The sequence below is a fragment of the Mugil cephalus genome, chromosome 19 (genome assembly GCF_022458985.1).
Source record: "Mugil cephalus isolate CIBA_MC_2020 chromosome 19, CIBA_Mcephalus_1.1, whole genome shotgun sequence".
Taxonomy (NCBI): domain Eukaryota; kingdom Metazoa; phylum Chordata; class Actinopteri; order Mugiliformes; family Mugilidae; genus Mugil; species Mugil cephalus.
The window spans coordinates 14,613,737-14,757,915 of NC_061788.1; the positions used below are offsets into that span (position 1 = coordinate 14,613,737).

The 144,179-nt window shown below is 41.9% G+C and overlaps 2 protein-coding genes across 3 annotated transcripts; both read right to left on the bottom strand.

The window, feature by feature from the left end:
* Nucleotides 1–772: 772 nt before the first annotated feature.
* Nucleotides 773–7,020, bottom strand: LOC124997003 (T-box-containing protein TBX6L-like). Its single transcript, XM_047570463.1, has 10 exons — nucleotides 6,877–7,020; nucleotides 6,394–6,488; nucleotides 4,911–5,078; nucleotides 4,711–4,813; nucleotides 4,097–4,261; nucleotides 3,177–3,317; nucleotides 2,999–3,075; nucleotides 2,493–2,566; nucleotides 2,100–2,313; nucleotides 773–1,997 (listed from the first exon to the last, which is right to left on the bottom strand). The coding sequence occupies exons 1-10, from the start codon at nucleotides 7,018–7,020 to the stop codon at nucleotides 1,796–1,798; spliced, it is 1,383 nt and encodes a 460-aa protein (XP_047426419.1). The 3' UTR covers nucleotides 773–1,795.
* An 8,026-nt stretch (nucleotides 7,021–15,046) lies between these two features.
* Nucleotides 15,047–87,296, bottom strand: LOC124996197 (matrix metalloproteinase-17-like). Of its 2 annotated transcripts, XM_047568986.1 has the most exons (11): nucleotides 87,114–87,296; nucleotides 86,755–86,981; nucleotides 59,226–59,358; nucleotides 58,960–59,095; nucleotides 44,661–44,947; nucleotides 31,054–31,230; nucleotides 29,655–29,757; nucleotides 27,638–27,720; nucleotides 26,846–26,998; nucleotides 25,802–26,059; nucleotides 15,047–16,521 (listed from the first exon to the last, which is right to left on the bottom strand). In XM_047568986.1, exons 2-11 carry the CDS (start codon nucleotides 86,890–86,892, stop codon nucleotides 16,196–16,198), a joined length of 1,794 nt encoding a protein of 597 aa, XP_047424942.1. In that variant the 5' UTR covers nucleotides 86,893–86,981; nucleotides 87,114–87,296; the 3' UTR covers nucleotides 15,047–16,195. The 2 variants fall into 2 exon arrangements, with proteins under 2 accessions (XP_047424942.1, XP_047424941.1); XM_047568985.1 differs by having other exon boundaries at nucleotides 86,755–87,296.
* Nucleotides 87,297–144,179: the final 56,883 nt, after the last annotated feature.

The window sequence follows — 144,179 nt, forward strand, 5'->3', positions numbered from 1 at the left end:
GAGAACATAAAGCTGATTGTTTAAACCGTGCTAGTAGGACTGCTCTATGGATGGCAGCGTTGGGTGTTTATTGGGTCCACTGCTTTTGTCGAAAAACTGAAATGCCTCGCCAACTGTGAAGTGGATGAGCTCGAAAGTTATGAGACATCAGTGCTCCCCAGAGAGTGAATCCTACTGTCTGTGGTGACTTCCTCACTTTTCATCTACTGAATGACGCGCTACAGTGTCAGCACCAAGAGAGCGACGAACATGGTTCAGATCCCAACAACTACTCAACAAGGAGAGATGGTTTGTTAGAAAAAAATCTAATATGCAGAAGTACAAGAATAGACATCATAGATTTCTAGCAAACCACATCCATGCAGTCAAAGATTAGATCACTCATATGTGTGATGTTCGACCCAAGATTTTGACCCAGGTCAAATGACCCTGCAATCCACCCAAGATTTTATTGGCTGACTTCAATGTGAACAGGAAGGCTGCGTCGACTCTCTAATTTTCATGACGTCATTTATGTACCTATCTGTGTGATTTTGTCTCTCTTTTTCACACCATTTTTCACACCATTCTCTGTAAACTCTAGAGATGGCTGTGTGTGAAAATCCCAGCAGATCAGCAGTTTCTGAAATACTCAGACCAGCCAGTCTGGCACCAACAACCGTACCACGTTCAAAGTCACTTAAATCCCCTTTTCTTCTCCATTCTGATGCTCGGTTGAACTTCAGCAAGTTGTCTTGATCACTCTACATGCCTAAATCCATTTAATTTGCGTTAAAAGCAATTGGACGGGTGTATGTATCTCTGTCGTCTTTTGATCACCAACCAGCACCGCACCTATACTTTAGGAACCAAATACTAATGCTACTAACACCAAACAAAACTACAATAATACATCCATGGCTGAAGTTCTAACCCCGAACTGCTCCTGGGCTGCTGCACTGGTGGCTGCCACTGCACTAAATGTACACACTGTTGTGTGAATGAATGGTGTGTAAGCATAAAAATGATTTGCCCATGACGTATCAATACATTAAAAAAAAAAAAAAAAAAAAAAAAAAAAAAAAAACTTGCAGAACTTGCTGCGACTTAATAAAGCCTTACAGAGGCGCTATCATGTCTGACAGCTTTTCGACTCATATTCTAAGTTATTCGATAACAAACCAACTCAGTATGAATCAGATTAGCTGCAACTCCAAGATACAATACCAAGAATAAACCTGAACTTCACACTGGTTTACTCATATGTATACACCTACTTGTACTGCAATCTTTATTTCCTCTTCAGACTCCTATGACACATATGATTAAATGCTCTGATTTGATTTAACACTCCGTCACCATAGCATTGTGTACTGCGTGTGCGTAAGCATTTCCCCACACATGAGCGACATATTAAATCTTTGATACCTTATGAAGGGTCTGTTACAGGATTTATTCTCACCACGCCGTCAGATTAAATTTCTCATTTATTTCCCAGCTGGCAGGCCACGGCACAATATAAAGTTCCCTCAAAACACATGCCGTGTCTAATTCAGTATAGACAATTGCAGACGCTCCAACCCGGGGCCGGCGCGTATTTTGCTGAGAGCGTGGTCTCCAGATAAACCAAACCGTTGTACAGTGAAATTGCCAAAACTTAAAAGTTACATATAAAACAAGCTCTAGAAAATACTTTTTACACTTTTAACACAAACTACTGGAACATCCATTGTTCGTCCATTTAGAAAAGTTTTCCTATATCCCGTCGTTCCTTTAGCGTTCCTGTCCCGCGTCGATGTCATCCATCGCGATCGTTTCACCAGCAGGAATAAGGGAAGAGCGGGAACTGGCTCCAGTCTGCTGTGTTGCTGTAGTGGGGGTGAGGGTGGGGGTGGTGGTGTTGCTGGGTGCCATGTTCAGTTGTGGAGAGCGGATGAGGTGCGGGGTGGAGGAGTGACTGTGACTGTGCTCCATCTGCATCACTGGGGGGGAATGGGAATCTGCCATACTCCACGCATCTGGAAGAGAGAAACACGGAGGATAAATAACGCGCAACACGAGTCAGTCTTTGAAATAACTTATTAATACAACTGCCTTGTAGTCAAACTCTGTTTTCAGACCTGTACGGTTGGTATGCCGTGGATGCAGGCACCATCTGTTCTTCACAGCCGTAGTCATACTCTTGCAGCTCCGGGGGCTCAGCGTGCAGGCTCTCAGATGAGTCCGGCTCCAGAGCCCAGGCGGAGAGGTGACGCTCCTTTGGTGACGGCTGCCTGGAGGCCTCGCTCTTGTCTGCCAACGCCGACTGAGAGGTGGAGGGCATCCTCTGCAGGCCTGAGGAGGAAATGCATTTTTAATGGGCTCTGGCGTGGACGTCACAGACGTTGGCACGCCGCTTCAGAGACGAACTCACTCGAGTTCGCACCTGTAACCGCACGAAAAACTGCATGAATAAAAAAATTTAAAAAAATGCCGAGCAAGTTAATCACTGCAGAAGTGCAGCAGAAGCTCACCTGGAGATCTGTCACACGTGTTCTTCCTGTCCAGTGCGGGTCTTTTTGCAGGAGGACTTTTATTTGAGCGACACCTAAAAAATATATTAAAAAAGTGTAAATGTTTTTTTTTTTTTTTTTTTTTTTTAAATGGATTAAAAAAAACATTTCACTGACTTTATGCTGTATTTATATTAACGTACAATGAGGGGAGAAAAAAACAGAATACAGGCAAAATAAAAAAAGAATCAGAATTACTTAATTAACCCCAAGGGGAAAGTACTTTTTGTTAAAGTATAAGTAAACACGTTGCTCTGTTGTATTGAATATGGAGTATTGCACAGCAGGAAATTATTGAACATGAAGAGTCGAGAGTCCAATAAGCATATAAAGAATTCTGTACAAGTATATGAAGTGAATATTAGCATAAATCTGAATTATTGCAAAGAATAAATTTATCCAACCAACTAACACAGAGTGAGGAGTTGCACGTCATGGAATATCTGTGCTTATAACTAGCTCCCTACCTTTTGCTGTGGGAATGGGTACCTCCTTCCCTGAATCCTTTAGCAAAAGGGTTGTGATCAATCTTCAGTTTGGTGATCTAAAAAAAATGTCAGGGAAAGAGAGCAGTGTTACCATCCAGGGGCATGTTTGATGTCTGAAATGTAAGATCAGCTATTGAGTGTGGAGTTGTGTTTTTACCATTGGATTCTGGTAAGCGGTAACTGCAGTGAAGACCGTCTCTGGGAATGAGAAGGTCTGTCCCCAGCGGACGGCGTACGGACTGTCCGCCTGGATCACGTGAAACCTTGGGTAGTAGCGATGCATGGAGTGCAGGATGATCTGATGACGGTAAAATAAATGAGGCCAGAATGAATGAAAAAAAAATGAGTAAAGTATGTGAACTGTAAATTCTAATGTGATATTTAATATAATGTTTTGTAAACTAGTTTCTTACACTTCTGTCTACACTCAAATTTGTGATAAAAAAAACGAAACAGAGTCGTTGTTTTTAAGTTCAGTCACTTTGGAAAAAGCATGATTTTGATTTACGAGCTTCTTTTTTCAACATCTTGATCAGTGGTCTTCTTCTATCCAGCTTTTTGCTTTGTTTCATTCATGGGAGGAAAAATTACAAGTTTAAGAGAGAGAGTTTCAATCAAACTGCTTCCTCTTTGGATGCCTAATGCAGCAATATCCTGAGAGAGATGATCCTCATCAGGGTCCAGAGTCACTGCATCTGCACTGCCATAATATTGGAATCATATAATTATTTCAGTATGGTTCGTTTTATTGTTTGGCTCTAATCTGTTAAATATTCAGTCCTGAAGAATATTTTAGAATAATATAAATCTAAAATGTATTTGATTTAATTAAGTGAACCTGAGTGAGTAGAACTAAATCTGACGTTGTGGTTGGTGGTCGATTTAAATAGGTTCAAGTGTCGGACACTAAATGTAATTAAGTAACAAACTTAATATGTTAATGTTAGTTATACTATACACTGGAGTAGTAGTAATTAAGTGTTAAACTACACAGCTGAGCTGTAATTAAACATGGTATGTTAACCTTTCTTAGATTTCACAGTGTAGCAGTGTAAATGGTGGCATGTGGTGCCTTACGTGTCCGTGCTGATCCAGCGTGTTGTTGGTGAGCTTCATCTTGAGGACGGACAGCGGATGCTTCATCCAGTGGCTTCCTGGGGCAGGGGAGTCTGGGTGCATGTAAGAGCGGCATGGGGGCTGGGGCTCTGCCTTCCCGGCCACCTCCCACTGCCCGTTTTTCCACTACAGAGAGAGACGGGGGAGGGACAGATGCGAGGTTAACGCGTGAGACCTGAAGATAGTGTGTGGTTAATCAGAACCATCAGATCCGGTGAAGGAACCGTCTTCGCGCTGAGTAACAGTATCATCTATTCACCACAATAAAAAAAAATCTCCTCCAGAACTTTCTTCTGCAGCATTTTACTATCTACTACATTGTTTGTGCCAAAAGTGATATCTGTGACCAAATGGGCCGTCGATTGTGAATGAGGAGGGATGCTAATTGATTGGGCCTCCAGCCGAGAGTGCACAAACAGGAAGCAGCGAAAGGCTTTGATATGCAGCAGTGAAGGCTCAGGGTGGGCAAACCGGCTGCTCTTCCACAGTGAATTCTGCTGGTTTTAATCCTCCTTTTTTTGCTAATGAAAAAGCTGCAAATGTCCAACAAGCTGCATCGCACCATATCAATGTACCTTGTATTTGAAGCTGTCTACAGGAACCATATCCATCATGACGACATAGTTGACAAAAGGTTGGAGGCCGGTTAAGCTGACGCTGCAGTGTGGGAACATCCTCCTGAAACGAGGCAGAAGTCGTGCAGTTGTTTAAATGTTTCTCTGAAACTGTAACCTTAGCCTGGACGTCTCCAATGCAGCAGCCTCAGACTTCTTACCTCCCGTGCTTTGTTATAATCATCTCCGTCCCGATGCTGTGAAAGGACTTCCAGAGCTCAGCGTTCTCCAGAGTCATCCTGCAGCAGCCCTGCTGGTACGAGGGAGCTGCCGAAGGGGACGACGACATGATTGAATCCAATTTTGGGTCTGTGGGGAGAACACCGATACTCACGTAAACAGGATTGCAGCCTTATTTATAGAACACACAACTCAATTATATAAATATATATATATATATATATAAAGCTGAAGCAAGGCCAACTGGGAGTTTCTTGAATATGTCTGACCACTCATCCAAGTAGCTACTTCACTTATTTCAGTGCAGAGTTGATAGAAGCAGGAAAAACTGGTAACCACCGTTTAAAAAAGTCAGCGATTAGAATAGAAAAAATGATACATTTCACAACTGAACTTCCAGGAGTGATTATTAACCTACAGCCTTAAATCATTGCAGCTCATTCTAGATTCAGATTTTATTGCACAGTATATTTCCCGGTACAATGTCTTTCTTTGCTGTCGTCCACACAAATGCCCAAAAAAACTCCTAAAAGTGTTCTCACATTGAATAGTCAGTGAACTCACCAGAGCTGTGCTGCACGCTGCCGTGTCCTCCTGTTGCACCTTTAAAGATCCTTTTCAAGACAAAGTGCTGAGGTGAAATACTTCAAGGGTTTCTTTCCTTGAGTGTCGTGGCCCTTGAACTTGATTGGCCGTCACAGAAAGGGTGTGGTCTAAAGAGACGAGGGGGTGTAGTCCGTGAATTATTCGGGGTACCTGAGGTTTTTTTTTTTCTTGTAAACTCACAAATTCAGTCAAATAATATGGCATTGTCTATGTAGGTGTCTTCGGGACTGGCGTCTTGTTATTAAAGTACCCCTTTAAATGTAGTTGAATATTTATTATGAGATTCTTGTTGCTGCTAAAGTCGCAGTGAAAATGCTGTTTCAAATTCAGATTCAGAAAACTCTATTTTTCCCAGGGGGCGGTTAAGAGCATTAACGTCATAAGAGTAGAAAAAGCTCAGTTAAAAAAAGCAACATAGAATAAACCATTTGGAATAAATATATACATAAAATAAAAAATACATACATGGTGATGAGTAGTGCAAAAACAGACTTAGACTTTCTAGGCTTTGAACATTGCTTCACTGTAGAGACTCAGAATGAATCAGAATAACAACTGCTGCTCAGTATCATCATTTATAAACCAGTCATACACTATGTATGTACCAGCCATGAAATACATCAAATATTCATTCCCCACTTTCCCCCTGCAGTCCAAGTAGATGGACAGTGATCAGAATTTCAAAGCGCCTGGCAGACAAACAGGCCCCTTCCCGGCAGCTTTGGATGCGTATTGAGAACAGAGAGATTGCAGAGGTGATTGCAGTTTAGGTCTGGCCTTGACAATGGCTGACAATGCCGCTAATCTGGCCAAATGGCCTCATCCCCCCTCCAACCCCCCACTCCCTAATCATGCTACCTTAAGTGTCCCGGGAGGAGAGTGGGCTCTCTGACGCAGCCAGCAGTTAGCGGGCCGTTCTCATGAAAGCCTGATGGGAGGAAGGGTGGGACCAGCTTTAGAGGACAATGTTCAAAGTTTACAACCCGCTGAATTTCGTTCCTTGTTCTTCCTCCACTGAATGAATTTCCGCCTTCCACAGACAAGGCATTGCTGTTTGTCCTGTGGGTTTGGAAACTGGCCAGCTGAGTCTCTTCCACCAATCATTTTAGATGTTAAAAGATGGACTGGAAAGAGAAAGAGAAACACAGCGGATCTGATGACTGCTTTAATACCTGCTGTCTCCCACCTCCGTGTTTGTTGTGTGAAAATACAACATGTTGTTTTCAGATCTCCACTCTGGTATTAAGTGACTGAATCCAGTGCCTGGGAAATCAGGGTTTGGAAAGTACGTGGTTAATGTTGGCATCCATCAGATGATCCGCATGTCAGATAATTCTTCACATTTTTCTTGCGCTGAGCTTCCAGCGCTTTCACGGGCCATGTGGCGGACATGCAGAGCTGGTTAAACCCGGTGAACGTGTCATCTGTTAAGGTTCTTGCTGCCGCCTTGTTGACTTTGAAAAATGGGAAATTGAGGGCCTGCATCGAGCTGCTCCAGGATGTATTTTGCAACGTGTTTGCGACGGAGAACGCGGTATGTGGGTTGAAGGAAATACAATTTCTCGCTAAATGGCTAAAGTGTAGCTGTTATTGAAAAACATTAAAGATTCTTTGGGGAAAACCTGAATGCTGTAGCGTTTACAAGGATAAATTAGTGCTTTAGCGGCAAACAGAATGACAAATAAAGGTGATTCCTCCAGCACATGAATGGAGGAGGCATATTTTGGTTTGGCCCTGATCCACTTCGCCAAGAACAGACTTGTCAACAGACCTGATCACAACACACCCAGATTCATTATTTTCTCTATATTAAATTTATCTATTAGCTTTCCATCTAAATAGCTTTATAACATGAAGAAACATGATCATTTTCTCTTCCTAAGCGACACTGCTAGAAGCCACAGATCATGAATTCCCTGTTAGATAATGAATCCTCACTATATCCCCATCTTTATCGTTATACTAAACGCGAGGAGTTTGGCAGAGCAAATGTCAAATATTTAGAGTAACTAAGAATCTAGATGTGTTCATGATCAACAAATAAAGACTTCCCAGAAACTAGTCGGACATTTCGAAGAGGTAATTTATCATTATGTTAAAAAGGAGTGGGCTAACGGCCGAGCCTTGAGGTGCACCATCGTCAGTGTCTGCAGTTTTATAGCTCAGTGAGGTCAGGATCTGACACTGACTGAGGAAGTGTCCAAGAAAATATTGCACTATTGTGTTTCTCAAAAGAAAAAAAAAAAAAAAAGTTACTGACATTGTTATTCGCTGGTGTTGTTGCCAAAGATCCATACAAAATGCAGTTAATGTTTTGTATGTAGTACTCACACTTTGCAAAGTCATCCTCCAGGCCAGATTGGACCCTCTGGCAGACCCACGGGCCTTATATTTGACACGTGTTCCCTACACACTACAGACCTTTAAACGTGCTGAAACACGGCCCCAGCACAGGACTACCGTGTAGCTGTGTCTGAAGTGGTCATATAATTTCCTTGAATAGAATGTTTCAATCAGGGGTCTGGTATCAGGATTTTTAAATTTACCACTGGCAATGATTTTTCATGAGGGTTTCAGTAATGAACGATACAGTTTCCGAGAATCACGTGTGAAACGCTGGTCGCTGGCAATAAAGCAAAAGTAACAACACACATCACGGCAGGCGCTATAAATAACATATCTACTGCACTGCATTTGTTTGTTGCTTTTTGTAATGCACAGTTTTGCTGCAATAATAATAAAAAAAAAAGCATGACACAGGAAACATTGTGGTTTCAGCAGTTTGTGCAAGTTGCAGCTGGAGCTTTGCAGTGCACGGTCCCGGCGGTGGGAGTTCACAGACGTGACTGCGTGTTCGGTTCACCGCTTGGATGCTGGGGGAATTATTAGTGGGTGGTGAGACTAATAGTCGCTCCTCCTTCTAAGTTTCGTTAATGCCGAATTTCTCCTGAAAAAAAAACATGTAATTTCCAAGCAATAAAAAAAACATGTTTGTGTGGGTATGACTTCACAACATTTGTTTTTTCTTTTTTCACCTCTGTCATATATAACCCACCCAGAACCACAGTGACCACAGATAAGTGGCCTAAACTCATAACACATCAGCACTGACAATTATTAAGTGTCTGATAAAGCTGTGCTGCAATGAAGATGTTCTAATTGTTGCAAAGAAATGCTGTCTACATCCTACAAGTAACCTGCTGATTACTGTATCACTGAAATAAATAAGAGACACACATAACACATTTTAATTCATTTAATTTTGCTACGGCCCTACAAGTTACTGGAGTGGATACATGCTTAAGAGAGGGTTTTACGAAAGCTTCTATGAGCCAATGTTGCCATCTACTGGACCTCTCAAATAGTGATATAGTTCTTCCAGTGGTTAGGCTTTGTTACTTTTAAATACTTTTAATGGAAATAGATTGACTTCACCTTTTCTGCTGTGACTCTGATGGATGTGTCCTCAATAATACCCAAAATGCCATTCGGCCTGCGCTTACGAATGCCCTGAGATTGATTAGATTAAGATAAAGGTGGGTGCTGCAGAAAGGACTGAAAAACTGAAACAGAAAATAATCTCCTGCCAGTGGTTTTAATGTTGTTGTTGGCATACAAGAAAACAGAACATGTAATGTAAGAGATGTGAGGGACGTCACGAGGAAAGGAGCTGCTCCTGTGTTTGTCTGGCTCTGTGAGGCCTGTGGGATGAGAGGAGTTGTCCCATAATGACGTCCCCTGCTACTTTAAGTGTACATTCTCGAGGGTGGGCAGGGTCGCTCCGGGGACCTGGATCTGCTCTTCTTACTTCTTACTGTCTGTTCCTATCCTAGTTTGCAGCTGCTCCAAATTAGACTCAGATGGACATGTAGTGTTGGGTGTTTTTTCTGAGTTTATATTGGAGATAGAAATCTGAAGGAGTGAAGGGATAATGAGGGGAAGCTGTGTCTTAAGGTTCACCGCCATCTTCAGCATCTACAGGTTTTCTACCAGTCATTGGATGTGGCCCTCTGAAGACCACGATCTTAGCATAACCGCTTATCAAGTGGTTTGTTAGAGGTCTGGCGTAGGAGGAGAAGAGTAGTAGGGGACATCCTTTAGTTTCATCTGCCTGTCAGGAAGCTGGTGGGTGGTGTCGAACGTTGTGTGACGGAGGGTTTCCGGGAAAAATGACGGTGCAGCGTTTGAAGCAGCATCTGAGATCTGAGTGAAACTTAAACCGGTTTGCAAAGGAGGGCTTTTAAGACCAGAGGGAGAGGCATCGAGAGCCAGCTCTGGAAGAGCCAACTCGTGGAGTCGATAATATATATATTAGATTAGAGGTGGGGTTTTTCGCCATCTAACCTGCAGCAGTAGAAGACACTCGGGTCATCAGCGGGGTCTTTATCTCAGCAGGGGTGGGGGTGGAGTGGAGGAATGGTCTCTCCGTACTGTGTGATGTCTTTCGAGTCTCTCCACAGGGTCATTGGCAGGAAACCAGCTTTTCAGTTTTTTGATGTAGCTTCTTTTAGCCGCTCTGATCTCCTCTGTGCGGGTACTTGACCTGCTTGTACAGGGCTCCCTCCCAGCTTCTCCTGCTTCCTCCTTGGCCCAACTAAAATTGAATCCAAGTGTGGAAGGTTAAGCCCCTCCAGGAATGAGCAGCAGTAGCAGTAATGGGAAGAGAGAATGAATGAACTCCCTGGTCTGTTGAGCACACTGGCACATACAGTCGGAAAAAAATTGTTTGTCTGCACCTGACAAAGCACAGAACTCTTTCTAATGGAGCTTTAAGGACTTTTGTAGTAGAGTTCGACAATAGTACGAGGACTGTAAGAAACACTCGAGGAGTACAGAGGTCAAAAGACGCACTTAAATGCAAATAAGTGTGCAGGTATAAATGAGCGACGTTCAGCAGCGCTCTATAAACCTGAGCAGCGTACGTGTGCACCTGTATCTCACGCTCCATCGATTGCGCTGCATTGTCAGAAACGTCTGGAAGCTTAAACTTCAAAGGGGGAGGGAAAGTGGAGAAGAAAAAAAAAAACAAGTCATCAACTTTTAGAGTGAAAAGCGTCACAAATTAAAAGAAATTGAAAGGGAATTGGTGGAAAGGCAGAAATTAATGAAACGATTAAAGTGAAAAATTAGAGGAGGGAGTGGAAGAAGTCACGCAAGACAGAGAGACGGGGGCGGGAGGATGCCTGGGCCGAGGAGGAGCGGAAAGAACGGCGAGGAAGAAGCCCCTGAGAGAGCGCGCACGAGAGACAGGGAGGAAAAGAAAACTCTCCAGGCTGGAGGGGAGCAGCTACAGATAAAAAGGTGGAGGAAAATTGAAAGGGCATTTTTTTTTTTCAAAGACAATAAAAGAAAGAAAGGGAGAGAGAAGGCCGTGAAATAAGAAGAGCACAGGCTCCAGAGCTGTAAATTAGTTGCTTTAAAAAGTTCTTTAAAAGAATTTATTGATTAACGGTGGAACTTTTTGACTGGCCACGAACCCGAACTCAGCCTATCCTCATCTTCCTCTGCTGAGGGAGAACTAGTTAAAGCGCCTGAGCACAGTCCCACAAAAATACATAACGAGGCGCCTGTGGAAATCAGAGGCCCCTACAGCTACAAACACTGCCTCTGTTGGCTCAGGAGGAATCTGGAGGAATGCGAACAGATGAAGGGCTCACACCCAGATGAACCCTAGTCTCAGGCCACGATGCGCTCATTACAAAAAAAGTACGACTTTGGAATTTCTTGTGACTGTTGTTCACAAGAACTCAAAGCAGAATAATGCATTGAATCTCTTACTGTGAGTGAATTAGTGAGTGAAATTACTGTGGGTGTTGAAGTTTATATTCGATCGCCAGCAGATGGCAGCACAGCACAAACCACAGCGGGAGAGACCGTTAAGTTCACCTTTCTGCATAATTAAAGCATTTGGACAGGTAAAAGTGAATCATCTAACCCGGTGTTAAATGTAAAACATTCAGAGATGCTTCTTTTAATGAGCTGTTTGCACGGCAAGCTCCATGGAAATAAGCGAAATGTCACCTGGAAGTTCTCAGTGGATTTCTGAATAATTTAAAATAATATAGTCCTCTATAAAGTCACTTTAAAAGCGCATATAAAAGTTTCCAGTATGACTTCAGCATTACAGCCAAGCTAAATCCGTCTTTCTTTGATCTGGGTTCTCACTGTGGTTGATTTATAGGCTGTAAAAATGTGACTTTAGAGGAAAAAAAAACAACAAAAAAAAAACAGCCGTTTTATATTTGCTTTGCATCTGAATTAGTCCTAAAACCACAGGGGAGTTTCGGGATGCTCATCAGTAAGCACTGATAGGTTTTTGGCTGGTTGTTGCACAGTTGAAGTCCTTCTCCATCTTCCTCATACCGTCACCCAGCACATTTTAGGTTCTTCTGGAAATTGCTCCAGCAGCGAATAGTTCAGGCCTGGTTTGGTTCACTTCTGACTGATTGATTGGCTCTGACCGGCCCACAGGAGCTATGCCAGCGGTAATAGGCGCAAAGGCCTTCAGGTGTCATTTCTGGTTAAAGCGAAGGCTCCGTGGCTGGCCAGCAGTATCTCACATATTTGAATACATTTACATATTTGTTGTGCATGTCATATTTCCATTTGAGAGAGATTTAGATATTAGGATTTATAACTGATACACTTTTCATTCTTGGATTGCACATGCTAAATCTTAATTTTTTTTTTTCTTACCTCTGCAAGTTTAGATAATTTTGCAGATTTTCACTGTGGTTCAAAAGCATCTAACTAACAGGCATCCCATTAGCCTGCGCCTCCAGCGGCTCAGTAGTCGTTCCCGGTCAGGTGTTTAGAGGTCCGCGTTGTGCATTCTGCAACTGCGCCAGCTTCAGGGGTCTCACTTTGAGCTCTTTGATGTGTGCTCGCAAGAACAGGCGAAATGCAAAGTGGACAGCTGCTCCTCTCCTCCAGGAACGCCACCAGTTGGCCTGAGGAGGGCTATCCTGAGAGCCACACACACACACACACAGTAATAATCATATGCGTGTTTGTGTGAGGGGTTAGCCAAGCTACCATTGATTCAAAGAGACTGTGTGATAGAGAGCTTGGTTCAGAAAATCTCTGCAGAGCAGTAAGCTCCCCCGTCTGAGGCGAGCTCGCTTTTCTCTTAACACACACAAACACTCAGAGGCGACTGATTACACGACGCCCCTTTCCGCCTGTAGCATGTTATCATATAGCTCAAACCGCTATCGCAAGTTTGTAATACAGACCTCTCTACCGGGCCTTTAATGAAAAACTGACATTTTTCTTTTCTTTTGTCAGCCTGGGCCTCATCCTCTAATAAATCCCACGAGTTATAATTACCTTTTGCTGAGACCTGGGAAGGCGGCAGCGTAACTAAAGGGGAGCGAGACAAGGCAAGAAACACGAGCAGTCAGGTGTTGAACTGTGAATTTGGATTAAAAAATGAATGAATAAATAAATAAACAAATAAGTAATCGGCAACATTCAGTTCCCGTGTCTGCAGGGGGATTATCACTAACAGTGTGATAATCGTTTCCGATTTCCCTCTCCAAATAAAACTGTTTCGATAAACTGGCTACGTGCCCTCGTTCGAGCCCGTGAGATGGTGAGATGTTGGCTCGAAATGAGGCCAAGTGCCGATAAACAGATTGTATGATCTGCTACTGTGTGGAGGCTGTTTGTGGATTATGCACTTAACGCTAAATTGCTTCCTTATCTTTGCCACCATCTCTCTTTGGGGATGACATTTCATTATTTATATATATATATATATGTTTATCTGTTTGTCTCTTTCTGTGTCTGCTAGTGGGTTTAATATACGGTGGACAGTTTTTCAGCCTCAACAGTGATGCAACCAGTGTTGTAAACCAGCGGTCTTCAATGTTTTTCAGGTCAAGGACCCCCAAACTGATGGACACATTAAGTAGGGGCCCCCTGCTAAGCTATTCAAACAATACACATTCAAATATTTATTTGTTAAATTTATTTTCTATTTATTTATTTTTTTGTTCGAGTGACAAAGCGATCCATCTTGGCCTCAGTGGATGGGAGCGAGCTGCGCTGTTAGCATCTCTTCTGCTAATGTTGCAGCGTGCCTCTGGGATTTTACCTGGGGACTCAATAGACTCTCGGAACCTTAATATAACCTTAATATATGGCCTTGTGATTGGCTGAGCAGTGATGGGGCGGGTCCTTCTGTCTATACGAGACTTGTTTGACAGGTCGAGTGTAGCTTTGCGCTGTTCAGTGAAGTGTTTACTGAAAAACATCTTATGCCTCCATGTATCTCTTTACTGAAATATGTTAATATTTTAATTGTAATATATTATAATATGACTCTTGTTAATGTGTATTTAAAAAAATTTGTGGTGGATAATTAAAGAAAAAAAAATATCTGATCAACCAAAGATTGTGCGACCCCCCCTGCAGTACCTTCGCGGACCCACTAGGGGTCCCGGACCCCCTGTTAAAGAGTTGAAGACTGCCCTTGTCTTTGTAGCCGGTTCTTCCCTTCTTGAATATTTGAGTTACGGTGTGATTGATTGGTTCTGCCTGGCCCATCTGGAGAGCGGAGCAGCATCGTTGCCACATGTCGACTACGAAGACACTCCGCAGATGATGTCTAATATCTGAAAATGGGAGGTTTTTGTATTCAATTACATCTCAATACAACTAAACCAGACACATCTAGCTGGTACTTGAACTATTATCTTGCCCAACAGGACACACACACACACACACACATACACATGGTCCAAGTGAGGATGCGGGAGCAGGTGCTGTGGAGGTGGCAACACCGGTTAATTAATGCCACTCGAGTGTGTCCAGAGAAGGGAGGAGGCAAAAAAATAAATAAATAAAAACAGCGACCGAGGGACTTTTTAAACTTTTAAACTTCATTTTACCTCAAATAGGATAAAGCTACGAGTCTGCATTCTTTAGGCGATGTTGAATCCGTAGCCTCGGGGTAGAATATACAAACAAACATTTAAACAAACACTAAGGTTTCCTTACAGGAGGGCACGTGTTTGTGCCGGTGCAGCATGACTGTGGAGTACACAGGTTCGGCTTCTGGTGCTCATTACATGTTTAACCGTGTGTGTGTACGTGTGTGTGTGTGTAGCAAGACGAGACAGGCCTGACATGCCGCTGACTTTGATCTCCGAGTTGGAAGGTATCTGAGCTGCTGAATATTTTTGGATTAGATGACACTTTATTTTTCTGATACTTTTTGCTCAAGAAACACGGGTACACGTCGCAGGCGCCTGCCAACACTCACAGCGACAGCGACCCGACATCACTCACCGTGGTTTGCATCCCCCGATGAACAGCACTGACCGTTGTAATTATAAAAACACGGTTGAAAAAAAAAAACATCGGCGAGAAGGTGAGCAGCTACCAGTTGGAGCCTCCGAGCTGTCACCTGCCTTCGAGCCTGGAATGTTTCTCGATGACACGCTCGGCCCACGCAGTCACACACACAAGACGGCAACTACAAAATCACACGACCATCATCACCCGGTAAAGTTATTCGTATTCTTTTTTTTTTAATTTTTCTACAAAAATATTTTACATTAAAAAAACACAGCTCAAAATATACAGTCCACTTGGTGATGCAATAAGTGCAGAACCTTTCCACTCAAATATATCAGTCTATAGGTAAATATATCTTTACAGCGAGAGGGAAAATCAAGGAGCATGATGGAGCCCGTACGTCGCGGAGAGGCTCGGCCAAAGCAAAAGCAACGTAAAATAAACGGGATAATGGACTTGGGTTTGGTACTAAATATACAACTAAAGGCATGTGCGAGGAATGCGGAGTGGAACGTGAGCAGCAGCCTCTCGCTTTGGACTTTCGGCAAAGGCAGCTGGCCCAACCCCTTACTCCTCTGTGCGTCTGTCAGCTCTCACAGAAAGAGTGAGAGCGTTCAAACATTCATCCCTTTACAGCCCGTGGGTGCACGAGTGTGTGTGTGTGTGTGTGTGTGTGGATGGTGGGGTTTATTAAAGAGCCAGTTTACCTCCGGTGCTATCCCGGCGCAGAGATATGCGTTGTTTCCCCCCCGACTCATCCACTACAACTGAGATGAAAGGTGTGAAGTGAAGTGGGTGTGTAATAATCACAATTATAAGATGACTATTTCCCTCGTAACTACTTTTCAAAGAAGAAATCCCCTTTTCAAATGGAATGAAACTCTTTTCATCTCCGACGCATCGGGCCGGTGAAAAGCAAACCGTCCGCCGACGCTGCGAGACAACACTTGAGGTAAATGCGAAAACTTTCAGAGCATTTCTGCAAAGCCGCCTTATAATAAAAGCGTCCGCTGTAGCTTAATAAAGTGTGAGTTGGCCTTTGCGCCCGCCTTGATTTCTGAATAGATGTAACTTTTGTTTATGCGGAGGCTCTGCTGCTGTAAACCTGCTGCACACAGAGACAAAGAAAACCCCGTCTGTTATCATTTCTGTTCAGTAAAGTCTTTCCTTGTAGAGATGTGGCAGTTTAATTATTCAATAAAAAACTCTGTAAAGCATTCTAAGTGGGTGGGCGCCGTTGCCCACAAAATGACATGTAAAATAAATAACGGCAAACTCTGAGATACAAAATAGTGTAATAAGAACAACATTTTCCCGGTTGTCCACTGGCCCTCTGGCTGTGTCCCGTGCTTTAGCATCATAGCAGTTCGGAGCGGAGGGTCAGCGTGAGCGTCCAGAGAGGAGGCAGCAGCCAAACGGGAGACGGAGAGAGGCGGGCCCCCAAGGGCGAGGCGGTGTCAGAGGTGCAGGAGCACACCTCGTACCCGTTCTCCGCGTGGTCCGGGCGGAGGCGCACGTTGACTCGCGTCTCCGTGTTTTTGGGCTCCGCGTCCGGAGAGTCCGACTGCATCTCGGTGCACAGCAGCCAGTCCTTGGCGACGAGGCGGGGGTATCCTGCCTCCGCCTCCATGTCGCTGCCCGGCACTCGCCAGTACTCCTTTCCCTTGAAGAAATAGGACGAGCCTTTGGAGACAGAGGGGGAGAGAATTAGCGGGTCTATGAGCGCACAACGCAGAACCAGAACGCCAGACCGATACGCTTTATAATTCATGGAAGGTACAGAACGGCTCTCGTCTGGGATAAACAACAGGCGCACAGCACATAAAACATCACCGGCCTTAATTTCATGAATCAGTGAACCAGGATGCAAAGTGTTTATGTTTAGTAGTTTACATAGTTATTACCTCCCTGCACAGTACACCTGGCTGAGACACAGTGGGGATAATTTGAGACAAGGTGGGATTACAAAAGAAGCACATCAGCTGCAGCTGCATTTCCCACCATCCCCACATCAATTCACATGCTAGCATCAAACCCCGTCTCCGAGAAAAAACACCAAGCTTTTTATTTTTTGGTTTGATTGTGCTCTGTTGATAAGCGGGCGGGCCTGAGCCCCCTGTCGTAGCATGCGCACACAATCCTTAAATTACTCTGCTCACTTAGACTGCGAGGCCTCATAAATACTGCAAGGCAGACACAGATGCATGGACGGCTCTGCTTTAGCGGGAGCATTGCTTTTATCGCAATAAGATGCCTGTTTAAGAGTCAAAATTGTATGTGAAACCGAGCTGAAATGCGTATATAGAGGGGATTTGGGCACTTTCATAACATCCCTTTGTGCGCACCGCCCAATTCGGAACAAAGCTACGTCTCCTGGGCTTTCCTGACACCATAATTGCACTGTGTCACCTGATCGTTACTGATAGACCCGCTTCTGTGCCTGTCCTTTCACTGCAGGGCACTTAAGTTAATTAGAGTCACAAAAATACCAAATGTGACCTGGTGCCGTGTGCTATCGATGAAAGTGCTACTTTGTTGTGTGCTGTTACGAGCATCAGATGTGATAACAGGGATGATAATGACGCAAAAAAGATTGAAGGCTTTCATAATCTACTACATGCGTTACCTGAGAAAAAATAAACTGAATAATAAATGTATGGATATTTGCTTCAAGTTCAGTTTCTTTGAAGAGGGATTCTGCAGTCAGTGCACACCGATCAGCCACAAGATTAAAATCACTGACAGGAGAACTGAATAACATTGATAATCTTGAGACAATACAATGTCCTCTTGCCGTCCCCAAAATGATGCAGCCAGACACATGGACAAAACGTGAAACCCTCAGAAGGCCACAGTCACAACCGTTTAGGACACACAGGGGGAGACCTACACAAAATTAAAAGCGATTGGTAATCCCCAGTTTAGGGAACCAGACATGTACTGGCCAGGCAATTACCTGCTATGAATAGGACCAGCAGAAAAACACAATTTAGTCACCTAAAACAAGACCAGCCTACAATAAAATCAATGTTTATTACGTTACCGCGCTGTCAGACAGCTTTTCCCTATGGAAACTGTTGCCTCCATCTCTTCAAAGCCTCCAGACACAGTCGATAAAAACTGTAATTTTACCACACGGTGGCTTTGGTGGTGTGACACATCAATTTAGATCGAGACAAACTTCTGACCACCCCAAAGTCACACAACAACACAAACAAACAAACAAACAAACAATCAAGCCAAATGAGGCAGGAACCCCTCTGGTGTGTTGTGTGAGGTAAAATCGTGTTTTTTGTCAATTGAGCCTGGTGCCTTTGAAGGCAGCTCGGAGCGTTATAACAGCCTCAGTTTCCGCTGTCTGACAGCAACTTAAAGTGGTGATATTATTCAATTTTAGGTATTCCTTGTTTTAGGTCGCTAAAGTAAGTTTTGCTGCTCGTCCACAGCCGGTCATGGCCTGGCATCCGTGCTGATACTCTTGTCTGTTTCTCCATACTGGAGGTGAGTTGGCCACCATGTAATGTGGGTAATACACTCTGTATGGATAAGTACTCCAACCATCCATCCATCCATCCATCCATCCATCCATGTCTGCCTATCCATGATTGGGTCATGGTGGCAACAGGCTAAGTAATGAATTCCAGATGTCCCTCTCCCTACCAAGACATTCCAGTTTTTCCCAGGGGAACCTTGTTACAGCTGCCTGTTACCGCAATGCAGTTCTGTCAATCACTTCCCAAAGTAGATGACCATAGGTGAGGACTGGAACGTAGATCAACTGGTAAATCCAAGGCTTTGCCCTACAGCTCAGCTCCCTCTTCACCACAATGGCCGATACACAAAACCGTCTGCCTGTCTCTTGCCCTGTTGTACCGCCACTTGCGAACGACACCACAAGATACTTTAACTACTTCGCTTGAGGCAGGAACTTTGCAGCCTAATGTGAAAGCACAATCCACTGCTTTCTGGTTCACCATGTCCTCCAACTAGGAAGCGCTGACCCACATCCTAATACATCTGCTGCATACCTTCGAGGCCCGATGAAGCCAACGGAGCCACATCAGGTTCCCAGTACCGGACACCCTCCTTAGCCTGGCAGGGCCAGGAGTTCCTGTCCACACGACCTCACTTCAAGAAGTGCAGTATTGCTTTTTTGTTTAGTTTTTTTCACTCATAAACAGATTTGAGAAACTCTAAGTCACTGAATTTGTCACCTACAAGACGACCACCTTTTCCAAGGCTACTCAATTAATTCTTCATTCAGTGGTGACTGAGACAAACAAGCAAGCGAACAACACTGCGGCTCATTAGAGTAAGAGTCGCGATATAAACAAGTGAAGAAGCTCGAGGAAAGTTCTCTTGTCGTTAAGTCACCAGAGGAGCTCCAAGGCCTGTAACTGTATAGCTCTAGAATGAATAGTCTTTGTGATCTCACAAAATATTTACAGTGAGTAAATCTTATTTCACCATATACTGAATACTGTGGGTCAGAGCCTCACATTCATCCAGATGTTAGAGGAGGCTGCAAAGTGAGATGAGAGAGTATAAAAATGAAAGATGCGGAGACACTAAAGCATTCAACTGCTTTTTGAATGCTTTTCCTACAATCAAGGATCAGTGCACAGAGTGGTGTACCAAAAGAAATGTTAGAAATATGTTTTACTATTCTCATTCTCATCTTCTATAACCACTTGTCCTCCAGAGGGTCGATGGGGATGGGGCTGGAGGCTATCCCAGCTGTCATATAAAATAAAAAGGCAATGAATTTGGAGTGGTGCACAAAGCACAGGTAGACAAACATGCTACACTGATGAGCCACAACATTAAAACCACAGACAGGAGAAGTAAATAGCACTGACCACTGACCAATGAAATGTTTTGCTGGGTTACTTGCACGTGTACCACCCACCTAGACCAAGACCAGGCATCCCCGCCCCATAGCAATGATACTCCTTGATGGCAGCAGCTATCCCCAGCACAGCAAAAGGTGTCGACCTGGCCTCCAAATTCCCTAGAGCCCGGACTGATCAAGTATTTGCAGGAGGCACTGGAGGAAGCCTGATCCACGGAGCGCCTTCCCCCTCAACCCAAAGGACCCACAGGCCCCCTACTAACAACATTCAGTTACCAGACACCACAGGGCACCCTCAGAAGACCCATATCCATTCTCTGATGAGTCACAACTATTTTGGGGGCACAAGAAGGTGGTCATAATGATATACATTATGCCTACTTATGCTACAAAGCACGTTATGCTACAAACATTTACATTGCTAGTAGGCATTTATAAATTCCTATTGAACCAATCAATCTGATTGAAAATTCCTTCAGACTGGGCCCAAATAGACTAATCTGTTCTGGTTGAGGTGGTTACATGGGGCATATTTTTCAGATTATTAACGTTACTCTGGAGTCCAAACTCCAGGCACTTAACCTTGGCGGCAGGTAAGGTTTAACAGGAAACAGCTGATTTCTAGAAATGAGTGTTGCTGTTAAAACAACTGCCCTTTGTGTTTATATTTGGTAATAAGCACAATAAAGATGTCTGAACTGTACCACTTACGGTCATATGGCAGCCGCCCAGATCTCTAGATCTGTACGCTATAGCATGTTGGAATAAAAAAGGAGGCTCTACAGTGCATTGACACACACACCAAACCTCTAAGTCCCATCGGCGAAGCTGCATTTCTCTCAGTCACCCTGCCTGTAAGGCCAAGTTCCAACCCTCAAGCAGCTCTCTGAAGTCGTGAGGATTGATCATAATATCTTCATGTCCTAACTCCCTACGTCTAAAAACTCCCTCTGATCATCACAAAGACACAAGAGGACACACGCTCGCAAAGTTGCTCTCCTTAGCCATCTGTCACTATTACTGGAAGACCAAGCTCGTAAGGCTGAATGCCACCGAATGTCTTCTTGAACTCATTCTTTCTTTTCCATAGAGAGCAAAAGTCCTCGAGCTGTCGAAAGTTGGCGAATAACTTTCAGATCACCCAGTTCTGCCTAATAACCCCAGTTTTTCTTCGGCTTATTCGCCTCAAAGTGAGTCACGGGCAACGCTGAGAGAAGCTCCTGAAGATCCTGAAGTGGGCCCTTCCTGTTTCACTCAGTATTATAAGTTACGTAAGCTTGTGACTTTTATCCACGTCTCACAGTCATTTTCATGTTGATTCCCTTCATGAAAGTAAATAATCTTTAAGAGCTTTTTCAATTAAGTTCTCATCCAATAGTCAAATGTGTGAATGAAAAGAAGAGGTGGTGACTATTTTTCTTGAATAGTACATAAAGACCAATGCCTTAGTATAGTTTCTCTGTGTTACTCTTAGTCGCAAGGCTATAAAATCCAGCTTAAGATGTTTAAATATTAAACAACACAGTTTCATTTCTACAGCTGGTTCAGTAATTTCCTAAAAGAAGTGGGCAGAAGAAGTAGTGTTCAGCAAACATTTCTCAAACAGGAGAAAATGGTGCATTTTTCTGGGACTACTTTTAGCTTAATACACCAGGGACTGTGTCGAAAGAAACTGTAGTGCCCAGGTTCACGGTATCACAGTTTAGCTTATTTATGTCTTTTAATAGCTTAAAACAATGGAGGTCTGTTTCCCAAAGAAAGAATGTATTACAGGCTTTGGTTACACAGACACAATATTCCTGACTTAATTGTTGATTTTGGGTTTTCCATTGGTCAAAACACCAATGCAGGTCACCAAGCTAATCTTTTAAGGCTAAGGCTGATGGCACGTAGCAACTAAACTATGGTGGTTTCTTGTGTTTGTTCCAGCTACTGTGGCAGAAAAATGCATTCAATTTAAATTCACTCTTGACGGATCTCACAAAGGCCATTCAGACAACTTAAACTTCTTTCTTTCAATAAAAAAAGAGTGGAATCCCTTGAACTTTTTAACAGAAGTTGTTGTTTTGTCTCTACTGACATACCAATTTACGAACTGGTTTCTGAAAAATTGTTGTGCGGGTTTAACGTAAAATTGGAGCCTGATAAATCAATTTCTTTTCACTTTTTTTGTAAATGTGATTAAAAGACTACGATGTTCCTTGGTATCACACATGATGTCAGCTGTTGCAATTATTAGCATCGTTGAAGCTGCATTAATGTCCCATTTTCCCCCTATAGCAACCATTTTAATGGCTTTACTGCCCTTTGCCTTTTTCTCTATGCCTTTTTCTATATGTGAGTGGAGTCATCTCTCTTTCTAACATCTCGCTCCTTTCTTCCATTGCTTTTAATATCTTTGTCCGCATGTGTCCCAGTACCTCATTTTTATGGATTCCTGTTCTCTTGTGCTTTTCACACATTCCTCCCTGTCTATTTTATTTTCATAACAAGGTGTCACCGTATCTGCTCTTTCCTTCTTGCAGGCACTCGTTTCCCCGCCCGTGTCTGTTTCAACCTCTATTCTCTCTCTATATCTATTCTGAGCTGCTGAAACACACAGGGAGAGGGCTTTGATGTGGCTCCAGTTCCCAGGCCCCATGGTCAGTCTGTGTGCACTTGTGCACATAGGTTTCCAAGTTTACCCTTCCACGCTCTGTGGTGATAACGACCAGGGGTGAAACTGAGTGAATACTGTCTGACCGGCCTCTTCTCACACGCACACCCACATGTGGGTGCTCTGATTCAAGAACGCGGGGAGGTCTGAGCCTACAAAACGCAACCCACTAAACACCTAACGGGGACTGAGCTTCCTCAGATTTCTAAACTAAGCAGCTGTTTTTTTTCCGAGGCATTTTTAAAATCTTGACCATCACCCCAATACATAGAAGTACACAACGAAAAGAAAATAACAGCTGCTGTTTCCCAAACAAATGGCGCTAAGCTATTTTACAACCCTCATTAACGTGCACGCGATCAGATGACTGTAGCTACGGTGCTTTGATGGAAGCAGGTGCTGTGACCTTGACGCTCAGCTGGTACAGTGTGATTACACTGGGCGAGCTCCAGCATTTGAATGTGTTTGACCCAGCGAATGCAAAGCAGAGCGTTGGCAGGAGGGTCCACAACAACTCACTATTGACTCATTAAAAACAAATGCAAAAGCACCTCTAATCTGAATAATGCAGCTATGCCAAAAAAAAAATCACAGATGCAACCAAGGACTGCAATAATTAAATAAACTGAAATGAAATGAAATAAAATGTACTGGAACAAAATGTCTCACATAAATGGCGTATAATCTTACATTTGAATATTCTCAGATGAAATGTCTTATCTAGGAAATACAGAAGTTGACTAAAACTAATTAATGAATTAAATCGAGTATTTTTTATTTCAAACCACTTTTGACACATAATCCGAATACACCAGAAAACCCCTGAACGTGTTTAAATTCTTTCAGATAAACTGGAGAAAGAGAGCTGGTGGAACTAGGTTGACGCAGGCTGTAATAAAGAACTGTGCCAAGTCCAAACGAGAGCACCACCTTATTTATGTGAGAACCAGATACAACCCTATATTTAAACTCACACCAATATAATTTAAATTATGAGATATAAGAAATCACAGTCACGGCAACAACTCACTCAGACCCTTCGAGCTCAGGTCGGCATGCTAAAAGTAATAAAGCTTGCGTGCTGATGTTTAGCGGATAAAACGTTTAGATTGATCACCGTCCATTAAAGTCATTAAAGAGGTACAGAAAGTGGAGGACTTTAAGTACATAGGGTCAACAGTCCAGAGCGAGACCTGAGGGTAGCAGAGCTGAAGATGTTGAGGCTTTCTGTGGGCGTGACCTGGATGGATAGGATTCAGGAATGGGTACATCAGAGGAACAACTCATGTGAGACGTTTGGGAGATAAAGTTAGAGGCTAGGCTCAGATGGTTCATGTACATGTTCAGAGGAGGAATGGTGAAAACATTGGTTGAAGGATGCTAGAACTAACAGGGAAGGAGGTCTAGAGAAAGACCAAAGAGGAGGTCTATGGATGTAGTGAAGCAGGGGATGAAGCTAGCTGGTGTGAGAGAAGAGGATACAGAGGATAGGACGAGAGAGAAGCAAGCGATTCACTAGGGCGAGCCCTGAAGGGAACAGCCGACAGGAAAAGAAGAAGAAGAATGAGCTAACTGCTAAGTGGCACTAAACTTTAAGGACAAATGAGGTGGATGGTAAATTAGCTGCACCAGATATTGGCATTCTATCCAGCAGCTGACCCTCAATATCAAAAACGTCAACATGATGGCGAAGCCACAGCAAAAGTCACAGGATCGATAAATCAGGGCAATACATCCAGTCTTCGTCTGGATATCTGTCTACAAGCTAAAAACATCAACCTCGTGGTGGCAGTAGAAGAAAAGTTGAGGCTTCGCCAAAGTTGTCTGGGAACCATGAATATGTATGCAGTACAAACTGTTACTGAAATGTATTCAGTGATTACTGCATTATTTAAATCTGGACCAAAATGGTGTACTGAACGACAGACATTGCCAAAGCGTGGCACAACCAGACTGCCAGATCTGCATATTTGCTAACTTTGCTAATTACTCCATTATTCTCTCATATTTCTCTCGTAGTTTAGCCCAATCTGAGGACCTCCCCTGAGCGGGATATTGCGTGGTCTTGCCTTAGGCATCAGAAATACAACAGTTACTAGCTCTGATACCCTGCTGGAGTGTTACAACTCTATTTTTCTCTAAAAAATATAATCTTTTTTCTCTGGATGGTACAGACCATGGTGATTCATCACTTATGCATTGAATGTTATCAATCAGTCCCTTTATAATCGATTTTTAATCAAAACATAAAAGGTCAGTGGCTTTTTTTTTTGTACATCTTTTTGCCCTGAATGATTTGGCTTTCATCGTTTATATTGTGGAATACTGAGAGAATAGGTATGAGGCTTTATTATCACAAATGGATTTACTTCCAAGAAAAGCCTTGGGGAAGTTCATTCAATAATCTAATCATTGAGTGTAAAGGTAAATTGTCATATTGGCACAAATGTAATCAATAATTCTTTAGTTTTATTTATTTGTTTTTGGTTTCTAGGCCATTACTTCTTCTTTCGCTTAGATGTAGGTCACAGAAACACTTGGGGCCTGATCCGCTAAGATCCCAAATAAGGAGCACTAAATTGTGTGCGCAAGCTTATAGATTGCGTGTGTTGTTATGTGTTGCAGGTAACCTACTAAGATTGCATGAAATAAGAAGCCTTGGAATTGGAACTGTTAGTGCAAGAAGCAAATAAACATATTTTGGACTTACAGCAGAGAATTATTAACATGCATTGCTGAATAGAAGATATGTCTTGATTGTCCTTCTGTCATTCCACAATGACGTGCACTATTTTGCTCGTATGACAGGCGCCCCCTTAGTAGATCAGCCTTGTCATCAGACTAATGACGTTTGCTTATGTTGTTGCATGCACAAACCTTTAGTAAATCAGGTCCTTGGTTAGGTAGGTGGAAGAAAATTCCTAGAGGTAAAAAAACATCCTTTCAAAGATGCCAGTTGAAATTAAGTTGGGTCCAAGGACAGACAATTTAATTGAAGTTTCTAACTATTTCTCATGGGGCTCAGCTGCACCTTCAATTTGCATGTCTTCATTGACTTCAGACTTTTGTAAAGTTCTGATTCAAAAGTAAAAAGTTGAGGTAAGGCTTTCATATGTGCCTCATGATGTGCTTTCTAACTATGCCGACATGCAAAAGTGCGCAATTATAAGATTGCGTCAAGTGGCCATGACTGTTGGGTTGATAAGCTGTTTATTTGAGACTTCTGACACTTCAACGACTTAAACAAAGATTTCCAATAATTACAAGCCAGAGCTTTACCGTCACACTTGAAAATAATTGCATGGATAAGGTGTCGGAATAACATGTCTCGGCAGAGTGAGTGTATTTTAAATAACCAAGAAGTTGACTTGGCCACTTTTGACTTCACAACCGGTGAAGAGCAGACAGACCTGGAGCACACTAGACATTTAGATTACATGTATAAGGTTACTCACCATCTGACCACCTCATGGCGTCATCCAGTTGTGATGGCAGCCCTTTCCAAAGCGTGCTGTCTTTCGGGTAGCCCAGGTCCATGCGTCTCATATGGTCATCGTAGCGCCAGTAGTGGTTGTCCTTGAAGAAGTAGGTTTTGTCGTTGTGGAGCCAAACGAAGGCTGCATCCACACCCTCCAAGGGGAGGCCAAAGTCGCTGATTGGACGGGGGTAACCCTCCTCCACAATATTGTCTTTAAACACCCAGTATTTAAGACCTAAAGAAGATGGACAGAGATAAATGCACGATATGATGTATTCCTTACAACGAAAGAAACCAGATAATTGAGATGTCTGCGGAAGGAGGAAACAGACAAGACTGACACAATTTATAAGAAACATCCCTCATAGATATCAAGATGAATTTTAAAGCTGACTCACATATTGGAAGTTTTGTTTTTTGTTTTTTGAAAAATGTGCCTGAAAGAGTGCCAGCATGTCGCCAGTAGCTCTGTGATTTTTATCTTTTTGGGTCACTCTTATTGTGTTATTGGGTGTTTCTTTGTCTGATTTGTTTTTCCTGTGCCTTGAACCAACTGACATGGTTGGCGATGTTTTTTCGGCTTTTATTTCATTTTTTCTGGACTTTTTGTGTTTGGCTGCGGCATTTCACGTGTTGTGTCTGTTGGTGTATTCAAGAGATCCGCTGCTAGCGCTGTTCCGTCTGAGCTTCCCGGAGTGAGAGCTGAGATTCCTGCTGAACTTCAGAAGAAGTGCTGGAGATGCCAGGCTGGAGTTGAAAGAGCTAACGGCCAACGTGAGGTCTTTGGCGGCAAAATGGACGGACTGTGTGCGCTTGCTGGACCGAGGAGGAGTGTGTTGTGAGAGGTGCTTCGTGTTTTATTTTACTAGATAATACTTATTTTTTATTTTATTTTTGCTTGTGGTTTTTAAGAGTGTTTCTTTTAGGTGCAACTAAGCTACCGTTACCAGTAATTTCCCCCGTAGATCATTAAAGTCTGTCTAAGTCTAAGTTTATGTCTAAACCGCTTTTGATATTGTACCTTTGAAGAATACTATTTTGTGGTCCCCGGGCCTCTCATACACTGCATCCACACTGTCCAGATTGGTTGGCAGGCCTCTCCAGAAACGATGGATTTGAGCAGGACGCAGAGACACTAGGTGCTTCTCTCTTGTTAGTCGCCAGAAGTACTTCCCTACGAGGAAGAAATAGTTTGGGATTAGAGGAAGCACTGTTCAGTATGTTGATATTCACCATAGTCTGGATGCAGTTAAGTAAATTGTACATAAATTAAAAGTTAGCATGTTTAGCATGAGAACAGTGTCATGGTTAGTTGGGTTATTTAAACTCTTTGACCAAAGAGGCTACGTTTGCTTGCAAATAACTACTACTAAAAACTAAATCTATCTAAAGGCTAATATTTAGTTAAAACTTGAAACAAAACCTGCACCTCGGTCAGTTGAAAACTACATTCAGCGCAAGCAAAAATGATTAAAAATGTCTTTAGGAGTTCACCACACTATACCAACACTTCTACAACTGAATGGTATGCGGGTCTGTTTCTTGTTTCCGTTGTCAGTGGGGGAGCAGAGGTCATTCTCCCAGAGGGCAAGCATGAAAGCCTGATGTAATTTTTGAACCGCAGTCTCTCAGCAGGTCCCAGTTGGAGCCCACAGCTACCTCCCTGTCTCTCATTCTCCCCTCCTTGCCTTCTTTAATTTAGCTCCTTCTCCGTGTCTGCTCATTGAGCACATTTGTTGCTATTCTTCCCACACAGCTCTGTGGCTTTGCATCTTTCTGTCTGTCTGTCTGTCTGTCCGTCTGCCTTTTGTACCTTTGAAAAAGAAGGCCTCCCCTCGTATCTGGGCCACGGCATCAAAGTGACTGGTGCATCTGTCTGGAGTGTCTCGTGCCAGCCTGAGAGGGATGTGGAGAGGGGGGGAAAAAAAGAAGCTATTATGTAAAACTGTACATTTATAACACTTTAAACGTTTAACAATTACAAATGATGTTGCTTCTGTGTTTCTAAGATTTCAACATTTATCTAAAAGGATCTGCGAGAGTGATGATAGCTTGTCCATTCATACAGTTTGGCTTTTGTTTACATACTTTCTGGCGCTTTTACACGTCTTTTTATACACCCAAAGGTTGTTTATGCTTCCGCTGCCTCTGAGGGCCTGTTCATTTATCAGGCCAGCCAGGCTAAACAACAGAGGCGCAGGCTGTGAGTCTGACATGTTCATATCCATGGGTGCATTTATCACAGAGGTTTTTAAGTGATTTAAGGCACTGACGTGGTCTGCCTGTCAATGATGAAGCCGTCAGCACCGCGGGTCTGAGTGCGCGAGCAAGCCAGGCCTTATATTACCAACAAAGGTCTCTATTCAGAGCCCTATTAACACCACACCACTGCGTAGTGGTCAGCATTGGAGCCCTTGTCAGGCTTAATCTAGCTTCTTCACGCATCATGACCTGATGAAGGCAGAGGGAAATGATTAATAAGGCCGGTGGAAGTCTAAAACGGAGGAGAAAAAGTGTTAAATATTCCACTGCTGTCTCTACGCTACCTTGCTGTTTATAGCTATGTGTGTGCAAAGAGACAATCCTAACGAAAACCCTTTGGTCATTTTTTTATTTGTGGGACCTCTTGAGGGCTAATTTAAGGTTACAGCTTGGTGGTTTGGGTGTGTGAGTGTGTGTATGTACATTCAAATGCATAAATGGACAAAAATTGGTCTAATTATCCTTGATAACCAGAAAAAAAACTACAGGCTGATAGCTGCCCAACTTTCTTTAGGGAATAACTTAATTAGACGGGCAGTCTCCCAAAATCCCTGCCCGACTCTCGGCTAATTTGCTTTATTGGGTTCTCACGGCTTCATATCGAGTTCCAAAAAACTCTTTTTATAATAAATGTTTAGTATTCCTGCATTGATTCGATGCAGTGTGTCTCAATGGATGCGAGAAGAAAAAAAAAAGTAATAACATTAAAAAACAATCAAAATATAATGATGCCATCGTATGAAGTGTCAGAAACGCCATCAGAAATCCACAAATTTTGCTATAATGGTCTGACGCGGTGCAATAAATGCAATAAACACAACAGTTTCGTTGTGGCCTGTTCACGTATGTAGCTTATTCTATTGTGCTCAATGTAATATACTCACAGTTTTATCACTATGTCAATGTACCCGAGGAATTAAGACTGAAAGTAGTAGATTGCACGGATTTGTACAGTGGTTGTCATTACTGCCTCACAGCAAGAAGGTTGTGGGCCATTTTCTGGCGTGTCTGCATGTCCTTTCTCTGCCTGCGTGGTCTTTCTTCAGGTCCTCTAAGTTCACCGTCGGCTCAAAACCGTAAAACGAATTAAAGAGCCGCACCAGTTCTAATAAATGTGTCCTGAGTTGAATGCATATTTCGGTACAAGGTTATACTGTCCCATCAGATTTTTATTGACAGTCCTCTCTGTTGTGTGCCACTCGGCCGGTCGTTTCTGCACGGGCAGTGATCATGTTTACACGGACAATATTTCTTCAACCCTTTGAAATAATACAGATTAGAGATTCCAACTGAACTGTTTAAAGTGTTTTCATGATTATCATGTTTTCCTATGGAAATAAATCCCTTCTGAACAGGCCGGACCAGCCTGTTGTTCCAACCGAGGCCGTTACATGAAGCATATTTATTCCTCTTTGGCCAGATTAGTCTGATGATTAGCGGTATATTGGTGTCTATGCAAGTGCAGACTGAACGAAAGATCCAAAACACGTTCTTGATCCTAAGAAATAGCGCATAAGCCATTTTCATGCATTTGAAAGATACAGGAAATATATCTGTCTTCTACTTACAGCACAGTGGATCTGTTTTCTGGAAGGTCCAGCAGGACAGGAGGCTCAGCTGTCTGAGAGGGGTTGCCTGGTTGATTTGTGTGGGACACAGAGTCTCTGACACCTGGAGTGAGATTTATTATATGGTTATTTATTTTTGATAATATCATACCTTTCCTCTGTTTTATTTCTTACATTTCATTCCACTTTAATTCAAATCACGCTTCTGTATCAGGGCAAGGTGCGATAATGTTACGAGACAGGGGCGGTTCTAAGGTCAGAGCTTCAGGGGGGCTGAGCACCCCCACCCCCACCAAACTTAAAGACTTAAAGATATGAATACCAATAAAGAAAGGCAACCCTGTCTAAAAGACAACATTATTCTATCTTTTGTCTCTCCCTTTGGACGGAACAGACGCTACAGGCTCAATCAATGCCGCCTCACCTTGACAGAGGCAAATCTGGCCCGTGGTCCTTCTCAGACAACTATGTTTAGCTTACAGGCAGCATCAACACATATGCCTACCAAAAGCTTAACAACAGCGCAACAGCTCCAATGTAAACTGTTGACAGTGGTTGACTGATAACCTGCACTATTAACTTGCGAGAGAGAGAGAGAGAGAGAGAAATGTCAGCTAGCGCCAACCGAACAATAACAACAGTAAAAGTTGCTATTGTTGTTGCTAATGACTGTAATGTGTTGGTGCTGAGTGATAAAGTAAATACATCTTTGTTTGGTAACTTACAGGAGATGATCAGCCAAACCTAATGTGGGATGAACGAGAGAGATGGATCATACCACTGCAATGCAAGAGGAAGGGTGGGGTGCTGTGTTTTTATTAAATTATTATTAAATGTTTAAACCACATACTTTTCTACTGTTATGCTGTTTTTTTTGTCATTTTATCACAGACAAGCATTTAGGACAAAGCTTAGGGGTGCCTGAGCATTACTAAAAATGGGCTAGACACGCCTATTTCACAGGATATGATGAGGCCCGATTATCTCCATCAAACTTTTTATGAAATCAATTGTTCAACAGAGTTCATCAACAGCTGCTTCCTGCTTGAGAATGCCCCTTTATCTCTATATATGGGGATCTCCACCACCACACTGAGACATACTGTACATTTATAATTACAGTAGAGGCTCATGAGTCATGACCAGTAGAGGATAATACTATGAATGCACATAGAGTATGGCCTTGTACTGCAGATTAGACAGAAAGAAGAAGGAGAAACATGGTTGAAACCAGATTTCTACAGCATCACAATGTATCTGGGGGTTAACTAGTTTAGCTTGTATGTACTTTAGAATAAACAGAATCATTTCTCCATTTATGAGTGTTTTTGTAACTGGGGTGAAAATGTAGAGTTTTCCCTCTTTCACACACAACAACACACATGTTATTATTCCATACCATAGAGCTGCCAGACACGGACTTTGTCCTCATAGGGCAGATCATATTTCAGAGGGTCTCCCACAGGACCCTGGTAGTACGGCCTCATGATGGACTCCATGGCTGACGTGTGGACCAGGCCGATGGCGTGACCGAACTCATGGACCGCAACTGCAAACAGATCCATCCCGTGGGAATCTGAAAGAGATGGGGAGAAAGATAATTAAACTACATAACAAAAGTCCACAGATGACATCACAACAGAAACAGAAGAACTTACATCGTCTTTTTCTGCTTGTATAAATCCCCGATACACCGGAACACAACACAGCAGAATGAGATGATTTTTAATGAAATTAGAAATACAGTGACATTACATTAGACACTATTGAGTTTGTCACAGTAAATCTGTGTAAAACAACACTGTGGAAACTTTTTTTTCTAATACGTGATGACAATCTTTCATTTCACTGTTTTATGTAATTCTAAATGGAATAAGTTTTCAATCGCTGGTTGAAAAAAGATGAAGAGGAAACTGTGATGGGCATTTTGTTAAAGAACCGATATATTGAGCAAAAAAAGATAATGAGCAGATTCAGTGATAATAAAAAAAAAATGCAGAATCATAGCAGCTCATGCACAACCTCACAGGTAAACATGTAGAGCCAGTTCTACGGCCGCAACTCCCGACCTGTGTCTGTTTTCGTGGTGTCTTTGACCACTTTGCTAGTTTGACTGGTCAAATGTGTTTAAATTCAGTTAAAGTTTAAGTATTTGGAACGGGCCACAGTCAGAGTTAAATTTATGACCTATCCGGTTTGAGTCGGTGTCTTACTTTGACCCTGTTTAGGTATTTCACACCTCATCTGCTTGTGGTGCAAATTAAGAGGCACAGACAGCTCAGGAGCCTTTGAGAGCTGTGAGGCGTGTGATGTTGTGAGATAACTGTGGAAATACTGTCTGAGTCCCTGAGCCGCCAATCAAAATCTGAGTGTGGAAAGACACCTAAAGAGGCTGTAGGCTATTGAAGCACGTCTCGGTCCGTGTTCGGCTAAAACATAAAAAGAAAAAGAGAACTCCCTGTCTGAGCCTCTGAAGCAAGACAAAACCTGGGACTTAGAGGTTTAGCTTTGCAAAAATATGGAGATCTAGCATGTCAGGCCAAGCTAGCTTAGAGCTCCTTGGTGACTGGGCTCGAGTTTTCATTCAGTCAACCGCAGGTCGGCCTCGGTTTGGGACATGCGCTCAAGCTTACAGTATTCACCTGGGATATTCAAGAGGCAAATGCCAACTCTAATCTACAGTAGCACACGGTGCAGGTTAACAAAAGAAAAAAAAAGAGAGAGTGAGAGAACAGGGGCTCACAGCAGTATGTACCATGTCATCATATTTAGGGTCCATAGGAAGCTGAGAGAAGTAACGCCTGCAGACAAAGTCGGAGCGGAGAGAATTGTGCGGATAAACCAGATTCATTTAGGAAGGCGGGGAGAGATAGAGAGACAGAGGAGACTCTGCAGACTGTGGAATTCTTAAGGGTTCAGTCTTTGTTCGTCCGGATTCATCAACGACCCATTAAGTAGCCTTTTATCAACTCAAAGGCTTTCACTGCATGGCGCTGAGAATAGAGCTTAAGAGCTTCATTCATTAGGCCTCTAAATCATTCCTGATGGCCGTTCCTCCGCTCCTTAAAAACTAGCATCGCAGTCGCTTTGATGGGTCAAGACGACACGCGAAAGACTTCTGGCTCAAATACTCAAACTCATGGATGCCCTGGAGTTGGCCTGAAGCTTGCTTCTGATCAATACAGTAAGCACGAGTAACGTTGATAGACACTGAAGACTTCATTCAAGGAGAAGTGTTTGTGAACGTAACATCCACGGTCAATAACTACACTAACTATTCACAAAATCCCTTCTCCCCTATCAAGTAAGCTAGCTGTAGCATGAAAATTAGTTAGTAAGGACTTAATTTAAGTAGTTTGTGATTGGTTCAATAAAAAGCAACTGGCTGTGAAAATGGGATGGAGATGTACCTTTGTTTAGTTTCATATGGGGGAAATATGTTAGACTAAATGTAGTTTTGTGTGAGAGTAGACAATCCTAAATGCTAACATAGCTGAATTTACACAGATCAGAAGTAAATAACATCAACCTTCTTGTAGCATTTTCCAGCCGGGAAACTTCGGGACCTGGCATTCATGTGGATGTTTTTTGTACCACCCACCAAGACCAGACCAGGCCCCCCGCGGTGAAAAATAAGTCTGCCCACATACAATCTTATTAAAACAGTATTTTACCAAGTGTCAGGTCAGTCTGTATGGGATCTATTCTGTTACATTGCTAGCTGACAGGTCTTTTTAATGACCACATGGACAGTTTATCTACATGCACCCAAAGCCAGCTCAATTATGATTGGTTCATACTACTCAGACTAAAAGACTTGTGGCAGCTTCTCCCTCGCCTAAAGATTCTGCAGAAACCTCTTAAAACAGATTAACTGGTGGCATTAATAGAATGTATAGTAACAACAGTGAAGTGTAACTTATTTAAACTGAGGGTATTATATAGCTCCCGTGAAAAAATGTACATTATTACTGGGCTAATATGAACCGCCAATAATGTGATTATTGAATTGGCATGACATGGAAAGGACTTGAAAGCCGTCAAACAAACTGAACCAATCCAAGAACGAAACCTGGTGACAAGACTCCCCTCAATCAGCAAAAAGGCTCAGCGGGGACAGCTGAGGACAGTCAGCGAGGGTGGGGGCTCAGAGCCAGCTCTCAAACATGAAACAACCCATTGCTCTCTGGTGTCCGCCACATGAAAGGACGAAAAAGAAAGGGGGGAGAAAAAAAGGCTCTTTTATTCATTAACCTCGTCCCCCACCGCTCCTACCCGTGTCACTGAAACCTCCACATCCGTGGAGTGACTCCCTTCTCGCCCAGTGTCCTTCATCAACACATGCTGTAGAAATCCTCCACAGCTAGGGATCTCCTTGTATCGAAAACAGCTCCATTTTCCTACGAGTAATCTTGCTTTTGAGTTTATGTGAATGCTTTGGGTTTTTATCACATGCAGTGGAGGTCAAACACTATATTCAGTTTTTTATATAGCTGAACATTTCTGTATTGCTTAACGGCATATTTTTCTTTTCAATGTGTCCGCGTTATATTTCCCCATCCACTGCTCATACCGTATACTTATGTCCACTATTTCTACTCTGGTATTGACCTGACTATTCACTACAGTTGTAGTGTATCGTTACAACTATAAAGCTGTAAACGTAGCAAGGCTTTCGGTGCCAGTGTCAGCTGTTGTAAAGCACATTGCCATTCATTTCTTCCTCCACTTCGACGCCGCTAAGTTTATTACAGATCTCACAAACTGGTTTTACTGGCTTTAAACATCTCTCTCCTGGGTTTACAAATAATAAACAAACTCAACGACAAGGTGCAAAGATGTCACAGTTTCCACGTAAGACGAGAGAACCTTTTAATTTATCCCACAGTGGGGAATTGTATTGTACTTAATTGGCAGTGTTTCTGAAGAGCTACCCTTGCTGTGGCCCTGCACCGTCAGGCCTTGTATAGCATGACTTTATTATATTGGTGACTCTCCAGTAGTCCAGGTAAGAACCATTGAGTGATGAATCAGTGGAGGGTGATAATAATTACTGTAATCTACGTATATAATAATAACTGCAGTAACCGGATCCTCTTGAGGACGTATTATTACGAAGAAAAGGTTAAAAATCAGTGGACGGGAAGGACGAGCAGGCAATAGCTTGATTAGTTGTTTTAAATTCCCAGTATGGCATTAAAATGACTCCTAAATTTCTTTGTCTCCCATGGCAACCGTGTGCAGAGGAAAACAGAGCTACGCCTTTCCCGACCTCATTCATGCTCAGTGAGCCCTAACAGAGCTGTCCACTGTTGCTGTTATTCAAATTTTGCGACCTCAAGCAACTCATTGTCGGTGGTAAGTCTCATATTTCACCCAAACTCAGACAAAGACACAAACACAAAATCAACAGGGAGAGACTCTCAAGACACGTCATGTGTGGTATGATGTTGATAATTAGCAAATTAGATACTTTTGGAAAAGAAATATATTGTTTCTTGATGCTTTTAGTTTCTGAGTAGGCTGTTCATTTCAGTTCCTGTCATGTTTAGGAGAACAGTGCATCAGTGGTTAAAGTTTATTGCTGCAGAACTCTCTCGATCTGCCCTTGTGTTAGCCTCATCTCTTACATCTTTGTGGTTTCTTTACGGATTCTGATCCTGACGCTGTTTTCTGCTGCTGAAGTGTTCTGCAGCATTGTTTGCAGTTTTCTTTTCAGTTTTCTACTTCAATAATTTGTCACCTACGGTGCAGGCGGCATCAGTCAGGAGATGTGGCGCGAAAACCGGGGCACAGACGAGACGCCGTGTAGCACAAAGAGCATGTTTATAACAGACAAATATCACAGACGTAACTTTAAACTGCACTTTCAATAACACTCTATAAAACAACCATACCGATAAGAACGACTAAAGTCTACCAGTCTCAGCGTATATCAACATATCAACAAGTCTGTCATGTTCTCAGCTCTTCAGACTGCACTTTCCTAAACAACTTCTCTCATCTAACAACTAAAAACAGAGGAGGAAAGACGAAGTTCAGCGAAAGGTTTTATGAAATATTTCATTTCCTGTCATATCTATGGTTCCCCCTTAATAGCGCTCTCTCTTCACTTTATTTATCTATTTATTTTTTACTTAGGTTTTGATTAGAAAAGTTGGATCACGTTGAGATTCTGTCTGTTTACCTGACTCTCTATCTGTGCAGCGTGGAACGGAGATGCGATCGCATGCTGTCATCCAACCAGCTGAACACACGCCATGATGACGTTATGCAAAGGTTGAATGCCGACTGATAGAAAGGTTGGCTTGAATGAAACGGAACAAGGTCATCAGAGATCACCGCCAAGACGAGGAAGAAGAGCAAAAGAACTACTAAGTCAGCAGCTACATGTTTGAACTACGAGAGAAGAACTGATTTGTAAAGCTGTTTCCACAACAGGGGGGTGAAGCTAAAGGACCAACAGCAGCACAGACACTTAGAAGAGTAGCCTATATTTACAGTTGTTCCAAATATTTTTCACACTGACATGAAATGCCCGCAGATTGTAAGAAGAAGAAGAAGAGGAAGAAGAAGAAGATGATACGGGTCTGCAGCACTCAGCACTCACACAGAACCAGGCTGAAGTCTGAGTGTTCACTTACAAGCAGGAGGTCAAAAAGACAAGACAGTGGACTCACTGACAACAGTTCAATCTATATTTCATTTTGGACTCATTTTCAGTTGGGCACCTTTGTTGTATCTCATACTGTCACTCTCTGCATGATTAATATTCACGGTTCGACTACAAACAAAACACCAAATAAAAACCCACTGTTGAAGACCTGATGTATAACACAGATGATATAAGACCAATAATTTGCCCAATATCCCTACCAGTGATGTTTGATTGATGATTGGTTTCTGTCTCCGCCTGAGGGATGGAGGCACACAAACACATAAACAGCACACACAACCACGTGTTCCAACACACACAGAAAACCTGAATGTCATGAAAAATTCACCTGCTTAATGACGCTTTTGTTTTAGTCGGAGTAATTAGTTTGCGAAAGCAGATTGCTGGCTGAGTGATAATTAATAGAAGCACTCTGCTGCCTGTCAAAGCATAAAAACACAGCACTTCCAGACCTCCACTTATTTGATCTCACTGAGATTCCACCTCTCACAGCTCCTAATGGATGCCAGAACCATCCATCTACGCGGCAGGGGTGAACCGGTCCTCGAAAATGCGGCGCTTAATTTCCACTATTCAGCATCATCGTACACATTAGGAGTCGACCTTAGGCAACCTGGATTCGGAGTCCCGCTGAGAACAATGCGCGGGGAGATGGGGGAAGGGAATTAGCGAAGGCAATTACTCAGCTATGGATTTGTCTGATAAGGCTCATTTTTCTAAAGACGAATACGTACTGTGGCTCTGCAATCTGCCGAAGCGCCGACGCTCACATTTTACATTGTGTGGCTGACCTGTGAAGTTTACATCATCCTGAGAGATTACGTGCCTCTGGAAAAAAAAAAAAAAAGTTGCCTGTTGTCTTACAAGCAGATAGACGTGTAGAAGCAGTGATACTGACATCGGCTGAACAACACCTCTGAGGCTGGCTGACGACGGCGGAGGAGGATGTGAGATAGCGGCACGGCGAGGCTGCCGGAGTGTGACGTGAAGAAATTAAGAGTTGTTTAATTAACTTTATTTTTTTTTTACCCCTGAGCCTCAAAGCTTCAGTCTGGCAGCCGTAGCGAAGGAAAGAACGTTCAGTGCTTCAGAAAGTAATAAATGTCGGAGGTGAGTTGAACTTCTCTCTGAACTGTACAGAAGGGGAGAGAATTCAAGTTTGGGCCTTTGTTTGGAGACGTTTTAGAGCATAGGTCTTCAACAGGGGGTTTGTGACCTCTAGGGGATCCATGGAGGTACTGCAGGAGGGGTCACAAAATCTTTGGTTGATTAGACATTTTTTATATATATATATATATACATTTTTTAAATTTTCTCCCACAAATTTAAAGAGATCCTATTCAGTTGCCAGGTAAAATCCCATGTATGTATGTATGTTTATGTCAGGTATGTTAACCACAGGTGCAACAACTTGCTGTTGCACATTATTGAAATTAAAAGAGTGAATATTTGAACCTGTGCACTATTGGTGTAGCTTAATATTGAATGCAAAATGATGATGATAATAATGTATATTTATGAATAGCATTAGGCAGAGAATAATATAGAACACATATAGTAGGCAGGGGGTCCCTACTTAATCTCTCCATCAGTTTGGGGGTCGGTGGCCTGTAAAACGTTGAAGACCCCTGCATTAGAGGCTTTAACAGTTGAAAGCAGCAGCCTGCTTCCTTCACAGACGGGAAAGTTTCCGGCACACAAGATGCGAATTTCACCCTTGAGGGGATTCATGGCAGTGGTAGAAAGCAGTATCCTTGAATATCTAACAAGTTAGGATGATTCACAGAATCCATCCATGTGTTTTTTTTTCTTTCCTCCACACTGAAGGCCACTTGAATGTGCGCACACATGACTACAATCATCCTTCAGTGCCCCTGAATTATTTATGGCTTCCAAAATTAGCACTTAAAAACACAGGGCAAAATTGTTGCTGTTGACAGAATTATTATTTTAACTTAGCGGTTCCTAGAACCTGAATAAATCCTCTGACCTCTCCCTCCTTCGCTGCCCTGCTCCCATTAACCGAGCCCACGTCTCCGCAGCTGTTGCTGGCCCCGCCGTCACTCATCAGGCACACACACACATTCAATCACACACACTGAGGCTACACCGTCGTGTCGTCTGCTTGTCCTGCCGCCGCTGCAGCCTGGTGGGAGGTCTAATTGGAGCAGATTGAGCTGCTGTCCTGCGGCATATGGTTCACAGCCCTGACAGCGCAAAACAAAGGACGGAGATCCACGCAGGTCCTGGCCCCATCAAAGATTCAGCAGATGGGATAGACAGCCGCACAATACAGGGCTGGGTGACGCGGACACAACAATCTAATCTCTATGGATCCTTTACCTTAATCATTTTTGTCTGTGTGCTTGAACTGAAGACGCAACATGATATTTCCATAATTGTCTATTCTATTTCTCATTTCTAATTCTTGTACATAGCTGATGGAAATATAATTTCCCGGGGGGAGTCATCCCAAAGGGATCAATAAAGTTGAGTGTAAGTCTGAAACTATATTCTGTATAGGTGCAGTATAAGAACAATAACAACAAAAGTCACACTAGCAACAGTGGTTCTGCTGGTCCATGTTGGTCCATGTTGGTCCATGTTGGTCCATGTTTTACTCAAAGACATGGCGGCCATTTACACAGCCAAATGGCCACCATGTCTTTCTCGATACTGGTCACTTACTATTGTCACTTCTTGTCTCTGGGGCCCTGTCCTCCCATACAGGATGACAAAGGAGCATTAAGTAGCTGCTGTTTAACTGTGGGGTTTCAAGCTCAGACGGGGGCCACCATCAGAATCTCCCTTTGTGACTTTTTACAAGAAACTGGTGACAGCCTAAGTTATTGTTGCATCTCCAAACACTGGTGGTGCTGCCATTCCATTTGAGTGACAGTGAATGAAGAGCTAATCTTGATTTTGGGATTTAGGCTTTTTTTTTTTTTTTTTTTCAATAACAAAACCCCCAATCAATCAAATTAATTTGATGTAACGCTCAGCCGGTGTTTTCATTTCCAGAGTGAATGAAGGGTCGAGGGGAGAGGAGATAGAAAAGATGAGGTGGAACAAAAAGAGAGAGTAAAGGAGCAGACGATTCTATATCCCTTTGTCGGACTGATGTGGCTCAGGTGGTAGAGTGGATTGTCTGCTGACCGCGGGGTTGAACGTCCAAGTGTCCTCGGGTCACACTCTAAAACACAAAAATGGTCCCAAAGGTGCTCCCAACCCAGCAGGCACACATCCTGCATGGCAGCTTCTGTCTTTGTGTATGAGTCTGTGTGCGACCGAGTGAATGAGGAACACCGAGAGGCGGTCTTTGTACCACTAAGGCAGAAAATCACCGTATGTGTTCAGACCAATCACGACTTATAAGTTAAACATTCCAACTTTTGGATTCGGTCCAAAACACTAACCTGAGAAGAATAGTTTGTGTTTGTTTCAGACATTTTTCAGTGCATATTTCTATACCAGTTGTGCTTGTGTGTGCTTCGTCTCACCACTTCCTTGCATTTGCAAAACTGACGGTATTTTCCTGGGGATACAGGCAGAGTCTGCACAGCACAGTCCGAGAGTGGAGCCACAATATCCATGGCCTGACCACACTACGGCCAGATTCACACATTTTTCGTTTAAATAATAGTACGCTCCCTTGACCAATTACAAGAAAAGGTTCAATTATACACTGGACTTATTTTTCTTCTTCTTCTTTTTTTTTTTTTTTACAACTCTCACAGTCAATGCCAAAGCTGTTGGCATGGTAGCTGGTAGTCGCCATCACGTCACAACCCTGTTTCTATTTATTTATTATTTACTGATGATCCTCATAAGCTGGTACCATAGTTACCAGAAACTTATCCAACACTTCAGCATACATCAGAATTATATTAACTACATAACTATATACTATACTATACTATACTATACTATACTATACTATATATAACTACATATAACACCACATGTGACGTGTATTTTAGTGTTTCATTTCGGAGGGGGTGGAGCTAATGACCTACACTGCAGCCAGTCACCAGGGGGACTACTTGCTTAAACTTCACTTTTGGGGCGCTGTTCCCTCCATCTTTATACTGTCTATGATGTGTACACAGTAGAGTAGCTCAGTCGGGAATAGTTTATCCACTCTCTATTACACCACTGCATCCCTAAATGTGTGTGGTATTAAAAATGATTTTTTAAAAAAATTTTAATGTATTTTGTGTTAATATCAGGGCATTTTGTGTTTAATCGTGTAAGGGGGAAGATAGAAACCCTAATCTGACCTTACATGCGGTAGCTAATTTCCCTGTCCAAATCCACAATGGCTTCCAGTTAACAGCTGGCTAATGGATTGCGGAGGTGGACATGCATTCATTTAATTTATTATTCAGTTTAGAAGGTCGCCCTTCACATCAATGATACCCATGGGCAAACAAACCTTTAAGACTCAAAACATATTTATTGTCTGGGAGAGAGTTGGGATTTCTGGACAGTTTATTGTCAGTGCGGCTGAATAAAATGCCAATGAAAGTAAGAATGCATTAAGACCCAGAGACGCCATTAATAACTGGTTCTTTCTGTGTGTAAAGGGAAAACAAGTGACCGAGAATAATGGGAGTAGCTTGTTCAGCAAACCAGAGATATGTTCCTACACATCTCATTCCAAACACTCCAAACTAAAGTTATAAAAGCTAATCATTTGCTTGGATAAGAGGCAAGTTCCTCACAATGAGGACACATAAAGCAGCGTACCAGAGCTGTTCTATATAGTGCACTGGACAACCCTGTATACACAGTGTATAGGGTTACTGTCATTATCTCTCTGTGGCAAAATCCCTCATACTGTGAGTGCAGCTGTTTCATGAACTACTTCTTGCTTATTTTCCTCTCTGTTTTGCCTCCAGCCTTGGAAGAGGTGTTCGTGTCAGACTTTGTCATGAATTCATCTTTTATCCAGAAAAATACCCCATTTGCGAAGGCTGAGGGTGAAGTGAGAATTAAGTAAAGACTGTCAAGCTGCGTAATTCTTTTTCTCATGGAAGGAAAAATGACTTCACTTAGAATTAGGAGGATTAATGGCATCCTCGCACATCGCAAACTTTTGGCACCAATCATCTGCTGGGTTCTGGGACTTTTTAGCAGATGGAGGTATACGCAGCGTGGCAGTAACAATAACTCTCGCTGTGCTCAGGTAGTGTTTTCAGTTGTGTAGAAACAAAGACGAAATACAGGCGTCCATCTCTTTATATTCAGACTAATGGAAGTTATGGCATCGCTTTAGTTTCCATTGTTTTGCTGGAGTGAAGATTGGAATACGCATACCTACAATATCACCATGGACTGATTCTTGACTGAGACTAAATCATTCTCACCTGAAAATTTCATTCAACTACCTTTCACACGACTAATGTGTGATATAACAATCTGGCATAACATTATGACCACTAATATTGTGTAGGTCTCCTCTGTGCCTCCAAACAGTTGTGATTCATCAGAGAATGGGTGTCCCCGCTATACATCCTGTTAGTGGGGGGCCTTTAGGTCCTATGGGTTGAGAGGAGGGGTCTCTGTGGATCATCCCACAGATAGTAGATCAGTTTGGGATCTAGTGAATTTGGAGGCCAGGTCAACACCTTGTGCTGTCCTTCATGTTCTTTTTTTTTTTTTTTTTTAATTATTCCTAAACCATTTTTGTCTGTGTGCCTGTGTCAGGCTGCATCCTGCTGGGGATGGCTGCTGCCATGAAGGAGAGTCATTGCTATGGGGTGGGGGTGTCTGGTCTGGTCTAGGTGGGTGGTACATGTCTAGTAACATCTGCACAAATGGCAGGTCCAAAAGTTTTCCAGCAGAACGCTGAATTAACACAACATGACCAGTGTTATTCACTTCTCCTGTCGGTGGTTTTATTGACTGATTGTGTATGTGTACGTTTTTTACTTCACCACAAACTTTGTGAGGAAAAATTACTAAAAAGGGGGTTCTCGACGCTTCTTTTGGAAGCCGCAATGTTCCAACACTGGAAATGAGGAGCCTGTGCTCAGCAGCAAACCTGGTAATTCAACAAGCACAAACACTTCACACCGCGATTAGCTACAAGTGCGCAGGTGTGAAATAAGATAGGAGACGATTTTCTCTTCCCTTTTCATCCCCTACAGAACTAGTCCTGTGCAACACTGTGTCCAAATATGCATGTTTGTATCATTTATCATAAACTTTAAACCAGCTTTACAACTGAAATAAATATATTTACAGTTTGGTGGAAAATATAGTTAAATTCTCCATTAGCGACATCTGTGCAAGGGCTGATTTCTGAACACATCTCTATTGTTTTATGTCTTGCAGTTGTGCATGATTTAGTCTGTGGCTACATCGCCCATCTACCTCAGCTCCAAGCCTTTGCCAATTTTTGAATTAGCTGGGGCTGAAGCTTGAGCTGGTGAACTGGCTGCACATGTGTTGTCTCTCACCACACTGCATGTGTTATAGTTACAATGTCAAACTGTTGCAGACGTCTTAATACTACACTGTCAATCAATCCTTAAATTGGGAATGTGGTTTCTTTTCTTCTTCTTTTTTTTTTTTTAACTTGTTTTGTTTTAGTCCAAAGGTTCAGTCGAATATTTCATCTTTTTCTTTCCATCTCACTCTCCGCTGTCTGTCCATTTTCAAAAATAAGGGACAAAGGGAGGCACTGAGCGGTGGAGAGAGGGAGGTCATTTTGAGTGCAGCCATCCAGATAAAAGGAAAAATAAAGAAAGCAAGTCAGAGAAAAGGAGAGTTAATGATTTATGCTGTCATTCGTGTGACTGTGCTCAGACAGTCCCTGCCTTATGATGCATGGTCTAGATCATTCAATCCGTTCATTTCATCCGGACGAGTGGACCTTTAATGCACCCCTGTACTTTCCCACTAGCCGACCCCCTCTCTGCGTACTTTCTTTTTAAAGCACAGGACAGTGGACAGAAAATTAGTATGACACAACGTGACCAGATAGCTGAGGACTTTCAGCCAGGCTGTGAAAAATGGCCTGGTAGTGCCACAAAAATGTCATTTGTGAAAGAGAATCCCCACAGAGCGGAGACTCTGGACTCTGCACTTGTTAATGAGAGAACAAGGAGGCGCTCAGTTCGGCAGAAGCGTGACGACGGGGCGAGTGAATGATGTCTTCGGAGAGGACGCACTGTTTGTTGTGCTTCGAATGAGGGAATGTATGAATGAGTGAAAACAGGGATCAGTGAATATACTGTAAATGGTCCTGAAAAGACACCCTGCCGCACCGTGTCTTTCCAGCGCCGTCTAAGAATGACGGATATCTCTAATATGCGCTCATCTATTTTTGATTGGCAAAGCTGATTGAATTCCATTTAGCGCCGCTGTCGCCATGTCCTCATTTCAAACTCGTAGATCTCCCTCGGCGGGTAATCAAGCGCTTTGAAAACTGTTTGATGAAAGAAATTTGGCCACATCATTCAGGAGAAACCAATCTATTAGCCTACACAGCTCAAAGCGAAACACACACCGAACGAGCGAACGAACGGACGTGTGTCATCGGCTAAGCGAAGCCTGCCTGTGTGCTGATGACAGGACTCAGAGATTTAATCATGATAGAGTAAACTAGGTAATAATTAATGGCTCTCACATTAATAATCTGTTTTGATAATGACTTAGAGAGAAAGACCAAATAGAAAGATTAACTGGTGTGATGCTGATCTCTAGAAAACTTAAATCAGAGGTCTTCAACAGGGGGTCCCCGACCCCCACGGGGTGCGCGGAGGTACCTCAAGGGGGTCGCAAAATATTTGGTTTTGGTTGATATGAATATGAGCCACTTACACATACACATATCACACGCTGACCCCACAATTGGCTGAGAGCCTATTCAGCCCCAGGTGAAATCCCAGAAGCACACTACTATATACGTACCAGCTAGGTATGTTTATGCTAATGGCAGTCGCACGGCCCCCCTACTGTTCCATATGTTTGAAATAAAACAATGAATATTTGAAGCTGTGTGTTATTTGAATAGCTTAACATAGAATGCAAAATGATAATTATGCATCATTTTTATATTTATAAATAGCACTAGGCCGAGTTTAATATAGAGCACATATAGTAGGTAGGGGGTCCCTACTAAAAAAGTCTGACAAAAGCAATGAGTGATACATCTAAAAGTAATGGATAAAGCATGGCTTTCAAAAATCGTATATAGTATTTGTTTTAAGTGTTAAACTCAGTCAGATCTTCTCTTCTAGGATTTTATCATGCAATGTCTGCACAGCAAATTAACTGAACATACTCTGCAGTTTGCTCTAACAGATTACAACTTTCCCCACCTGGAGATCTGAAGGTCCAGGCCTCATCATCATCAAAGTGCGTGTCTCCCGCTGTGAACCTCTCCCCGGGGAAAAAGGCGTGCGCCACCGTTCCCCCCGGCCCGTCGAAGGGATACCCGTCATTGTGGTCGGCCTTGGTGAAGTCGATTTGAATGTCGGCGTCACTGCCGGCCACCTCGTGGAAGTTCAGCGGCGCGATGTCGCTCCAGACCTTCAGGGCGTAGTACATCAGGGCTCGGACGGTGTCCCTGCCCAGTAGAGCCGAATCCTTGGGAAAAGTCCTCACCCTGAGAGAGGGAAGGGTAGAGGAGGAAAACGTTAGATAAAAGGGGAGAGAGAAGAGGGGATGAGGCCCATGAGGAAAATGGATGGGAAACTTGAAAGTATAGACAAGGAAGCGGGGGAGAAGATTAACATCAAGGATCATATTACCATGCTACTTTTTATGCAACTCTAATTCGGTAATTTCCTGATCCTAAAATTTGCTTCGTGCTGGAGACAGGTGACATGAAGCAACAACATATAAATAGTGTATTGTGTGAAAACATATCTCTTTGCACTAAGAAACAAGTCTGTCCTTGGGGCGTCGTTAATCTGCAAACAAAACACTTGGTGATAGATTAATGCCCCCATCCAAAAGAAAAATATGCATTTCAACTGGAACCGAAAATGAATGTTTGCAATTTGAAAGGGTAACAACATTGAAGCAGGCTGCGCGTGCCTATTAGTATATGCTATTCCTACACAATCTCAGCTGCTTTATTACATCCCTGCAGCCATCTGAAGTACTGTATGTTGCTAAATCTACAACCAGACCACAGTGCCATTATTACACAGCGATCAATCGTGCGTATCTTTATTGAATCACGGGCAAATGACAAGGCGCTGCCGCAAAACAATCCCAAACATATAGCCGAGGGGGTCCAAATGTGTCTAATTACAGTGACGGATCAGTTCCATCTCACTGTCTCTTTTTTCCAACCTTCTTCTTAGCGAACGTTTTATTCCTGAAATAGAATGAAGTGGGAAAAGGTTGTTGTGTCACACATGCTATAACGCTGTCGTATAAACAGCTTCATCTGCATGTTTTTATTATTTAAATATTAAGTATTTATGCATCATTACTAGGGCTGCGATAGACCGGCAACTAGGCTGTACCCTGGTTCTCACCCAGCGACAAGTGGGAAAGGCTCCAGCCTTCCAGAGGATAAACAGTTACAGAAAATTAATAAATGAATGAATGAATATCATTAATGAACTGATTTAACCCTTTAAAACCCAACGTATCGTCTGCGATCCGTTAAAGCCTGCAGTATTTGAATTACCGTAACTCACAATGGTGTGTGCTACTGAGAAAAGGGAGGGAGGTTGTGCTTTTGTCTGGAAGACCTTCGCGACATCTCAAGTGTATAGCTAACTTGCGTCGCCCCCCAACCTGCAGCCTACAACAACAATGGTGCCTCATCATTACCGTAATGGCATTATTTTTTTCTAGAAAGCGCAACTTCCCAGTGTTCAGCCACAATTTTATCCATCGGTGAGTTACGGTAATTCAAATACCGTAAGCTTTTTTATGTGCAGGCAGATTTTAGGTCTCAAAGTGTTAATAATAAAATAAAAAAATGTTTAAAATAGGGCTTAAATGTGGTGAAAAGACAAGGAGGTGCTGAATGGAAACAGTAAAGGGTTGATATACAGACACGGGGAGGAGAAGAGTCAGATGGAGTTTGATCTGAACCGAGGAAAATCACAAAAGCTTAAAAGGTCAACTAAACAATGTCTGCTACGGGGGAGAAATCTGCACAAAACCTCCACTTTGCATATTTTCTTTGATCCCGTCAGTTTTTTATTTCATGCTCCACTGCTCACATACTACACACTGATAACAGGTTGAGGACATAATGTGTATTTGAAGAGATTATGGCATGTGCTTTTTAGGAGCAGCTCTCGAGCCTTTCACCGTCTCTTCCATTTCCCTCTTCCGTGTTTAACGTGGACCTCCTTCGGGTCGTCTCAACATCTCTTGAGATATTTCTCCGCGGCAGAACAAACAGAACGCCGTTCAGATCTCAGCTCGTGTACACCTTCGTGCGTTTCTCTGTCGTCCCTTTCCACCCTCACGTCCTCGCCTCCTCCTCCTCCTCCTCCTTCTTCTCCGCTTCCACGCAGCGCACTCGCCTCCTTTCTCCCCCACAAGAGAGCACTTTGTCTAAATACAAGAAGCAATTTGGCCATCGCAGACTGCTCTAGGAAATTAAATCAGTGAGTGACAGTGACAGAGAGCATCAGTACAGTGAGTCCGGTCTTATCTCGTCACCTTGACGACTAGCTCAAAACCTGCAAGGAAACAGTTAAAAGGCACAAAGAAGTGCACGGGGAGAGATTCTTCTTCTTTTTCCTAATTAAAAGTGGAAAGCAAACAAGACGGACACTACACTCAAGGATGTACTGTGCATACTGAATGTGGTGACGCACAAACAACAGCTCCTTCCGCTATCATGCTACCGCTGCTATACATTACATTTACATATGTCCAATGACTTTGCTGGTAGTACATCTGAAGAGTGTGCTCCATTTGTTAGAGGGATAGATTTTTATTGACAATTACGACTTTGTTTTCAAATGTCACAGCTTGCCGTGAGTGAGACAAGACTGTACCGCAATCAAAGCGGGAGCACAAACATAGACATTGATTCATGTATCGATTGTCATAGGCTGACTTCAGGGCTGGTTTAATAGCCACCAAGGAAAGACACGGCACGCATAATGGCCGATATCCATGAGCGCAAACAGAAGGCTTAAAGGAGAAAGGGGAACTGAGAAGCACAATGGACAAATTACACGTTTTAAACAGAGGAATTCTCGGTGTAAGCGAATTTCTGGAGAACATCAAACGCGCACGGAGGCAAGAATTAACATCAGACCGCCTCCATCGCTCATTTATGCAGCAATTTACATGCAAGGAGCAACAAAACTACGAAACAAAAGGCAAATCTATGTGAAACGGCGAATGGAGGGCTGTTCTGTATGCAACAAGGACGGTAAGCTATGCAGGGAGTTGAAGGTGAGTGCATTTAGAGTGAGCTGAACTTCAGCTGAGCTGTGACTTTTTTATTAAATCCCGGATAAACAGGCTTAGAAGTTAATTCTCCCTTACTCAAGGGACACTACACTGTTTTTCTCGTTGATTGGTGTTTTAATCCAGCAAACCTAGGTAGATATTTGTTAACTTAATTTCAGAACAATATTGCCAACTGTTTCCTACACAGCGTGGGGTAGAAACACTTCCACATGAACAGAGAAAGAAAAAAAATAATGTAGCAGTTTGGTCTAAATCCAAATGTTTTCAGACTTTAATGTAAATGGAAAGTAAGTCTTAATTCAGCAGTCCCTAATCAATGTAATTGCTTTCTTTTCACAGCTATGGTGTAGTCGGTGGTTGACATGTGTTGTACAACTCAATAAACATTGGATGGCGTTTATTGTGAAGCAGTCACACGAAATGTAATAATGCAGTTGTCACTGAGATCAGTGCTGATATAATACGAGACGAGACATTGGGACTAGACCTGATTTAAACACTGAAAGAAATAAATGAACGAGGAAACAACTCTACAGCAACGTGACAGACTTCTTTTGGTGTCATGCTGGAAAAAGTGCGAAAATCATACTTTTAAGTTTCTGTCTAGATTTTAACTGTCAGTGGACATGGATGTATGTCACTAAATATGTCAGCAAATACATCCTCCTCTTTTACACAGGCTCGTTTGTTGCCTCGTTGAAGGAAGTAGCTATAAAACTCCACTTCAGTCCAGTTACCCTTTTATCTGGGAAGTTACCATATATGGTCACTTCCGGACGCATCGCAAATGACATCGCCCCCGGGCTTCGTGGTACGGGGACCATGTATGTATACACGTTCTGTTTTTTGTTTTGTTTTACGTGAAGTGTGTGTGCGTTGAGCCAAGCTGAAACCTCTGAAATAGCTCTAAATGAATAAAATTTTTAGGAAAATGAAATGAACCTTGAGATGCTCAAAGACTGGCTAGACAGGACTTTTTGTTAGAAAGTTTCCAAATCAACCACAACTGAAATCTTCAAGATCGTAACTTTCCCTTAAAAGAAATCATGCTGTAATAGCTGCCACCTTTCCCCTTCATGACTTGTGTACAAATCTTCAGCTCTACAACAAAAGCCTCATTATATTTGATTAGTTTAGACGGGCTGATCCAGTCACTGAACTGTCAAACATCTGTGCCCGTCGCTGTAAACAGTTAGGTCATAAAGAGGTTCAGAGACTTGGATTGTGCCACCACAAACGAGTCTGCCTTCATTCTCGTTCTTCTTCTATTGAATTTGGCATCATAAAAAACAAGTTTCTGTCAGAAAAAATGATCCGTTTGACATTTCTTTGAGGCCACACTCAAATTCTTTGTGATTAAGGAGTTCTTGTTGAGTACGTGTTTCATTCCACTGATGTCCCCCCACCCCCATATTTTTTTTGTGCCCTTACACTGTTAGAGGAACCCTGATAGTAGAACAAAAGTTCATAGTGATGATTTCAAATATTCGTTATAGTTTTTCATTTTTTTCTGTATAACTATTTCTTCTGGTTGTATCATCAACTTTTACTTGGTGATTTCGACATTCGTGTTTTATGTGCATTTCATGTCATTACCGATGGTTTTCAGATTTTTGAGTGTGTAATTTCTAAACTAAAATACCACTGAAATGTCTGAAGTGCTCTCAGTTTGATGCAGAGGGAAGAAAAAAAAGAAAAAACGGGGGTTCTTTTGGTCAAACACTCTGAGCACCGAGAGCGGCTCTGTGAATTTCTGCCAAACCTGACAGCTCATCACAGTGGTTTGACAGCTAATGCTTACCTTTCACAAACAACGAGTTGTAATTCAGGTGAGCAAGGCCGGAAAGCACAGTTGTTTGTCTGAGAAATACACTGCTGCTGTCAGTTACTGTACGTGGTCCAAATCGTATGTGTGCTCGAAGACTTCCTGGTAATGAACGGCTTTATTAATTCCACCAGTTTGTTGCGGAAGAACACTACGTACTGTACATGTCCAATTTTCCGAAAAAAACAAAATGAGGTAATGGACAGGATAAGAAAGAAACTGAAGGAGATAAAAAGTGATATAATTAGTAAGAAACCTGAGATATAATGGAAAGGAGAGATAGCAAGGAAGTGTAACAAGCAGAAGCACAGCCAGCAGCGCAGACATATTTCTGAACTCCCCATGGCTTCGTCTTCAACAGATCTAACTTTAGTCAGAATAGCGTGGCCTCTTCTCCGTGAGAATGACGAGTTCCTTAAGTTTCAACGTTTCTCCAGGCTATTGCACTCAGAGGGATCGGTGATCACACGGACGCATTTCCATCTCTTACAGAGTATCTGATGTCTCCTTTTTCCTTTCGACCACCCCCGAAAAGAAAAAAAAAGTTCCTCATTACAAAAGCTCTTTAAAAACGGGTTCTGTTACAGACCTCTGAGTTGGCACAGATCGGCGTGTGAGACGCAGAGAAAGTGGGTCCTGGAGATCCGATGTCGAGCATGGGCGTGAACCCAAGTAGCACTGACTGATTGGTGGTGGTGGTCTGGGCTACGTATGGTCGAACGTCCCTTTAGTTGCGTGAACTGGGGCTGCCAATAGGACACTTAATTATGACTAATGACATGATTTCCTTAGTTAACACGGGTTAACACAAATTAATTGCAATGTGTATACCACTGTAACTTTTGCTATGATTGAAGAAGATCCTCCGTAATGTCCAGAGTTATTAGACATTAACAGAAGTATGTCAGCACGGAAACACTTAACAGAAGGACAGAGACCGTTGGTTCTAAGGAAGGGACAGAATAATGGCTGGGAGAAAAAAATCCACCTGCAGTGTTTTCCCCCAGAATTTCCTGGCAGAAGAACCTGGCTTTCTTTTTTAACCCACACAATTCTATTGATTCTACTGTCTGAATGGAGGACTATAATCATGGTGCCATCCCAGCTATTAAAAACTATTTATACAGTATATGACACATGGAATAAGATGATGAGTTTTGTATCTGTCCATCTTTAAATTGCCGGATATTGGATTTCATATACGTGAATACTAAAGAAAATGCTTTTGAGACGTGGTATTTTATGTACAGACAAATGTACGGAAGATCTTATCTTGCTAACTCATGCTACGTAAGTTGACCGTGTCGTTTTCAGGTTAAATCGAGTATAGAGCTATGAGTGACCGGTGTATTTGGAGGTGGCTTTGGTGGAGGGGAAGGAAGGAGAGACGCTTTCAGAAAATATATTTCTGATTCGTTGTGCCACAGTATATGTGCCATAGTATTGACATACCATGACATAGCATGTTTCTATTTAAAATGAATGAATTTTCAATGTACTTGGAAGGGAAATATTTCAAGTCACAAATGAGGAAACTCTGCTCAGTTCACGGCTCTGTTCACACCGACAGTGCAGCTACAAGAAGAGAGTTGTGCATTTTAAAACAGAAAAATTGCCACTCCGAGTTATTTGCGTGAGCTCTGATAGCAGTAGTGCAAACACAAATGCGTCCATCCCCTCAGACACTGACCCTCTTGGAGTAAGCGAATAAGCGCCCCCATTATCTGCGCTCCTCAGTCAGTATGGGAGTACTTAAACTGAGCACAGAACACAAAGGTATCTTGTACCCTGTGCAAAGTGCTGGAGCACCTGAAGAGAAAACACACGGGTGCAATTATGGATGGATGGCCAGAAACAGAAAACAGCACAGTAAGTGATGTTAATTCATTAGTAGGGAGAACTTTTGAATATATTTTGTCCTTGTAGCTGTTAAGTGACTAAGCTAATAAATAACTCTAATCAAGAGTAAATGAACAAATTCAATCATTTAAATTGCACTGGCGTGTGGTTTGCTGGTTAGCCATGTGGCGTGATTGTACGTTCCCAAAATCCTTCCAGAGAACACACACTCAGGCTGCACAGAGCCCAAACGAGCTCCACCAGATGGTAAGGTTATGTGCTGTGTACCTCTGAACCTCCGAGTACGGTGGACCACCAAAATTCTCACAAGGTTCAAGTTATAGGAAGCAACAGGGAGCAGGTCATTACGTTCCTGTGTGACAACCAGAAGAAACCCGTCTAGCTTTTTCCAACAAATATTAGGAAAAACTGATTAGAAAGCCTTGGAAATGAGTTGAACGGACAGAAGAATGATTGCGGTTGACTTCGTTTCTTGACCTACTTAATTCCATGGCACAATTTCCACCTTCATTTGACAAACGAGCATGAGCAGACGAAGGCTTATGCGCAGGTAAGTGTGTGTCTGCTTGCACGGCGGCTGCGTATTAACCTAAGCTGATACCGCTAGACACACGCGCACGCAATTTCCTAATACATTAACTGTTTGACTTTTAATTTCCACATACTTTTTACCGATCTCTCTCCACGCGCGGATGAAGAGTTATGATTCAGATGCACCGAGGCAGAGGATGGAAAGACGTGAAGAGTGGGAGAGGAGCGGATGAGGGAACCTCTAAGACTCCTTTGCTGTCCCCCGCCTTCAGCCTCTCAGCAGGCTCTTACCTCCCGTGGCTTCGCCGCTCCACCGAGACATGAGCCGACATCAAATGTGATGCACGTACATGTGCTTGCAAATACACAAGCGCAGGCGCACCTAATATTCACCTCCTGTGCTCCGCTACCCTCAGTAGACATAAGCTGATTACCCTGCAAATTGAAAGCTCATGTGCAAACGGTGATTCATGCGCTCATATGCATTTCTAGGTGCACACTTGTAGATGCTGGAACACACTTTCGCATGCATAGAAAACATATTTCCCAGAGACAGACGCACACCATGTCATTCAGTCTGAAGATGAAAGACGTAAAATTAAAAGGCCCCGCATGAGTCTCCCCTCTCTCCAAAAAACCCTTCTCTCCATTTGCAGTCTGAACTCCCTCTTTCCTTGTCCTCAGTCCGTCCTGTCTCTCGCACAGACGCCAACACAGGGACGGCGACGGGGAGTCTGGAGAAAAATACGGCGGGGTCGCTAATAAGATAACATCGCTGCAGGTTTTCTTAACGTTCTACCAAGCAATTTCACAGGTTAGTAGTCTTAAATGGTAACAGGGCAATGAATGCTGAGGACCTCACTGACCTGAAATTATGGAGTGTGATGTCAACGAACACACAACTTTAGTCGGCACACACCAGACTTTTCTGTTATTTGGACTTTTTTTTTTTCTTTTTTCAAATCCTTAAAACCCAGATTACAGCTAAGTCTGAGAAGTTGCCAAGCGACGCATTCGGCGAAGAGGCCGTCTCGTACTTCTGTGATTAAAATGGAAGTGGCATTGTTGTGTTTCATTTCTGTTGCATCAGATTTGGTGGGGTTGCAGTTAAGGGGTCTTAGAGCCACTTTAGGACTGCAGGATTCATTAGAATGAAGATGTTATTTCAGATCAGATGATTTTAAAAGTGCCTAGGGCTTAGGGGTTAAGACATCTAAGATAAGTCTCAATGACGGCCGGCTGGATTGCCTTGACATTTGGCAATCACGCTCAAAGGGTTGAATTGTAATAACTTTGGTAATAAGAAATTATTTCTTGTACCGTCATAAAACTAAAATCTGGGTTGTACTGAAATACATTAAACACAGCCAAATATGACATTTCAATAGTCTCAACTAAAAGCACATTAGACCAGACCAGACAATATATAGTTTATTGTCCAATGGGGAAAAGTTTAATTAGCCACCCAAATAAGGTGTCCCCCGGTCCACTTTTAGCTGGATTACTGAGGCATGAAATTATCCCTTGAAGGGCACGATTACTGTGAATTTTTATAGTACAAATCTGAATATCTTCCAATAATCATCTCATGCAGCCCAAAATAAAAATGGTTTTAGTTGGAAAATATATATTGATTGCTCACCTGACACCCAACAAAACACATTATAACCAAATATGGTACCAGAGGAACAAGTGATGTAACCCCATTTGTCAGGCTGTGATATGCGTGGCCATTACTGCTAGAAGCTTTGTGTTATTACCGCTTGTACCCCGAGAGCTACCTCTCTGGCTGCAACCCAGCTGTGCCTTCGGTTACAGCTGTGGTATTTCTTAATGCTCACTGTAAGCTATGGCTATCATTAGCACCTTGATGGACCCCTGTTGCTGAGTTACGATTATGGCTACCCATAATATTCTCATTAACCACCTTCAACTTTGACTTTACTGTATGTAAGTAACCCCCACTGGATTTGAAGAGCATCTCTCACAAAACAATAACTTTGGCTTTAGGGCATATAAATATATGAAAAAAAAACAAATGCGATATGTGAAGAGCACTACGTCACTGTGGACCTACATCCATGGATTTTTATGGTCATTAAGGCTCCTAAACTTCTTGTTGTTATATTGTGTTCATTTTCTCACGGAGAAATGGCCAAAAACATGTTTTCTCAGATCATATTGAACCAAATTCTTGTCACCTGGTCCTAGTGAATGTTGCAAAATCTGACGATAGTCTCAGAGACATTCCCTTCACTAGAAGGGGACAGACGATCGGACAAACCCTAAAACATACTTCCAGCTGTGGTTGGCGACCGTGCCCGGGCGTAACGATACCATCTTCCACTTCACGTCTGCCTCTCCTCGGCTCTCTTCTTCATTTTTCTCATCTTTGTCCCGATGTTCGCTCCCCTTCGCTCAGCCGGCTGCACCTATCTGTTTGAGTTATCAGTCGGTCTGCTAATGACTGCCAGGCTGTCTGCTGTGATAATGGGCTAACAATATGAGATAATGAGCTAACAGTGAGCTGTTACGCAAGTCGGCTGTTAATGTCTGTGGCGTACTTGGCCGAGTGCAGCCTGGTGTATCGCCGTGTGTGCAAGGAGAAAAAAGGATAAGGTAAGTAGGGGTTAAATTGGGATTAAGGGCTCCTCCTTGGCACAGAGGCTCTCAGACAACATCACAAAAACTATTTACCTATTCTTGTTGCGGAAAAAAAACACATTACCTGAACCTAAGTCCCTCAAAAATGAAAAGCCACTCAGCCTCGACTTTTATCGTTTTTCCCTTCGAAATGAAACAACTGACACTCACTACTTGTCACCTACTCTGCACATAATGATGTGAATGATGTGTGTAGAAAAGCAGAGGAGAGTGTGAAGTCCCAATCAGTCGGATGTTGTCAGTCCTGCTGAGGTCAGCGAAACCCAAAATTATAGGGCGCTTCCTATTGCACACAGATGTAATAATTAAACAGTCTATACGTGCGGGTCGTTACTGGAGTAGACGAGTCGCACTTTAAATGCTGCAGATACTGAAAGTCTCTGTCTCTGAATATCCAATTAAAAGACATGGTTCTATTGAAGCATTTAAATTCTTTGCAGTCACCTTGAGCTTGAGTTGGATTTTGATTGTACAACTGAAAGGACATCCCTCAGTCCACAGCGGCAAAACAGACACGTTGTGCTCATTGTTTACCACTATCATGACTTTCCAGAGCAGCGGTCTTCTGCACAAATTTGCACTTACAAATCATCTTACAGAGATCTGTATATTCACCACATTTGTACCCTATCTCCCTACCAACAATAGACTTTCTTGTGGGATGTCTTGATATTGAGGCAGACACAACTGTTTAACATAAATACAATAAATAGAAAATGCTACATAAGAAGAGCAAGACTGACAAGTAATGGAAGTCTGCTGAAGAGTGTTTAAATATCTCTGTTGGGACGGCAGTGGCTATCTCTATCTCTATCTCCAGCCTGTCCATTGTGTCCTTAGGCAAGAAACTTAACCCACATTGCTCACAGTGTGAACCCCACTGGTGCGTGATTGAGAGTGAGTGATGCTTGCTGATTGTAGATGTAGCCACATTTCCGTGGGTCTGTCCCAGGGCAGCTATGACTACTGAGGTAGTTTACCACCATCACCAGGGTGTGACTGTGTGTGTGCGTCTTTGGGTGTTTAGAAAAGCACTATATGACACCAATGCATTATTATTTTATTGCAGGAGATATAAACCTTTGTATGACTAGTCTTCGGCGAACATTCGGCAGAAACCAGGGAAGGGAGGAAGTAGAAGCAAAAGTTAACTCGATTTTCAAAACAAGACACAGTGCAGACTAGGATTTGGATGAGTGATCCAAACTGATGAATGCATGAAGTACAAATGGCTTGTACCGGTGAAGGCCACATTTGTACGTGTACGTTGGTCGTCTATGTCCCACAGTACTTTAAATGAGCCTTTAGGAATGCAGCCAAGGTCAGAAAGAATGAAACAGATTGGCAAAGCAGCTCTCAACTCTCAAGTCTGAACACACTACTTGGATTTCATTGTGGACCGTGTTTCACAATGGACAGTGTTTCACAATGGACCGTGTTCCAACCAGTACAGAGAAAAAAATACCTCCTCACTCAACTGGATAGCCCATTTTGTTGGAAGATGCTCAGAAGATGTGCAGGCCTGGTTCCTGTTACTCTTCTGCAAAAAGCTCACCCAGACAATTTGACTGACTCAGCAGATTTTAACTGTAGCATAATCGGTTCCCAATGTAGCGATTCGAGACCGACTTTCTGCTGCATTACAGTCTAAAAAGTGCAGTGTTTGACAGGTAGGACCAACACAGAGGCTGCTGTTGTCGAATGCTGAAGAGAAAATAGGGGCTGATGTCATGCACACGCATGCATGCATATGTTTGTGTACTTACTCGTACTGCCAGAAGGGGGACACAAAGGTTCCACACTGAAGCTTTAACTCATCATTACTCATCATTACTACAGTACAGTTTCATTGTTATTATTCTGATTACTGTTAGCCCCTGCATTTTTTAACAGTCCCGATCACAGTTACACATCTTATAATTACACCTGGGTCATCATTCAAAAAGTGTTACAAACATGTTAACTTGGCGATATCATCACTATTGTTAACTCCTGTGTTTTGATGAAATTGTGTGGTATTCCACTGAGATGGCTGCTGCATGTGTAAAATTATCAATAATTCACTGAACGTCTTCCTTCAAATCCTTTGTATAGTTTCATTTTTGTCTTATTAGAACACAATATGTCGGGAAATCCTCCCCCTGTGCCATAAATGTGACATGCTCATTTGATCTTAGATTACTTGTTAAACCCACGAATAAAGTGTCACAACTCCAATAACAGAAATCTGGACAGACTCATTTGGAGTGAATCCTTTGTTTAATAAATGTTCGGCTCCATACGTCAAAAGTCAACGAACAAATCTGTCAATGCACACAACGCTTCTGGCTGCACCATCAAATAATTGCAATTGATATATTGATGGAACGCGTATATTGCGGAGATAAAAATAATTTCATTTTCCTTTAATCTCCACGGACATGGTGGATCAGCTTACTAGCATCTCACATGGTTGTCAGGCTACATCTGACTCATTAGCAGTTTTTGCACATTATCTCCATTCTGTCAGCCCCGTTATTCGCCCATGTAATCAAATGAAGCCGACACGCCATGAAATACCACATGATAAATATAATTTTGTAAACTGAGCCACACAAACGACACAACATCCACTGGAAAAGAGAAAGAGACAGAGGACCCAGGGAATTATGGTGGAAGTCAGTCTATGCGGAATACCAATGCCTTGTTATGGCGGCTTACCAAAAATAAATAAATAAATATATAAAAATCTGTCCCATACGAAAATCTCTCTGAATCTGAAGCCAGCACATAATCCACAGCTGTTCCTGTGCGCTGTTCTACAAATCTGAGTGCTGTGAATGCAAAGGTGTTCTGCTGGACTGAAGACAAGGCTGTCTTACTTCAGAGTGGAGTGAACTGACAGGAGCAGGGTGTTTGATTGGCAGCAGCACAAAGAAGAAAAGTAAGTTAAAGCCCACCAGGAGGGAGGCAATGCATACACACCTGTGTGTGTATGTGAATATATACTTCCCCTGTGTGGTAGCTTTTCATATTTCTCAGTTAATGTATGTATTTCATATTCTGCACACACATACGGACACACACACAATGGCCCACACACCAGCTTATGGCAGGCCCTTGTTGAATCAGGCCTGATAGTGTGTGGAAATCAGCGCAGACCAACCATATGTTTTACTGCGTCCTCCTACACTGCGGTTTCTCAGACGGTCACAGACGTCCATATTATTTTATCAAAGGACAAGCTCTGCTCTGTCTGAATACACCGTCATAAATCGTTGTGTGTTTATTTACCGCCAAGGAGGTACATCTTGTACAAGGCGGTCAGATGGCAGACACTTGCGCTGTGTCGCCTACTTCTGTACTTGCTATTTTGAGTGGACCGACAGCTCCCGGTGCAAGATCCACGTTGGCGAGTTGAGTTTGAAACAAAGGCGAATCTCACAATCTTGGCCACATAGCCGAACAGCTCATCCTTATGCACCAGTTTCCGAACTTGATGGCAAATGAACCGGCAGTGGTTGAGTTTGAAGCCCAAATTCATCATTTCCAGTTGATGCACAATTGAACACGTTTGATTTGAAACGATATCCTGTCAATACCTCAAGCTCCAATTAAAATGTATTCAATTAACTTCATGGAAGTTCATGATTCAAGACAGTGTAGAAAGCAATAAACAGAGGCACATTATGAAAAGCTCTGTTGAGACTGAAGCTCAATGAAAACTTTTCTCCCTGAAACATTTTGAAGCTCTTCTCTTAAGCTAAATGAACTGAGACCAACATGTCTCGTCCTACCAGCAGTCCAAGTTAGATGACACTGCTCCCATTAGTAATGTCACTGGAGTAGCTGAGCTCAGTTTCCATGGTTTTAACTGCACTGCAATATTTTTTTCAGTGACTCTTGAGTCACCATTTGAATGAGCCTCAATTAAGGAATCAACTTGAGATGGAACTTAGACTAATAGATTTGGACTATTCCTGTATTTTCAGTTTGCATGGTTAGACCACTTAACCATCTGCTGATGGGTTTAAGGAATGTACGTAAAACTGTTTTATGAACTTTCTGTGTCCAGTCGCAATACTCCACTTCATTTGAAGGATTTATTGAGGAGACCTATGTATATCTTCTGAGAGGTTTGTTGTTTGCTTCTCAGATGCTTTGAAACAGAATCGATCAAGGGAGCAGGAGATTTTCAGCTAGAGAAAGAATCTAATGTAATCTATCAAAGGAACGACAGATGGGGGGAAGATTGTGGGATTTCTGACTTATTGCTAATGCACTGCACTGATGTCATACACGGGATTGAATATATAGTGGTATCAAGGTATTGGACTCCATATTTCACTGTTTCCTACCTCCAGGACAGGTGCCTCTTATTCCATTTGTTCTGAGGATTCAGGCTCCGTTTCCTGCGCCCCACTGTTGCCTCCGCCTCAGACACATCTGGCAGGGAACATCTGGGTGTTTTCATTAGGCCCAGGGTTTCTTGGTCTGTGTAAGAGATGAAAGCACAGGGAAGAAGAGGAGCTTGATTGTGTGCTAGAGGTGCTGATTGAACACGGTGTATTCATCCTAGATTCAACAAAAGTAACAGCTCTCAGACACGAACGCGGCTACATACCAAAGACGCCGGTCTCCTTGAGGCCACCGAACCTTTGCATGGCTTTGATGGCCTTGGTCAGGGCCTCCTTGGTCTGAAGCTGCCCAGTCACAGGGTCAGGGGGCGGGAGGTAGCCAAACTTACTCAACCAGTCCTGGAAGAGAAACAGTAGACACAAGAGTTCAGCAGAGTTCATTTGAGGCATTTCAAGGGCTCTGAGTATCCCAAAGCTGCTGAGAAAGTTGGACACCTGTTCATGTTTACCGTCTGTGGATACTGTGTCTCTGCGTACATCTGCACATTCAAGTTGTGCGTCCTAGCAAAAAGAAGTACGCCTAAAAACTTATTTAATAGACCGTGAATGTGTACATGCTCCTATGTAGTACCTATTAAAAATAAAGCTAGGCCGGTAGAGTGAAAGTAGCATTTTTAGACTAGAAAGGAGGTCAATGGGATTCTCCTCTGGCTGTAACTGTAATAGATGTATTACTTCCATGTCTATGATGGATTGTATTGTATTAATTTTAACAATGACATGGCTGACTAGGTTAATGTAAGATATCATTCTGTAGAACAAAAGTGGTAGCCATGCGAAAAGGTAGCACTTCAACTCCATTTACATAAACGACTTGCGAATTTGCTGCCAGTCCTTTATCAGGCCAGCATTTATTGGTTTAGAAACACATACTGACAGAAGCATCTGAGCTGCAACTTGAGTGTTGCTATTTTCCTTTTTTTCCTTTCCATTTCATTTCACCACCGAGGCCTTTCTTTGATGTTTTTTCCCTCGTTTTTTTGATTTGTCTCAGCTCCACTAAATCCTCCTCCACCATCCGCACGATCAGGCCGCCAATAAGAGATGGCAGATTTTAAATAGTTTTTTGATCAGCTCTCATCAGAGGTGAGTGACACAGATCGATAGCAAGGCATTCCCTCTGTACTGACAATGCTGGGAAAATCCCATTAACCGAATGACTTAGCTTTAGCGAAGCACTCTGCCGCCTGATTATTTGCCTTGTCATCCTTGGCTGTGCCACCTGCCCAGGGGGCTTTGGAAAGGTTTACTGGGGAATTGAACTGACCCTCAAGAGGCGTCACAGGGGATGAGAAACAACAGCAATTTCCCAAAAGAGCTTCAAACTAGAATGTCAGAGGTAAGTGGGACAGGTCAAAGAATGTAGGAGAATCAATGGCTTAGTGAATCAACGAACAACACATGGTATGACCAGTGGCAAGCCTTGGTTCTACGTCTTATTTTTAAATGACGTGTAGCAGTCATGCAAGGCAGCATTACTCATTTCACAAATTCCCCAAATAGCATACTGTATGTAACATTCAGTCCCTTAGTGGCCTTAGAAGAGTTACAGAGACACAAAACAAACCTTTTTTTTTTGATCATACCTATTAAGTGCATGCATATTAAGGTAACACAGGATCTTCCAGAATATTTCAGTTGGCAATAATAAAAATTATAATAATAACTTAGTAATGGGGTCTAAAACCGCTTGTACTATGCCACATGTCACTGGGCGAGAGGCGGGGTACACCCTGGACAGGTCGCCAGTCTATCGCAGGGCTGACACAGAGACAAACCACCATTCACACTCACACTCACAATTACAGCCAATTTATAATCACCAATGAACCTAACAAGCAGGTCTTTGGATGGTGGGAGGAAGCTGGAGTACCTGGAGAGAACATTACAGTAACTTATTCTGAAAAGTATAATTACGTGGAAGAAAGTGAAAAGAGAAGAAACAAATTGTTGTAAACAACTTTAATCTTAAGGCAAGAACAGAAAATTATAGTACATTAATGTACAGTGTACATTCAGTCCCTTCACTTCCCTTCTTCTGACCACGATTTTTCAATTTTTATCTGTAATATCAGAAATGTGTCTTATTCTTCTGGACTTCATGGAACTCAACTCAAAATACATGTGTGTTATTTTGCCTTACTCCCAGTTGTGGGAAGCTACCTACTTCAGCTCTGGAAAACACAGTCATTACTGTTTGATGAAAAACAAATGACTATCGGCATGCCAGCAGGAATCATGCAACCGAAAACAATAAAACTATGACGGTTTATTGCACAAAGAAACCTACCTGGCACTTGAACAGCTTTGTCTCAACTCATTTGTCAATGAACATTAGTTTATGGGTAAATTAAAAGTACTGTAAGACAACTTTAATACACACTCACTCAAATCACTTATTTGTAAGTCTAGCAACAAAAAAAAGGCTGTATTATGCTGGGAGGATAAAGTGTTCTAAGATGTCCTTACTTCCTCAAAATATTTTCCAAATTAATGGCTGCCTTTCATTCAGTTTGCACTTCAGATCTGTGGGTAACAGATAAGTGACTGAATTAAGAAGCATGGTACAACAATGAGCAACAATAGGACAGACTTACAACCTCATTTTGTACAAAAAGTCATTCTTGTGCTGGAATTTGCCAATTATCAGCAAACTCAGATAAAAAATTAAAATGCGTCAAAAAAGACTGATCTTGACAATTACACAACGCAGTGCAGCACTACTCAAGGAAGTTGTCTGCCATTCATTCTTCATGAACCGTTTGCCGAAGTAACAAAGTGGAATTAATGAAACAAATGTATGAAATAAAAAAAAAAGAGATGGATTGCCATTAAGATCAGTGAACAGAACGATCAAGCTCAAGTTTAATGAGCACAGTTAAAACTTCCCACCCTTTCCCTTTTTAATGGTCTTCATTAGTAATGAGATTATCTTCTTCTTTAAATCCAATGAATGAAGAGAAAGAGAGATGAGCACTCCGCTGCATACACAACAGCGTCTTTTCAGTGACAGAGAAATACGATCGCCAATGTGCCTGTTTGAGTAGTGCGTAGTGGTAACGAACCTTAAGCCTTAAAGTGTGTGTGTGGGAGGGGGGGGTCCTTAATGACAGTCCTTAATGAAAAAAAGGGCATTTGAAAACAGAGCTATTTGCCCTCAATCTGTAGTGAAAACTGCCCTCACAGACTCCAGCTGCACTCCTACAGGACAAATGGTTGCTGACATGGGGGCTCGACCTTATGTCCCAGCTCAGGCCCAGGGAGTCCATGTCACTTAGCCTAATCGCTTCTGAAATGAACCTGCCCATTTCTAGTATGTTATCATGCCACTTTGATTGCCGTGTTCTAACCTTCCCATTTAAAAACAACGACGGTTGTTCCTACAGATGCCCGTACACAAGAGGATGATACAACATGTCTACAACAAATGCTGTGGCGTGTGAAACATGTGAAACATGTGAAACATGTGGCGTGACCTACACAATGTAGAGCACGACAGCCAATAACCAAATAGATTAGTGACACAAAATCAGTACCTTAATGGTTGGCACCAAGTAATCTGAACTAAGTGAACCGTCGTCACCACAGTCAACTTACAAATTCAATAAAATGAACACACACAAGTGACCTACCACAAGTGGAAAGCCACACCCGCAATGATAACCACACAAAGTTACTGCCTTCCAAAGCCTGGTGGGCAGCAGTGCTTACTCGCTGCCCTTTATGTGTGTTACTGCCTTCATCCAGCTACTAACAGTGACAAGTGAGCCACCAAAATAGGCTTCCCCATGACAGCTAAGATCACACACAACACACCTGTAATGGCTGATGTTCACACAGTGGGCACACGTTCACTCCTAATTCCACCTCTCAGCTCACCCAAAATACCCATTAGCTTGACTCTACTAACATCTACCGCAGCCTAAGGTTGGGATAATCAACATTCTCACTAATTTGCATTCAGTCTCCACACAAAAGTCTAAAAGATATCCGAGATGAGCCTCCATTAACACTACGACCCGGATCAAGGGCCGCAATATAAAGTGGGGGCACATGACAGACTCGAAACAACAAGGGTTTGTTTCACCAAAAATGAAAACAAAAAGATGTCAGGTGAGACATGGTGAGCCCCTGCAGCTGAAAAGTGGTTGTCTCAGGCCTCTTTACCAATGCCCCCTTATTCAAATCTTTTCAGATGCAATCTCAGCGCAAGACAAAAACACTTGCGCAAGGCCAGTAGAGGTGCAGAAGGGCACAGCAAATTGCTTTGTCAATATTTGGTAGATCACTCTGTGTTTTGGCCAAAGTGTTACAAACTCATTTCCTGTATCATTTCAATATCCGCAGCTGTAGAGCATGTAATCAGTCTTAACAACGCTTCATCATACTTTGGTGCCTTCCTGTATATTTTGTGGGAAACACAGCTGTACTGTTGCTTTCCGCAGTGGCACCATTACAGTGGTGTGAAAAAATGTTGACCCTTTCCTGATTTCTTATTTTTTGTTTGTCACACTAATTTAAATATAAGACAAAGTAAACACGAGTAAGTTAACTGTGGTTTATCATAGTCACACCCAGGCCTGATTACTGCCACACCTGTTCTCAATCAAGAAATCACTTCAGTAGTGAACTTCACAAAGTGAAGTAGACCAAAAGATCCTCAAAAGCTTGACATCATGCTGAGATCCATAGAAATTCAGGAACAAAAGAGAAAGAAGGTAATTGAGATCTAACAGTCTGAAAAGGGTTATAAAACCATTTCTAAAGCTTCGGGACTCCAGTGAACCACAGTAAGAGCCGTTATCCACAAATGGATGGCAAGACTTTTGGCAAGACGGGGCTAAAATTGCCTGTATGGCAGACTTCCAAGATGAAAACCACTGCTAAGCAAAAAGAACGTAAAGGCTTGTCTCAGTTTTGCCAGAAAATATCTTAATAAGACTTTTGGGAAAATACTCTGTGGACTGACGAGACAAAGGTTAAACTTTTTGGAAGGTGTGTGTCCCATTACATCTGGAGCATTTCAGAAAAAGAACATCGTACCACCAGTAAAATTTAGTGGTGGTACTGTGGTGATCTGGGGTGGTTTTGCTGGTTTAGGACCTGGAAGACTTGCTGTTTTAAATGGACCCATGAACTCTGCTGTCCACCAAAAAATCCTGAAGGAGAATGTCCGGCCATCTGTTCGTGACCTCAAGCTGAAGCCAACTTGGGTTCTACAGGAGGACAAAACACACCAGCAAGTCTGACCACCTCTTAATGGCTGAAGAAAAACTAAATGAAGACTTTAGAGTGGCCTAGTCCAAGTCCTGACCTGATTCCTACTGAGATCCTGTGGTGTGACCTTAAAAATGCAGTTCACGCTGGAAAACCCTCCAATGTGGCTGAATTATAAAAAATTCTACAAAGATGAGTGGGCCAAAATTCCTCCACAGTGCTGTAAAAGACACACTGCAAGTTACAACAAATGCTTGATTGTTGCTGCTAAGGGTGGTCCAACCAGTTATTGGGCTTATGGGTAAATCACTTTTTCACACAGGGTTATGTAGGTTTGGATTTTGTTCTCCCTTAATAATAAAAGCCTTCACATAAAAACTGTATTTTGTGTTTACCTGTGTTATGTTTGAGTAATATTTAACTCTATAGATCTGAAACATTTAAATTTAACAAACATGCAAAAAAAAAGAAAAAAAAAGAAACGTTAGTTTCACACCACTGTAGCCGGCTCCCTAGACCACATTTACCTAGTGTACCACCTACTGCAAGGACTGTGAAATTTCCTCAGCATGTGTTCACTCCTCCCACCGCTCACCGTGTCTCAAATCGTGTACTTACTCACATGCTACTTTGAGCCACTTTTAACCAGGCAAGTATCAAAACATGCAATGCACTCAGTACCCAAGTGATCTTCTCATAACCGTCTGCGCTCAAAAAACTGTCTAAAAGCAGAGTGTGAAACATTGGACAGCCTCAATAGTTGCCACCTTTCTGTGTAGCGGAAGGGAAGGGACCACCTGCCAGTTTTTAATCTTGTGAAAATTGACGACACCGCACAAATATTAAGTTCTACACGTCTGCAGCACAAGCAAGTACTGTACTCAGTCAGGGGGGCCAAAACAATAATTCAGGTAGGCAATCGGTTTCACCACCAGCTCATCATGTTTGTATTAGGTTGCATGAATATTCAATCTATCTGCATGCTTGTGTTTTTTTTTTTTGTTTTCTTTTGTTTTTGTTTTTTGCTAAAAGGGAGTTTTCCTTGCCACAACTACCTTTATGCTTGCTCCGGGTGGTCTCGGACTTAGGTTTGATTGATTACAAAATGGAATGCCATGTAAACCTAAATAATTTTTCCATAACGCTTGGGCAGAAGCTGTGTACCATATCATACATCAACAAACAACTCTCTAAATACATAAATCCCAAACATCATATGCTGCGAATGCAAATCCAACTAGCATAGCATTTGAGACGGCCAGAGTATAGTGACTTATTAACTGCAGCTAACACACACAAGCATGCAAACACGCATATTTGCTGTTCTAATTCAAGAGCTCGCATGTGCACACACACACATATAGAGCTACACTTATTTATATCTAAACAATAATTAATCTGGGAGAGACACAGGATCTCACTAACGCACATAATTGAGGCACGGCTCAGGTGGATAATAGGGTCTGACATACACCCAGTCTGTGCTGCAGTGTCTGGATATGAAGAAGGAGAATTGATTTCTTTAAACTGGAAGCCCTGTAATATTTTAATACACTGAGGTCTGGAGCGAAGAAGAAGCTACAAAATCCAGGCGTCTAAAAACAGTTCCTCAAAGAGAATTTTTTACTGTGATCAAAAAAAAAATCAATGCCTCCGCGCACCTCATTAGACTTTAGGTCCTTTATAGAATGGAAAGGTGTTGATAGGGTACTATGATATGGTGTATTTATACTTTCCATGTACAAAGTTTGTTGGGGATAGAAGGCTCTGGTGTCTAAACATACAGGTGCTGGCCAGTAAATTAGAATATCATCAAAAAGTTGAATTATTTCAGTAATTCCATTCAAAAGGTGAAACTTGTATACTGTATACTTTCCTTCCACACATAGTGATATATTTCAAGTGTTTATTCATTTTCATTTTTATTATTACAACTGACAGCTAATGAAAACACCAAATTCAGTATCTCAGAAAATTAGAATATTCTGAAAAGGCCAATGAAAAAAATGTTTTTTTTAGAAATGTTGGCCAACTGAAAAGAATGAACATGAAAAGCATGCGCATGTATAGCACTCAATACTTAGTCGGGGCTCCTTTTGCCTCAATCACTGCATTAATGCGGCGTGGCATGGACTCGATCAGTCTGTGGCACTGCTCAGGTGTTATGAGAGCCCAGGTTGCTCTGATAGTCGTCTTCAGCTCCTCTGCATTGTTGGGTCTAGCGCATTGCATCTTCCGCTTCACAATACCCCATAGATTTTCTATGGGGTTAAGGTCAGGCGAGTTTGCTGGCCAATCAAGGACAGGGATACCATGGTCCTTGAACCAGGTACTGGTGGTTTTGGCACTGTGTGCAGGTGCCAAGTCCTGTTGAAAAGTGAAATCTGCATCTCCATAAAGTTGGTCAGCAGCAGGAAGCATGAAGTGCTCTAAAACTTCCTGGTAGACAGCTGCATTGACCTTGGACCTCAGGAAACAGAGTGGGCCAACACCGGCAGATGACATGGCACCCCACACCATCACTGACGGTGGAAACTTTACACTGGACCTCATGCAACGTGGATTCTGTGCTTCTCCGCTCTTCCTCCAGACTCTGGGTCCTTGATTTCCAAAGGAAATGCAAAATTTGCTTTCATCAGAAAACATAACTTTGGACCACTCAGCAGCAGTCCAGTCCTTGGCCCAGGCGAGACGCTTCTTACGCTGTTTCTTGTTCAAGAGTGGCTTGACACACGGAATGCGACAGCTGAATCCCATGTCTTTCATGCGTCTCTTCGTGGTGGTTCTTGAAGCGCTGACTCCAGCTGCAGTCCACTCTTTGTGGATCTCCCCCACATTTTTGAATGGGTTTGTCGTCACAATTCTCTGCAGGGTGCAGTTATCCCTAGAGCTTGTACACTTTTTTCTACCACATTTTTTCCGTCCCTTCGCCTGTCTGTTAATGTGCTTGGACACAGAGCTCTGCGAACAGCCAGCTTCTTTAGCAATCAACTTTTGTGTCTTGCCCTCCTTGTACAAGGTGTCAATGGTCGTCTTTTGGACAACTGTTAAGTCAGAAGTCTTCCCCATGATTGTGGAGCCTTCAGAACAAGACTGAGGAACCTTTTAAAGGCCTTTGCAGGCGTTTTGAGTTAATCAGCTGATTAGTGTGGCACCAGGTGTCTTCTATATTGAGCCTTTTCAGAATATTCTAATTTTCTGAGATACTGAATTTGGTGTTTTCATTAGCTGTCAGTTGTAATAATAAAAATGAAAATGAATAAACACTTGAAATATATCACTATGTGTGGAAGGAAAGTATACAGTATACAAGTTTCACCTTTTGAATGGAATTACTGAAATAATTCAACTTTTTGATGATATTCTAATTTACTGGCCAGCACCTGTATGAAATGACCTAGATCTGCCTTAATTTAATGTCTGTAAACTGAGAAAACAAAGTGAGACAACCGCTCATTGTCTTTGTGCAGTCGAGGTGCCTGCTCCAGCCGAGGAAAAGATAGTGTTGAAGTAGAAAATCAAGCCTCGCGTGTGAGAGACATTGATTAATGTGAGTGCCGAAATGAAGCGCTGCTGAATTGCTGATGCGTCAGTTATTAGTGTAGTGTTTGAAACAAAGGGGGGGCTGAGGCAAAAAGGCAGTGTGTGAGGATCGGCGAGTTTGCGGAGAGATAGAAGAAGACTTTTGAAAAGATTTGCATTTGTTTGGTCACGTTAGATGGTGCTTTCACGTGTTTTGGTGGATGAATAGACATTTTATATCTGTCTCACTCCCCTCCGCACAGCTGGAGGGAATGGGGGACCATGAGCGCTGTGAAAACTTCTTACGTCATGTCCCAGGTTTCCACAATAGCTGGCTCACTGACACCGTACAGGCTTTTATTCTCACCTCAGAACTGAACATTTCCATTTCCACGATTCTCTCCAGCATGCGAAGGTCTCAAAATGCTGGCTTGGTGTTCCATTGTCCGACTGCACAAAATAAATGTAAAAAAAAAAAAAAAAAAAAAAAAATTGAAAAGGAACATCTAAATTGTGAGTTCAGCAGTATGTATGATCACAGGGAGCAGGAGGGGACCAAACAGAGGTTTAACAAGCTGAAATTCTGCAAAGTAAACAAACTCTTTGTCCCACTGCTTACCAGATGTTGGCTGTGGTGTGCAGTTTTATTTGTTTCGTGTCCAAAAAAGAAAGCAGAAGAAGTGGGTTGAGGAGTTGCTTGTTGTTCAAGCGTCTCTGTGTAGATTAAGGTTGTTGTATCAGTGACCTGGTAACACGGTCCATGCACTTTCTGGTGTTTTTAAATTTAGCCAGCGCAGTGCCGACACAGAGCACAGGGCATTTCCAGTCTTGCACCAAACTCTGCAAACATTCAATCAACTCCCCTTGACTTTAATTGAAACCCTTTGCAACTGCTCAACTGTAAAAAAAAAAAAAAAAAAAAAAAAGGTTGTCTGTCACAGTGTGAGCGCTGCCTGACTCTGGCGAGCTAGCAATCACAAACTACTGCATGCCGTGCTTGAAAAATATTAGAATCCATATTCTTAAAAACAAACAGTCTACCTGATTTATTATTACCTACAGTAAGCTGGACTGTATTGTACAGCTGCCAGTTGGGACAAACACATATAGTCAGTATGTTTACATGCACATGAAAAAACTAAATATTGCTTTAATCCAACTCTAACAGGACAACTTAAATGCATGTTACTCCGAATAATATCAGAGTTCTCCTTATCCGACTAAGACACCCAGATAATTCAACTGGAAATCAATTTTCATGTATACGCCTTAATCAGAGTTAAACTAGACATTGCGTGTGCACATGCTCCACAACCACTGCGCAGGTGTATGACCCCACAACAAAAAACTCCAAGAAAGCCGGTGTAGGCACCAGAACTGCTCAGGTAAGTATCCGCTGTTTCCTGATGACGTCAACTATATGTTTGGCTACGTTTGGCTATACTCAGCTTGGACTGCGAGATCGGTTCATGGTTAGACATCACACCTTTAATTTATTTTTCGCAATATGTTTGTAATAGTGATAGCTTGATGAAGTTTTTTACATATACTTTTTATTTTTTCACAAAACACATAAAATATACTTTATTCATAAAAAATAAAGTAATAAAATTACAAAATAATTCGAGTTCAATCCATTAATTTGTATAGTAGGCGCAAAAAGATTTAGGAAGTTTTATACTGAAAAAAATAAAAGAGCGAAACAGAATAAAAGCACAACCGCTAACAACTAAAACCATAGGCTAAAATTGATAACTTCTCTTCTGCTTCTGCTTCTTCCTGTTGTCCAACCAATTATAAAACGCAGCGTCAATATCTGGAAGCGCCGGATACTCTTCAGAGTAGATCTGGCACCTACATCAGTTGCAGAAGAAGAAGGTAAACTTTTTATCTGCGTCATAAGTAGCTCGCATATTACGTATGAGATTAAAAAAGCTGTACTATCATGTTGTTGTTGTTTGAATTGCCGGTCTCCAGCTATTTATTACATGATGTAATAAGTCAACCGGAAAGGGGGCTGTATTATATTATAAGGGCTGCATTCAGAAAGCATAATTTAGAGCATAGCTCTATAAAGCTGCACATGTAAATGCACTGACTGATTTCTGTCACAATGGCATCACCACAAAAACGTCTCCCTAAGCAGAATCGTTTTTGCATGTGGCCTCCTCTCTCCCACAATGCCTCTCTGTTCAGCCCTGGTGAGCATCCTATCGTCTTCACCCTCGCTGGCAGGAAATGAGCCACTGGGAGACAACCCCACTGACTCTCAGAGGGCTGCAAAGTAGCACAGTCCATTATAGTGTTTATATTGTTCCTTAATACCTTAAAGTTGAGGTGAGATCAGTGGCTGAACTTTTGGTCTTTTTAAAGGTTGCGTAGCTCGAGTAGGAGAAAGGGTGAGTTTATTTGAGCGCCGTTGGTATTAAACGTTTTAAGATACATCTTGTGAGCTCGCTAATTAATGCCAATTAAAGATGACTCCTCTCATTAGGTGCTTTTACCATAGATGTCAAAACTTACAGACTTCTGTTGTAGCTCATTAGAAGATATAAAATGCAGAAAAGGTTCAATTTCATGCACAGGATGAGAGAGTCGAACAACACACAAAGGCAGGGAGCTATTAATGCGGCAAGCCCCAACAGTTCTCTGCAGGCACCATTAAAAAGTTTTATTCCCGAGCATTATAATATGAAGACGTAACCATTTTACACGCATTTCACCACTTGGGAGACTTTGAATGACATAAAACTGCCATTACGAATCTCTCCATTGCTTCACCTCTTGCAGGAACCGTAAAGTAAAGAGCTGGTATGGGACCAGACTGACAAGTCCAATTGCAGATGGAGAGGGGGATAATGTTGGAAGAAAAGTGGAGTTTTAAACAATTTTGAGAATAAGTCAAATAACCTGTCACAATCAAATAAAGACGCGGCAAGGGAGGCACCAAAGTCACATAATGGATTTTCATTCGGATAAATAATAGATGTCTGCTATGTCACCGATAAGCATTAACACTATTCATACATTTATATTATTATGAACTGGCTGTGGTGAAGTTATATAAAGTTACTCTTAAGTTTATGTACTGGTGCTAATGCAAACTGAACACTTTCTACTGCTGCAACTTCACATTAAAAGCCTTTAACTTGCAAAGTTCCCTTCATTGTCAGCGTAAATGCAGTGTGTTCTCTTAGGTTTCTGCTATCGTTGAACAACAGTCATTTTTTGACAACAGACGCGTGTGAAATATTTCAGAGAGGTGAATAGCTGCAGGCGACAGGTTGTACACCTCCAGCTTCTCAGAGAGGTAACCACCTCCTTTCCCCCGTACCCTGCTGTTCACAGACTCACGCTGCATAAAGGTGCCTGATCTGTTTATTAAAACTACAATATTTTGTCTTGCCGCCCCCCCTTGTCGCAATGTGTGTAGCAGGGAGGTGCGACCTAAACGCAGACACACACCAGGAAGCAATGGCGGATGTAATGAAAAAGTTTAGTTTAACGAAGACTTACTATGAAGGCAAAAAAAAAAGAAGCAAATACTCACAAGGGAGAAAACAAGAGAACAAATGCAAGAAAATACAAGTAAAAGCACGGTGAAAACTTCGAGGAACAAACGCTGGCATATGAGGTCAGGACAAATGGTAAATCAAGGACAGCGGGACGAGATACACTCTGAGAACTAATACGGAGAGGCGGCTAAATTAGGGAGGCTACCAATTAGGGAGGAGCAAACAATCACAGGGGGGAATGGGATTAGTTTTCATGTGATTTAGATGTGATCTCCCTACGTCTGAGTTTCATGTGGCGCATTCAAACAGGAGACTGTTTGACTCAGCTCCACAGTTTGACATCATCCCCGGTTATGTCTCTGCTATGTTCCACCGATCCACCACACGTCAGAGTTAATACCATGCCTTCCACGCCTCTGCACTGTCAGACAGCCTTAGTTACTTTGCACATTTGGATTAATCATTTTTAAAAACAAAAATGCACTTGAGACTGTATTGATCCCAGGGGGCAATTTACAAACTACCCAGCAGTATTTAAATCAACTCCACCTTTACCGATGTGGAGAACACATCAATGAACCACTTGAATAAAATACAACACATTAAAATGATTCAATTTCTTTCTCCAAAGGGTTTTGAGCATGTTTTTGTTTTTTTCCATCCCGCACGCCATGCAGCGAACCCTTGACTTTGCACCATAACAGCTGTCAAAACTTAATTAATTAATAATCCTGCAGTGAAAAGAGGCAGGGAAAAAAAAACTGTGAATCAACTCAAAAAGAACCCAAATCACAGAGATGCCGATTCTCACTGGATTAGTACGCAGTGTGTCTCTGTGTTAGGAGATGCAGGTTAGTATACGTGACGTATGGACATATTATTACAAATTAGTAGAGGTCTCCAGGTATGAGTCCCGTGAGAATAGGGCTAAAGACAGGAAGTATAACTGACTGAAACACACAGGCTCAGGGACCATTTCAAAATAAAACAGGAAACAAGGAAAACCAAACTAAAAGTCCCAAATTCAATACAATCACATCCCCAGAATTCTGTGACCTCTGATATTAAGCTAAATTTACTGGTACCACCAGAGGAACTACAGTAGTGGTCGAGCACTTCATGTGCTCCTTCTGCAGCATTAGTGGGTAGTTGACGTCAACCAGTCAGGCGTAACATTATGATCACTGACAGGCGAAGTAAAAAAAAACACTGTCCATTTTGTGACAACACAGTGTCACAAGTGTGGATGTTACTAGACATGTGCCACCCACCTAGACTAGCCCCATAGCAATGACACTCCTTGATTGCAGCAGTCATCTCCAACAGGATGCAGCCTGACACAGACACACACTCAGAGACTCCTCCCCTCGACCTATACGACCCAAAGTCCCCCACTAACAACACTGTGTTGCCAGATACCACAGGACACACTCAGAAGGTGGTCTTACATCATGCCTGATCGGTGTATAAGCACTGTAGCACCTCTCTTTTGTTTCCACAGTGTCACCAAAAAAATCTAAAAGTTTCAAACAAACTTCATTTTAATATCGCGGTGTCTGTATTCCAGACGTCGCCACTGAGCAGCAGGATCTGGTTAGAATCACAGTCTCTGAGTGAAGATTAAGACCAGAACAACATCTAACAAAAAAAATATTCCACAAAGATTTTAATTAAGGAGCAGCTTTAACTACACAGAGATCTTAATCTTTATCATGTCTTATTGAAAATATCTTTTTCAACTAAAAGAAATAAAAAAAAACAGTGACAATATATCTACCATCAAAAAAAAAAATAAAAAAATCATCATCTTCTGATGTTGCTCTCCAGTGAGGACATTTCCTTTCTACTGAACTTTGGAGCGGCCGCAGAGATGCTATCATCACTCAAAACAGTTTTATATAGCAGCTTCCCGTTTTATATCACCATCTTATTCCAAGAGATGGTTTGCTCAAAGTATTACACTGGGATGATGTAGATCCAAGGAATGAAAGCTTGCTGAAGTGTGTTTGACTGAGGAGCTCCTGAAACCATTCCAAAGGCATATCCTGGGTGTAAACACAATTTACTGCAGAGATGAAGGATTTAGCCTCATTTGTGCAAACAGATAAGATCAAAGGCGGAGAAGTATGGGCAGATAGAAAGAGAGGGAAATCGGGGGTGACATGCAGCCTGAATGACACATTTAATCGAACAGAAAATTGAGGCTGGATCGCCAGGCGGTGCAAGAATGAGAATTAGTCCGGGCAGAGGAATCATCCATCTACTTTAATGCATTTCCCTTGCTCACCTTTCCCCTGACTGCTTGAAACTGAGCGCGACCTTGCTCGGCTTCTCTTTGCACGAATACGTCTGTTCGGAGTTTACGTAACATTTTGAAATTTGCAAGCGTTTTAAAGAGCTCAAACTTCAGTGACTCACAAAGAGTCGATTTTCCGTCAACTTTCATTAACTGTCCAATCTGAGCATCTAATAAATGCAAATATGATCTCAAATTGGGACTGATGTTACTTTTAGTTTTATTATTCAGTGTCTCAATCAAGGTATTCATTCATTTAAGAGCCTCAAAATATATTTCATTACAGGAATAAATTAGATAAATCTGTGCAATATCTAATTGAAAGAAAGGAAACAGACTGCAGAATGCTTTTCATTTGCTGCAGACAACCCGACGTGTATAAAGTGCTGCAACAGGCAGAAATGAAATGAATGAAGTAGTAGTGAGGTGGTGACTTGGTGACCAAACCCTTAGTTAAAAAACAGCAAGCTGGATGATGCTGCGTCGCCATGAAAGCTCCATAAGAGTATTTTATCTATCAGACCAACAAAAACCTAAAAGCTACTGCATAGTTCTCTCTATACACCGATCAGGCATAACATTATGACTACCTTCCCAATATTGTGTAGGTCTCGCTTGTGCCTCCAAAACAGTCATGACTCATAAGAGAATGGACACGGGTCCACTGAGGGTGTCCTGTGGTGTCTGGTAACAGGATGTTGTTAGTGGGGGCCTTTGGGTCCTATGGGTCACTATCTAGAGAATTTGGAGGCAGATCAACAAACCGTTTGTCTGTGTGTGAGTGTGTGTGTGTGTGTGTGTGTGTGTGTGCGTGTCAGGCTGCATCCTGCTGGGGATGGCTGCTGCCATCAAGGAGTGTCATTGTTATGGGGTGGGGGTGTCTGGTCTTGTCTAGGTGGGTGGTACATGTCTCCAGCAACTACATGAACAGTTTCAAAGTAGCCACTGAGAGAAGCGGGCTACGAGTGAGCGAACAGCTGACTGTGCCATCACTAAATGGTAAACATCGCATCCCGTGAGGTTACCGTTAGCTAACATACAGTTGTTCACAAATATCTGAACCGACAGATGAAATCTCATCCCTAGTTCTACCTGAAGAGTTGAGAGAATGACTTCATTTTGTCACTCACATTCATTCAGACTGTTTGTTACAACAGGTTCTTGAAAAATGCCGTTTTTTCTTCCTCATTTGGATTAGAAGATAATGCACCTCAATCAGTTTCATTTATTTTTTAAATGACGGAGTTTGAGATTAGAGCGAGGAATACTGTGTGAAGTTTCTCCGTGTGATGCAGCGTTATTTCACATTGGGTAGAATTTCAAAACTGTAGACTGAGGGCAAATTTGTTCTGTTATTGAGATCTTGTGATCTTAGTTACATTAAAAGAGCTGTAAGTTAAGCATTTATGTGTATTATAAACAGATTTCTGATGATCAGAATAAACTTTATTTGGTATTATTTTTATTATTATCTGCAACAGTGCATACATAGTTCACAGCTCATCTATATTTCTTCAGATTTTCTCCTCATGTAGATACATATTTTCAGTTGCATTTTTCCCAAGAGTATGACTTTAGCTGAAATCAGAGGAGATCAATCTTTATGCAGAAGGAAGAAAAAAAAATTTAAGATGCGTGGGAACATTAAATCCACATGAATCCTGTTTAAACCACTGACTTCTTCAGCGAAAATCCATGAATAAACAAACAATACGCCTTATGTTGCTTAAAAGACCCACAGTCAAACTATCTGGCCCATTTGTTATATTTAGCATCATTTGTGCCTATATTATATAATGATTTCGAGTAATCCGCAATGGAGCTGGTGCATATAATCACAATATTGTGAAAGAATATGTGACAAAGCTTCCATAAGTTGTAGGTGTTAAAAAATTATACAGTATATGTAATCTCTTCTATTCCCTTTGTGGACAACAAATAATCAAAGGATTAGTAGGAATGAACGCTATTTGTGCAAATGTCCATGTGGACCAGTGTTCCTTTTGCTTATCACAAGCCAAACATAGCACGAGCCTCATCTCAAACCATCCATATCCATGTTAAGTTTTGTATACATCTTGTGGTCCTCATTTCCTCAAGTGTCATTGTCATTTTAATAATCAATGGAAATTTACAGGATTTCGTTACTGTTCCACTGATGTGCTGCCTGAGGAGTTGATTGAATTAGAGCTGATTTATAAAAACAACGCTCCACATTGGATTATTTGCGGTGAAGAGGAAAGACGTAAAATGGAGGAAAAGAAGGCGTGCAATAAAAGATTCCACCCCACTATTTTGCAAGCAGATGGCACACGCGCAACCCTGCTGAAACGCTCAATCACTTCACTTCAGGAAGTATTTTGCTCTGCTGCAGACACAATGCGCATATAATGGGACACAAGTCTTACTTGTTGAAAGCACGAAGCACATTATGATGGATGTGCTTATTTTGACACCCAGTCCCCATTCAGCCTGAGATATGAATGCCATGCTCTAGACACTTGGGAAGAAAATCTGTCCCTATTTGCATGTTTGTACGTGTGACAGCGTGACAACGAGGATTAAAATGCGACTGTAAGTGAATCATTTAATCCCTGTCTTAGGAACAGCTGGTTGTAAAGAAAGCTGAAACTCGACTCCTGTTTGTCTCTTTACCTTCCTCATATCCTCCTCCAGGATACATGGATGTTGAGAGGAAGCAGAGGAAATACAGAGAGGTAGAGAGAGAAAAGGAAACATGCAATAATCAGCCATAAGATTAAAACCACTGATGGGTAAAGTAAATAAGTCCGACTATCTTGTTCCAGTGGCTTGTTCCTGACAATGCATGTTATAAAATAGGCAGCAACTGAACAGTCAGTTTCTAAATGGGCAAATGTAAGTGTCTGCGGGACCCTGACAAGGTCAAAATTGACCGTTAAAAGCCTTAATGCTTAGTATGATAGAAACGTGATCGTTAATGCATATGGGGCTGCAGATGGATCAGTGGGCATGTGTCAATCTTATCCACTGCTTGGAAAATGAAACATATCTTAAGTTTGATAAATCCGTCTTTCTTTAACATCCATTATGCAGCAATTTTCCTGTCAGAAACACATGGAATCAGTGTCGCGTGTAGATTGTAGAATATCTTTCACCCCTCAGGATATCCAAAAATGGTGGTGCACATATTAGTGCTGTTTGTTCATGGTACTGGACACTAAGTCCATTCTTTAAAGGCTTTTAAAGTTTAATGCTGTAGGAGGGAACGCATACTTAAGGATGTATTTATGGACTGACCTTGGACACTCTTCACGAAGCCATGAAATGGAGTATGTGCCTAGTTTCGGTGGCACGAGTGGGAGCTACACAGTAGTCGTCATGTGGTGTTTAGCAGAGTGGGAAGTCAAAAACGAAGGCTCATTGAGTGAAAAAAAATGCAGAAACGTGAAAGGAGACTGATGAATAAGAGAGAAATAAGAGAAGAAAGTAGGTACGCCATGAATTGGAAAACACGAAGTTCAGAGGAGAAGGGCTCTTTCTCCATGGAAACGAATAAAGGTTTCAGGGAGGACGTGAGGTCAGAGCAGCACATTTTCATGGTCCGCAATAGTTTAGTTCACATTCCCTCAACAAATCTGACTCATCAGTTTTTTTGTTGTTTTTTTACAGTGTGGTTTTACAATCACTTCTAACGATGCATGCACAGAAAAACTAGGTCAAAACACAGAAATCCTGCTAATTCTAATGTTGGGCAGAATGATGTAAACAATGGCTTATATAATGATTTGAAAAACATTTCTTTTCAGGGAGTGCGGTAACCTCTTTGCTAAGACCATTAATCTCTGGTTTGTAAGAGGATCTTGTCTGCCAAGGGCAAATTGTGCTTAATATCCGCCAGCAGTAACTTACCTCGATTTCTGAGAGGCCAAAAAGATGCACCAGTGTCAGTGTTATTTAAGTCCTATAATCTCTGCATTTAGTCATCGTGAGCACATTTCAGTAAGAAGTTGTATTAATGGTAGCCCTAAACTAGAGAGCACAAATTAACCTGCATGTCATAGCAGGAGACAGAGGATATTTCAAGCTGATGAAAGGACGCTACTTTTTTGCTGCACAAAAAGTAGGGGGAAAAATTGTAGTTATCAGACCGTTGGGAGAGGAGGGGAAGCAAAGGAGAAAGATGACTTAAAAATGTCAGCAAGCGATTAAAGATAAACAAACTGATGGAGCCAATTAGAACGGCCCCATGTAACTGGAGCTTCATTTAAAAGGCATACATTTCAGTGGCTCCACGGAGGGGGAAAAGCTCCCAAACCTTCTTTGAAGTTCTTCTCTCTGTGGGTGGTAATGTGGCATGACACTGAGCCAAAGCCCAACAGACACAAGGACCGAATGAAGCTTGGTCAGTGTTCTTTGACAGAGAGGATAAAAGAGAAGGCCCGAAAGTTGCACACTCCCACACAGATAGAGCAACCTGATAGCTCTTAGCTACCACACACTCAGACTTCAACTTGTTTGCTTCCGTGCGCTAATCTGTCTGTGGTGATTTCTGCGCATTTTGGAACATTTGTGCGCGATGGTAAATGCGAGTTGCTTCATATATTTGTAAGTCAATCCATTTTTACAAAATGTCTTAACTATCAGACAAGAATTTTGACAAGTCAGACAAGTCTGACCTCCCACTGTGAGAACTGCATGCCTGTCGACAGCGTCATCATTACACGTTTAAGTACACCGAATCTACTCTTCTCCTCGGATGCATAGCATCTCGGGGATCTCACAGTCTTGCCAGTGCGCTGCCTTGATCGAGAAAAAAGTTTGCCATATCGCTATGCAAGCTGTATATAAACACAGCTGGGCATGCGCAGTTCACATCAAGATTCCCCAGTGCGAATTCCCAAATATTGCAGAGAGCTCATTCACCTATGCGCTTCCATTAACGATCGTGTAACAATACATTTGTCTCTTATGGGAGTAAACCAAAACTTTGCTCTGTTTTTCAGCTGCTCGCAGGCCTGGAGCTTCTACAATAACACAGTCTAACAGGCCGTCCAGTGACAAAATCTGAACGTGACAGGAAGGTACATCAATGTCATCGTGTAAATTAGAGGGTCGACGCGGCATTCCTGTTCACATCAAAGTCCAGTTGAGCCGATAAAATCCCAGGTGGACTGCTGGATCATTCGAACAGGGTCAAAAAAACGAGGTTGACATGGGTCGACAACGGTTTTTCGTGCGATGTAAAAGGGGGGAATTTTGTTATCTCTAGTCACAACTTGGTCAGGACTGTAGCGATGCTAGACGTGAGTTGGGGATAGCTTTAAATCTCTGAATACAAACTACAACCAATGAAATGATATATATAGATAGATGATATATTTTCTGTCTGGGAGGTTGGTTTTGAGGTAGGACCCAAGTCATTCAAACAAAAAAGTATTTAATAAACACTAAACAAATGGCGCTGCAGACAAGGCAGGATAATCAAAACATGGCAAGGTGACAACAAGCATGGATACGAAAACATGGGGACAAAAACACCCATATAGATAGATAGATTACTTTATTCATCCCCGAAGGATATACACATGGGTAGTGGGATGACGAGACACATGTGAAACTAATGAGGGTGGAGCACACAAGAAAAACCAATAAGCAACCAAAGGGAAACACGGGAGGAACAGGAAACCAAGACACTTAAGAAACTTGTAACAAGAACCTAAAAACATGGAACAGACATAACAGACATAATTATGACATTTTCTGTCAGAAATATGTGGAACCAGTGTGACATGTAGGTTGTAGAATATCTTTCAGTCCTTAGGATATCACTAGCGCAATAGCATAATTGCCTAAGTCATATGTGAACGTTTACGGAAAACAAGGAAAAAAAATAGCAAGCACATTGGTATTTTTATTAATTTTGTAACAGTCAGTCAAAACACATAATGCACATAATAATTTCTGAAGGTACTAGAGAATGATTCCATCTTCCAACAGCCTTTTAAAGTTGTAGGAGGAAATGCATACTTATGGGTGTATTTATGTGCTGACCTTGTACACACTTCATAAAGCTATGAAATAGTAGCTATGTGTTACTATAGTGATCCTCACAAAGAGGTTTCTCTAGCTTTAGCAGAGGAATGTTGGCAACTGGCATGACTACAGTATGTGTGCATGTGCAGAAATACACGAGGAGCAAGTACGCACGTGCGTGTGACTCTATTTTTAAATGGAGGACCAAAAGTGCACAGCCCTAGTCTTAACATGAACCCAAATGCAGAATTAAGCCAGGCCGCAATTCATACAGTCAGATAAACTGTAATTCACAAAATCAAGAGTGCCACTTGAAATTCTGCAGACAGTTAGTGTGTCATTACATTCACTTGATAGGAAGTTGAGTATCAACATTGGACAAGAAAAAATAAGTTTAATTGCTAAAGATGGTCGGATGGAGATGCAGCTTATCCGCGCCACCCACTCAGTCTCTCTTGGTCTGCTTGTAATTCTCTTCATTTCACTTGGACCTTCAGAGAAATTGGATCATGAACACATAACGCTCTTGAAATTGGCCACAAAGACGATAAGCAATCATCTTCATCCAGTCTCTCTCGCTTTTTTTCAATCATCTGCTCCACTTGTTAAGAAATGACAGCTCCTATGTAGAAACAAACTGAGATTACCAGCGTGGTAGTGACTAACACACACACACACACACACACACACACAATCATGCACAAAGACATTTTATAGCAACTCACAAACAAGAAGAACAAGCGCACACGCAAAACCACATTTATTATAATTCTGCCAATTTCTGCAAGCAGTTTGAGAGTAGCTTTGTTGGTGCTTTTGGGTTTTCTTGATCATGCCATTAAAGCAGTCTATTGGCAGTTCAGCTGGCAGGGCTATACATTATTTTAGGTTCTTGCATACGAGCCAGCACAACACCAGAAACCACTGTAATTACAAGATCCAGGCGGCCCTTTGAATAGCAATGGCAACCAAGAACCTTGATCTGGTTGAAGACAAGAAGGAAGGCGGGGCCCCTGGAGTTAAAATAGAACTGTCCACATGGAGTTGATTTGAGGTTTTCTATATGGGGAGCCCTGGAGTGGGCCTGCACAAGTAATGAAGTCAGTTCGCGTCAATAGAAGGAGACCATCGCGTGCAGCTCTGTCATGGAAAACAGCACTCTCTTGTCCACAGTATTAAATCTGGTACTACTGTTAAATCAAACAAAAATAGACAGATCTACAAATGGACACTTTTCGTTGGGAAAGAAACACAAGATGCCAATTGCTTGCAGCTTAGACTCATAGAGTCGCAGAAGTTCAGTTTTTTTTTTTTTTTTTTTTTTTTTACGATTGCACAAAGTCCCACAACATGGCAACTCTCAAGTGTACATCCTCAAAGCCCCGGAGGCTGGTTTTGATGCATTCTTTGCCAAAATCTTCCAGTAAAATATCCTTGTAACTGTTCATTTCTTCCATTTTCTGCTGGAGAGAACAGAGCAAAGTGTTTTGATGTGGTTGTGTGGTCAGCTTGGAATTTTAGTGTTGAAACAGAAAAATCTTGATTTACAAAAATAAGTCTGGTAAAGCCCAAGTCAACTCTGAGTATCTGTCTGATTAGTTGAATCTGGGAGACGCTCATAGTCTATGTTTGTGAGACTGGCAGCAGACAGGGACTCACCACTTTGACCAGACCAGAACGCTTTTCATTTAATCATCAACAAGCCTTCCAGTCAATAATATCAAGATTCAAGCATGGATTCATCCAAATTTAACAAGTGTTGTCACTGGCAGAGTACATCACGCAGAAGCTGCCACACTTTACTCCCACACCACCATGTCACAGCACGGCAGCAGCCAGTAAAGAGCAAGGTTAAGATCCTTGTTGAATTGGCTCTAAGGATATTATAAACCCTGACAGTCTCCTCGGAAACTCGAAAGTCCCAGGGGAACTTTTACACTTAGCAAAGCCGCGATGACAGATCGGATAGGAGCAAAGCGAAGGACTGGTTGATTTCTCCATCTTCCTGAAAAACTGAGAATGTGCCATATATGACACACTGAACTGTCTCTGGTGCGCTCTGTCAGTTATCACACGATGATCAGTTCTGTCCCACTGTGTAGTAATCTCACACTTGACATCATGTGGAAAGCGTCCTTGCCCTTGGTATAAGCATGAGTGCTACAAACGGAGAGGTCACACAGCATAATGAAAGTGGGACAAAGCCGCTAAAAGTATCTCAATAGTCCAGTGTAATGTGGCTGTAAAGACAATTAACAAGCAGTTTGTGCCACAGCTGTTGAAGACAGTCACTGTCTCCTGTGAGCTTTCCTTTCATGGCCATGTCCGTCCTTCACTTTCTCCAATTTTTTTCTTAAATCCCACCGTATCCCTGGGCCTCTAGGTGCAATCAGAAGAACCGTGATGTGCTGGCAGAAAGAGAGCCCCCTATCTGACTTTGAGGAAGAAAATTGAAGGAAGGAGACTGAAACACTGAGGGTACATAATATGATACTGGTGAAATGTGCCCTCTTGAGAGGCAAAGACAGAGCTAACGAGGAGCGGTGGCAGCGGTGCCGTGGAGGCTTGTTGCATGTGAATTCAGTATTATGAGGTCGAGCAGGGAAAGAGAAGAAGGAGTGGGTGGAGGAGGGTGGCGTCTACCAGACTTTTCGTTTTTCTTTTTTCCGTTTCTGCTCAGTGGACAGGACCAGATGGTATTCTCATTGAAGACATTAAGAAGTAAAATGAGATTTAAATGCACACTGGCAGGGAGTGGTTGTCCCATCAGACACAAAGCACACACTCGTTTGGTTTTTACGTCTTGCAACACATTAAAAACAAATGACGTGAATAAAATTTTATGCACCGAAAGAGATTAAATACAACAAAGACATTTTTCAAAGTTTCTTCGGCGTAGTAATTAAGTTGCCTTTATCGGTGGGTGACTTCACTCTATATTAAGACAGCTGCTGTGACAAGTACAGTACCATCCCTGGAACTCAGTCACTCTGTACTAGAGCGTAAAACGGCCAACAGGAGTAAAATGATAGCATGAGCAGGAAACATAGTGTGGATTACATTGTAGCAGTTGTGTAGCTGTTCCCTCAAATGCTGAAATTGCAAATTGGTGCTCTGCAGTGATGTGCTGGGCTAGATAGCAGCTAAGCTGGAAACTGGATGCCTCGGAGCTGTGCTTTAGTTTGCGGCGCAGTTAATTATGGCCACTGTGTACAGTAGTTACAGAAGGAGATGGATACAGTCAGCGCTCAAGCTCGACTAAAAGCCAAGAGATGGCTCTGAAGTGTAATGGGACTGTGGAGCAGCAGAGCTGGAGATCAGGACACGGTTCTGTGGGTAGATAGCTGTGTTTGTGAACTAATCCCAGATGTATGGCAGCTATGGACACAACTGGGGTGAGATGCAAGAAGCTACTCAAACCCTGAACAACCAATTATCCACCTGCTCTCCACAGCTGAGAGCTACTGCATCAATATAAGAGAAATCCCACTTAAAAGTCAATCAGCCAGTCACATGGGACAAGGGCGCTCATGTGCACGCCTGCCTGCTCGCCTGACTCCATGATCCTTCTACAGTCAAACCAGTAATAAATCTGTCTCCGCTTTGTTTAGAAGGCCAATTATCACAACCATGCAACGCTGTCGCTGAGTCTAAGGTAGGGATGCCAAAAATCCTTTAATCAATACTTTAGCGGAGAGAAAATTGCCATCTTTTCAAGCAAATTTTTTTATTCAGGTTTGCAATGTTAATTGGAAAAAACAACAGATTTGAAGATGTTACCTTGAGTTCTGAGAATTTCTTCAGTATTTCATGAAAAACAACGTATTAATCAAGAAGGTACTTGGATGACTAATCGATGCAAGAAGGTTCTGGGTTGGACCAGCTGGGGCCTTTCTGTGTAGGGTTTGCTTGTTCTCCCTGTGCCTGTGTGGGTTTTCTGAGGGTACTCCAGCTTCATCCAGTCCAAAGACATACTTGTTAGGTTAATCGGTCCTTCTAAATTGGACAGATTGTTTGTCTTTCTGTGTTAGTCCTGGGACAGACTGGCATGACAGCTAGAGGATAAGCTGTCCCAGAAACTTCAAAACACTAGAGGGTGCTTAGACATCACCCATCCTGTATTTATTGCTCAAAAGGTTTCTAAAGAACGAGATTAAACTCAAATAAATACATGTATATGTAAATATATATGTATGTAAATATATGTTTATGACCATCTTCCTAATATCGTGTGGGTCTCCCTGTGCCTCCAAAACAGTTGTAGCTCATCAGAGAATGGACATGGTCCTTCTTAGTGTGTCCTGTGGTGTCTGCAACAGAATGTTGTTAGTGGGGGACTTTGGGACTCATCCAACAGATACTTGATTAGTTTCAGATCTAGTGAATTTGGAGGCCAGGTCAACACCTCGTGCTGTTTTTCATGTTTTTTGAGTTGTCCTTAAACTGTTTTTATATGTGTGTCTGTGTCAGGCTGCATCCTGCTGGGGATGACTGCTGCCATCAAGGATTGCTATGGGGTTGGGGTGCCTGGTCTGGTATAGGTGGGTAGTACATGTGTGAAGCCACGTTAACACATACCAAAACGATCTACTTTTCTCCAGTTTTCCTTGGTTTTGAGAATTTTTCTGTAAAGATGGATCGATTGCAAAACCACACGTAATTGTAGAGAGGCTGTAGTACATATCTCAGGCCTATGCGTGGTGCTGTTTCACCTACAGAATTGAGCCAAAAAAACAAGATGAAGAGGCGGAGTATGCACATCAACCCAGCGCGTCGTATACAAACATACAGTCCAGATTATAATCCGTAATCCTTTTTATCTCATCGTAGTGATTTCACAGTATATATTGCCCCAATCACTCAACAAGGGTCAATATCTGATGCACCACTGTCACAAGCCATTGTTGTTGTTTTGTTATGACACTTCAGGGGCTAGAGGGGCGAGGGGTGGGGTTCGTATTAGACGTCCACATGAATGAAAAAAAGAAACCACACACTCTATTTGTCTTTTTCACCCATGGGACCTGGATTCAAAAAGGTGTGGTTTCAGTCACAGTAAAATCCGGATCTGTCATGAAGGTTGGCCAAAACATGTGAGACTTATGCGATTTCACCCAAAAATTAGATTTGTGTGAACGTGGCCTGAGTGACATCCATATGAATGCCAGGCCCATAAGTTCACCGGCAGCGTCCTGCAACAACATGGTCGATATTATTTACTTTTCCTGTCGCCATAATGTTGTGGCTGATCAGTGCAAATGCTAATCAACAAACTGCTTACAACTTATAAATGCACTCCGAAGCAATGTTGCCAAGCTAGCCATTAGCATCTGCAGATCTGTAGAGGATCTGTGTTGAGCGCTTGTCTGAAACATATCGACAACACCCAGGCTTTGACCACCAACCAGCCGTGTAATAGTCAAAATCTGAACACTGTTGTTGGTCTGAGGTCAGATACTCTCTGTTGGGATGCTCGTCTGTAACAGTTCAGCTCCACTGGTAGACCGTTATTTTATGTATGTTGGCTTCTGACAATTGGTACCAGACTTTTTGAATCACATCGCATCTTCATTATACCCGGAAGTGGGAACATATTGGCAACATGTCGAAGCACAAATCGACTTATTTAGGCAATCAACACCATTGATTGTGTTGTTGCAGCCATAATGAGAACAGTGGTCAATTATTGGATCTCATACGAACTAGTTGCAGAGGATGAAATACTGGAAAGTCAACCTAAACACAAATAAGGAAGGCTCAACAACTAGCGTGGATTTCCTCAAAAGAAGAAAACAGAGGTGAGTTTTATATGAGTTGAGAAACAGATGATGTATAAGAGGCCAAGGTTTCCCTCAAATGTTCAAAGATACTGTAGCTTGATTAGGGATGAGACAGGACAGACAGCTGGAAGGATAGATTTCCCAACTACAGATCATCCACATCCACGCAACCAACACGTTGAACTTCAAGCACAAGAACAATACTGAAGCACATTTCTTGATGAAAAATAATCTAAAATGCCGTAACTGCTACTTTGTACAGAAGTGATCTTCTCAGAGCAACCAAAGTCCAACCCAGGACCATGTGACGCTTTTCCTCAAATCTGTGGAATGGAATGAAAATTCACATTTGCGGATTTATGTAATTAAAGACCTAGGAGATGAATGGTTGTATCCACCAGGAAATATGTGGAGTTGGTCCAGCACCACAAACACCTTTGCAGTGTCTTTGAGCAGAGAAAAAAAAAGCTCAATCTTCTGCAAAGCCAAAACAAGACATACAAGGCAGAAGTAGGCAGATGCAAGGAGACCCAGGTTGGATGAATGGCACTGACTTTTCTCACATTAGCTGAGAGGCGCTACAGCCTAATGAGACAGTTGTGTTGCTTTCTAATATAAAGAATTAATTAGAACGTCATCCCAAGAATGACTAATGATCAACAAAGATACTACAGCTCATTAAACATCCACACACCAAACAAAAGCATACAATAATATACTAACTCCATACTTTCACGTCAATCATCACAACAAATAAGCGCTAAAAACTAACAAATCAGCTCAATTGTGTGTTAATATAGTGTTCTGCTGATGGTCACAAAGTATAATACATGATCAGAAACCTGGTGTGATAGCAGTGACATTATTTAATTGGCTCAGGATGTGCTGCTCCATCATATCCATGTCTTAAAACCTGCTCATTGCTCAAACTTGGCATTAGGTGACATATTCGAGAGGTCATCTAGAGCCATGACCCAGAAAAGGGAATTAACGTCTTGTGGCTTATAGGTTGTCATTGTGCTGGAAATGAGTCCCTTCCTCAGTGCAGGGTATGCACTATGTCAGCAAGCGACACAGAAGGTCGATATTCTGCCAAGGCAAACGCATATACTCCGACTCCAGCGTTGGAGAGCGGACTCCTTTTTTTTTTTTTCATAAGACACACAGTCTACAACGTGATGCTGCTGCGAGGTGTTGCAATTCAGATGGTGAGGACGGCGTTTGCCTCCATCCAAAAGTGGACTCAAGAGTTGGGAGAAAACGCGCCGCTACATTCCGTTTTCACTGTAACAAAACTTCCCACTCTTTCGTCTCCCAAAGTGGTGGCAAAACTTCATAACCCCGTGCAAACAAAAAAAAAAAAAAAAAAAAAAAAAGGCGGAAAACTTACCACCCCCATGTCCAGCTGCTCGGTAGTCACAGAAGGAGCCGCTCCAGTCAGAGGTAAGAAGCACAATATCGGCACCAGCAGCAGCATCTCAGGAGAAATATTCCTCGTCCACTCGCGAGGAAGAAGCGCAGAAACCATGATGCCCTATGACAGGCTGATCCTGCAGGGCTCAGACATCGAACCCCGACGGCCGCATCCACCGGATAAATCACACGCCGAGAAAATACCTCCAAAAAAAATAATATTAAGTCTACCTCACTGTTGAGCGCAAACACATAAAACACATTAAAGCCGGTGTCGGCTGAGGCGTTTCTTGATTCACAAGTTTGTTTGTCTTTTTGTCGTAAAACGCCACTTACAATTATCACATAAGCGGCAGCAATCGGAGGAAAGTAATTGCGTATTCTTGGCTTTACGTCGAGTCCGTCAGAGGGTAATATCCCAGCAGCGTGACGCGCGAGGTCCGCTCCTCATCGCGCAGTCTCCAGCAGTGGGAAATGAAAGCAGCTGCGTGAGGTTTTGTCCCGAGCAGAGGAGACCGCTCGTTGACGCACACAGCGCGAGTGCATGTGCGGTTGGCCCAAAGGACTCGGGGGAAGGAAGGAGGGGAGGGGAGGTTGGAAAGAGGAGGGGGAGTTCAGCGCCTTTCGCAGCCCACTTTGACACGACCGAATCCCGCGCACCCGTGCGTAATCTGAGAGTCGTGGAGGCTGGGGTTGAGACATAAAGTAGAGGCTAATCACTACATGAATCACTTGTCAATGTGAAGTGGCTGTAGCTGGTAAATATATATATATATGTTGTGTACTTCTGACCTGGATATAACAGTTGATCTTGATCTCTATTGGCAGCAGCAGCAGCAACAACTCCATGTTCTGACAGTGGGGTCTGAAGATGTGAATCAACAAAGCATGGCCAGATTGCAGCCTTTAGGGGCCTCAGGGCAAAATTTATTTGCGGGTCCACACTGGCATATTGCAAGCTACCAGCCCCACCGCTTCTCTGTGCATTGCACATGCATTCCGTTGCGTTGATACCGATATATAATGTCAGGGCTGTGCGCCCTGTGGCCAGTCACGGTGCAAGGGAGATACCGGGAACCACATCCCTGTTTTCGAAACCACACCACTTCCAAAGCGCACTTTCATCAAAATATGTAGTCACTGTGACTAGAATAGATGTGAAAAATATTCATTTCTGATATCTTTGATTTACAATTTGGATGTCAGCGTTAAAAATGATAATTTTTGGTCATTTTTTTTTTTTTAATCTCACTCCAACGGGGTCGCAAGACTAAGGTTTATTGTATTTCGAAATTCTCCAAAGTGTCTCTTATCCACAAAGCCAGAGATTGTTCATTTTGGCAGCCTTTTAATATTGGGGATACTTTTCCTGAAATCAGAAAACAGTGCAGGGCTTAAGGGATTATACAAAACATTTTCATATTCTCAGTGTGGATTTTTTTTTACTATTATTTTATTTAATTCTTTGTAAACTGTTCACACAGCAGTGACATTGCATCAGTAAGCAGATATTCAGTCTAAAATAGCAATCGTGTACATTCACAAGTTTAATCAATCCAGTTTTATTTGTAATTGCCCCATTAGTCCGCCAGTAAGAGTTTTTTGTTGTTGTTGTTGTTGTTGTTCTATTATACCCTACATCATTTTTGTGTGCGGAAACTTGTCCTTGTTAATAGTCTAATTAGTTTATATGTGCCCTGGTCCAAGATGGGATGAAGTTTAAAGAGCAAAGGCCAGAAGAAAATGAATAGAGACAAAGGCAAGGGATGCAGAAAGACAGAGTGATTCATTTTTCACTCTTGAAACTCTGAACACAGCCTGCAGTCAAGCGGCTGCCTTGGTTGCTCTTTCACTGCATCATCAGTGAGAAATCTTAAACTAGATCACAGCCAAAGGTCATTCAATTATTTTGCATCCCAACCTCAATTAATCAGTATCATACATACAGTGCATCCTCTATCGTGTCCGTGGCCTTTAGGGGCACGTAAAAATGTCAGTCAAATCCATTTTTTTTTTTTTTTTTTTTTTGAAGCAGGGAGGGCTGCTGCTAATGACACATAAGTAATACTAACACTCAATGCAGGATTTTCCCTTAGAATGAGGCCAGTCGGTGTTCAAAGAGTTAAATGTGAGCAGAAGTTGGGTCATCGAGTGAGAGGAGCTGCACATGTCTCTAAAATGCAAAGCTGTTTTATTTTGCTCCCCTCATTATACTTCTATTTTCGCCACATTTGAGGAAACATCAGAGGAAGCACAAAACAATTTGCCGAGCTCCACAGATAATTATTTTGTGACTCAGTGGTATCAGGCGGTGCCTTTCGTCTTGACAAAAAAGACTAATGTACGTATTTCTCTCTTTGTGCTGCGTAACAATAAAATCCACCAGGTTATGAAGGTACATGCTGTAATAACTGGCAATCATTAACCGCTACATACATTTTGCCATTTATTAGATGAGTTCTCGTAATAAGGTCTTTGGATAGATCTTTTTTAAAGTGAACGGAGTGACTTGCTTGCTTTGAACTCATTGTCCTTTCAATCTTAGTAACAGCGGACACAGATCCTTGAATATCAATTCAAGAGTTCAGCAGTCAGCGACATAAACAATTATATATTTTGCTCAGCAGCATTAAGTTAGTGCCGCTTCTATTCCCACTCAGGCAGCCCTCTCATGGAGCCACACCATAGTAATTGTAGCATGTGTCTCACAGCGTGTCTGCTGGCAAAAGGAAACTTCGGTCATCCATTCAGTTTCATATTAACACAAGGTTAAAACATCCATTTACTCATCTCATGCTCCCGTGCACATTTTACCTGAAGTGCTACATCGTAATGTAACAGAGAAATTTGGTTCAGTTTCTTGGTCAGATTGTGTAATTATAGGAAAACCCATTGCCCAGCCTGGACGTGGGATGAATTGAGTTTGTGTGCGTGCAAGCTTTCCGGTATCTGAGGAAGCATGTTGTGCTATGCATGCTGGCTGAAGAGGAGTCTTTGCTATTTCTAAGGTTTAAAAAAAAGAAAAAAAAAAGATGAATACTATCAAATACGCTGCCCGGCCAAAACAAAAAGTTGCCAAATGGATTTACCTATGCAAATACTAGAGACTAAAGAGTCTCCTATTGGATAATCACTGCATTCAGCTGGCAACAGGTTATTTAACCCTGACTGATGCATTTCTTAAACAACCACGTTGAACTATTAAAACTAGGTTAAGAACTGTCCAACAAATTATTAAAAACTGGAAGGACAGTGGGGAACCATCGTTTCAAGGAAGAAATGTGGTTGTAAAAAAAAAAAAATCCCAATTGTTTGTGATTGCCGATCATTTAGTGAAATCAGTGTTTAATTGTCAAAGTGAAACAGTGTTTCCACATGTACAATGCAAAGGGAACTCAAGGGATTGGGACTGAATGGCTACGTAGCTTTAAGAAAACCACTAATCAGTGAGGCTAACCGGTAAAAAAGGCTTCAGTTTACTAGGAAGCATAAAGATTGGACTCCAGATCAATGGAAGAAGGTCTTGTGGTCTGATGAAGACATAAAAGTTCTCACAGTCAAAAAACATTCCCAATAACTAAACTTGACTTACCCTCTGCTTTTGCACAACATTTAAACCACTAACAGGAGAACTTAATAACATCTTGTAACAATGCAATGTTCTACTAGCAAACTTTAGGCATTCATCTGGATGTTGCTTAGACATGTACCACCAACCTAGACCAGACCAGACACTCCCACCCCACAGCAATGACACTCCTTGATGGCAGCAGCTATCCCCAGCAGGATTCACCCTGACACAGACACACAAAAATGGTTTAGGAACTAAACAAAAAAAATGAAAAACAGCACAAGGTGGTGGCCTGGCCTCCAAATTCACTAGACCCCAAACTGATCAAGTATCCGTGGAATGAATCCGTGGAGGCCCCTCAAAGACCCCCACTAATAACATCCTGTTTCGAGACACCACTGGACACCCTCGGAAGAAACATGTCCATCCTCTGATGAGTTGCAACTGTTTTGTAGACACAAGGGAGACGTGCGCAGTATTGGGCAGGTGGCCATAATGTTATTCTTGATCGGTGCCTCGATGGCCTCAGAATGGAACCCATTCTCTTCCACACGCTTTCCATTTTTTTTTTGAAAGAGCACATACTGGAATGAACCTCAAAAATCTTAACTTCATCTAAACACCGTCGCATCTCATGCTTTTGCTTTGAGCACGTCCCGCTCCTCCGTTCACACCCGCCAGCTATAGGAGTGGAGAAAACAGGATTTTGTCCTTTGTCTGACTCTTAAAATCTGTTTATGTGGTGTTTAACACATCCTTTTTAGAGCCCCGAAGGTACACCGGCATGCATAAAGAGTGTACAAACTTAAATTGGTTAGATGCAAATATATACACCGCTGGCAAGTTTGAATTATTAAACCATTTTTACACTGTCCATGTGCAAAAGCTTCACCGTAAATTATGTTTCCAACAACATTTGTCAAGTTTGGACGGATTGGCAGTGTCATTCTGGAAAGTGGAATCAGTACTGATAACCCAATTGCAATTAATCAATCTTTCATGGTCCATACATGTGTCCTGGCCTCAAACGCATCTCGTACCATTTCCAACATCTTTCTTGCACAGTCTTGCTGTCACACACTCTCGGACTTTGATGTATAGTTCTTGTAAGTCCACGAGAGCTCGGGGCAGCCCACCATAAAATCTACAATGAGAATACATGAGGGCTCTCCCTCTGACTTTCTCAGTCGTTTATGCACACTTCCTGATAGTCGACTTCGCTTCAAGACATAATCCATAATTCATATGATTGTGTGTTCTAAAATGAGGATAGCAGAAGAAGCCCAGAAGTGTCTAAAAGAAACAAACATTAAAAAAAAAAAAAAAATGTTCTGATTGCCCAAACCATTTGTTAGCTTGATATGCAATTTTGTACGACATCCACTGTTTCCTCGGGACACTGGTTTACGTACAGACATTTAGAGAGTCCCTTTTTCTATTTATGTTTGCTTGGTTAAATGTATTTTAACCTAACTCTTCCTTAATGAATGTAGTCACTTTGGTGATCACTGGAAAGGCTTTCCAATTTTACATAAACAGCTTTGTTTACTCTAGGAGTGTAAACTGGAACAACCTTCTCTAAACTGGGGAAGTGGACTGAGATTACCACTTATCAGCCATTTACAACCCACTCTTACCACGTCTCCCCCAAACGCATTACAGTCCCCAGTCATGTCTAGAGCCTGGCGTCTTAGCGTGGCATAATATTGGGTTGCCATAGAACCACTAATTGTGGGAAAAAAAGGATTAAAGAGAAGAGAAACCAATGATCTCAAGAAGTGACGAGCGCTGAAACTCTCTAAACTAAGTTTCTCAATAAAAAACTTTATACAGCTTTAACAAGCCTTTGTCTTTCAGCTTTCTTTTACACATATCATGTCCCTGGGTGGCTCAGAATCTTTACCATTGTTGGAAAAGTTGTGCATTTCTAAACAAAAAACATTTGAAGACTGGTTTTCAAGCTCAGTGTGGTGCCTCTGGACATCGCCATCTTGGATGTGAGTTCACTTACTGCCGTCTAATTCAGAAACGGCCGAGTAGATGTAATGTGGAGGTGAGGTTATGCTGAGGTGGCAGCTACCATATGTCACCATCTGGACATTTGAGGAACTGCGGGGTTTCCCATATTATTATTATTATTTTATTTTTTTTATTGGCAGTTAGCATGCTGGTCTGTTCTTATTCATAGAACAGACCATTATCCAACAATATTAACAATCCTTAACTCTGAATAAAAAGAAAGATATCATATTTTAAATGTTCAGATGCTACATGTTGTGTACACACTTCTCACTACGATTACATCCACAGCTGTGGGAGATGGGATTATTGGAAAGAAATGTATGCTTGCTCATAATATACATGACAGAGCTCCCTGTCATAAGGTCAGTCAGGATGTCATGATACTGTATATGCAAGAACAATTTTGTAATGATTTTGTCTTATTTGTTATTGTCACTGCTGGTTGAGGTGTAGCTCGGTTCAAACTGCTTTATCCTGGTATGTTGTTTCTATAACACAGGATCCTGTTCTTATAATTTGATTGCATGTTTTTTATGTAAATCTTCGGTGTGATTAGAAACGGCTGTCAGCCGAGTCAAACATTTTCATCTGATGTGTCGGGGATTAAAGGAATCAAATGGAATCAAATATGCCCTTAAGAACAGCACTTGAGTAAATGTTACTTTACACTGCCAGTGACAGCAGGGGATGGATTGCCGGGTTTTGAACGAGGCGGATTGTTCTCTGTGGTGTTGAGGATGAAATGAAAAACTGATTTAACTGTTCTCAAAATGGAATTTAAATTCTGAATCACACTTCATTCTGCCCTGTTTTTTGATTGACTTGCTGAATAAACATACTTTAAAAAAAAACAAGATGAACTTTCTGGCATGCAATAGGGATGATAAATGAGGAGTGGGATGAGGAGTAAGAGCAGACAGGAATCGCTTGTTCTGGATATTTTCTATCACTTGGTAGGACCAGGTGTCAGGATACATGCATTAAACAAAACCTCCAAGGTATGTTCATAACCTTTTATATAACTGTTGACGTCAATAGTCATAAAAATCACTCGGTGCAGACATGAAAAGTCAGGCGGCGCACAAAGCCGATTACTTTTTTTGAGTGTTTCGATGCAAAGAAGAGGCACTTCACAGTGTGGAGTACTGTACTCTATTTGCATAAAAACACAACGGCATCCATTGAAATAGGTTTTTAGTGATGTTTTACCGTGAATAGTTTGTTTCAGATAATTACATCTATCTATCTATCTATCTATCTATCTATCTATCTATCTATCTATCTATCTATCTATCTATCTATCTATCTATCTATCTATCTATCTATCTATCTATCTATCTATCTATCTATCTATCTATCGAAGGCTGGGGACTCCCTTAATCGTCTTCATTTAGTTAATGACCAAATTAATTGAATGAGGGACCCCGGGTGAGTTTATAGCATTGTAATGTAATTAATATAATAATACTAACTCATTATTCTTAGCAGGTTACAATTCATATGAAACTAAGGAAGAGGCTCCAGTTGTGCCCCTATGACATTCATGTTTAATTCATGGATCTTTCCAGTTGGTGATTTTAGACAAGCTGCAACACACACTGCAGCTCCATATAGTGTGTGTGAAATGCATATTGATCTCAAGCTGCATTTGTGATAAGTGGCAATAGTGTGATTAGATCCTTGATTAAATCCCTTACGACCTGGCCGCATAATGAAATCTGATTGTCCCGGCTGAAAGAGGGCAGCGCGCAGACAAACTACATTACAGCTGTAAAAAAGATGAATGTCAGGAGGTTCGACATGTCCCGTCGCCTCCTCCTTTGTTCCCTCAAGTGTAAAATAAACAATATATATTGGATGGCGAAATGAGAAAAGGCCAAGAGGTTGTGCACATAGTACGCATGCACCTTTCCCTCCTTTCCGTCCATGCTGATCAGGCTGCAGAGCAGTCCTGATGATTCCTGCTGCCCAGAGGCTTGGTGAGTTGTGTCCTAGATTGGAAGTGGTTCTCTGAATCTATGCCTGGGGCTCATCTACACCTACCCTGAGGTAATCTTTTTTTTCCTCAGCCTCCGCGTCCATGCAGCTGCATATCATGGCAACACACAGCATAATAATAAAAAAAAAAATAGTTTAGATCTTACTACATGTAAATATTCATGTGTGTCTCGAGGGTCCGAGCATGACTCTGATTTGTATGTTAACTTTGAACTAAGGGCTGCTCTGTAGCAATAATGATCCTTCCTTCTTCTAGGGCATGCTCTTTTCCTCCAATGTTAATAAGTGTCATCACAAGGGCTGGAAGGGCTGGTTAGCGTTGCCTGGTGTCTCATCGTTCAATGGGGCTGCGAACCTGACTGATTATAAAGAGCTGCGCCACAAGGTTCGTGGCTTAGCTATGCATCTGCTGTCTTCCCTTTCCCCCTTCTTCACCACACCTTTCAGGTCCTCGTTACACATCTCTCAAGGATAACACCTGCCAGTCTGTGAATCTGCATTTGCCATTGTATCAAGCAGTTGCTGCGGTAGCTGCTGCTTCTGAACACAATAAAACATTTTGTGAACAAATCTCAGAGGTAGTGGGAAAAAAATAAAAAACACGTGCTTTTTTTCAAAATGTATTTTGCATTATTTGTCTGCCATTTATATTCATAATACAGACAATATTCAGTCCCGGATTTTATACGAAGAAAAATCTTTATTGTGTGCTCAAGGGCACGTCAGCCATGGATCTTGATGGGCTGCTGCATACACCCTCCTCCCAAGCACATTTTCATGCAGTCAGTTGATGACTCAAACCAGTAACCGTAAGGTCCCTAGCCTGCATTTCTAAGCACCCAGAGGCAGTCTACTTTCTGATTATTCATCTCAGTTTACTGCGAAGCTATCTACACCAATGTACTTCCTATCACGCAGGCAGCATTAGACTATGGAGACATCATATGAGTGTAATTAAAAGGACTGATATAAATAAGTAAATGAAAAAAAAAAAGCTTTTTGCTTGACCACAGTTTCCTGTTAATCCTGAGAGATGTAAGACCTGAGATTCTGCCAAGATATGACATAATTCTCACAATGCTATATTTCCCGCCTGCGCAGTTCCGACAGTTTTTTGAGACAGCAACGGACGAAAATGATGTAAAACGATATTCAGTGAGTATGGAAACCCATTTAACACTGGCTTAATCTAAAATCCCTGTGTCTACCCTTCCCTACCTTAAAGGTCTGCTTTAATAGCACCAGTAGCTAATTCTGGACCCAGTACGAGAGAGCAAATGTACTATTTCTTTAGAGAATATGCTAAACTGAAGTCAGTCAGGAAGATAATTACGATGATGAATTGTGTAGACTACTGAAAGGCATTTTAAAACCTGAAAGTTTGCCAGATTTCAGAACCAGACTCTTGCTTTTTTAGAGTTAGAGGACTAAACGCGCGTCTCCAAGGAAACAGACAAGTCAGGGTTGTTTTCACACAAGTCCGGTGCCTTCCAATTAAAATGAAACATGCTCACAGATTGATGAAAATAAAGTTAATCAAGGTGCTCCCGTGAAGTTATATGTGATTTGGGATTCTTGAAATGCATCCTAAGGAGTTTCAGCTAGTATTACTTTGGATCTACAGTACAATGCAGTTAACATGTGTCAATGTTCTTCACTCTTAACTGAGAGTCTGTTGACATTATGTCACACAGACGTTTTTCTTAGTGACTAGTGATGTGGACCAATTGTTTATACAAAGGAAAGAACTAGGTGGGATTGAGTGAAAGACTTTCTTTTTTTTTTGGCACTTTATTACATCACTTTCTATGCAGTATATGAATGCTCAAATAAAACTTCATTGTTTTATTCTGACAATGACACTTAAAAGACTGACTGATTAAGGAGAGCCTGACATATGACCATGTGGTGCCCCACAACTAATAGTCCATCCCATTCAAGAGGTAGCGAACCTGATCTAAAGACTTCCGTGCAATAAAGAAGTTAATGGATGTAATATTCATCATAAATGACGTTCCACAAATCTTTAATTTGAGCAACAATAATTGTGGTTATACACTGTAACCGTGGTTGCATTAGCACAGGTGGATCTGGTTCATTAGGCTCTAACAGTAATAGCTATGATTATTTGTCTTCACAGATCACAATGTATATTGATGACCCTATCAGCCAATCCAGCATGAATGTGATAAACATGCTCATTAAGGATGTTGAACTCCACCTGAACTCTGCAGCTTCAGAAATGACTTTTCTTCCCCCTTAGCATAATTAAGATGATGTACCTAAGTCACAGAGTTAAAAAATTAGAGAACGGGTTGTTTTTACCCAGTAATTGCTGCCATCCTAGTTTTAGGTACAAACTTAAAACCCTGAGACTCAAGTTTAACCATTAATCTGCAAGTGACGCAGCTACACTTTAAAAACAACCTGAGAAAAAAAACTGAAAAACACAGAAAATAACAAGTTGTTTCTGAAAACCCAATGTAGGAAAACATCATAAAACAATGCAATCCTCTTTCAAAATATGCAACCCAAAGGCTAACAATGTACAGTTTCCACATTAAAACCACGGTGCAGGATACGGGAGGCGTAACATGCGCTGACCTGCACCTACACTACACGAAGGACGATGACAAATAAAAGGCAGTTAGTGACTCATTCTTCAGTAATTACGTGATGGCAGTCTCCGCTGGCTCCCGGCTCACTGCAGATAACAAGGTATTAGAGATGATGAAAGGCCCAAGAGTTTGTAAGAAGAACTCATGCATAAGAGTCCACATCCGACTGCCAGAGTTGAGCAGAGGCATTAATTGGGTGTAAACGTCAGGGAAGGAATAGTACAGGGGGAGATGACATTAAAGTGATTATCATAGCTATAGCTTTGGTGAAAATGAATGTATTCTTAATGAATAATAGGCAAATTTTTCTTTAATCTTACATATTGGCATTTGTGAAATATTTTCTCAAGGCTATTTAGTTACCAACAAAGGATTTCTTCAGAGCAATACCGTAAGCACTGCACTGCACTGCACTGCATTAGAGAATGAGACCCCAATCCTTGCTTCTTCTCCTTTTCATTGTTGATGACTGGCTTTGACATCATTTACGGTATAATCCTCAACTCAAGGGGCAAGAAGTTAGGTTTGTAAAAATATTCCTTGGTCTTGTTTCCATGCAAAACTGCTTAAGAACAACTCAAACTTGTCTCCAAACTCCCCATACCCCAAACTAACCAAGTGTCTGGGATGCTCTGGAACAAGCCTGATTCACGGAGGCCCCTCCCCTCAGGTCCCAAAGACTCACACTACTAACATCCCGGTGGCAGACACCACAGTACACCCTTAGAAGGCCTGCATCCATATCCTGATGCGCCTGAACTCTGTGGGAGGCAAAAGAGAGAACTAAACAATATCAGGCAGGTGGCTTTGATGTTGTGGTCAGGGCTGTTGCAAGACAGTCTGGGGGCCCCAGGAAAGAGGCACCTTGGAAATAATTAATGAACAACAGTTTCATGTTAACGTTTTGTTCAATGTAGCATTTATACTAGAAAATTCATGGACATACATAATATCTTCCTCTTCTAAAAACAACATTTTCACAGTTGGACAGAATAAGGTGATCTACTGACAGCAGAACTGATGTTGGTTTCATCAATGTTAGCAACAATCTTAACAACAAATGCATTACTAATCGGAGAAAATAACATTGACATTGTTGGCACTAACTTATTGCAGGCACAGTGGTCCGTGCACAAAACTACTGGCAATAAAACTGATGTCATCATTTTACAATACACCTCTCAAACAAATTCAAACAGGTACATCTCAAGAGTTCAAAAGCTTCAAGCTATTTCACTATATAACTAGCGTTAGTTGTTCATTGTGCACTGAACACTAAACTTTTCTGATGCTTGATGGGTGTGACATGTGGCATTAACTACTAATGTAACAATCATACTTACCACCGAAGTGGGGGACAGAAAAGTGTATGTTGCAGCTTGTATGTCGCTATTTCATGTGACTTCAGTGGCCAGCAAAATTACTGCTGAAGTTTAGCACTATGTGTAATTCTCGTAATTCACATAATTCACATAATTGTCAAGTTGTTGCTGCAGAGGTAGTTTTGTAAAATTGTTTTTTTTTTTACTAAATACTCCAAATCTCCATCCTACATCATTGCATTTGCTAATTCTACTAATGAAACTTGCTAATTTCTTTCAGTGGCTTGATGATGACTATCCTATGTTTTGATTGGCGTGAGGCCAAAGAGTGGCTGGCTTCCCTTGACGCAGTACCGGCTACTCACAGGTGACCAGTGGCATGACAACAGCCTCACCTGATTGGTTCATCATTTTCCTTTCTTTTTTTTTTCACCAAGGGATACTCTGCTTGGCCTCCTTGAGGACAACAGAGTGCAATATCGCATTTCACCACTCTTCCTCTATTTCAGGGCAATAAGGAAGAGATGACTGTGACACAACAGAGAAGAATTGCCGAAACCGTTTTTATTTAATGACAGCTACAGAGACGATAAAAGAGAGGAAGTATGGCTTCCCTTGGACACTGCTTGCAATAGAAACAGTAAAGGGCAACTTTACTCCCATGAAAGGTTCAGTTGTCTGCAATGTTAGCCTCTGAGAAAACTAAAGAGAAGATCAGCATTTCATTCTCTTTGATGGCATTTCTGGTAATAAGTGGTAATTACAACTGTGTTTTTGGACCTCGCTCACCAGACATCCAAGCACTTTTGCTTGCGGGGTACTGTGAGAAAGCTGAAAATTATGCCCACTAATTATCCAATATATGTCCACTTACTGTCTCAGACAAAAAGGCAACTATATTATTAGCCACAACTCGAATATGAGACGCGCACTTCCAATCACCAGTGTTTCACATTTTGCAACTAACATAACTGACCCTTTGCTAGCTAACACTTTAGCAGCATTTTTAAAGACACACTTAGGGTCAGTCATCATTTTGTTCCCTCATTTATTTCAAATTATTACAAATCTTTGTGATTGCCTCTTCAAACAAATAAAACTTTGTTTGCCATATGGCTTATAACGTTCTATGCAACTGTGTCTTTCCTTACAAAGTCTATAGTTAGGGCTGACTGTCCTCCCTAATTACAGAGCTTCAGATTTGGGCAATGTGTTAAATGAAAGAGACATCTTTAGTTTTACAGCCAGGTGCAGCAGATTCAGCATGCAGTTGTTAAAATAAGCCACAGTGAAAAATTCATTTGTTTTCTTTGGTGCCAACTGATGACTGTCTGATCAGGTTGTGATCAGTGGTTCCCTCTGTCTGCTTCCTTGTTTTATCTAATTCGGTACTCATTAGCTTTTTCTACTCCACTGTATATTTATCCAGTTTCAGTCATGTCATTGCACCTTGAGCCAGTACATCCTGCCTTATTGTGTCTGGAGTCTCAGTATTTGGTCTCAATTTTGTTTTGAATTTCACAGTTTTCGATATAGTCTTAATAAATTTTTTACAATGCTGTCTTTTATTCTTACAAACTAGACATTACTTCTTAACCCATTAAATTGGGTGCATAAAATCAATCATGTCACATGTGTTTAAGTTCTAACTTGTAGGCTATGTAAGTCAGCAGAAAAAGACCTGAGAGAAATCAAACCTGTTATTCAGCTATACTTCCTTCATACAATCAATTCAGTTGTATTTACTTAGCGTCCATTGGAAAATAAGTCATCTCAGGTCAGCTTATGTGGTCTGATTGTTGGCAGAATTACTAACCATGAATAATTTGTATGAGCCAGTTCATTCTCAGCATTCATTGTGCATGAAGAATCAATAAATGAAAATTCTGAAAAAAAAAAGTTATCAGGCAGATAGGGCACCAAAAACAATCTGACTTGAAGAACAAGTAGTTCCATGACAATCCATGACAGGGAAAATGGCAGTTGCCAGATAAATCAACTATCTATCATCTGCTTCAACGTCCTAACTGGAAAACACGTCAAGCAAATCGACTAGTTGCAGCGACAGAGGTGCACAGTTGAGATTCATGACAGGCTCAGTAATGTGGTGGAAGGCAGGAGCAGGTGCAGAAAGACTTCAAAACAGAGATGCTGCTTGGAATTAGCATACAAGAGGAGGATGAGATGCTCATCGTGTCATGTCAGAGACAGTTTGAATTGTACTCTACAGGAAGTTGGTTTTGTGAAACCTTGCACAGCATGTACAGCATGTTTTATTTATGTCATAGTTATTGGTCTGTGGCTACCAGTATCAACACACCGGTAAATACATGATTGTTATGTTCGTGTTTGAGGTGATTTTTCTTTAATAGGCTGTGGCTTTGAATCGGACCGTTAACACAAGACATGTCTACTCCATTGCGTCAGGCTTTTTGGTGCTAAATTGTGGACCTAATATCAGCATGAATCAGCACACCTGTCCAGCCTCGAACATGTCTCCACTGCAACCTCAGATTTCTGCTTCTTCAACCTCAAGGATGGACACTTAATGTTCAGATCATTCTCCTCTGACTTCTTTAATCTCCTGGAACGATTCGGTCCCACAACTGCTCTTTACTGTACTGTATTGTTGTTGGTGTTGGTGCCATGTTTGTCTCTAGCTCCATCGTGAATACCTGTACACCTCGATGAGGAAAGTACGAGGAGACAAACAGTTTCATCAAATGAACCATCTGGCCCCAGTCGTGCCATGGTCAAAATCCTTGACAGCGTAAACATTACACGAAGTCCTTGTATCTGTATGGTTTTATTCACTGCACTGCTGCCATGTCATTGGCTGATTGGATTATCGCACCAAGATGCGGGTGGACAGTTCTTCTGAAGGTACTGCTGTGTGACTGCCTGCAATGTTTTATGCAGACACTGGTCAGTTCCAACTGGAAATCTGAGCACGCAACACATAGCTCACCAAAACCCTGAGAGGAATCAGCGTTTCAGACGGTCTCAGGTTTACTAAATATCTTCTGGAGAAAACTACCTGCTTTTCGATAACATCGAGGACTATGTCACCTGAAGAATATTATTTTATAGATGTTTTTGGAAACTTAACACACATTTTTAGTGGTATTTCTCCAGATGCCATTAACAGTAGGATATAATTATTATTATATCCTAATAATTATCATAATCTAACTTGGATGTACTGCGGCGACTGACTGTATTTGAGATTGAGACAATGAGCGGGACTTCTCACCCTCACTGAGGATGGATGCACATGGGGTAAGGGGATAATTTCCTAGGGTTGCCTCAGGCCGTGACAGAGTTATGTGTTAACTTATTGACCAGGGGGCTGGCTGTTAGACCTTTTCAGTCCCTTGCAATCACACTCTTTCCTCGAGGAAGCTGTCTAGGGCATGAATAGAAATATTTCAGATGCAGCCTGAAGGAGTGTCTCTGCAGGTTTGGCCTGCCAGTAAGTCCTGTGTCGCTTCCTCAAGTGTTATTGATAGCAGTCAGAGCTCTAAATCCTCAGCTCCAAAATCTCTCTGCTGTTTTTTTTAGGGGGCTGTTTTTGAGAAAAGGCCATCCTTTCCGTCTTCCGTTCCAATCGCTGCAATTTGAACAGGATTTGTTTGTATGGATAAAGTCATTTTCTATAAGTGTAACTGCAGTTTTAGTGTCTTTCTATCGATCTTTCTTCTTTGCCAGCGTTTCGGCACGATATGTTTTGTATTCACTCAGATTTAGCCAATTACATTTGCTCACCCAACAATACAGCCTCTGAGTGAAACAAGTTATTGAGTGTATTTAATGTTTTGAAATATTGCTGACATAATGGAAAATGCTTTGTGGAAATAAAAGAAATATCGGTCAATTAAAAACTGATCAGTACCTTCAGTGTACTAATGTCCTTGGCTCCGTTGTGATCACTTTTACTCATTATTACAATCAGGTTAAATGTCGTTAACCACAAACAATCCAAGAGTTTGACGTCAGTGGTCATTTCATCCAAGATCGAAAAATGTATTTATTATTTCCGGTAGAGTGGTTGAGGTCCCATTTGATCATGCGCTTCGAGAAGATTGTTAAACTCTCTCTGCCTCTGAAATATTTAAGGGAAAATCGCTTCCATCCTCAATTTTTCATTGACTTAGAAAACAGAACAGATGACTGTGATGTCTCCGCTGCGACTCCAATGGGTCTTGTTATGTTTCTATTATCATCATAAAAGATTTTAACTGCGGTAGAACAACTTATATTGTATATATGGACTAGGGAACATGGAAAGATCAAAGAATTACAGGAAGTAAACAAAGTGAGGAAGTGTCCCGGTGTTTGCCAGAGTTGAAAATCTTTTAATATTGATTCCCCGTGAGAAGCCCTGCGTTAGAGATGAAGTAATAAGCAAACCGCATGGAAATGCTGAGCAGACTGTTGATGTTTGTGTACTTGGGATGCAGCGATGCTTCCTGACATTCTCTAATGGTGAGCCAGTAACAACATGATGCGGGGCTTTTGGGAGAGGAGGGAGTTCTGCTGCGGTTTTCTGATGTTGTGGAAATGCTGATTGAGATGCAAGATTTATTAACGCCAGTCAGGAGGACGCTCCTGTCTCACGCTAGTAGCCCCTTTGAGGATGCCGCTCAACACAAAACACACATGTCTGAGGTGGTGTCAATTAAACTGAGTGCCTTTAGCTAATTAGGGACGGTGTGTAAAACCAGACATGCTCATTTCGCAAATGCATGCAAACTAATTAAGAAAGCCTGGAAATATACATTCCCTGACTTGAGAAAGTTCTGCATTAAAACAATGATGTTTTTGCTCAAAAGCCAAAATAATGGCTAAAATGGTCCATAACTAAGTCAGTGGGTTTGTCAGTAACTGGCACCTGATAATCTGAAGATATTGATGGGAGCAGGCTTAACTTAACAACACCAGTAAAACGGTTTACTATTTACTTAAACTCGCAGATATTTTCACATTTGACTTATGCCGTTCGTGAGTATAAAGAATCTCTAGCGTTGAAATCACTGGAGAACAGCAGATAAAGAGATGTGACCGGAGCTCGATGTTCACAGGAACAGGAAGCGGGATGAGTCAGAGTAATTCCAGCAGCACCAAGGCCAGAGAGGAGGACAAAGACTACTGAATTTTTCAGAGCCTGTGGGCAACAAAGTATATAGGAATGTATGAACACTTCATTTCAATGAGACAATACAGATCAAATGAAGGCCTACACATCATAAATCTCATTAAAAAAAAAAAAAAAAAAAAAAAAGCGTGAAGCATGTGATACATGTTTAAACAATATATATATATACTGTATGGGAGGATCATGATCACGGAGGACAGAATGTCCCTGTGTATTTATGGGTGTACGTGTTGTACGTGTAACTCTAAGTGAACTTTCACCTCTAACTGTGAATGTTCTTTTTTCTCAGTACTGAGCTTCTTTTTTTTTTTTTGCCACAGTTCATGTCAGCATGAGACATCAATCAACCTACTTCAGCCAGATGGAGATAAAAGTGAAAAGACCCTACACTGAAAACAATAGTAAAGCATTAATATTAACCGGTGCTGATTATCCTACAGACCCTTTGTAGAGCAGGAACTTTTCACGGCTCCTACAACAGATTTTTTTAATTCTTTGTCCACACTGAGAAGAATCATAATTCTTAGGCTTAATTTATAGTTGTGTGTCACTTCTATGTTGTAGGTCCAGCATAGCTCCCTAGACCGCAACCCGTGCACCTCCCCAGAAATGTAACTACGCGTCACAGCTGGGATCGGTCAGAAATAAATGCCCTTGTTCGCGTGTCTAAGCTTCCAAGCAACCACAGAAAGTCCTCCCTTGGTCATCCTCCTCCACACCATCTACTCAAATCTCTTCTTACTACTAAACTTGAATGTGGAAACACTGATAATATGTTAGCTGTCTAATCTTAATCTTATTTTAGCCTAAAAATGGAACAAAACACACAGAAATAGACAGATAGCGATGTCCAGGCTTTTTCCATCTTAATTATGCAATATTGTTGTGCACTGTTGTGAACTTTGTGTATGTTGTGAAGAAGTACTACTATGTAACACTACGGTGTCAACCATCAATCAGAAGTCAATATTGGCTTTCCTGTTGGTGTGAGGTCAAAGTAATAAAAAAAAGCTTGGTATGTAGTTCTTGGGGAGCTCCCCTGTGGCTAGTTCATCTCAGGTGCTTTCAGGCAAAGCATTTCTGAGGCATCCAAATATAAGATAAACAGTCAAAAAAATGACATGCTAATTATTATTTAATACAGAGAGTACACACATATCCAGCAGCTAGGTGTATACTTATATTTCTGCAACTTTAATGTCAACATCCACCCTTGAATAGATCAATTCTGAGTCCTCCATCCCTCGAGCAAAAGTACATGCAGGCTTTAAGCACCATGTCAAGAATCACCAAAGACCCAGGAAGAATAACATGGATTCACCACAAAGCATCCGTTGAAAGGTGATGAGTCTTTCTCTTTCTTCTCGCCAGCCAATCCCTTCTAAGAGCCAATGCAACCTTCGAGATGATGAGTGGTGGAAGCGCGAGCCCATCGCATCTATTATTCAGAAAAGCATGTGCAAGCAGCTGTTTCCAGGCTCATTAGACAGAGATCACACCGCAACTGATGATACGATGATTGATGCGATCTCACTCTTACAGGCTTTCTGCGAGGATCAAGGCAGTTTGGAATAGGTTTGACGGGATGTAACGTAGTAGGAGATTTAATGAGTAAACCAACAGGAAGCTGTTGAGCCAGTGACATTTTGTGTTATGCGCAAGACTAGACTACTGGTACACAAAGTAGCAGGAATAATGTTATGTAGGCTCTACTGCAAATGCAACTATTAAAGTGTGAAGAAAAGACGGCTTCACGCTTCTTTGCGCAGAAGACATGCATCGAGGATTTGGGAAAATTCCACAGAAGAAATATTTGTGAATCCAACAGAGGGAGAGCGATGTGGGGTTCACTGACCCATTCTGCCCCGCATCTTCCACCGATACAAATTCAGATGAGTGCCCCCCCCCCACACACGCACCTCCTAGTCAATCCCTTAATGCCCCGCCCCACCACTCACTCTGATCTAGCTGCTAATTAAGAAAGTGCTATGGAAGGGTTGCCCAGTTCATCGGCAGGACACAGAAATCACATTATTAGATTAGAATCTGCTTGTTGCAAATGCTTTCAGATCTTTGCACGTTTGCTTGTTAGCGGGACTTAAATTTGCATTTCATACACTCGTGCTCGATCGCGCGCGCATGCATGGACTTGCAGTTCAGCATTCCCCGTTCCTTGCTGGTGCACACTCGGGCATCTCGGTGAGCCTCGTTCTGCTCCGTTGCACAAGGACTTGATCCATTATCCAGATTAATTTGGGAGAGTGGATGAAGATGGAAGGATGGGCGAGGGGAGGGAAAAAGGGCAGCTCGGATGAGAAGAAGCGAACGCTAAAGCGAGAAAGAAAAAGAGAGAAAAGACAGGATCGAAAAGAGTAATTGCTTCCCTCTCCTCTATTGCTCACTTAAGGCCACAAAAGTGTCAGTGGACAAATGTGTATCAGAGTCGGTGCAGCTTAGGCAATTTCATGGAGCTGTACAAGAAGATGATAATCCAGTTAAATTGAAAAATGGGAATGACTATGGATCCTCTTTCATACTCTTATTAATACTTTCTTACATTACACATACACCCAGATAGTTAATATGATTACCTCTGAGCGGGGGTGATAACTCGGAGTCGCTTCGCTGAAATACCCTCTTCTGTCATGGAGAAACTGAAGTGTAAAGTCAGTTGACAATGTAAAGCACTGTGCGAAAATGTTCTGCTCTTTAGATTCTTATATGTCACACAGGGAGGCGTCTGATTAGTCCCAGATTCATTCTTCAGCGTGACAATGACTTCCATCAGGAACATAAGAAGAAGAAATCCAGACGGACAAACTTCTGAACAGTGGGAATGAAGCACAGGCATGGCAGCTGCCATATTGGTTTTGAGAGACTCCGCCTCTTTCAGATAATAACAGTAACCGATAATGACAGTAGCAAATTAGGCCACGCCCCTATTTGGGTGAAAACAAACCACTGACAGTAAATACAAATCCTCTCCTGTAGCCTGTGTTTATTTTGCATTGCTCACATTAATTAGCCGAAAAGCGGACGAAATTCCTAAAGTAAGTCAGGCAGACACATACATTATGTATGCCGATGATCAGCTATGTTACATTTAAAAATAGTATGCCCAAAAAGCCTACCGACTGAGAAATGGGTGAACGACCACCTACCCGGACATTTACTCTCAACTTACCTTAATTTTACTGTGCCCTCTGATACTTGCCGACACTTTGGAAATATACTCGGAACACAGTCCGGATGCTGGCAGTCGTTCACATGGAATCCTGAGACCAGAAAAACTGTTTTTAGTTATGGCTGAAAAGAATTTAACACAGATTTGATTAAATACACTCACAGTAACGTAACTCTGCTTTACGTATACCTACTGTCATTTCAGTTCAGCATCAACATTCACTACTTTGATTTTTTTTACATGAATTTTGAATTTTTGACTTTGTCCACCCGTTTTATGACCTAAAGCCATACATTGCTTGTTGTCTCTCTCTCGATGGAAGCGGAGAGAATCTCAGTTTTATCTTTTAAATTGTTCAAAGAACAATACACAACGCAGCAACTCTTCGGTATTTTGGCGACTTCTCCTTTGTTTTCAACGGTAAGGAGGCGTGGCCTTGTCAGTGACATAGGGTTACTGTCTTCTATACAAATATGGGCATGTGGGTGGAGGGTCAGGGCTGGGGTGGACCCAATGACAACTGACTGTTGAACTCCACTCAATTCTATGCTAGCATCTGGCTAGTGCAGGTTCACTACTAAATTAACCCAAAATTAATAGTCAAACATACCTAAAATAATTATTTAAGTGTTATTAATATTATACTGGACAATTTTAAAAGTGCTATATCTTATTTTATTGTAGTACCTGGGTGGGAAATAGCAGTTGTAGATTTAGCATAATATAAAAAGCCTTCAGGAAAACAACAATACTATAGGTAACACATGTGGACTGGAATAAGGATGAAGTGATGAAGTGATTAAGAGGACACCTACTATTGCTCTCAGACTGTACTTCACAGACTCTAGCTCCAAATTCGCAAGATAAATAAATTGGCGTAATAAACTGAAGGACGACTGAAAATTTGTGCAAAACTGTCTTAATAGCAGTAATTATTGACTTTTTCCATTCACTCCATCAGCGTTAACTGATAGTTCAGAACTATTCATGGTATAATTTGGTCGACAGAATCCTCACTTTACTTTTAGTGCCTGAAACCTTTGCACTGCCTGGAGAGAAAAATATCACCCAGAGCAGATTTTAATAGTGCCTCGGTGATGCTCCGTTATGAATAAATCAGTGGATTTTGCAGGCCCACTTGTGTTTAATGGAACAGCTGAATTGAGTGTCATTGGGAGAGGAGTGAAGATGAACTCAGGTTATATATAAGCGTTGGTGTTTTTCTCTAATGCCTGCATCTGTATGTGTTCGTGCGGACTCTGCCATCCTGCGCGGGAAAAAACGATCATTGCCGGAGCAATTATGTGTTATGAATGCCCGGGTGTCTGAGAGAAGCTCAAAGCTGTAAAACATCTACAAGGCACAACTGTAAATTCTGCTTTCCACCCAGCTGTCAGAGGGAAGTTCCCCCTTTCGTGTTGTCCAGGTTCAGTTCAGGGTTAATGAAAATGGAGGTATTTTATGGCCGCTGGAGGCACTGAATCGGTATCCAATCGTTAAGTTGTAGAGGTAGCGCTGGTTGGTTTGTTTCTATCCGAGCTTGTAGCACCTGTGCTGGTCTGTGTGTTTGTGTGTGCGTGCTCGTGGGCACGGCTGTCTTAAATCATCTCCGTCGCCAGTGTTTTTACACAACTCTGCCCTTAAATAATCACCATGATTTAGAACTGTGTCTGATTTGTACTGACATTTTTACATCACTCACTAGGCCAAGAGCAGGAGAGGACGTGTTGTGCTTTCACCTCCCCAGCTGTGGGACGTCACAACAATGAACTGCGCGGGATTCTTATAAATAATGAAGGAGCAGAATTCTGTCTGGTTGACACTGATGGAAACACACACTGACAAAGTTTAGGATTTTCAGTATGTCATCGCACAAGCGAGTGTTTGAGCAGGATGGGGAAACTAGGAGAAACTAATTCAATTCAGATCAATTCAATTCACTTATTTGTCCCCGTGGGGCAATTTTAAAGGGCATGACATCAGCTTAAAGGACAAACAAAACGAGCCACACAATTGCACATTCAGATTAAAAAGGAAAACACATGAGAGGCATTTAAAACTTTAAAAGTGCTCTTATTAAGAGCGCATTTGTCTTCTGAGGTCTGAAGCAGCTGAAGTGCATTTACCTTTCTGTGTCCAGAATTAAGAAGCTGAATTTGGATCGGTTATCCTATTTCACACTTGAAATGAAAAACAAACACTGAAAACAAGTAGAAGAAGAAGCCGACGACCTGATTTTTAAAGTGCTCCACCGATTCCGTTACATTACACATTACATTTCAATCTAATAGTGTATGGTTCACGTGAGATCTGCCTGCGCTGACACTTAATTTGTTTTAGTTTCCACACACTACCGCTACTGACATTTCTGGAGCTCAGTGCCACTTCTGCCTCATTTGCTGAGAAAGTCATAATAAATCAGCTGCGTGGAGTTACTCAATACCGGATGATTCCGCAGCACATAATTTATGAAGTGTGCTTTTAAATGTAGTTTAATTACTTAATGAAGCTTGGTTTTGAGGATATCGAGATATGGCTGTCCACTGAATGGCAAAATACCTTGTTGGTCCATAAACCTCTAAAATAAAAAGCTTTTTCAGAATCAATCATTAAAAAGAGAAATCCGTGCTAAAAAAAAAATACTTTTTTGAAGTATTAAGTATGCCTAAGGTAATAGTGGTTTAGGCTGAGTCAAGAACCGGGTAACTGGGTAACAATGACAATGTGTCACATTTAGAAGATCCATCCATCCACCCTGACATCCTCTTTAGGTAGATCATCACAGTGTCACCTAACACCCTCTCTTGCTGCAGACAGACAAAACTCAAATGTGTGAATATCGCAGGTATCGCCTTCACACTGGGGCCGATGCCAAGGCTCTGTTATTTCGTTTCCATGGTTTGCCACTTCTGTCTTCTTTAGGTCAGACATTTAGTGTTCAAAGCTCCGCTTCTTCGAACCGCGATTAAATACAGACTGCTCCTGCCAACGGAAACCCAGCAGGGCAGCCGGGCCTTCCAGTCGGGACGAAGCTGAGATAGGCTGCGACTGCACTCTTTGTTGAACGTGGCGGTGCCGGCGTGGAATATCAGATCAAGCAGGAGACCACTGTTATTTCTGCTGTGACAGCCAGAGACAGAGAGGTGGAAACAGAGGAGAATTTCCGCTGCAAAGAGGCCGGTTTAAGAATAATTGCTGGCTTCTCATTTACATCATTCGGCAGCAAAGACAAAGGCAGCAGATTTACTGTATGATAGATTCAGGTTGCAGAAACACTATCGATTACAACAAGTAAGAACAGAACAAACTGTACTCTGGAGGGACATTAAGTGTCTTTATTTTTGCCCTTGCTGTTGAAAGACTCTCCTTTTCATCTTAAATTTAGAAAAGATATAAAAATGAATGCAGGAGGAAAAGGAGTAGTAATCTACGTCATGTCCAACTGGTGCTTCATCTTGAAGCACATCTCTAATCTTTTCTCCACCTACATTGCAAATACTGCAATTTTCCCCTGAGGAAAATAAATGAATCTAACCAGAACTCACCAGAAAAAAAAAAAAAAAAAAAAAAAAAAAAAAAGCAATCCTGCTGGATTAGCAGGGTTACAACCCACCATCGTTCGGGTCATGTAAATATTTGCATGAAATCTCCTGATGATTGATTCGTTGCCGTGGGAGCCAAGGAAATAGCAGCAACTCTAGATGGGCGAAGTTTCCTTTGGAACTTGTGGTTTTGGCTTTTTAATCTCAGTGAAGGACCTGGTCCTGCATCAACATCAGTTCTATCCACCTCCACTGCCATTTAATGTCATAAATTGATGTAAGTTAATCTTAACCCTAAGCCATGACACAAATAAATGCCTAAAGCAGGGGTCTTCAACGTTTTACAAGGACCCCCACACTGATGGGGAGAAGCAGGGGCCCCCTACCTACTATATTTGTTCTATATTAAACTCAGTGCCCAATTATTATTTTGCACTCAGTATTATGATATTCAAGTAATAAACAGATTCAAATATTCATTGTTTTATTTCATGGCGGTAACGTCTTCTGCCTCCATTTATCCCTTCACAAAAAAGTTTATGTGTATTTAAAGAAATTTGAATTTGTGGGGGAAAATTAAAAAAATATATACAAAAAATGTCTAGGTCACGGACCCCCTATGGCCTAAAGACTTATTTTAATGCCAAGTCCATAGGGTTACTGTTACAAGAGGGAGTATTTAAATCTGAACCATGATCTTTTGCTCAACCTAATCAGGTAGTTTTGATGTCGTCCCCTCCACACTCTTCTGAGTCAAGCATTCATCCTCCCCTCATTAGAGGCCTTTCGAGTTACAGTGGGACCTTTCTGCATATTTAATGAAACACTTACTGGTTATCCATTGTGCAGTGAGACATGTCTGTGTTCCGGGGTCTGGAGCCTGAAAGGACCAATGTGAAGGAGTTTATGTTCTCAGGGAACAACGGCTGCTTTACTCTCCATGGGGTCCGAAGGAGGAGGGCTGTTTTTGAGAACAGGCCAAAAGAGGTCAACACACACCAGGAGACACAAGACAGCGCAGGACAGATGGAGGGTTAAAAAAGAGACCCTGCACCACTGCTGATGCTGTCCATTGAATCGGGCAAAAACTCCCCATTTGCCCCATTGTTCTGTCACAGTCCGATTGGCCGGCGTTCCTCCATGCACCATGGAACATCCAGCTGACACCCCGAGGGAAAATTCTCTGTTACACAAACACAGTCCTCCAATGCACAGAGAGTACAATAGCTCACTGAAATGATTATTCTATTCTTTATCTACGGCTACGTCACTGTGTGCTCTCTGATCTCCACCATGCTGTATCGGTCCCTGTCTGGAAATCCTCTCTCCCTCTAAAGGGAAAAGTGATTTTGACAAATGACTAAAAAAATATACACACTGGAACAACTCAACAGGGTATTGTAGGACAGAAAAATGTGGAAGTCCAAGATGATGAGCGCGATTAAGACAAATACTCAATGTTGGAGCCGTGTTAACATCACATGAACGGCTGAAATTAATGGCTAAGTAATTCACGTCCAAGTACACAGTGCATGAGTTGGTAAGTGGTTTTAAAAGCACCAGTGATGACATGTCTACCGAAGGGGAGCGAAACAACTGAAGCGTGCACTTGAAGGCACTCGGATATTTTTTTTTAACCGCAAAACACTTAAGAGAATGAGCAGAAACACAGCGGGAACATGCGGGAAAATGTGTTTAAAGGTAATTAGTAAACACACTGCGGCCGTCTGTGTGTCTCTGTCATTTTCATTTCAGTGTTTTGCCTCTCATGCGTTCCCCTCTTTTTTTCCTCCCCTCTCAAACTAAAGCCGCACTGAACTCATTTCTACCTACGTTTAGGATTTACCGTTCGGGCATTTAGCAGTTGGCGCCGGGCCGGGGCGACTTATAACACAATAAAGACAAGTGAAGGGGAAGCTTTTTCATCGTTTTTGCTTTTAACTGACATTTCTGGTGGCTGTAATTATTCTCACCCATTCGGGACCCGAGATCAAACCAGGAGTCAAACTTGGATGCATAGGCCCAGCGATACAGAGCCACCCATGATGAAATCGACCATCCAATTAACATTTATGAAGTTTATTATTTCATTTCTTCATATTTTTTTAAGGTAATCTTGTCTTTTTTCACATTAAAAAGCCGATGACAAGGTGTACGGCTCTTTACAGTACGTACGGGTTTCAGTCGCGCCTACACCTACTGGAACCTTTGGATACATCTCATTTAGTCCGAAAGAGCAGGCTCTGGAATTAATACAATTTTTTAGAGCAGAGGTAAAAAGATACATGGTCAGGGTAAATCTGGTCCCCTGTGGTACTGCGGGAAAAAAAAAAAAACATACAGCAAAATATAAAACACACCAATAACACATACACATCCTGTTTAGGCCTACAGGCAGTGTGTACGATGGCAGAGCACCAGAATGAGTTCACACACACACACACACACAAACACACACACATGCTGGTTGCTTGGTAACCTCACAAGAACACATAGACAAAAAGGAAATTACTGCACCGGCAAAATAAATAGTTTGAGATATTTTCCCAGATACAACCACAGCGTTTCTTTTCTTCTTATTTTTTTTCCCCCTGTTTTTGTGTCAAAGTAATGAGATTTAGTATGTTAATTGCTCTAATTTAGATGTGCTTGTGTGCTTTTTTTTTTCATTTTCATGTTCAAGGGAACCAGGAAAGTTGTCCTCAATGCGTCATCAGTGTTAACGTACCCCGATTCCCTGCCATACAATATCATTAATCTAAAAATGCATTCATTGGAACCAGTCAAAGGAACTGCAAGCGGGAGAAGAAATATAAAATTGTGGTTTAGAGTATGGCTGGACAGTGAGGAAACGCAGGATTTAGTGAATAAAATCTTCTGGATGAGGTGCATTAGACCTCTTAAGACAGACTAGATTTACTACGCAGGACATAAAGCCTGCATGTGTGCTTTATTACTCTTTTCAGCCAGCATCATGTTTCATTCATCAGTTCTAATACCTAATATCTCCTTTCACCCAAAGAGGTTAGAGCCCCATTTCAAAGAAAACACACTGGTAGAAACACTTAAGAGCACATGAGAGAAACATATGCCGTGTACCCACGGCTGTACGGTCATGCCAAGCTAAATATGTCATCAGACTTCATTAAAACCAGATGAAAGACTGTGGTGAGGAGCGTTGGGAGGAAATTTGTTTCCGCGCCTGTGTAAATAAATCCTGACTTCACAGCTTCATTCTGTGTTTAAACTCGTGTCAAGAGCTGTGTGGCATTTAAAAGTCGACCACCTGGTACAGATATTGCGGAGTGCTTAACAGTGACTTACCCTCCTCTCCCTTTTTGACATCTGGAATAGTGCCCGAAAGAGCTAAATGTGGCAAAATCCCTAAACTTCCTTGGAAGGACTACAAGAGCATTTGCCTCTGTGAGAAAGGGATGTGGGCTCATTGTGAGAGAGCTTCTTCTGTCCACTCCATTTGACTCAGAGCTATCTATTCCTCAGCGGCAGTGGACAATTACACAATGAAAAGCCTCACTTCTTTACTTTATCAAAGCCAGCACAGCTGTTGAGGCAGATAAAACGGAGCAATAATCAAATAAAACTCTTTTCACACACACATATACAGATCTGGCCAGCGGAGCAGCATATTCCTGACCCATGTGTCATACCGTGTCGAGGCAAGACACTCACAGATGGAAGTAAGGACTGCCAAAAAATTAGGCCTTCTGTGATCTCACGGACTTTGGGATTATTGTAGGATTTTAATTCAAAAGTGTCCAGATAGACATCCTTTATCAAGCAGGCTTTGATTTTCACTGGTCTGTGGTGAAACGAAATCTCATCCTTTGTTTTTGTGCCTCTGGAGTCTACCCAACGGAGGCCGATAATGGGCAAAGGAGAACTCCAAATGGGGCGGCAGGTAACAGAAAAAAAAAATGACTAGCCAAAAGCTGTACTGTTATAAAAGTGTTGTTACTGTGGAAATACAGGAACTAAACCAGAAGTCAAAATAACTTCTTGAGTCAGGGTGCGAAAGTATTTTCTATTATGCCCCTCTTCGTCCTTATTGGTCTTGCAAGGGCTAAATGTCACTGTCTTGAAGAAGGTGTGAATAAAATGCATGTCTGAGGAGGCCTGGATGGCCAACACTCTTCTAATTTTGCTGTTGGAGGACAATATTTTTTTTTGAAATTATTGTTTCAGTGCTTTTACATGACATTCTCAGTTGCAGCATAAACTAATATGACCTGGCCCTCAGTTTTTAATGCACCACACCTTGGGGGACTACCTAGGATGGCTCGGGGGCCCGTCACTGACGGCTGCAGGACAGTACCCCACCCTCCTCCTTTCCCCCAATCTCGATGCACTGCACCACATCTATGGTCACGGGGACATGGTGCAGGGTTATGCTTCCTCAACGGGGACTGAGGAAGTACAGAAAAAGGGACACTTATTATGCCCGGGTGCCTGTGCCCACCAGAGCCGTCTGGGTGGGATGTCAGGTGGGTCTCCTTGGTCAGTGGGGTGTCTCCGGCCCATCCGGTGGTCGTGGACAGAGTTCAAGGAGTGGAATGTCGGTGGTGGGGGGTGGACGGTTGGGTGGTAGATGAGGAGGGCCGAGAGCCGTCCTGGCTTGCTCTGGCTTTTTCTGGCTTTGATGGTCTGGTGGTGCTTGGCATTGCCCCCCATGTGGGCCGTTTCTGTGGTGGTGGTGGTGGTTCTCTGGGCTTTGTACCCACGTGCTTCTGCACTGAGGTGGTGGTTTTTGGGGACCAGGTCCCCCAACCCAATTCTGGGGACTATTGGGACACCGTTACGCTCCTGGACTGTCCCGTCTCTCCAGAGATCGACACCGAAACCCTCAGGAGATCCTCAATCCTGAGTGAGGTCACTTGGAAATCACAGGATCCTACACTCCACCAGTTTCTACCACCACCACTTCCCTCCCTTCCTCTGTCCATCCTTCCACATCTTCTCTGTCCTTCATTCTCCCCCTCTATTCACTGAGGTGTAGCACTGTCCTCCCTGCCACACAAACTAGCTTCCAGGGAGGGCCGGTGATGGTCTCACACACACACACACACACACACACACACACACACACACACACTGAAACAATAAAATATTCAGCTTCAAGAATATAACTGCATCAATCTAATTTAATGTTGACAACCTGCCGTGTTTAACTATTGGACAAATGCGAAAACAAGCAAATAAACAAACAACAAAAAAAAACACAAGAGTGTTGATCAGCCTCATCTGAGCATGTAATTTATTTTATTGATATTTCAAGTGTGAATGTCATCCGATTTTTTTCAAGCGGCTGCTATCTCTGCTAGACGTAGACATAGGTCCCTCTGACTTCCTCTGATTTCCTTCAGGACAACAAAAAGAGCTTTGTCTAAGTGGGTGCCAAGCACACTGGGCAACATAAAAGATCTTGGTCAAGAGCGGCAACAGAGAGCAATTTCCATTTTATCCGTATCTCCGTATCACAATATCTATGAGCCTGTGAACAATAAATCACTCACAAATCACATAAGTCTAATTAGACGAAATCAATGAAACTGATCCCTCGCCTTTGAAAGTGCAATGAGACAAAAGCAATGGCTCCTGTTTCATTTTATGGGCAGCTTCAGAATCGAAGGGGCCGCATAACAAGTTGGCTACGAAACCAGAGACACAAAGGAAAGGCTGTAAGAACAGCAGCGCAGAGACACGGGGTGTAAAATAAAAACAACTTCACATGTAAAGCTGATGATGTGTTAAAGAGAATGACAGCTGAAGGAGAGAGAGAGAAAACAGGAGTATAGAGGAATGAGAGTAGCCCTCTGGCAGTTCACAATTAAACAATACTGCAAAGAATGTCATTACGACTTGCCTGAATCTTTCTTCTTAAAAATGATACACGACTCTGTGGTGTATGAATTATTTACCCTACTTAAAATTCTCTGCACCAAAACACATTTCAGCCTCGCAGCTGATGAGCTGTTTTATCAGTCAGGTATGAGACCTATCTTTTCTGCTAAAACACTAGCATCTTTAGTTTTTTCTTACAGAGTTGCCCCAGTCATAACACTCCCAAAATTAAGCTGCCGAAGCCCCAGATGAAACAAACCACGAGAGGAAACATCTAAGCTTAATAAATTAGAGAGTAGGGAATGATGCATAGGCAGCATCATGCTGGCTTAGGTTATTGTTTTCAGCCTTTATGAGTGTTTTACCAGGTTTTACAGCAAGGCATCGACTATGGAGGGAGAGTTAGAGAGAAATGTTATGTGAATTGATTACACTGTGTGAAATAGAAGTTAATATTACATCACAAATGACTTAGATATTACATGGGCGATTTGGTGATAATATTCTTCTGCTTTATTTTGTGCATGGTATGTTCTCTGCAGCGAAGACTGATCACAGTAAGTCATGCAGGGATATTCTTCTCAAGGAAAAACAAAGCAGAAAAATGGTTTACACATATGTGTTTCTGCTCGTCGTGGCAGCAAATCTATTGTGGCAGCTGTAGGAACCACTACACGTGGGGAAACAGCAAATCAATTTCATAACTAGAATTTAAGCGAGAACTCTTTGAATGAAAACAGGCCACTTAATGGAGTCACTTGACAGTCGAGTAATCAGATTATGGACTGACGGAAAAGATACCTGAAATATCATCACGCCGCCTAACAGATGTTGCTGGAGGCTCAGCATAAGTGGAGATAATGGGGACCATTTTGGAGCTGAAATTGTTTACTTGCTGGCACTGGTAATTACAGATGCTGTCGGAGAGATGTCTGATGTTTCCAGTTGGTGAGATATTCTCCAAAAATACAAAGTTTGTTCAGAGACCCGACGCGGAGAAACTGGTCTAGCCTGTCAAATAGTTTTTCAGCTTCAAGACACGCTGCTTCAGATCATGGTTTCTTATTGGAGTTGCTTTACTGAATTGCATCATTTCGAATAGTTGTCTGTTTTAGTTCTGTGTTTATTGGAGTGAATATCAGTTCATCCAGTTTGAGCGATAATTCTTTGCCAACAACTTTAATATTCAGTGTTAATTAATGATATTGAATGAAAGAAATCAGAGCTGGATGTTTATCTGGTTTTTCAGTCTATAGGCACGATGGAACGGTTCGATTTTTGTATATATCAGACGACGAGTTAAGGAAGATAAAAGGGGACATAAATGTGTTCTGGATAACCATGTGCACTGGGATCAATTGGTATAAGGGTATTAATATAAAGAAAGAGTGGTTCCTCCAAGTGTTTTAACTGGACTATTTTTTGAATCTATCTTTTCTGTCCCCTCCCCACTCCCTCCTCTTTAATTTATTCATTCATTGTTTTCTTCATTTCTGCTCATAGGTCAATGAGTGTATAGGTTACTTGTCAGAGATTAAACTGACCAGTTTGCCACTTGTTATTTGGTGGTTATGGCATAGGAGTGCCTAAAGTTTGATTCTAAGAGTTGGAAGCTGCTCATTTATTCCAAGTGCTATTTCGTGTCTTCACGTTGTTTGCAGTGCTCAGACTTTGCAATGAAGCATTGTTGTGCATATTCTGTTTCTTAGTGTTGGAATATGGGAGAGGTGATGTTGACTAATGAGTCCACTGAGAAGCCGAGCTCATTTTTAATAATGTTTTCAGAATGTGTTTTTTTTCTTTATCGTCGAAAATCCTTTTGAAGGTGATAATGTCTCATCTCTGCAACAGCTTTTTGTTCTCCCTTTTGATGTTTATGATTGTGACCGAGTTTTTAAATCGGCAAATAGGTAACAAAAGAGTCAATAAAGCTTGTTGCATTTAGTCACACAAACAATTTGATTGGCCTGGACAATCTGTGTCAGGTTTTTCTCGTTTTTTTGTTCACAGGTGGTGGATAGTCTTATTCCTTTACTGGTGCACTGAATGTGGGTTGAGTTTACAATCTATACATATATTAAAAAGTAAATGGCATCGCTATTGATCCCTGTGGCACACCACAAGTGGAATACACCCTTTTTTTGCTGAATATACGAACATGTCCTGCTCCCCAGACTTATGTCGCACCTCATGGTCTATGAATTTATTTCAGTCAGGATCACTTTGTCAAAATTAAACTTTATTTGCACAATTCTTGCAAATCTTTGGGGATATGGTTGTGTTCTGGGAGCCCCTCCCACTCTTCCACGCGCTTGTGTGGAAAGCCAGGAAGAGCACATCCAGCCATCGTGAAGGGCGATGCAGGGGGTGAGTGCTGCAAGGTTCCTGCTCTCCACACACTTGCGTTAGAGGCCAGGAATACCCACCTTCCTGCCCTTCACGAGCCATCAAGAAAGGCTACAGCAGAGTCTACAGCAGCAAAGAACAACCTGACAGAACCAGAGATTTACTTCTATTATATTTATGCAGTTCCAATAATACCATTTGTTATGAGTTGCTTAACAAAAACGGGCCTGAAACCTTCAAAGCAAGCCTGAAGACGACATTGGCAAAGAAAAACTCACTTTCAAAGCAAGACAAACTAGATAAGCATTCATCTATCATAGATTCATACAACTGATTAAATCAAACACGTAGAATCAAAAGGTAATGTGAATACGATAGCATGGTACTGGATAGACGTGGCACAACAGAGGAGCTGGGGAGGAGGTGGGTTGCTGAAAGGCTAGCAGTAACTTTTTACCCCAACATGTTTTTGTACAAGGATGCGACAAATCTGATAAATATTTTGGCAAATAATAAGTAAGCATTAGAAATCCTAGACAACCTTTCCAGGCTTCAACATATTTACTGTCAGCAAGAAATTGAACAAGCCTATGCTTTTAGTCCTTGAATGCATTCCTTGTGTCTTTAGCTAGGGACGACATCACACCCTATGTAATTTAATTTTCTCTTTCAACAAGAACTCAATTCTCTAGTATTGTGTTGACAACAGCAGGTCTGCAGATGAAGATACCCGATGCTACTGATGATGGGGAACTATTGTTTCAGAGCCAAAGCATAACAGTGACAAAACCCTTTCAAAATACTTCCGATCAATGGTCCCAATGGAAGATGAGGGAATCTCATATCACTACCATCTGGGCTTTTCTCCAGTAGAAGAAAGTTTCCTGGCCAAATGTACAACTTTAAAAAGGAAAAGGCTTACATTTAACTACTGGGATTTTAAATGTGTGTCTTTGTCTTTGTGCCAGTTTACTAGAGAGCTGGTATGTAATATAGTTTCAACAACAACCCATGCATTTAGTATTTTTTTAGAACTGAAGTTCTAAGAGAATACAAATCTCAATCTTAAAAGTTATAGGTCAATAATAGGTTTAAAAAAAGGTTACTGAAAAATGTGTATAGGTTAGGGCTTGGTGCTTAGAGTCACTGCTGTGAGTACTGCAGAAACAGCTGGAAATGTTACATTTACCTGACGAGATCTCTGTGCTGTCCTTTTTGCTTTGACATTAACCTCCATTGATTACTCTGATCCCAATAAAAAAAACGCCAGCACAAACAGAACTGATCTCCACTCCAGTGCTGATCGGGCTGTGCCTGTCTGGCATGCACGCATGTGGCCTCGCAGTGAAATACAAACAAACAGAGACAAGCTCCTCTAACCGTGAAATTACTGTGTGGGTGGGTGCAGAGGTTAAAGTCTGTTGAAGGTCTTGGATAACATGATGTCATAACACAAAGCACTAAATACATGGCTTCCAAAAAAAAAATTAAAAAAATAAAGCATTTGTTCTATTACCCAGAATATATAGCTCTATCAGACGTAAACTTTGCAAATTTTGCCTCAACCTATATATAATTCTGTAACTAAATTTGCTACTTCAAAAAACTGGTAGTATTAATGGCTTCACTCGGCCTTCTGAATTACAACAAAACACAGTAGCTAATGCAATGCAAACTGTCTTTTGCTCTACTTCACACTTCACATGAGGAAGTCTGACATTGAGGAGAAAAAAAAATGCTGGAAGGTGATATAATCTTTTATCTGAGGCAGAGAAATATCGAACAAGAAAATCAGTAATCTGTCTTTAGAGATGCGTGGAAGAGAACCTTCACATAAGCCTTGATAAACTTATAAAGAGCACATCTGCGGCAACAAAGCCGACACAGGTACAAAACAGAGTTGTGTGGTTGAAGGGATGACTGGTGTAATTGTGTGGGACAGGAAATAGAAAGCCGCCTTCATGTGAACACTGGCAATTTAATCAGAACAGAGCAAAAGGCTAGGGAGCAGCAGCGAGTTAAATGAGTGGAAAACTGCAGACGCACAGATACACAAGTGTGCGTACACGCACTCACCAACCTACTACTATGCTTTCCTGCTGTGGCTCTCGGCCAAAGGAGACTATCCTCTGAATTCCATCTGGTACAAAGAAAGCTGATCCTGTGTTCACTGAGCTGCTGGTGCTGAAAGGCTGCTGGGCCCAAACGCAGAGTCTCCATACACAGTCTGTTGACCTCCATCAGCTGGAGCACTAACACTTTTTGGACTCTGACCTACAGGGGCTCTAGATTTCAGAGCTGCTTTTGATTGTACTCACTGTGCTATAGATGCATTTGAGTTTTTTTGCGATTCAAAAAGATTTTTTCTTAAAAGAACATGTCGAACTAACCGCTAGCCCGGGGCCTTTCTGTGTGTGGAGTTTGCATGTTCTGCCTGTGTCTGCGTGGGTTCTCTCTGGGTACTCCGGCTTCCTCCCACCGTACAAAAACATGCTGGTTAGGTGCACTGGTGATTGCAGGTGTGAGTGTGGTTGTCTGTCTCTCTGCGTTAGCCCTGCAATAGACTCATGACCTGTACAGGGTGTACTCGCTTCTCACCTAGTGGCAGCTGGGGTGGGCTCCAACACCGAGCGGTTCCAGAAAATTAATGCATGAACGAATGTTGGTTTACACCTGATGACCAAATCATGGCTTTAATAAGCTGCAGGCCTGACATCTCATAAAAGTTGAGTACAGAATTTGGTTGTCCTTGACTAGAAATGCTAATGCGTTATAGCCTTGCGCATGATGAGAAACTGTCTTTTCAAACTGTGTACTTGGCGGCAATAGCTCAGGGAGTACGCTCGTGCGCCAGTCAGGTTCGCCCTATAGTTGGGAATTTCATCACTTCATTACATTTGATTAGATTTTGTCACATAATGATTTCTCTATGAGTACCTGTTGAGCTATGAGCCCCGGGTAGAGACCAAAAAGACTAAGATCATGGATATGAGCAACGAATTTCGTTTTCTCCGGCGGGGATGTCTAGACTCTCTAATAAGAGCTGGGTGAAGCATTTGTGCTTAGCTCGCTGCCGTTGCACCTTGGACTTGGATAAGTCACAGCAAATGGAAGGATGGATGGAATAATTCAGCAGCTATATACTGTCATTTGTTATATATTATCGCCTCCATAAACACAAATGAAAGGGGACAAAATACAGAGAAAAATCTTCCGCGTAATCATGACAGGCCTGAAGTATAGGGTCATTTTATATTCCATTTTTCTTTCCTGGATCCTATTTCTATTTCCTGACGCAATTATTCTTGCACAGCCTGTTCGTACCAAGGCTTGACAACAGTGTAGGGTTGATTTCTGGCAATTCCCCGCCAGGGCCAGCAGGGGTGACCTAGCCCATCTTATTCTCCTAAATATATATCATTTTGGAATCATCGGTTTATTTTGGCCTACTTTGCTGTAGCTCCAGTCAGACAGAAAGTGCTCCCAGCTGTCACCGGGAGCACATACGGTACAGTGAGGATGCCTCATGTAGACACAGCTCTCTTTCTCCCTGCAACACTATCTCACAGCGCCTAATACCAGAAAGGCCACTGGCCAAAACATCCTCATTAGTGCCAGAGAATACACTCAGAATACTAAACGTCCTTCCCTTATTCCAAGATGATTGGCCTTCTCTAGTGAAAAACTGAAGGGACAAATTTAGGCATAGATAATAGGCGCTGATTCACAGACATAATCGTTCAGTGAAATGATATGTTCGAGGAAAGAATGAGCTACATACAAAGCTGTGTTGAAGTCAGTGTCTCAGTGCCTCTAATGTTTAAGTTTCTGTTTCATGTGGACTTTTTGTATGCTGTTCATTCGTGTGCAGAAAGTTTTGCGTTTGAAAAAAAAAAGTTGTACATGTTTTCAGGAGCTGTTTTTTCGCTTATATGCTTCAAATATTCACAACAGGCAAATGCATTCATTTTGAGAGTCGCGCTATCAAACCATTCATTAAGACGGGGGCATTTTAAAAAAAAAAAAAAAAAAAGAAGGCTACGTGAAAAATACAACATGCTCGAAGCAGAGAGCTGCGAGGCATCGCCGCCATAAATTAATTTTTCCACCTTGACACGGAGAACATGCAGGAATGCGAGCTCATATACAATGCTGCAGCGAGATTCGGCCAGATTCAATCCGAGATTCAATCTGTTGGTGCAGATGAATTTTTACAATTCATTCCAGACGCAGTGCCACAGTTCAGCTTGGGGGCCCTTCGGTGAGCGTGAGTGGAAGCACCAATATGAGTGCAGCAGAAAACTGTGGCGGGGAGATCGACCGACCCTCCAAATCATGTCATCTGGATAAATGGATATGCATTACATTTAAGGCCTGGCTAAATGAGTCCATACGGTGCTGATTAAGCCCACGAGTGTCATATAATCTCCCTGTATTTTGTAGTATAACGTGGTTTAAAATGAGCGTCTACATCAACATTCCCATGTGATGTGTTTTACATCAAGCAGCAATTATTGATTTGAGTTGAAGAGCAGCCACGGCTAGCCTACTGCAGCTAAGCTATGGATAGCTACTAGCTATACTACTGTATTCTAAAACAAAGTTACTGTAAGTTGGACTAAAGACAACAGGTCCCGTGTAGAAAAAAAGAGATGCATCCGTGTTCATTCCAACGTGCCGCAGAGCTCTGCTGCTGCGATGACTGGATTTTCTCTCGGTTAGAAAAAGAGAGCCTCCCTCCTGTTTTAGAGCTAAACCCGAAAAATAAAAGGGCCCTCTCACTGAGTCGCTGTTGGCCTCTCACAGCGACCGCAGCTCAAAGCTGTTAGGCTGATACTTTGCAGTTTAGCGCCACAAATGAATGGTGCACGCACACAAAGCACACCAAGATCCACTTCATTTTTGTTATTTATTTCTCCTATTGGCTTCAGAAATGAGCCTTTATTCCTTTCTCAATCTTTCTTGTGTTGTCAATGCAGTTTTCTTTTTTTACCAAAACAACAAGGACACCCATCAAAAATCAGAAATGAATTAATAACATGACGTAACATGACCAGTCCTACGAATAAACACAGTGATTTGTGAATGTGTTATGATTTGAATGTCATTTTTTCCCCCTAGCTGCAGGTAAAATTGAGTGGCGACACTTAGACACAGGAGCTTTGGAGAGAGTGAAACCATTTTGATGAATCTACATGAAAGAGAAGTTGCCACTGAGGCCAGTGAAAAGTGTTTCAAACGTAAAACGTTATCAAGATGAATAAAAGCTCAATTCAATTCAACAGGGAGACTAAAAACCTCAGAATTCTCTCTCTAAACACTCTGTCCCGCTGGTATCATTTAACAAGATTTTTACAAGATATGATCTGAAGTGCAACATTACACCAAAGCACAGTATCAATTAATTCATTCATTATTTTACCAAAGGATGACATTTAGGGATTTGGTATTGTGCCAGCTGGTTTACCGTCACACTGTCATGGATTATTAGGGGTACGGATTAGAAAAATGTTGTTGTTACTGTTAGAAGCAACACATGTGTTTTCCTGCAGTGGCAAGTCTAGGGATAGTGCCTCAATAATAGTGGATGTGCCATTTGACCTTTTTTTTTTTTTTTTTTTTACATCTTATGTTTGGCTTTTCCATTGCTTTTGTGGAAAAAAGAAAGAAAACGTGGGGCAGGTAGGTGGGTCTATGTTTCTCCAATGATGTGGGTGCCTAAACAAGAGGCGGCAGCAGCAGCGCAGCAGGTGTCAAAGTCTGATTTCCGTCGACTGCTTTAATCAAAGTCCAGATCATGCCTCTTGAGTGTGAGCACAACAAACCACAATTTGCGAGGTGGTGCAGCCAGAGTGCAGTTTGTGTTCAGAGTTCTCCTTTCAGTCTTCATGTTTCTTGACAGAGTTGCGCAGACTTTCGCAGTCAGACTTTCAGCAGCTAAAGGAGCCACAGAGGGACGTACAAGAGCTAATAACTAATTAAACACAGCTGCTGGAGTGAGCAGGTAAACAGTGTCATTTGGGAAAACATCTGGTGAGAAGGTAGAGAATCAGAATTTTAAAAAATGAGATGGCACACTTTGGAGTTATTTCCTGCATCTGTGTCACGTGGGTTTCGCCCCTGACACCCCCCGGCAGGAGACGACCGGCGGTGCATTCCCAAGTTCCTTGGAAGGTGTCGTTTTATGAGTTGAAAGTAATTTTTTTTTTTCCCTTAGTTGTGTACCTGTGCTTTTATGTTGAAATATGGGAACATCATGGATGCCGCAGGCAAGAGGTGCTGTAATTGTTTGCTCCAAGCATTTAAACACATTGTTGATGATTTATTTCAGTCATGATCAAAAGGAATGCATGCACAGGCTCACTAATATGGTGTTCAGAAACTGTGAGAGGTGGACAAGTTTGCCAACTGGGTGTTACTTGTACACCATGTTTCTACATACATGTACAACTTTCCGAACACATTTTTGTGGATTTATTAGACCTCACATGAATGCACAATGAGTCTATTCACTCTAATGATAGAGTCTACCTGACTGCAGACCTCTCATAATCACAGAATTAAATATCACACATCTGCACAACATTCTCAATCTAAAATAGCATTTTTCCAAACAGACAAATCAGGTTAACATTAACTTTCTTTGCAACTCACTCTTGTGGCCGTGGGTGTGAGTGTGAATGGTTGTCGGCCTCTCGGTGTTGGTCCTGCGAGACTGCAGTCCTGTCCAGGGTGTAACCCACCTCTGGCCCGCTGACAGCTGGGGTAGACTCAGAACGAGACATTCCAGCCATCTATCACTTCTGACAAAGCCTACTTAGAAGACAGTAAGTTAATACCATTTATACCAATGCCACATGTCATCTTATGCACTAGATGATGCCTTCAAACGGATCTTGCAGTTACAACATGGGAGGTACAACAAATGTCTGACGTTTAAGCGGTAACATCAGTGGTAAGTCGTGAGACTAACGCTCTAACACTGATCGAGTCTTACAGATAACCGTTTTTCTTACTAACAGCATGGCAATTTAATAAAGGATATACAAAGGCCAGCTTCCATAACTTAGGATCAGACCGCCACCGCCTTTGTCTGCTGCCTGATCCACATGGCACCAGACCCTTCATGCTCTTTTGTAGGTGGTGGGCCCACAGGGAGGCGAGTTTGTGTACTCAATTGGGCACCATGGGCAAAGGCCCAGCCACCAGGCGCTCGCCCCAGGCCTGGGGCTCTAGTAGCCCTCCAGGCCAGATACACATGCTTTTCTTTTTCTTCTTCATTCAGGGTCTTCTGAACCATTCTTTGCCTGGCCCTTTGCCAATATATCAATAAACCGCTGCTACTCCGTGTCCAGAGGAGTCAGTTGAGGTGGTTCGGACATCTGGTAAAGATGCCTCCCGATAGAGGTGTTTTGGGCATGTCCCACTGGAAGGTCCAGGACACGAGGGAGGGATTACATCTCCTGTCTGGCCTGGAAGCAGCTAAGGATTCCTCCGGAGGAGCTAGTGGGAGTGGCCGGGGAGAAGACCATCTGCTGAAGCTGCTGCACCCACACCCACTTAGACCGGGAATGGAATGTACAAAGGCATAACGAAAGGATGAGCTGTCGGAAATACCAACATTTTCCTCAGACGTATTTTACATAATCACAAAGAAAACTATATGAATCAGTTGCAAGGCGTCAACTAACCATACAACTCCCATCAAATCTGAGAATCAAGAACAACAAACATGTCACATCTCTAAACTCTGAAATGTGCATTTACAAGGTTTCTAGTGTGCACCATTCACATGAGCTCTTCATTCATGCATGGTCAACCTAACACCTGTTGAAGGCGGCAAGAGCATCTCTGGAGAAACAAATGGTCTGGGCATCAACAAGAAAGCAAAAAAAAAAGGTTCAGAAAATGAGTAATCATGAAAAAAATACGAGCACATAACTTTGAACCACATACAACACCTCAGCCTCAGCCCTGAGGTTGCACTTTAAGGTAATAAATGTCTAAACAAATCGATATGAAATGGGCAGGGGGGGAAAGAACTGTTGCCAAAAGTCAACATCATTTACCTTAATTGAATTAATGTTAGTTGCCTCAACCTAACTATACATAAACAATTTAGGAGGAGAGGGCAGATTAAAACTAAGAGCAGAATGATCTGAGCAGATATTCACATCTCAACAGCAGTGGAGAAAAAAAGCCCATTTAACCTTTACTAATAAGGAGAGAAGTGCAGCGACAGAGAGAAAGACGGGATGATCACTGGAGAGCGTGGAGAGAGAAAGATAGAGATTCACTGAGCAGAGGCAGAGAATAATGGCTGTCACAGGAAATAGAAGAGGAAGGAGCAGGAGGAGAAAAAGAAAAATTACAGGCTCCCCCTCCGATCTGCTTAATTTCTGGCTACTCCACATACTGTAAGTGTTTTAAAACCCGGTACTAAAATGATTCCATCTGTACAATTTACTCAAAGGATCATCAGAATGGCACTGTAAAGGATGTGTAATTGCGCCCCGCTGATAGTGACAAATTGGCTTGAATTTCTGAGAGGAAATTAATGTGAGAGGGTACAGCAAGCGAGATAACCCACAGATGGCGGAATTAAAACGAAGCTGTTGGAGTATTTCCATTTGTGCGCGTTCACGGCTCAAACTTGAGATATTAAGCTCTTATTAGAGGCCTCTCCTTTTCAATGGTTTTCATCGGCTCCAATCTTGAAACTCATCGTCTTAATTTTATTTCCCCGAACACAAAGATATTTAAAAGCGCACTCCACCAATCCTCAAGAGCTGTAAACAGAGTTTTCCTTTAAGGTATAGTAATGAACTAATGACTAACTGGGGAATTGGAAGATAAAATTTAATACTATTTTACCAAATAACAAAAAACAATAGCTAAATGGTTACATTCTCCTCTGAATAAAAAGAATACGTGTCGTGCAACTTATGCCTGCCACACCATCTATGGAAAATGCATTTAAAAAGTTAGTTTAAAGTTAGTTTAAAGTCAACTGGTGCATTTGTAGTGTGGTTTAGCCAAGTAAAGTTGCCCTTTCCCTTGGTTTTGGCTGTGACTGTTCATCGCTGTGCTGTTGCAAAAAGATAGGCTACTTACTGCTAACCACACTGGTGTTTTGGCCAATTCCTTCTTCAAAGACTGCCAAGAACTGGGGGCACACCCTGACTCAGGGATTAAGACACCAACCATAACATGCAACTTCCCCGATTCAAGTCGTGCCGGGGATCTTTGACTTCCGCTCTGTTCCAGCTCTCTACGGAAAGAAGTGGGCACACAAACAGCCAGACTCAGCCATCTCTAACTATCCCAGACTGATGTTAAGTAATATCTCCGAAGCTGTACCGCTGGACTGCTAAGTGATTTTAATCACGACTGCTTTTCTTCATTTGATAACGCCGCTCCCTGTAAGGCCGAGACAATTAAGGCCGACGAAAAGATCCCTGTGGATGAATGATCAGCCGAAAGAGCATTACATGCCCCATTATGTGCCTCGGAGCTAATACCTACCAAGAATCACAGGCCGAGACTCATATTCGTCTCCTTAATTCTTCTCCTACGACCGCGAATGTGACCAGATCTTACACTGACGATATCTCGCAGATGTGAGTACTTATTCAACGAACGATTGGACGACCTCTCATTGCGCCGCAAGGTCTTGAAGACATACTGCAAACCCCTGCACTGCATTACTGAAGCTCATCAAACATGATCGGACGACTTTCCGACCAGACTCTGCTTGTCAAAACATTGATAGATAACATTGAACTGAACAAGACATTTTTTTTTTTCAATATAACTTATTGGACAAAAATCAATCAATTAAATATTCCCCTGTGGAATAATTAAGTACATCCTTAGCCTTCAGATATATATTTCTTTCTTTTTCTTGATATTTTTCCCTCACCCATGGTGGATTTACTAGTGGATTTACAGGATTTTTATCCAGCTGAAAGGTCCACTTCGGTTAAACTATTTTCAACCCCTCTTTGATATGATCCAGAGTTCATGGCTGAATTGTTGACTGCAAGCTGCCCAGTCACCCGAGGCAACATGGCAAGCCAAAACCATAATATCTATGCTGGAATGGGATTCTTCTTCTGAAAAGGCTTTCATCTGCACACATCGACTGTTACTGTGACTCGCAACCATTTCTTATTTGTCAGTCCAGGGCTCATTGTTCCAAAAGATCTGGCCTTTGCCTGTACGTTTGCTGGCAAACTGTACTTCTGCTCTGATGTTGATTTTGTACAGCAAAGGCTTTATCTTGGCTTTCTTCTGCACATGTCTTGATCTGATTGTGGACACTGTCAGACAGTCGAAAGAGATATCTGCAGATAATTGGAAGAAATTCTTGAAGAGTTTATTCAATCTGTCTGCTCTTGCTCGGGTGACCCATCCTGAAAAAAATGACTCTTGTTTTTCTTGTAGTGCAAAGCCTTGAAGTCTTAAAGAGCCCTTCAGAATGCATGATGGTATCACACACTTCAACTTGACAAAGAACACCAGACCCTAGATGTTAGAAGTTTAATTAAGACAATTTCCACTTGTTACTGAGAAGGTTTCAATCACCACTACAAAATCTGGAACATCTGATTATAACCCTATGTGATCTGGCCGGAAATATTAGTTTAATGATTAATTTATTTCGTATAATACCTTTACTTTCTTTTTCACTTTTTCACAAAACCATATCCCTGACTAATACACACCACCAAAGCTTGGAGGAGTTTCTGAAGACAATATGATCTGACAGGAGATGTCAACCAAAAATATCCAAAGTGATGTGACACAATGTTACCTACAGTCTTACCTTCCAACAGTACTTTTAAGGTGAAAAAGTGTTGTGCTGATCAATACTATACTAATGCAGGATACATTATTTGCTGCTGCCAGAAACATTTACTCTATCCTGGCTTGTTGGTCCAAAAGCTGATGCATCAAAACTAATTGAAACCACTTCAACTTCCCCGAGGAAATAATACAGGTAGAGGCACTTTGCTTAACACATACACTCTTCCGTGCAAGAGGCTTCCATTAAATATCAAATTGTCAAAAAAGTGAACCTTTTAAGAGATCAGGTCAGCTCTTATGAAACCTTTCATTAGTAATCTGTCATCTGGCATCATAGGTCATCGCCAAGAAAGGCCTCCTGTCAGCAACAACAGCACTGAGGCTGGTTTTGTTTTCACCCGTCTATGTGTTCATGGACAGCCTGCGGACAGACAGACAGGTATTTGTAACAATGCAACAGTGTAAGACGCAGTCACAAAACTTAACAGGTTTGCAGAGTTTTAAAATGGGCATGAGTCAAGAAAGCATTTGCATTATGAGGTCAATGTGGCTACATCTCATGCTGGTTCCTACTGGAAATGTATTAATTCTCAGAACCCTTATGAATAAAATTACCAAACACGGTCTTGGTCCATGATCACAAATCCCAGGAATTTTGTTGTGGTCAGAATTGGAAGAAAAAAACTTATGAAACATGAAAAACACTAATCTGGCATAACATTATGACCACCGTCCTGACATGGTGTAGGTCTCCCTTGTGCCTCCAAAACAGTTGTGACTCATCAGAGATTAGACATGAGTAATTCCTGAACCATTTGTGTGTGTGTGTCTGTGTCAGGGTGCACACTGCTGGTGTCGTCAGAAGTATCATTGCTATGGGGTTGAGGTGCCTGTTCTGGTCTAAGTGGGTGACACATGCCTAAGTAACGTCCACAGGAATGCCAGGTTCAAAAGCTTTGAGTTTGAGTTATTAGCAGTGGACACTGTCTAATCCACGGTGCATGTGATTTATTGTCTACAAGGCAGAAGTGTAAAGCAGGTCAAGTCTGCCATGGCATATTTGAATTCATCTTGTCTGTTGGTTTCCTACAGCTCTGTGCACGCTGTAGCTGCTGATCTCATGACACAATTTTTCTGAGTTGCCTTGTATGGCTGGTCTTCGTTATCTTATTTGTATGAAAATAAAACTAACTGCAGATGTCAGTTTATTTTAACACCTATTTCACTTTTTTGAGATTTACTTTTCTTCAATAGCAATAGTCGTATGGAAGTCCATGAATATTTCTTAAACTGCAGAAACTTCCCTTTGGTGTCCTTCTGAGAGTGTGATTTAATTTCATTGCATTTTCTGTTATGTATGCAGGATGTCTGCATAGAAAAGGCCTATACTTCAGCCTTGACAGAAAAAGCCTTGTACGACTTGTTAGCTGCAGTGAAACCCCACTGTCATGTCGTCTGTGGAGCAGTAATGTCACTGCATGTGCTTCCTCTGAAGAGCACATGAGTCAAGTCATGTTGTTTTACATGCACCCAGAAGATGATCCGAGTGGTTCTGTTTACAATGGGAGAAAAAAAAAAAAAAAACACTGACTGGAGAAGCTCTGATACAAAATAGGTAGAAATGTTATGTTCGGTTCGTGTCCTGTGTTCACTGAACAAACACTTAAAACCTGAAAAAATAAACTCTTCAACAAAACACTGACAAGTCACTGATACAGTAAGATCCAGAGTGCTGAGGGGTCTAGTTTTCCACCTCGTAACCAGCCACGGCCGCCTGTGCAGAGAATGTACTGCATGTAAATTTTTGTAGTTTACCGTTTTATTTAGCATAATAAAAATGTAACCTTTAGGTTCAGTTCATTCATGCGGTCTGTCAACCCAGCCAGAATCCAGGATATTGGTCCCTTCATATGACCGGGGTTCTGTCTAACACACGCATTCCCAGAAATCTGGTCTGAAATGCATTTCCTCATCCATATTTCTCAGTCAGGGGTCAAACAATCCACCACAGTCAATTCAGCGGTCATGAACCCTCTACTCCAGATCCTTTTCGGTTTTCTGCATTGCAGTGATTTCAGTCGAAGAAACGTGATCCACAAGATATTTGTTTGAGCTGAGTGAAGAAACTCAACACAAGGGTCATGAAGTAATTACAGAATGGCAAAACACCACTGCACAAACACAAATGCTTGAAACAGCAAAGGCCACCCACTTAGGCTACAAACTGTACACCAAGACTTAAAGTAGTTTGATATACATCGACCATTGAGAGGAGAAGCAAATAACGCTGACCATCTTATGACAATTCAATATTCAGGTGAACCTGGCATCCCTGTGGATGTTACTCAGACATGTACCATCCATCTAGACCAGACCAGGCACCCACACCCTATAGCAATGCCCCTCCTTGATGGCAGGTTGCAGCCTGACACAAGGTGTTGACCTGGCCTCCAAATTCACTAGACTCCCCAAACTGATCAAGTATCTGTGGGACGATCCACAGAGGCCCCTCCCCTCCACCTGCGAACCTAAAGGCCAGACCAGAAGAAGAAGACCAGAATTCCACTCTGTGAACAACACTGGCTCACCAGAACTTGACAGCTGAAGAGTGTAAAAACACAGATTGGCCTCATGAGTCTTCATATCTGATGAGGCTACGGATTGTCAGTCAGAATTTCATGTGAACAGTATAAATCCATCCCGTCCCTGCCTTGTGTTTGTCCAGGTTGTTTTTCATCCATCAGAGTGCGTTGCACTGTGTGTTTATCTCCTCACTCTCCACACCTTCTGGCCCCGCCATCCACATCAACACCCTGAGAAAAAGAAAAATCATCAAACGGAGACAGTGGGGGAAAGAATAGATGAGAGGGAAGGTAACAAATTGAAGAGGAAATAAATAGAGAGGGGAAAAGGTACGGAAAGGAAAGGGAGCAAATAAATAAAAACAATGGTACACAGAACATAATTAAGTGTCCAAGAAGAATGCAGGGGAGCAGGGGAGATAAAGGGATGATGCCACCTTTCTATTTGTGTACTATCAGGTGTTTGGGTTGAGGGACAGATAATGAAACGACACAAAGGGAGAGAATGTGATGAAATAAGGACTGACATCCTGAAGGTTCGCCCCAAAATCAGGTGGAGGAGTATCTTCTCCGGAAAACTTGTTCAGTCAAGATAGGGAGGTTTGGAGAGGAGGAGAGAGGACGGAGGTTGGTCGAGATAAGAGCACAAGAGGCTCAGTGAGGAAGAAGTACAAGGAGACAGGTGCACCATTCATAGGAGGATAAATGATTGTGTACCAGAAAGCAATAGAGAGAGCTGAGGGTAGATCATCAACCACACAGTGTTTCAGGGACCAAAATGAATGGTAGCGAATGATAAGGATGTGTGGCAGCAAAGAGTTGGCCATTATAGATAAAAAGAGACAAAGACCCAAAGCTGCCAGAATCCACAGTTCATTGTCTGCAAATAATCTGCCTCGGGTCACCTTATTCAGCGTGCCATGACTGTGCCCCTCTGTAACCCCTGGCTGCTGGACTCCTAATTCTGCCCTCTTCTGCCTCACACATGGTGAAATGTTTGGATAAAAGTGGAAAGCAGGGAAATGTTCACAGACTGAAGCAGTGCATTTCTTCTCTGACATAATATCAAACTAGCATATCTTGCACTGTGGGATCTACTAGTAGCAATTGGTTAATGTTTAATATAAGAAAGATCATAGTGACTTAAGACACAATGTGTTTATCAAGCAGAATCTTTGCCTCACCCCAAGTCTAACCACAAAAAGGTGTCTAGTCTAGTGTATTATAAACCCACCATTGACACTGACAACCTCAACTCTACTCTACCGCTTCATTCAAAACATATAATAACATATACCAGTCGTTCACCACACAACATAACAAAGGTGGTTTCCCTAACCCTAACCCTGAACCATGTTGATCAGCTGGTCTGAAAAAGACCAATCAGTTGGTTCAGACAGAGTCCAACCGGTGCCAACATGTCTCAAAAACTCGGTTCAGAAGTTCAATGATGGCCTGACAGACATCAACAACTAACTGTCAGCTTGGGATGACACAACAGACAAAGATCTCGACTCTTGTCAATTTCATGCCAAGTCTGTTATTTCTTTTTCTTTTACTTTTCAGCAAGACTGTACATATTGTACAATCTTCTTCTATTATATATGGATTAACTAGTCATCTTGCTTTGACACTCAAAGCCCACGATTTAAACTTCTATGACCTTTGGTTATGTCATAACACACTGCTGCATAGACTCTCAGAGAAAATCACACATATCTCTGACTGATATCTCAGTGCCGTTTATTTCAGTTTTAGTTTTCTCAGTTATTGTGATCAAAATCACAATAACTGTCCATTTTTAATAGTCCTACATGTCAGTGTTTCATATTTATCGTCAGCCATTCAAGGACAATCCACCTCTATTTAATGGATTGTCATTGGATAGATATTCACGGTTCTCAGTAACTAATTTGGGGATTTTGGGGGAAACTAATTTGATAACACAGAGAAGTCATTAACACACACATGGGTTGCCAGGTCGGCAGTCCATTGCAGGGCTAACACATAGACAAACAACCACTCACACTCATAACTAGGGACAGTTTGGGGTCACAAAGTAACACAAGGTAACTAGCATGTCTTTGGAGGTGGAGGAAACCAGAGTACCCGGAGAAAACCCGGACCTTCATGCTGGGAGGCGTGTATATATGTTGCTATTAATGTATACACGCTGCTTTGATCTCTACATAATCATCATCATCATCCACAGTCCATGCCAACAGCAGAAATACACACAGGGACCAGAATCAGCAATGTCCTGCCAAACACTGTCACCTCTATTTTAGTACTCTGTAATTAGCTGGGTCTGACCGGCTCTGTTAATATGTATCGACTAAGTGGCATGCATCTAAAGATTATCCAATGACCCCCTAATTAGTCAGGACTGCATAATGGTGGGGAACTCTGAGCGCTGATATTTTATTATCAAGAGAGTGTAGCAATAAGAGTGTTAGGGACCAAAACAGAAAAGCAGAGGACAAAGGTGTAAAGTTGCCAAAAATATTTTAATAAAGTTTCAAAAATATGAGGAAATTACAAATATATTGAGGTTATTATATAAAGACCTAACAAATGTGGAAAAATAGGCTCCCAAACTCAAGGTGAGGTCAACTAAGCAATGAGGAAACTAAGGTTTCCACTTAACCGAAACAAACAGACAAATGAGACACACAGGGATTATATACACTTAAGACTAGTCCAGAACAGACACAGGGGGACACCTGACTTAATTACAACATACTTTAACTAAACTTAAACTAAGTGAACAAAGAGAGAAACTATATACAAAGGAAATAATTATTTTAATCCAACAACTTCTCTTTAAAGGAAACTTTTTGACTTTTCCAGTCCAGTCCCCCTTCTTCCATATTTTCAATGGTTTCCTCCACTTCCAAAATCAGGTTTCAGGCCTTTTGCCAGATGAGCTTAAACAAACAAACAAACAAACAAATAAAAAGGCTAACACTCGTATAACTTAAAGACCATGAACAGAATGCCAAATTGTGTTCACCCAAGTCAACAAACTGTAAATGAGATAAAGTGTAATTTGAACCAAGACTATTGTGTGTGTGTGTGTGTGTGTGTGTGTGCGTGTGTCAGTCATGCAGATGCAGAACTGTCTTTCAATTACTGACAACGCAATACCAACACTTATTGGAACATCGTTCAAATTTTGAGAGAAATTAGAAGAAATTGAGAAGAAATTAAAAATGTTAAATCTGTTATGTCTGAAATCTGTTTAAGTTCTCATATTGGAAGTCTCACAGCTAGGAAGCCATTTAGTGACACTGGGCACTGATTTACGGCCAAGACCAGGCTCCTATCTAAATGAATGGAAAGACAATTAAAACAGCAATTTAAGTGGTAAAATAGCCGGGCAAAGTTTGCAGACTTTGTCCAAATAGAACGTCTAAAAAGTGTATTGCTTTTTCCCTCCACATGCTGTATTCTTTATTACACAGGCTTCCCAACACCAACTTTATTTACAATTCAGTCCACAGTGCCACGAGCTGACCAACATCACTCACCATCACACGAGAGCATTTGAACAAACGCAACCCCACTGATACAATTACTCTTTAAAGTCTCTTTGCACCTGCTCCTGCCACGCAACATCGGAAGCCGACATGAACCTTAACTCTGTGCTGGCATCTGTACGACAACACGACTGGCTTCACTTATCTCCTGATTACGCTTTTTTTTTTTTTTTTGAGCGGGTCATCTTTGACAGTTTTGGTAGACATTCTTCACATTTTTCTATTCAGGATCTTTTAAGTGGTTAAACTTTAATGAGATTCTTTGCGATCCATCAAGCGAGTTACGAAACAGCCGCGCAAATCTTGAATCGGTGCAGGTGTTTTATGGATGAAAGGAGCTGACAGACAGACTGGTTTGTAGCCTTTAGACTATATTAATCTGTCACTTTAATCACCATGTTTGTCACAGATCACTGCAGGAAAAAAAAACCTGAGCTGGCTGAAAACAAGCAGTGTTAGTGTTAAGAGTTGTCTTTCGTACCTGCTGGATGTGAATACTGACATGCTGCCATTTACAAGTTCTGCCCCAGAGTAAGGGGTCTGGTAAAGCAGCATGCCACCCTGAAGGCCATACCCTACTATTATATTACAAAGGTTGTGAGAGCTATATAGCAATGGAAAAACATTTTCTTTAAGTATGGATTCAAGTGACAACCCGTACAGAGCCTTTAAGGCTGAGTTAACATTAGTGACATGTTGGCCATTAAGTTCTTGGAACAGATGTGCAGGCGACAGGAGCTGGTAGAAAAGGGGAGTTTGACCTAGAGGCCGGATATAATTCTCCTCGTGTGTACACATTAAGGTAGCACACGGTGCGCAGTGCTGCCAAGTCATCTGTCGTGAGATGCATTTCCTCTCCTCAGCTCCGTGTAACGTGCTTATTGGGGTCAATAAATGAGAGGGACTTATGTCCCCGCCTGACTGAACAAGTGATAAAAAAGCGTCCATCCGTGTATATAGTTGAAAAACACCAGAACTGACCTTGGTGGAGTCCTAACGGGGATATGAGGAAGTAGACGTGAAGACACCTGGAGCGTTGGACACAGAGGGTTCAACAACAGACTTTTGTTGAAGATGATAAAGCATCTGATTCTGTCTGCTCGATGAATCCAGCAGAATAGGTCCCATTTTTCAGCACTTATCTGTCCGGAGATGATTTTAACTCCGGTTCTTTTGTGCAACATTCAATTCATAAGTTGCAACAAAAGGAGAAAGTTGGAAAAAAAAATAAAGTGTGAAGTCAGGTCGGACTGAAAGTGTGTGTGTGTGTGTGTATAAATATATATGTGTGCGTGTGTGTGTACACACGCATGCTGGTCTCTGGGTCTCTAATGCTGTTCATTAGCTGGCTGAGTTGTGTCAAGATGTTAAAACCGGCTGCCAAAGCGCTGAGCCCTTGGTGTAAAGCCGCCTGTGCAGAGATGACATTCCTCCCAATGGACTGGGCCTTGCTGTCTGCAGCAGAGCATGGCAGACACAGAGCCCAGTCAATTAGACAGGAACACTGCTCACATCACAGCTGCACCACAGGAAATACAAGGAAACAAGGTGACACACGCCGACTGTACAGTGGTAACAGGCCTCACGGATCTCAGGAGCGGAGAACAGAAACTACATAAACATAATTTCACTTGAAGAAACATACTGCACGTTATACTACCTCATCTGGCTCAAATGAGTCCAACTGTCATCTTTTTCTTGCTAATATTTTGAAAAGACATCCATGTAGTGACCTTCAAAAAGTTGGTAGTTGTGTTGGAGCTGGTGGTCAGTGGTGTTTTCTCCTGGAGGTCAAGGGAAGCCATGCATCCTCTCTTTCTTATCAGACTGTAGCTGAGATTAAATAAAAAAACAGTCTTCTTAACAGTTTCGGCAATTCTCTGTTGTGTCACTTCGTCTCTTCGTTATTTCTCTTCTCTAATTACGGAGGGTTTTACGATGTGTAAAACAGCGCCCTTCTAAATGTTATGTGGCCAAATACGGTATTGCACTGTCTGCACTGTTCGAAGGGAAGATGAGCAGAGCTGGTGTCCCTTGGTGGAAAAAAGGAAGAAGGATGATTAACCAATCAGGTGAGGCTGCTGTCACCTGTGATTCGCCAGGACTGTGTCAAGGCATCATCAGCCATTGAATATTAGCAAGTTTGTTTAGACATTTCGTGCAGAATGAGCAAGTATAGTGACGGAGGATTTGGATTTGTGTGTATCGGCGTTCAAAGCGTCGGTAAGATAACAAGCTTGTGTAAATCCCGGTTAAAGGAAACTGGGCGCTCTAATAGCTCATTCCATTACATGAAATAGCAACATACTGCAACATACTCTTTTATGTCCCCCACCCCGTAAAAAGCATATTAGAGCTTTTATCTCACTTGGCTTCCTCAAAAAACGCCATTGCTGGTGGTAGAGACAGGCAACCATCCATCAGTAACACCAGAATCTGTTCTTGGCCTTCACTGGCCCGTTAACGGACATTTTGTTGTCTCACTGGCCTCAGTCAAGAAGAACATGTATAAAAGTAATCAGCAGTAATTAGTAAAGCTTTAATTCAACGTTTGTCCCTCTACAAAAGCCAGACAAGTGTGTGTGTGTGTGTTTTCTCCACTTTTCCAGACAATCATTCATCCAGTTTTCAGTTTGCTTTGTTTCCTCAAATGGAAACCTCTTCTCCACACGGGCCCAGTCTATACGGTCGCTGCGTTTGATTTAAAACATGCATTACATCAGCAGGAAAGAGCCTCCAGACGTCAGCTCGTTCAGGCACATTTTGAACGTGCGCTGCACTAAACACACAGAAACCTTCGTCTTTATTAAGCCCTGATCTTGAACCATCTTTTCAAGCATCATGCCCTCTTCAAGGAACCTGACATTTCTGTCACTGAGCAGCTCACAGAATTGATTGCCGGAACAATGTGCAAACATGAGCAGGCTGGATGCAATCTTCTTTGGATTTTCTGGGCGTATTGAAATGACTTCAGGTAACTCAAACCAACAGTCTTCATTCAAAGACAAACATAACATTATTACCACTAGAAACTCGTTATAGTATTATAGAGAACCTTTATTTTATCAGTCTTTGAATGTAGATGTTCTTTACATTTACTTCCTATGATTGCATTCTGCATCTGTCATAGTCAGACTATGATTCTGGTTTACTCTTGGATTTCATCATGTGGCACATTTATCTAATAAGCAATTGGATGATTGGATGATACCAAAATAAATAATGATGTGAATCTTTGTACTGAATCAGGAATCAAAAGTCCAAGGTGTCCATTAACCTGGATCCAAAAAAAGAATGGTCTGCCATCTGGGCTAGGAAATCTGTACTCACAGAAAATGTTCATTGGTCTTGTCAGTCCCCCCTTCGCCATTTTGGATGGTTACTGGAGGATAAACTAAATGCAAGCAGAATTAAAGATGGAAAACAGAGGAACAGAAGATTAACGCCCGGATACCACACTGAGACAGACTCAGCAAAGATGCCAGGGACAGGTACTTGGCCAAGTTTGTCTTTATAACATCGATCTGTAGAGCTCGACTTCAACGTCTTCCCTGAATGTCACTAACTATCCGGTTTATGGCATAAATGTTGATGCTTTGGAGGAGTTTAGAAATTTTAAATCCCTTATGGGCCGATCATGAACAACTTCTGCACATCCACCACCACTTTCTTCTGTACAAATGCAATAAATCGAAAATGGATTATTTGAATTAATATTGTTTTTTAACTCAGTTTGTCTAATAAATTATCTGATGTACATATATACAACGTATATTTTAAGCTGCACGTAAAATTCCTCTCTGAACTATGTCGAATATTGCACACAATAATGACTTTATGTTGTCTTCTCTGTCGCGCTGCTGTTACTGACATTTCTGATCGAACCACACGGTATGTTTGTGGAGCTTTGAGCAATTAAGGGAGTAGGCATGTGCAGTACATGAAAAGAAAAGTGAGCTAGATGTGTCCAATCACAAAACAACACGCAAGGCAACCACCTATATTGCATCAGGCTACATCAGACGAGTCATGTCAGTGCCATTCACTTTCTATATACATATAAAAAGCATGTAAACAAGGAAACAGACACACACATACTCCCTGTTCCTTTTCATGTCTCCTCGGATTCCTTTCTTCACAGGTTACCTCAATGCATTTGCATTTGAATTGCATCCTTTTCTCTTTGGTGACAGACTGGTGAGAGGTGTAGAAGCTAGAGTATAGAAAGGCAAATAAAATGCTTTGATGTTCACTTACCCACCGACATGAGTTTTGACCTCATCTGCTTGTATCCTGCTCAGTGGATTATTAACTAAAAATAAATCAATATCCATGATTTGAACAGGTTAGACTCAAAAGCAGGAAGGCACAGAGATATTTCTGTTCAAAGAGACGAAGCCCAGCCTGCTGGTCAAGGAGGAAACGAAATATAGCATCAGTACATTAAAAAAGAAAAAAATGAAAATAAAAATAAAGAATAATGGCAGCACATCTTATTTCCCTCTGGCTTTTTCATCCGGGATCCCACTGTGTCCCACGGGAGACACTTTTCACCAATCACACGGCGAGTGTTGTGCAGAGAACTAATCCCAGTCCAATTTATTCCATTTAGGTCAGAGAAGCAAGTAAAGGGAGCGCCCTTAAATCTTCTGTCTGCATTTAGAAACGAATAAACTAATTAAAGGGCTGCAGAGGCTGCGGCCAGGAATTAGCGCAGCAAACGGCCCTCCCGTAACCTCGTTTCTTGGCCTATCGATTCGTCATTTCAGAGTCTTGTTCCATTTTATTACGTGACGGAAAGAGGGATCAAGAGAGTAAAAAGACATCCATAACAGTGTAAAACTACTTCAGACAGAAAAGCAGATAACATATTCAGAATATTTTAAAAAAAGAGAGAGAAAAGCTCCATCGCTGTGGTTATAGTGCCTCTACCTTTTCTTTGGTTTTGAGTTCCCCTAATTGGATACGTACGGTACGTACAAAGCACAGCACAGGTTCAGCTCTTTAGCTTTAACCTGTAAATTCCTTCCCAGCCCGTCTCTAATCTTAGAGTACAACTAAAGCTTTGCCCCTGATTTATAATACTTAGTGTGAAAATAGTGGAGCCTGAACAGGTGATAGAGATGAAAGAGCTAATGCATGGCCCCAAACCAAAATAATAATCAAAAAACACAAAAAGTCATCACAGCAATCACGGTACATTAAAACTAGGTCAGGAAGAAAGTGAGGAAATAAATAAATTAATAAATCTGGACATCTGCTTCTTAGGTCATTGACACAGAAAGAGCTTTAGCGAAAAAGCACACACGGGGAAGACAAATTAATTCCCACTCCCGGCAACCCTAAACAATCTCCAAAGGGAAGCGGAGATGGCAGATAAACAGAAATAGCGATCTCAAGTGAATATCACGTTTACGCACTGCCAGCTGGAAATATGGCCAGCGCTTGGTTTGTAGAAAGTTTTTTTTTTAAGCTGATTTCATCAAGATGATGTCATCTGATCAGTGCCTTCTTAAATCCATGTTGCATTTTCTGATTTCACACTAGAAAAATGTTAGTTGCTACGTTTAGGCACAAAAGGTCTTGATTTGTTTTGGATGAGGGGTAGAGAATGATGTGGCTGTAAGAAACGTCCTGATAATGTTGTAACTGGAAATACTGATTAACACACAAATAAGAATTTAAAAATAAATAAAATAACACTAAGTAGGTAACAGGAAACAGATGTCTGCTGTTGGATGTTTTTTTTTCTAAACATCATGACATGTTCTCCTTTTGGACATTTAAGTCTACAGTCCCTTGCCAGTTTATTAGGTACATTACAACCAATGCATTCTAACAGAACAGAACCTGCACTGTATCTTCATGGAAGATATGGTACAAAGTTCATGTTGAATGTGTCACGTGTAGGAAATGTGGTAATTCAACTATGATCAACTATGATTATACCCCTTTCACATGTAGTGCTTTCACATCGCCAGCAGTGCCAGGTCTGACCTCCTGCTGTGAGAGCTGCATGCCTTTCTTTTTCCTCCCTCTCACACGTCATCGCGTCAACAACATCCTCATTACAAGTACGGTACACTAAAGATAAACAATAGACAGCATGGTGTGTTTTTTCAATGCTTTCAGGTTGTTGATAACCTGAAGACTGAACCGGTCAAATCCCCGCAATTTCAAAAGGCTGCTGATATTAGAACAAAATCACTGTGTCCTGCATAGAGTCGCTACCTGCTGCCAAATCTCCTCTTCTCCTCGGATGAAGAGCAGGGTCTCACGGTCTTGCCAGTGCGCTGCTATGATTGACAAAAAAAAGTGTGCCATATCGCTATACAAGCTGTATATAGACACAGTCGCACATGCATTCCCCCATCTGTGCAATTTCCCGAACATGACTGAATGAATCGTGTAACAACACGTTTGATTTGTACGATTAAAAAAAATGGACAAAAATCTCTGCCCTTCAGAGATTGGTCTCTTATGGGAGAGGAGCAAAACTTTGCACTGTTTTTGAGCTGCTCACAGACCTGGAGCTTCTACAATGACACAGTCTGACAGGTTGTCCAGTGACAAAATCAGAACGTGACAGGCATGTACATCAATGTCATCGTGTAAATTTCCTGTTCACATCGAAGTTGAGCCGAGCCAATAAATCCCGGGTTGACTGCTGGGTCGAAAAACCCAGGTCGACCCTTTCACATTGAGCGTTTTTTTTGCTTTTTTGACAATCCCATTTCAGCAGTATTCTTTGCTAAATAACAGAAACACCTTTTTTCACTCAGCTTGATTAGAAATAAACTACCAAAAACCATGTACGCCACAAACAACATCCTTCAAACGGATTGCACAGTTGAAATACAACCTTAATGAAGGGAGATTAAGTGCAGGACTGTTACATTAGACTGGTTCCACAGTAGTTCCACACTAGTCCACAGTATGCCTCATAAGCTTCAGTTCAGTCGAAATAAATACAAGTTTGACAGGAAATGCAAAATCCAACAGGAGTGTGGTTCTATAAACAATCTCCTAGCAATACACAAACCGATATTGAGAGCTGCAACACAGCTATAAAGTCTTAGGTAAGACTGATGCTATCATATCAGTCCATTAATAAAGTGAATGAAGGGTTAATATAGCTTAAGTATCCTCATGTTACGTACTGTACTTTGCTGGTTACTGCACATCCTGAAATGATGTACAGGAGCTTATTCTCTGCTGTACAATTTCCCATCTGCTGTAGCACAAAGCTGAACGTCCCTGCAGTGATGGATTTTATGATTCTTGTACTCTCCTGAACACTGCTCATTTAGGTCAATCTAGTCAATTGCTTCTTTTATGTCAAACCTCAGGGAGAACCTTCTTACAACAATCATTATCCTAAATAGAAATTCTCTCACTCTGTTCTATTTAGTCTTTAGTCATTCTCTACTTCACTCGGCCCTGTGCGGCGTTCTCTTTCTTCAAACTTCATCTTCTCCTCGTCACTGATTTTCAATAGTTCAATAAGAACAAAATAAAAGTACACAGTAATTCTTTTTACCTCTGCCAATACTTTCATCTAAGCCTATGGTGTCACTTGTAATGCTCTATTGCTTCCTATGGCAACCGCATGGTACAGTCTAAACAATGAGTATCTGAAGTCTTACACATGTTGTTTTGTTTAGTTGTCCAAGGTCTGTGCACATTCAGTTTCAAATAAAATAAACAGATAATACATTATTTGTGAAGTATCAGCTTAAATTTTAAATAGGTTTATGTCAATACTAAAAACGAGGACTTAACACAAGATACCTGCCTCAGAAGAAAACGAATAAAAATAAAGAAGAAACCAGCAGGCCTTGAGAACACAGACCAGCCCCATATCAAAACGTTGAGACCGAACCAAACCCAGTCATCAGTTATTCATGAGTGTGCATCTGCTATGGGTGGGACGTGTACAGCTGCAAATTAAACTGACACACTGTCACTTATTGATCGCCTCGCTGCTGACCGAAGCAATAGGATGAACGTTGAAGTGGGAAGGTATATTCAGCCACGAAAATCTTCTTCCTTTACCACGGAAAAGTTGGAAAGGCTGATTTGGGAACAGTTGGAAAATCCTTGACTGTCTGACGGCACAGTGGGAGCTGGGTTCCACTGAAGCTCTCAGTGGGTGGAAGAGGAACAGGAGCATCATGTCATAAGAAGCGAGTCTCGTGGTTTCCAAGAGGTTGCATGTCCAATCCCTAAACTTTTAAATCTATCCATTTTAATGTAGCCATCCACTGAACTGTATTTCACCACAAATATTTTTTTTTTTTTACACCAATAATGGTAAAAGAAGAAGCAAACATTACATGTGCATGGATCAGAAGCATGAAGAATTGATACCTGGCATTAGGTGTTTTGTTCACCACAATAATCCCCAGAGACATCTGCTCTGTGCTATGTAATGTGTGATAATCCTCAGCTAAGTCGTAACAAAAACAATTGGTCGTTATGGTTATGAATAAAACTGGTAATGACATACATCACAGCAATAACCCTAATAAATAAAGATTCTTAAATCATGCTTTTCAAATAGCACCTTCCACATATCTCAGAGTAAATTAGGAAACAAACCATTTTTGAGATTCACAAAATGAAGAGGCAGTGGATTTTTATTCTTAACACACTTTTGGAAAGGTTCTGGATCTTAGTTTGAAAATACTACTATTAATAATAAGTAATAATAAGGCGGTACTGCAAAAGCTGATAGGCAACTGAACTCGTTCCCACTAAAGCATGCCAGGACACTCTCTGCGTCTTTGAAAAGCATCCATCAGTGAAATTTGTTTTGGTCACTGGGGCTTCTCCCTCCATCTTCCTCTCTTTAT

Excerpts from the sequence above, each read along its gene's own strand:
- LOC124996197 (XM_047568986.1), bottom strand. The coding sequence starts at position 86,892 with ATGGTTTCTGCGCTTCTTCCTCGCGAGTGGACGAGGAATATTTCTCCT. Across the intron at positions 44,948-58,959 it reads AAGAGGCACCTGTCCTGGAG|GGTGAGGACTTTTCCCAAGG; the intron begins GTAGGAAACAGT and ends TCCCTCTCTCAG. Across the intron at positions 29,758-31,053 it reads CCGTGTCTGGCAGCTCTATG|GTGTCAGAGACTCTGTGTCC; the intron begins GTATGGAATAAT and ends ATCTCACTCCAG.
- LOC124997003 (XM_047570463.1), bottom strand. The coding sequence starts at position 7,020 with ATGCAGGCCCTCAATTTCCCATTTTTCAAAGTCAACAAGGCGGCAGCA. Across the intron at positions 3,318-4,096 it reads CGCTGGATCAGCACGGACAC|ATCATCCTGCACTCCATGCA; the intron begins GTAAGGCACCAC and ends TACCGTCATCAG. Across the intron at positions 3,076-3,176 it reads CCGCTTACCAGAATCCAATG|ATCACCAAACTGAAGATTGA; the intron begins GTAAAAACACAA and ends CATTTTTTTTAG.